General features: G+C 37.0%; 4 protein-coding genes and 2 pseudogenes across 9 annotated transcripts; 3 read left to right on the top strand and 3 right to left on the bottom strand.

The window, feature by feature from the left end:
• Window positions 1-1,067: 1,067 nt before the first annotated feature.
• LOC118519162 (early activation antigen CD69) lies at window positions 1,068-9,399 on the top strand. Its single transcript, XM_036066423.2, has 5 exons — window positions 1,068-1,237; window positions 5,300-5,422; window positions 6,335-6,534; window positions 6,898-7,001; window positions 8,270-9,399. The coding sequence occupies exons 1-5, from the start codon at window positions 1,174-1,176 to the stop codon at window positions 8,376-8,378; spliced, it is 600 nt and encodes a 199-aa protein (XP_035922316.1). The 5' UTR covers window positions 1,068-1,173; the 3' UTR covers window positions 8,379-9,399.
• A 39,661-nt stretch (window positions 9,400-49,060) lies between these two features.
• On the top strand, window positions 49,061-90,312 carry CLECL1 (C-type lectin like 1). 2 transcript variants are annotated; one of them, XM_078075583.1, is made up of 6 exons: window positions 49,061-49,392; window positions 54,588-54,674; window positions 57,069-57,167; window positions 62,069-62,238; window positions 69,016-69,128; window positions 90,248-90,312. In XM_078075583.1, the coding sequence occupies exons 1-6, from the start codon at window positions 49,311-49,313 to the stop codon at window positions 90,264-90,266; spliced, it is 570 nt and encodes a 189-aa protein (XP_077931709.1). In that variant the 5' UTR covers window positions 49,061-49,310; the 3' UTR covers window positions 90,267-90,312. The 2 variants fall into 2 exon arrangements, with proteins under 2 accessions (XP_077931709.1, XP_035923162.1); XM_036067269.2 differs by lacking the exon at window positions 90,248-90,312 and adding an exon at window positions 69,712-70,901 and having other exon boundaries at window positions 49,062-49,392.
• On the top strand, window positions 90,294-98,329 carry LOC144382344 (C-type lectin domain family 2 member A-like). The gene is made up of 5 exons (XM_078075585.1): window positions 90,294-90,400; window positions 91,067-91,210; window positions 95,447-95,616; window positions 97,694-97,797; window positions 98,195-98,329. The coding sequence occupies exons 1-5, from the start codon at window positions 90,352-90,354 to the stop codon at window positions 98,316-98,318; spliced, it is 591 nt and encodes a 196-aa protein (XP_077931711.1). The 5' UTR covers window positions 90,294-90,351; the 3' UTR covers window positions 98,319-98,329.
• A 4,746-nt stretch (window positions 98,330-103,075) lies between these two features.
• LOC118519668 (uncharacterized) lies at window positions 103,076-124,471 on the bottom strand. Of its 5 annotated transcripts, none has more exons than XR_013449076.1 (6): window positions 122,299-124,471; window positions 118,370-118,444; window positions 115,294-115,385; window positions 114,357-114,455; window positions 108,070-108,182; window positions 103,076-105,577 (listed from the first exon to the last, which is right to left on the bottom strand). XR_013449076.1 is itself a non-coding variant. In XM_078075581.1 (6 exons), exons 2-5 carry the CDS (start codon window positions 115,382-115,384, stop codon window positions 108,166-108,168), a joined length of 297 nt encoding a protein of 98 aa, XP_077931707.1. In that variant the 5' UTR covers window position 115,385; window positions 118,370-119,045; the 3' UTR covers window positions 103,076-105,577; window positions 108,070-108,165. The 5 variants fall into 5 exon arrangements, 3 of the variants coding, with proteins under 3 accessions (XP_077931707.1, XP_077931708.1, XP_077931706.1); XM_078075581.1 differs by lacking the exon at window positions 122,299-124,471 and adding an exon at window positions 112,908-112,997 and having other exon boundaries at window positions 118,370-119,045; XM_078075582.1 differs by lacking the exons at window positions 118,370-118,444; window positions 122,299-124,471 and adding exons at window positions 112,908-112,997; window positions 115,807-118,054.
• A 6,517-nt stretch (window positions 124,472-130,988) lies between these two features.
• Window positions 130,989-131,885, bottom strand: LOC118519667 (calmodulin-1 pseudogene; annotated as a pseudogene).
• A 3,259-nt stretch (window positions 131,886-135,144) lies between these two features.
• On the bottom strand, window positions 135,145-136,398 carry LOC118519664 (immunoglobulin-binding protein 1 pseudogene; annotated as a pseudogene).
• Window positions 136,399-144,179: the final 7,781 nt, after the last annotated feature.

The following is a 144,179-nucleotide window of genomic DNA, read 5'->3' as shown; positions in this document are numbered from 1 at the left end:
TCTTAGGTTAACAAATAAATACGTTGGCCCAACAAAGCTGTGGTAGATGATAATTCTGAACCTACCGAGGCATAATACTTCCACAAATGTTTTATTCTGAAAACACATAGTCTTTAAAGAGGTGATATTAATGATAAAAATTATGGCAGAAAGATTGGTAACCAGAGTGGTATTTTGATCCCCTCCTTAAATCACCATACACAGACATTCTGCCTTCCTAGCTCACTGGGATGGTATTGATACCATGGTAATATGTTTTTTATAATAATCATACTCCAAATGTCTGACACCTCAGAGATACAGGAAAATAATCTAAAATAGGGGAAATTTAGAGAAGAATAAGATATTAGGAGAAATTAGGGCAATCTATACGAAAGTAAAATATGACCAAAAAATTAACAAGAGATAAATGAAAGAGATAATTTAAGATAAACAATTTTAGAACATAGAAAGGAAGTTCCAGACCACAAGGTTTCTATTTCCTTAAAACAAGTACGTACTAAATGATACCTTAAAAGAACTAGTCCCCAGGAAAGAAGTGAATGATACCCTTCCGACAGCCAGTTTATAGCTTCCTAAGTAAAATTCTTCCAGAGTGGGGAGAGATCCATAAGGACAGAGATCTTAAAATTCTTATTTAACAATAAACTCTCTAACCCCAAACAGTGTCAGGTTCAAAGTGCATGCTCAATAAATATTAGTTGTTAATTAAATAAATGAATGAGGTTCTAAGGGAAATATTACTCTCCAAATTATTTCCACCTCAAAGTTAGGAATCCTTAACTTTTCGTTCTTTACTTAAATATGCTGTCTCCTAAGTTATTTGTGTTTTTCACAAATTTAAAGAAAGATGTCTCAGATTCTGGGAAAATCCCGCTTGTCTCTTCATGCTACACCTACAGTTGTGAGAAAGCACATTTCAGACAACAGGGAAAACCCGCAGCTCACCACAATAACACATTGTAAATTGTCTGGGCTGCTGGAGCATAAATTAAAGAGAACTGATGAAGTTGAGTGGTTAGGAGGCAAGAGGAAGGGGGTGGAGACAATACAACCGAATATAAACGCTGCGATACCTCACAGACTCAGAGACTGAACAAGAGCTTTGGCAAAGACTTTTGCTATAGATTGGCTTGACCTGGGATTAACCAGCAAATCTTGACTAGAACAAAGATGAATTCTGAACATTGTTCCATAACAGAGAACAGCTCCTTGCATCCAGAGGGTGGACAACAAAGTAAGTCAGACCTTTGTTATATACTGGTAACAAAACTCTATCTTTCTCTCACACACATCTACCTATCATCTCTCTCTTTCTCTCTCTCTCACACACACACATCTATCTATCATCTTTCTATCTATCATGTATCTTCTATCTCTCTATCCTCTGATATTAGCAGTATTTTAAAAAATGAGCCTTTGTCTTAGAAACACTTGATTACATTTTACTTCAGTCCAGGTAAAGGAGAAAATGAGCACAAGTAAATATTTCTCTATCCATGAGAAGACAGGATACCTGAGACTTGAGAGGAAACCACAAAGGTGGATTTCTGAAGATCATTAGAGATCTGTTTTTTGTTTCAGTTTATATGATATCAATTCTTCAGATTTAATTAGAAAACTCCCTGCACTGGCCCAGTGCATTCACCACCGTTTTTCCGTATCCATCTGTACATGCTTCGGGATGCATTGCCCCTCTTTATAGCAATTCTGTTTTCCCCATAACGAATTACATTCTTTATTGTCTTCACCTGTGTCTTTGTATGCTTTCTGTTTGCTTCAGCTTGTGTTCTCATGACAGCATCCTCCAGTTGCTGGGAATGAAGGTTTCCAATCTTTGAAAGAATAGCTGTATCTGAACATATCTGAACATTTACCAGGCCTGGAGGTAATTTCTTAGGAGAATGTCATGAAAAATTCTTGAAAATATGAACTTCTACTTCTGTACTCTTCATGGAACTCTTCATTTCATCATTCTGATTCCCCCTTTCAATCACAGGCTTCAAATTCTACATGAATCATACATGGTTCTTCCATTCTTTTGTTTTTCATCAAAATACATCAATATATGGTCATCTTAGCTATTTACCTTTTCCTCTCTTCTATTTATCTATTCTGTCCACAGACCTATTCTATTTCCTATTACTAGGATGCTCCCATTGTTTTTCCTATAATGTGTTTCTGTGAGGTTTTCTTGAATTTTTCCATATATCCCTCTTCCTCTCTAATTAATGAGGTGCTCCAAAACACTAGCATGTGGGAGGGACAATTTACTTATAAACAAAGTTATCCAGTAATAAAGGGGTGTGTTATGAACAGCAGAGCTGAACAATCTGGAGGAAGGGATTGTTTTCTGAGTGTGTGTCAATTAGACTGGTTTATGTTAAAAAGGTATCAGTCACTTCTGATAAACCCATCTTTCACCTAAGAACACAAAATCAAGTGTAGATAGCAAGTGCATGCCACACAGATTTCTGGTGGCTAGGTAACCATACCTTTATGGCCCAGTTGAGCTGCTGAAAAGAAGAAATGTATATAATAATAAAACTACTCAATAAGTAGAGAGCATAGTTGAAAGAAGAAGGACCTAATTCAGGAATCCTCAGCTTTTTCTGAGTTCATCCAATTTTCTGTTGAATGTTTAGTTTATGCTGCCTTTGTGGTTGCTTTATTAGTATGAACAATCCTTGGGCATCACCTTTGGATGTCTCAGTATATAATTGTGGATTTATTTTCAGTTTCTTCATTAATGAACAAGGCCCATAATCAGAGCGGAAGTATGCTGTTGGGGGAGTGTTTTGTCACCTAGGTGATAAATCAAACTGTGAGTAACAATAGCCCTCACCAATGGAAAACAAATGTACAGTCTGAGAATTATCTCCACAGTTTGCCCACTGGATAAGCCAATAGACTGAGCTAGGCTCTGAGTCCATGAGCTATCTGGACGAGTTAGTGTTTGCTAAGGAACCAGAACTGTTGCTTCATTGAGTCTAAGAGGCAAGATTGACTCTCACATGGGAAGAAGTGAAACTAGACAGAGAGCTCTGAACTTACCACCCTACCTAGCAAAGGCTGCTTCCGGTGATCTACTGGTGAAAAAAAAAGAAGACTTGCTTTGAGAAGCTGTGAGAAATAGAACTAGATAGGAGCTCAGTAAAGGCTTCTCTTGCAAAATCTGAGTGCAGACCTCCGCTGGGAAAAACAATCCCCAGCAGCAAAAGCTGATGTTGGCAACCAGTAAACAATGAAAGAAAGAACATGTCTTTGCTCAGTTTGACTTTAGAGAAATGTTTCAAGGAATAGAAATACAAAAATTTCAAGATATGTTCTCTGTTAACATCCTTTTAATTATGAAAGTCATACACATTGAAAAACAAGATATGTTTGCATTTGAGGCTATTTTGCATGGTAAACTCTAATATCATGCAAGTGGCCATTTTACATTTCAGGTTTTGAGAACATAATAGGGAAATACAGATTTCTTGTGAAGCCAGATTTTTAAAACCTCGAGAGCTCATCCTAGCAAAAATCAACTTCAAACTCTGGACACAAAATCCCCTTCTCTTCTTCCTCAATTATTTATTTATATTCTAAGATAAATATTCTTCTAGTTTTTTTTTAAACTAAGAATCCTCATTCACATCATATTCATATTCCACAAAAATATTTCTTACTGGTGAAATCAAATTTTTACTTTGTTTCAGCACTATATGGAAGGTAAATGAAATAATCAACTTCCACCTAACATTTGTTAATATTGTTGTATTTCTTCTATTATTTTAACTTCTCTTGAAAAATTCAAATATTTGACTCTTCATCCACATATCATTTTTAATTGAGGTATAATTTACATACAATGGATGCACAAATCGTAAGTATGCAGTTTAATGAATTATAAAAAAAACCTCCAATCAACATTTGAAATTTTTTATCACCCTAGAAAGTTCCCCTGTGTTTCTTTCTGGTCGAATTACTTTTCCTACACACATAAAAGCAATCACTTTTCTGATTTCTATCACCATAGTTTAGTTCAACTATTCTTTTTATTTTTGAGTACAGTTAACGTGTATTATTACGTTATTTTCTGGTGTACAGCATAGTAATGCTACATCCCTTTATGTTATGCTATGCTCACCATAAATGTAGCTACCGTCTGTCACCATACAACGCTACTACAGTATCATTGACCATAATCCTTACGCTGTGCATTTCATCCCCATGACTTATTCATTCCATAACTGGAAGCCTGTATCTTCCACCCCCCTTCACCCATCTTACCTATTCCCTCATCCTCCTCCCCTCTGGCAACTATCATTTTGTTTTCTGTATTTATAAGTCTGATTCTGTTTATTGTTTGTTCCTTCATTTGTTTTGTTTTTAAATTCCACATGTGAGTGAAATCATATGGTATTTGTCTTTCTCAGTCTGACTTATTTCACTTATAGTTCAGCAATTCTCGAATGTCATATAAATGGAAATATGCAATATATAGTTATAACTGCATTTTCTTTACTCAACATTTTTTTGAGATTCATGCATTTTGTTGCATTTGTCAGTTTTTTTAATTGCTGAAGAGTATTCAGATATACTATAATTTGTTCACCCATATTCTTATTAATGGATATGTGGGTTATTTCTAAGACGTGGCTCTTAAGAATAAAGCTGCTATGAACATTCTTGTTTTGTACAAGTTAAATTGCTGGATCATAGGGTGGGTGTATATTTAATTGTATAAAAAAAGAGTTTTCCAAATTATTTTTCCATTTTACTCTCCCATGAGTAATATATGAAAATTTCAGTTGCTTCACATCTGTACCAACTTCACCAAAAAGTACCATCAGTCTTTTTTTTAATTTTCAGTCATGCTAGTTGTAGCTCTTTATATATATCAGTTCAGTATTTTTTATTCATTATCCACATCTACTGCATTTATGTCATCTCTCTTAAACAGTAACTACAGAGAGGTAAAGGGATTGTGCTTAGGATGTCTCTTTTGTATATCTTCTAGGATAATCAGAGATTTAATAAATGTTCTTGTGATTCAAACAGTAAAATTATGATATAGTTAGAATTTTTGTAGCTACTAAGTGCATAGATTGGGGAGATATTTTATGATTTCATTATTATCCCTGAATTGTTTCACTATCCTGATTCACTCGAAATTTGGGGGAAATTAGCTTATAAATTTCATATAACAAGATAAGGAAGAATTAAAATGTAAATGCCTCAGGAGAATATCGAATGTCCCTTTCTTACTTCTATAGTCTGCCTAAATTCATCATCAACTTTCTCTCTTCAGGTAACGCCGCCAGCCCTCATTTTGCAACACAGCATGAAGGGTCCCTTCAAGTTCCTATCCCATGTGCTGTTGTGAATGTGGTCCTCATCACTGTTTTAATCATAGCTCTCATCGCTATATCAGGTGGGTCTGTACTTCATGAATTCATTGAGTCTCTGCTGTTAGCATTCATGTCCAGCTGAAATCAACAGGGATCACTTGGTCTAATTAATGAGAAATTCTGATTAATTTAGAATTATCCCAATTATTATATATGGTTGATTTCTTAAAGAATACTAAATATAATTCCCTATTCCTTAGATGATCAGTACAGTGCTTTCTGAGTTTTCTAGAGCTTCTTTACAGGTATCAAAAGTGTCTATGTTTTATAAATTATTGTGGGAGAAAATTACATTTGAGCATATTTTAAAATCTGAAATGAAAGGGACTGATTTAGATTCTAAATAAATAGACATTTAGTTAGAAAAAAAATGTGGGCTTCACATTCACTGTTGATAGAAAAAAATAGTATCTAAGCCATAGATTAATGAGGAATTGATCAGTCTTTTGTCTTTTATCTCCAAGGGCACAGAATGGTGGTTATGGATGATTTGTGTGATACCAACTGTGATATGGTATTCAAAACATATAGCAATACCAAGACACATTTGTGTCTTTACAAACATGAAATTTTACAACTTTATGAAACATCCTCAGTCAGAGATCTTTCCGTATTCTGAATTACTTCCCTGTAAATGTTTCCGTCCTTCATCTCCCAATACCCTGTTATATTGACTGCATTGTAATTTATAATGCCCTGTCCCCTTTCTAGTCCGAAGACTACTTGCAAGATTTTTCTATTTTCCTACCCCTTTCTGAGATTATGGCTCGAAAGACACCCTCTTATTTCTTATACCCTGACAATAATGATTAGGCACAACAGGAGATTATATAAGGTTGTCACCTAGCACTGCTCAGCACCTCCTGAACTGATTTTGCATCCTGTGGGTATTTACTTTCTTTTGTTACTAAAACAAACCACTTTCCTGTTCACAGTGGGCCAATACAATTGTCCAGGCCAATATATGTCCCCATTGCCATCAAATAGCCATGTTTCTTCATGCTCCGATGATTGGATTGGATACCAGAAGAAATGCTACTTTATTTCCACTGAAAAGAGGGGCTGGATGCCGGCCCAAAACTTTTGCTATGAACGGGGTGCTACTCTTGCATTCATTGATTCTGAAAAGGACATGGTAAGATAGTATTCAAAAACAATTTCATAAAATATTGCTGTTTTTTAATATAGATAATCTGTGATTTCTTTCTGTCTCCTGCTAAGTGAAGACATTGTGCCTATCTCCCTTGTGGGAAAATTTAGTCACAGAAAGCCCTTTGATCAGTCTGAGGTCCCAATCAGGGTTCAGTTTAATCTTGTAAATTTGCTTTGATTACTTAATGTCAAAGGCCAAAAATACAAATGAGCTTGTCCTAAATAGAGTTAATAAGTGATCAGCTTAGATATCATGCCTTGAATTGCAGCTTCTGAAAAATAGGATTAATTATGTACTTACCCAGAGGGGTTGTTTAACACACACCTCCTTTGTGCTTTCTTCAAGAGCTTTTTAAAACAATATGTGGGTATAACTAATCATTGGATTGGGCTGAAAACTGAAGATGGTCAGACATGGAAATGGTCAGATGGCAAAGAATTTAACAACTGGTAAGTTGCAAGATGTCTCTTTATCCTCCCCAGAATGGCAGCTCAGGGAAGCCATTTTCCTTTCAAAGCACTGTTGTATATGATGGTTGTGCCCTTTATGAGCAGAGGTTTATCAATCTGTTTTGTATGCTTATACTCTTTCACATTCTTTAAAGAAGGGTTTTAATATTGCCATTTTTTCTTTTTATCTACTTGGAAGTCATACAATAAATGCTTCTAGTAATTTTATCTCGGCAAATTTTAGTGTGAGTGATAGACTCAGACATATTCCAGAAATAATTACGATGATGCAAAAAGAAAAATCCAACATTGCCAATCTCATATATATATTTTCCTGATAAGCTGACTTTTTAGAAAATAATTCCCTTTTACTCTTTCCCAGTTGTCATCCCCACAAGGATAAAGCACAATATTTCTAATAGCAAATTAGAGGCTTCTACGAACCTGACAGAAAACTTGCCCCAGAATGGAAGATGTTGACTTTATTACCTGTAATTGATGTACATTTTGAAGTTTGAAGGACATTTTATATAGTTAGTATTAATCTTTGCCATCTGAAAACTCAGAACTGAATAAATTTCTAGCCTTCTAAATAGTTTTTTTAAAGATTTATTTATTTATTTATTTGACAGAGAGAGACACAGTGAGAGAGGGAACACAAGCAGGGGGAGCACGAGGGGGAAGCAGGCTTCCCACGGAGCAGGGAGCCCGATGCGGGGCTCGATCCCAGGACTCTGGGATCATGACCTGAGCCGAAGGCAGACGCCGACTGAGCCACCCAGGCACCCTAGCCTTCTAAACAGTTTTATGATAATTACTGATATGGAAAATAAATTTAAATTTCTAGAAAAGGCATTTTTAATATGTGTCCTATGGTACTTTACACGCAGATTGGCTTCAGGGACCACCCACCCTCTTAAATTGTATGCCTGATTGTTGAATGTGTATACTTTCTGGGAATTATTTCTCCAGGAGTTTAACTGAGAAACAACCAAGAGTCACTCCTCTGGTGGCATGCCAACCAGATAAATGCAACACTTTGCTCTTACCCTTTTATCTTCCTTCCACAGACCCTTTCTTGCAATTCTTGTCTACTGTCTCTACAAATTGGTTTATGGTCACTTGACCAGATGACTTGCTTCATGAACTCCTATCAAGCAAAAAAAAAAAAAAAAAAATCTGACGCTACCCTCGCAAAGTTCATTTTCATGTAACTGAATGGAAATAATGAACTCAAAATCATTCTAAGTTTCTTTATTGTTTGACAGGTTCAGCCTCCCAGGATCTGAGAACTGTGCATTTTTGAATAGTACAGGGGTCAGCAGCACAGCATGTGGAAAGAATTTATATTCGATATGTAGCAAACCCGCTAAATAATGAGGAAACATATTTGCTTTTAGACTATTATAACATGGAACTCAAGGAAATTTGTGTTGATCGATGCTGCTCTACGGTCAGAAATTTTCCACAAAGACTTTCTGAAAAAACTTTGTCTTATTTTGGAAACTTTCTTCCAAACAAGACTATGGGAAGAAAGGAAGAGAAATTCCAGGAATATCTGCATTGTGGAACACTCTTGCCATGAGCGGAAAAAGTCACAGGTTGACTGATCGTTACATCCAAGAATGAGAAGAATGACTTTAAACCTTATGGATGCACTTTATATTTTTTAGAATTAAAAATAATAAAATAACTAGGCTTAGAGTTATTATTTATTGTTGAATGACTACCAAAACTGAGTGTGCTTCATGTATTTGCACTATTTGAAAACGGTAGGTGGTGGTATTAAAAACTGAATGTAAACAAGAAATTTTAACTGGTAGCACAGACATTTAGTCTAAATGCATTTTTTTTTAAATCAGAGAACATGTATAAGTGGACAAATGCTTATGAAACTAAGCTTTGTAATATTTCTCTCTTTTTAGAGAAGTTTGCCAGGTTACTTTGTCATTTTCCCACCAAAAGAGTGGGATGATCATGTATTTATATTGTTGTTGTTGTTTTTACTTCTGTGTAATTCATCTTTTTCAATGTTACATAATTCACTGTCTTAAGAATCTTACATGTAGCATTTTACAGAGATACGGACAAAAACAAATATGAGGAATATTTGTGAAACAGATGAAGTATTGGAAAATGTGCAATATGTGATGTGGCAAATTCTTATCAGGAAAACTTCTGTATTGTCAAACTTGGAATAATAATAGTCTTATCTGACTATAAATGTGTACCTTTCCTAATCAATTCTATCATGTGCAATGCTTCTTAGGAAGTATTTTCTGAGTGCAATAGTGTTTCTTTGTCTGTCTTTTGTATTCAGTGCCATTATAAGCTGATTTTATGTATGTTAAAATAAAAGTAGAATCAACCATAAAAAATAAAATAAAATAAAAGTAGAATCGACAAAATGGTTTCTAAGAAGTGTTCATTTCTTGAAATACACTAAAAATTATATGTCATACTAGAAATCAGAAAACAGAATACTATAACATTTTAAAACTTATCTATAGTAAAAACTTAGCTTTATAAATTTGTACTTTTTGAATTGCTTTCATATATATTTCCAAAAGAGCTATATTTATTTTTCTGTACAGCAGATGCTCAGTAAATATTCTAATTGACTTGGGAGGAATATATGTCATTTAAAGTTTTTTTGACTCTATTTTCTTCCTTTCTGTTATTTTTTTTTAATTTTTTTATTGTTATGTTAATCCCCATACATTACATCATTAGTTTTAGATATAGTGTTCCATGATTCATTGTTTGTGCATAACACCCAGTGCTCCATGCAGAACGTGCCCTCCTCAATACCCATCACCAGGCTAACCCATCCTCCCACCCCCCTCCCCTCTAGAACCCTCAGTCTGTTTTTCAGAGTCCATCGTCTCTCATGTTCTTCTCCCCCTCCGATTTCCCCCCCTTCATTCTTCCCCTCCTGCTACATTCTTCTTCTTCTTTCTTCCTTTCTGTTATTATTCATTCACCCTCATACTGAAGAGGCATAGGAAATTAGGAGACCCCTAGAGTCATCTTGGGAGGACCTGTTGTTTATAGCTCATCTTCTCTCCAATAAAAGGATAACTGGTCCTCACAACTGATGCTCTGAAAGCATCTTGTTCAATTCTGAAGTGCTAGGTATATTTTAGTTATTTACACAAAGTAATCCATGAAGTAGAAACAAGGCACTACGTTAATCTCTATGAGATACTTCAGTCAGGAAAAGTTCTGTTACCTTCAAAATTGTTTTGTGAATGTATTTCATAATATTCTTCTCTGAAACGTCTCTGAGTGCTATTGTGATATCTCTAAACTGTTATCATGAGTATAGCATATTGAAAAGAAATGTGAATTCCAGACATTGCTTAGTGATAAAAAATATAGAGGTTCCTTCATCTCCATGTCCTTCAGTTCTCACAGCTATAAAAGGAAACAAATGGCCTTCAGACTCTAATATCCTATCATTAGTTAACAACAATATGCGCCTGGGTCACGTGAGAAAACAATGTCTTGTGATTCGTGTGTTATGAAATGTGTAAATGGGGGGCGCCTGGGTGGCTCAGTCTGTTAAGCATCTGCCTTTGGCTCAGGTCATGATCCCGGAATCCCGGGATCGAGCCCCGCGTCGGGCTCCCTGCTCGGCGGAGAGCCTGTTTCTTCCTCTCCCTCTCCCTGCTGTTCTGCCTATTTGTGCTCTCTCTCTCTGTCAAATAAATAAATAAAATCTTAAAAAAAAAAAAAAAAGAAATGTGTAAATGGAAAGTATTGCTAAAAGCCAGAGCACAGGAGAAATGCTGCCTGTTTCATCTCTGCCACCTGCTAGTTGCCCAGCTGTTTTAGTTAGCATTAGTTAGAAATTTCCCCAAAATTGAGTAGAAATTAAATTAGTTAATACATGAAAATGAGTTTAGAATAGTACCTGGCTCACAGTGATGTATTAACTTCTAGTAATGATTGTTATAAATGGGAACATTATGTCATTAACTTTCCAGTATTGGCATAAAGCAGCATTGCTACATAATATGTGTACGTCTACATAGCCCGTCTTTCTTTTTCAAGGGGTTATTTGTAAAACAATAAAGTAAACAATTACATTAGGGTAGTGATGAAGTGTATAGTAGACAAAGTGTAGGGTGCTGTGGAAGTATATTACAGATATATACTTGATTTGCTCCCGTGTTCAAGCTTTTAGCTAATTTTTAAAATGTTGAATTTATAGGCTATATTCACCCCAGATAATTATGTTAATATGTACTGAAGGTAACTACCAGTTATCTGTGTTTTATTTGGCTTTTGCAACATAATTGCAATTCCCTCCTCTAAAAAGGGTAATAACAGTTCACCTGCTTATTTCACATAAATATAGGGATTCAATAAAATTAAAAGTATTTTTTAAATGATCGAATGGCACTGAAATGTTAGGTCCTATAGTCAGTATTGAATTGATTTGAAACTTTTAGTATTAATATAGTATTGATATAGAAATTATCTTTCTATGCTTGTTCTCAATTTTCATAATTTTGACTAGATTTTAACACATGAAAATCGATCACAACTGAGATTAAAATGCTAACAAAATTCTAGAGAAAATATTGGAAAATATATGACCAGAAAGATTGTGGATGATCACATAAATTGGTATAGTTTGACCTTTGGAATACAGTTTTAAAATACTCATCAAAAGCCCTAAAAGATTCCATGTTTCTTTTGATGTGACAATTTTTGGGGTGGAGGAGAGGAAGGACTTTAAAGGAATAATCTCTGATGTTCAAGACATAACCACAAAAATGTTTATCAAAGAACTATTTTTACTAGTGATAAATCGGAAACCACTTAATGGTTCAAAATTAAAGATTTGGTTAAATAAGTATCATTCTACTACATGATGAAATAATCTGACAACAATGAAAAATAACAATAAAAAAGAATGTTGAGGAATATGGGGAAATATGCACACTATTATTGCTAAGCCAGGCAAAATAATACAGCCAGTAAGATTCTATCCTGTTAAATATTGAACAGAAATACATTTGCTTTGTTTCTATATGCTTGAAGAGAGAAAACCACAAAGGTAAGCACAATGATTTTCCCTGAGTAATAGGAGTAAAGATAACCTTTCTTTTCTTATGTTTCTTTATAGTTTCAAGATATTCTATAAGAAAAATTTATATTTTAATAGAGTATCATTAAAATAAAAAATTTATATTTTAAATATAGTATCATTAAAGTAGTCATTTTATTATTTAAAGCACAGCTCTACTTTCTAGTGACGAATTACATATATTAAAAATTAATTTGCTTTGAAGCAGACCCATAAATACAGAGAACAAACTAATGGTTGCAGAGGGGAGGGGGCGGTGGGATGGGCAAAATGGGTGAAGGGCAGTGGGAGTTACAGGTTTTCATTTATGGAATGGATAAGTCACAGGGAGGAAAGGTACAGCATAGGGAATATAGTCAGTGATACTGTGCGAGCGCTGTATGGTGACAGATGGGAGCTACACTTGTGAGCCCAGCGTAGGGTACTGAGTTGTCAAAACACTATGTTGTACACCTGAAACTAATGATAATATAGTTGACGCTATATTTCAAGAAATAAAAAAACAAAATCAGTTTGTTTCAAGAATCTCCTCTACCCTAAATTAACTCAAGTCCCCCCAGTTTTATGGGCATCCACAAGCTTCAGTGTCATCTAGTGGCTGGATAAAATCACTGCAGTTTGGTTTGGTTTGGTTTCTTGGTCCAGGAGATATACTTAAACTGAGAAAAATTATAGTTTTGTTTTTCTTTTCAAACAGTTTAAGCACAGTTTAAAGTTCGTGGGTAATGTAATCGGGTTAATGTGTTTCATTAGAAAGACATTGCATCTACTTTCTTTTTCCTTTTTCTTTCTATTATTATGATATGTTAATCACCATACATTACATCATTAGTTTTTGATGTCGTGTTCCATGATTCATTGTTTGTGTATAACACCCAGTGCTCCATTCAGTACGTGCCCTCTTTAATACCCATCACCAGGCTAACCCATCCCCCCACCCCCCTCCCCTCTGGAACCCTCAGTTTGTTTCTCAGAGTCCATAGTCTCTCATGGTTCATCTCCCCCTCCAATTTCCACCCCCTTCATTTTTCCTTTCCTACTATCTTCTTCTTTTTTTTTTTTTTTAACATATATAATGTATTATTTGTTTCAGAGGTACAGGTCTGTGATTCAACAGTCTTACACAATTCACAGCACTCACCTTAGCACATGCCGTCCCCAATGTCTATCACTCCCCAGCCACCCCATCCCTCCTCCTCCCACCACTCTAGCAACCCTGTTTCCTGAGATTAAGAATTCCTCATATCAGTGAAATTATATGATACATGTCTTTCTCTGACTTATTTTGCTTAGCATAATACCCTCTAGTTCCATCCACATTGTTGCAAATGGCAAATTTCTTTTTTTGATGGCTGTATAATATTCAATTGTGTATATATACCACATCTTCTTTATACATTCATCTCTTGATGGACATCTTGGCTCTATCCATAGTTTGGCTATTGTGGACATCGCTGCTATAACATTGGGGTGCATGTACCCCTTTGGATCACTACATATGTATCTTTGGGGTAAATACCCAGTAGTGCAATTGCTGGATTGTATGGTAGATCTATTTTCAATGGTTTGAGGAACCTCCATACTATTTTCCAGAGTGGCTGCACCAGCTTGCATTCCCACCAACAGTGTAGGAGGGTTCCCCTTTCTCTGCATCCTCACCAACATCGGTCATTTCCTGACTTGTTAATTGTAGCCATTCTGACTGGAGTGAGGGGGTAGCTCATTGAGGTTTTGATTTGAATTTCCCTGATGCTGAGCAATGTTGAGTACTGTTTCATGTGTCTGTTGGCCATTTGAATGTCTTCTTTGCAAAAATATCTGTTCATGTCTTCTGCCCATTTTTTGATTGGATCACTTGTTCATTGGGTGTTGAGTTTGATAAGTTCTTTATAGATTTTGGATACTAGCCCTTTATCTGATATATCATTTGCAAATATCTTCTCCCACTCTGTCAGTTGTCTTTTGGTTTTGTTGACTGTTTCCTTTGCTGTGCAAAAGCTTCTTATCCAGATGAAGTCCCACTACTTCATTTTTGCCCTTGCTTCCCTTGCCTTTGGCGATGTTTCTAGGAGGAAGTTGCTGTGGCTGAGGGCGAAGAGGTTGCTGCCTGTGTTCTCCTCTAGGATTTTGATGGACTCCTGTCTCACATTTAGGTCTTTCATCCATTTTGAGTCTATTTTTGTGTGTGGTGTAAGGAAATGGTCCAGTTTGATTCTTCTGCATGTGGCTGTCCAATTTTCCCAACACCATTTGTTGAAGAGACTGTCTTTTTTCCATTGGACATTCTTTCCTGCTTTGTCGAAGATTAACTGACCATAGAGTTGAGGGTCCATTTCTGGGCTCTCTGTTCTGTTCCATTGGTCTATGTCGTTTTTGTGCCAGTACCATACTGTCTTGATGATGACAGCTTTGTAATAGAGCTTGAAGTCCGGAACTGTGATGCCGCCAGCTTTGCTTTTCTTTTTCAACATTCCTCTGGCTATTCGGGGTCTTTTTTGGTTCCATACAAATTTTAGGATTATTTGTTCCATTTCATTGAAAAAAGTGTTGCCAATTCGGATGCAGTTATTTCTTTTTGTTGTCTGATTCCTGTGGCTAGGACTTCTAATCCTATGTTGAATAGCAGTGGTGATAGTGGACATCCCTGCCGCATTCCTGACCTTAGTGGGAAAGTTCTCAGTTTTTCCCCATTAAGAATGATATTCGCTGTGGGTTTTTCATAGATGGCTTTTATGATATTGAGGTATGCACCCTCTATCCCCACACTCTGAAGAGTTTTGATCAAGAAAGGATGCTGTACTTTATCAAATGCTTTTTCTGCATCTATTGAGAGGATCATATGGCTCTTGTTTTCTTTTATTAATGTACTGTATTACATTGATTGATTTACAAATGTTGAAGCAAGCTTTCAGCCTAGGAATAAGTCCCCTTGGTCGTGGTGAATAATCCTTTTAATGTACTGTTCGATCCTATTGGCTAGAATTTTGGTGAGAATTTTTGCATCCATGTTCATCAGGGATATTGGTCTGTAGTTCTCTTTATTGATGGGGCCTTTGCCTGGTTTTGGGATCAGGGCAATGCTGGGTTTGTAAAATGAGTTTGGAAATTTTCCTTCCATTTCTATTCTTTGAAACAGCTTCAGAAGAATAAGTATTAATTCTTCTTGAAATGTTTGGTAGAATTCCCCTGGGAAGCCGTCTGGCCCTGGACTCTTGTTTGTTGGGAGATTTTTGGTGACTGCCTCAATTTCCTTAGTGGTTACGGGTCCGTTCAGGTTTTCTATTTCTTCCTGGTTCAGTTTTGGTAGTTGATACATCTCTAGGAATGCATCCATTTCTTCCAGGTTATCTAATTTGCCGGCTTGGAGTTGCTCATAATATGTTCTTATAATTGTTGTATTTCTTTCGTTTTAGTTGTGATCTCTCCTCTTTCATTCATGATTTTATTTATTTGCGTTGTTTCTCTTTTCTTTTGGATAAGTCTGGCCAGGTGTTTATCAATCTTATTAGTTCTTTCAAAGAACCAACTCCTAGTTTCGTTGATCTGTTCTACTGTTCTTTTGGTTTCTAGTTCATTGATTTCTGCTCTGATCTTTATTATTTCTCTTCTCCTGCTGGGTTTAGGCTTTATTTGCTGTTCTTTCTCCAGCTCCTTTAGTGTAGGGTTAGGTTGTGTATTTGAGACATTTCTTGTTTCTTGAGAAAAGCTTGTATTGCTATATACTTTCCTCTTAGGACTGCCTTTGCTGCATCCACAGATTTTGAACAGTTGTGTTGTCATTTTCATTTGTTTCCATGAATTTTTTTAATTCTTCTCTAATATCTTGGTTGACCCATTTATTCCTTAGGAGGATGCTCTTTAGCCTCCATGTATTTGAGTTCTTTCCAACCTTCCTCTTATGACTGAGTTCTAGTTTCAAAGCATTATGGTCTGAAAATATGCAGGGAATGATCCCAATCTTTTGGGACCTGATTTGTGAAGTAGGATGTGATCTATTCTGGAGAATGTTCCATGGGCACTAGAGAAGAATGTGTATTTAGTTGCTTTGGGATGGAATGTTCTGAATAGATCTGTGAAGTCTATTTGGTCCAGTGTGTCATTTAAAGTCTTTATTTCCTTGTTGATCTTTTGCTTAGATGATCTGTCCATTTCAGTGAGGGGGCTGTTAAATTCCCCCATTATTATTGTATTGTTGTCAATGTGTTTCTTTGCTTTTGTTATTAATTGGCTCATATAAATTCCTGCTCCCATGTTAGGGGCATAGATATTTACAATTGTTAGATCTTCTTGTTGGATAGACCCTTTAAGTAAGATACAGTGTCTTTCCTCATCTCTTATTACAGTCTTTGGTTTAAAATCTAATTTGTCTGATATAAGGATTGCCACCCCAGCTTTCTTTTGATGTCCATTAGCATAGTAAGTTGTTTTCCACCCCCTCACTTTCAATCTGGAGGTGTCTTTGGGTCTAAAATGAGTCTCTTGCAGGCAGCATATCAATGGGTCGTGTTTTTTTATCCAATCTGATACCCTGTGTCTTTTGATTGGGGCATTTAGCCCATATACATTCAGGGTAACTATTGAAAGATATGAATTTAGTGCCATTGTATTGCCTGTAAGGTGACTGTTACTGTATATTGTCTATGTTCCTTTCTGGTTTATGATAATTTTAGGCTCTCTCTTTGCTTAGAGGACCCCTTTCAATATTTCTTGTAGGGCTGGTTTCCTGATTGCAAATTCCTTTAGTTTTTGTTTGTCCTGGAAGCTTTTTATCTCTCCTTCTATTTTCAGTGACAACGTAGCTGGATATAGTATTCTTGGCTGCATATTTTTCTCATTTAGTGCTCTGAATATATCTTGCCAGTCCTTTCTGGCCTGCCAGGTCTCTGTGGATAGGTCTTTTGTCAATCTAATGTTTCTACCATTGTAGGTTACAGACCCCTTCTCCTGAGCTGCTTTCAGGATTTTCTCTTTGTCTCTGAGACTTGTAAGTTTTATTATTAGATGTCAGGGTGTTGACCTATTTTTATTGATTTTGAGGGGGGTTCTCTGTGCCTCCTGGATTTTGATGCCTGTTTCCTTCCCCAAATTAAGGAAGTTCTCTGTTATAATTTGCTCCAATATACCTTCTGCTACTCTCTCTCTTTCTTTTTCTTCTGGGATCCCAATTATTCTAATATTGTTTTGTTTTATGGTATCACTTATCTCTCGAATTCTGCCCTCATGATCCAGTAGCTGTTTATCTCTCTTTTTCTCAGCTTTTTATTCTCCATCATTTGGTCTTCTAGATCACTAATTTTCTCTTATGCCTCACTTATCCTAGCAGTTAGAGCCTCCATTTTTGATTGCACCTCGGTAATAGCCTTTTGGATATCGACTTGGTTAGATTTTAGTTCTTTTATTTCTCCAGAAAGGGTTTCTCTAATATCTTCCATGCTTTTTTCAAGCCCAGCTAGTATCTTTATCTTTGTCATTCTGAACTCTAGTTCTGACATCTTACTAATGTCCGTATTGATTAGGTCTCTGGCAGTCGGTACTGCCTCTTGTTCTTTTTTTTGAGGTGAGTTTTTCCATCTTGTCATTTTGTCCAGAGGAGAATAGATGAGCAAGAGGACAAAATGGTAACAGGGTAACAACGCCCCCAGAAAGATATACACTAAACAAATCAGAAGAGACCCAAAACGGGGGGGAAAGAAAGGGAAAGAATGAAAGAAAAAAAAATATGATCAAATATGATCAGGCTGGTGAATAGATCAGCACCACACACTAGATTTTGGACGTACTTTGGTCTGCTAGAAGTGCCTCCCAAAATTTTAAAGAAAGGAAAATTTGTACATGTACAAAAATAAGGGTAAATACGATGAAGGGATGGAATATGACTGTGAAGATGAAAGTTATAACATTTTATTAAAGGAATTGATAAGAAGTTGGTTGAAAAAAGAAAGAAGAGAAATTAAAAAAAAAAGGGAGCCAATGTGATCAGGCAGGAGACTAGAACAAAGCCATACAGTAGAGATTTAGGGTATATTTTGGTCTGTTAGAAGAAACTGTATCCCAAAATTTTAAAAAGAGAACAACTATATATATATATATATATATATATATATATATATATATATATATATACCAAAAATAAGGTTAATTACTATGAAGGGATAGAATATGACTCTAAAAACAAAAAATAAAAAAGATTTTTTAAAAAAGGGATTGATACGGTGTTGGTTGAAAAAGGGAAAAAGAAAAATTCAAAAACAAATAGCAAAAGAAAATTAAAAAATTAACTTTGAAAGACTAAAGAATCATGGTAAAAAGCCATGAATTCTATATGCAGTATTCCCCTAGTGCTGGAGTTCTGCCGTTCTCATTGATCAGTAAACTTGGTCTTGGCTGGCTGTTCTTGCTGATCTACTAGGGGAGGGGCCTGTTGCTGTGGTTCTTAGATGTCTTTGCCGGAGGTGGAATTGTCCCGCCCTTGCCGGTCCGGGCTAAGTAATCTGCTCGGGTTTGTTCTCGGGAGCTTTTGTTCCCTGCAAGCATTCCATACAACTTTGGAGAAAAATGGTGGCCCCCCAATCTCCACCCCAGAGGAGCCGAGAACTTGGGGCCCCACTCCTCATTGAGCCCCCAGAGAAAAGCAGTCACTCACTCCCATCTCCCTGGTCTCTGGCTGCACTCCGTGCTCACCCAGCCTGTGACTGAGTGTTTCTATCTCTGGCACATGACCCTGTGTGGAGTCTCCAAACCCAGCAGATCCCTCTGGTGCGCTCCCATGCCACTCCTCCCAGGGGAGGAAGGGGATTCTCCCCGGATCTGCTGCTTGTTGGGTCCCTGCTGGAAGAGCAGTGGCCCGACTGCCATGGATCCCGGTTTATGGCAACCCCAAGCTGAGAGCCCACTCCTTGGCTCTGTCTCTGCAGCCGGCTTCCCCGCTCCAATACCTGGGAGCTCTGCCACACTCAGGCATCCCCAGTATTCTCTACTATAGGCTCTTGTTCAACCTATGTTTTGCTTTTACTAACCTGCTCTTCTCCAACAGGGTGGGCATAGACCAAACACCCCTTTTTGCCAGGTTCCCAAACCCATGTTAACTAATTGTCTGACTGATGGCTATGTTAACATCTAGATAATGCAAAAGAACCTGAGCTGTTCTTTGTTCCCACAGGTGTGAACACCCAGTAGACTGAGCATGGAAGATAGAGGGACAAAAAGGTATGGTATCCACAACCAGAAAAAAGTCCCTCTGTCACTCTGACTCCATCATTATCACAAAAACAGTAGCTGAAAAAAATTTCCCTTTCATTGGAACCAGACATGCCACTGGACTTCTCCTGAGAGATATACCAGGACTGTATTGCAACAAAACCCTGAAGTCTGAAGTTGAAAATGGCATTCTCAAATGTGGCAAGGAGATTAAAAACATTTCTACCATAGAGGTTTGCCAAGTCGCCAAATGTTTTACAGGTCAACCTTGTATGACATGGGCTGCCCAGCTTGTCAAATTGCCCAGTACCACAGGCTGTATTTGAGTGGACCAAAATCTGGACTTGCTTGGCTAGGTGACAAAACTAAGCTCAATGGGGCACCTGGGTGGCTCAGTTGGTTAAGTGTCTGCCTTCAGCTCAGGTCATAATCCCAGGATCCTGGGATTGAGCCCTGAGTCAGGCTCTCTGCTCAGTGGGGAGCCTGCTTCTCCCTCTCCCTCTGCCTGCCACTCCACCGCTTGTGCTCTTTCTTTCTCTCTCTCTCTCTTTCTGTCAAATAAATAAATAAATAAAATCTTTTTTAAAAAAAATTAAGCTTGCTAACTGCCAGAACCAAGCTATAGGCCTCTTCCACTGGGTATTCCTCAACCTGTTCTGCTCTCACGGACTGACAGGACCTCATGAAAAATGAAGGCATATGGACATTATCATGGCCGAGGTCATGAAATAATCCAGACTTTGAAAATTTCAGGTTTCCAACTTAGTCTTATCTCTAAACTACACTAGTCTTTTTATTTTATGTGGTAATGATGTATAAATGGGCTTCCTTCCTACATAGTCAGGACAATGTGATCTTGGATACCTGGCTCCTTTCTGTCACTATGCACTCCACCCTAAATGCCAGCCAAATTACAAACTTGTGCCTCATAAACATGTCCATCAAGAAATCATAGAAAATCCCCTATTATATCACAATTCCAAATTTTATTCAGCAGTAAGTGTCTTATTAGTTAAGTTTGGGAGATTATGAATTAGAAAAGTAATCCTAAATCTCTCCATGGAAATGGAACAGGAGTTCAATACCACAAAGTAATCTTTTAATAAAACCACATTTTTGCACCAAAACAAAACAAAACAAAACTCAGAAGTTCACAGCTTAGCCTCTATGGCACTCCAGCGTCCTTATGATCTGGATATACTGACGGCCCAGCAAAGGAGGAGCAGTGCAATCATCAGTGAAAAATGTTGCTTCTGTGTAAACCAAACGGGACAAATAATATCTAATTTACATCTGTTAAAAGAAAGAATTAATAATTTTCATCAGGTGAAAGAAGCATAGACATTATAATGGACTGGCTTAATGGGATGTGGGAAATGTGCTCTGATTTCTTCTTTTCTGTTTATTCATCCTTAGTCTAATCTATGCTCCTTTTACTCTTTGCAGATCTCTTACCATGCATTCACTAATTCAGTTTCTCTCTCCATGGTCACCAGCTCAGCTTTTAGTGTGGAAGTTCCCAGGGAAGTTTCAGAGCCAGGAACTGAAGGGGACCAGGGCAAGCCATCCCCAAATGCTCCACAATGACATATTGATTATTTTGAATTGAAGCTATTTGGAAAACAACCAATGCAAAGACACTCACTCATACCCTTCTATGTCCCCCTGAAAGCAGGAAACAAATCTCCCCTGTGAAAAAATGCCCTCCCCATAATAGGAATAAAAGAATATCATTATCATCAGAGACAGGGTCTTTGAAGTTGAGAAAGCTGTAGAAAAAATTTGATTACTTTTTTACTACAATCTACTACCTCAGCCCAAATTCTGCTTAGAATTCCTTACTAATTAGATGGAGGAGCAAGATGGCGGAGGAGTAGGAGACCTAAATTTCATCTGGTCCCAGGAATTCAGCTAGATAGGGATCAAACCATTCTGAACACCTACAAACTCAACAGGAGATCAAAGAAAAGAATAGCAGCAACTCTCTGAACAGAAAAGCGACCACCTTCTGGAAGGTAGGACGTGCAGAGAAGTGAATCCAAGGTGATATTCGGGAAGATAGATGGCAGGGGAGGGGGCCTCCTTCAGCCACTACTGGCAAGTGATAGGGCAGCAGGGCACAAAATCTGAACTTTTAGAAGTTGGCTCTGCTGAGGACATCACTCCAGTGGCTAAGCCGGGGGTAGAACCCTCACTGGGACAGTGTGGTCTCAGGACCCTCGGGGTCACAGAAAGACTGGGGGTGCCTGAGTGTAGCAGAGCTCCCAGGTATTGGAGCAGGGAAGGCGGCTGCAAAGATGGAGCTGAGGAGTGGGCTCTCAGCTCGGGGTTGCCATAAACCATGATCCACGGCACCGTCAGGCCACTGTTCCTCCAGCAGGGACCCAACAAGCAGCAGATCCGGGGAGACTCCCCTTCCTCCCCTGGAGGAGCGGCCCAGGAGCTCACTGCAGGGATCTGCTGGGTTTGGAGATTCCACACGGGGTCGGGTGTCAGAGATAGAAATGCTCAGTCACAGGCTGGGTTAGCACGAAGTACGGCTGGAGACCGGGGGACGGGAGTGATTGACTGCTTTTCTCTGGGGGCTCACTGAGGAGTGGGGCCCCGAGTTCTCAGCTCCTCTGGGGCAGAGATGGGGAGGCCGCCATTTTCACTCTCATCCTCCAAACCTGTACAGAAAGCTTGCAGGGAACAAAAGCTCCCAAGAGCAAACCCGAGTGGATTACTTAGCCCTGACTGGCAAGGGCAGGGCAATTCCACCTCCGGCAAAGACATTTGGGAACCACGACAACAGGCCCCTCCCCAAGAAGATCAGCAAGAACAGCCAACCAAGACCAAGTTTACCGATCAATGAAAATGGCAGAACTCCAGTGCTAGGAAATACTGCACATAGCTTTTTTTCCATGATTCTTTAGTCTTTCAAAGTTAATTTTTTTCATTTTCATTTTTTCTTTTTTTCCATGATTCTTTAGTCTTTCAAAGTTAATTTTTTTCATTTTCATTTTTTCTTTTTCTTTTTTTTTCTTCAATTTTTCTTTTTCCCTTTTTCAACCAACATCTTATCAATCCCTTTTTTTAAAAAATCTTTTTTATTTTTCATTTTTAGAGTCATATTCTATCCCTTCATAGTAGTTAACTTTATTTTTGGTATATATATATATATATATATATATCCCTTTAAAATTTTGGGATACAGTTTCTTCTAACAGACCAAAATATACCCTAATACTCTAGTGTATGGCTTTGTTTGAGTCTCCTGCCTGACCACATTCTCTCCCTTTTTGTTTTAATCCTCTTCTTTCTTTTTTCAACAAACTTCTTATCAATTTCTTTTATAAAATCTTTTATAATTTTCATCTTTACAGTCATATTCCATCCCTTCATTGTATTTACCCTTATTTTTTACATATATAAGTTTTTCTTTCTTTAAAATTTTGGGAGGCACTTTCTTCTTTTTTTTTTTTTAAAGACTGTATTTATTTATTTGACAGAAAGAGTGAGAGGAGGCACTTTCTTCTAACAGAACAAAATTCGCCCAAAATCTAGTGTGTGGCACTGATCTGTGCACCAGCCTGATCATATTTGATCATATTCTGGTTTTTTTGCTTTGTTTTGTTTTTGTTTCTTTGTTTTTATCTTTTTCTTTTTCTTTTTTCTTTCTTTCCCTTTCTTTTCCCCCGGTTTCAGGTCTCTTCTGATTTGTTTAGTGTATATTTTCCTGGGGGCGTTTTTACCCTGTTACCACTTTGTTTTCTCCTCTGGAAAAATGACAAGATGGAAAAACTCACCTCAAAAAAAAGAACAAGAGGCAGTACCGACTGCCAGGGATCTAATCAATACGGACATTAGTAAGATATCGGAACTAGAGTTCAGAATGACGATTTTAAAGATACTAGCTGGGCTTGAAAAAAGCATGGAAGGTATTAGAGAAACCCTTTCTGGAGAAATAAAAGAACTAAAATCTAACCAAGTCGAAATCCAAAAGGCTATTACTGAGGTGCAATCAAAAATGGAGGCTCTAACTGCTAGGATAAGTGAGGCATAAGAGAAAATTAGTGATCTAGAAGACCAAATGATGGAGAATAAAAAGCTGAGAAAAAGAGAGATAAACTGGGTCACCAGGGCAGAATTCGAGAGATAAGTGATACCATAAAACAAAACAATATTAGAATAATTGGGATCCAAGAAGAAGAAGAAGAAGAAGAAGAAGAAGAAAGAGAGAGAGGGGCAGAAGGTATATTGGAGGAAATTATAGCAGAGAACTTCCCTAATTTGGGGAAGGAAACAGGCATCAAAATCCAGGAGGCACAGAGAACACCCCTCAAAATCAATAAAAATAGGTCAACACCCCGACATCTAATAATAAAACTTACGAGTCTCAGAGACAAAGAGAAAATCCTGAATGCAGCTCGGAAGAAGAGATCTGTAACCTACAATGGTAGAAACATTAGACTGGGAAAAGACTTAACCACAGAGACTTGGCAGGCCAGAAAGGACTGCATGATATCTTCAGAGCACTAAGTGAGAAAAATATGCAGCCAAGAATACTATATCCAGCTACGTTGTCAGTGAAAATAGAAGGAGAGATAAAAAGCTTCCAGGACAAACAAAAACTAAAGGAATTTGCAAACATGAAACCAGCCCTACAAGAAATATTGAAAGGGGTCCTTTAAGCAAAGAGAGAGCCTAAAAGTAACATAAACCAGAAAGGAACAGAGATAATATACCATAACAGTCACCTTACAGGCAATACAATGGCACTAAATTCATATCTTTCAATAGTTACCCTGAATGTATATGGGCTAAATGCCCCAATCAAAAGACACAGGGTATCAGATTGGATAAAAAAACACGACCCATTGATATGCTGCCTGCAAGAGACTCATTTCAGACCCAAAGACACCTCCAGATTGAAAGTGAGGAAGTGGAAAACTATTTACCATGCTAATGGACACGAAAAGAAAGCTGGGGAGGCAGGCAATCCTTATATCAGACAAATTAGATTTTAAACCAAAGACTATAATAAGAGATGAGAAAAGACTCTATATAATACTTAAAGGGTCTATCCAACAGGAAGATCTAACAATTGTAAATATCTATGCCCCCAAGAAGAAAGCAACCAATTATATAAGCCAATTAATAACAAAATCGAAGAAACACATTGACAACAATACAATAATAGTGGGGGACTTTAACACTCCCCTCACTAAAAATGGACAGATCATCTAAGCAAAAGAGCAACAAGGAAATAAAGACTTTAAATGACACACTGGACCAAATAGACTTCACAGATCTATTCAGAACATTCCATCCCAAAGCAACAGAATACACATTCTTCTCTAGTGCCCATGGAACCTTCTCCAGAATAGATCACATCCTTGGTCACAAATCAGGTCTCAACCAGTACCAAAAGATTGGGATCATTCCTTGCCTATTTTCAGACCACAATGCTCTGAAACTAGAACTCAATCACAAGAGGAAAGTCAGAAAAAACTCAAATACATGGAGGCTAAAGAGCATCCTCCTAAGGAATGAATGGGTCAACCAGGAAATAAGGGAAGAATTAAAAAAATTCATGGAAACCAATGAAAATGAAAACACAACTGCTCAAAATCTGTGGGATGCAGCAAAGGTAGTCCTAAGAGGAAAGTATATAGCAATACAAGCTTTTCTCAAGAAACAAGAAATGTCTCAAATACACAACCTAACCCTACACTAAAGGAGCTGGAGAAAGAACAGCAAATAAAGCCTAAACCCAGCAGGAGAAGAGAAAGAATAAAGATCAGAGCAGAAATCAATGAACTAGGAACCAAAAGAGCAGTAGAACTGATCAATGAAACTAGGAGCTGGTTCTCTGAAAGAATTAACAAGATCGATAACCCCCTGGCCAGACTTATCAAAAAGAAAAGAGAAAGGACCCAAATAAATAAAATCATGAATGAAAGAGGAGAGATCACAACCAACACCAAAGAAACACAAACAATTTTAAGAACATATTATGAGCAACTCTATGCCAGCAAATTAGATAACCTGGAAGAAATGGATGCACTCCTAGAGATGTATCAACTACCAAAACTGAACCAGGAAGAAATAGAAAACCTGAACAGACCTATAACCACTAAGGAAATTGAGGCAGTCATCAAAAATCTCCCAACAAACAAGAGTCCAGAGTCAGATGGCTTCCCAGGGGAATTCTACCAAACATTTAAAGGAGAATTAATACCTATTTTTCTGAAACTGTTCCAAAAAATAGAAACGGAAGGAAAACTTCCAAACTCGTTTTATGAGGCCACCATTACCCTGATCCCCAGCCAGACAAAGACCCCATCAAGAAGGAGAATTATAGACCAATATCCTTGATGAACATGGATGCAAAAATTCTCATCAAAATACTAGCCAATAGGATTCAACAGTACATTAAAAGGATTATTCCCCAGGACCAACTGGGATTTATCCCTGGGCTGCAAGGTTTGTTCAACACCTGCAAATCAATCAATGTGAGATAATACATTAACGAAAGAAAGAACAAGACCATATGATCCTCTCAATAGATGCAGAAAAAACATTTGACAAAGTACAGCATCCTTTCTTGATTAAAACTCTTCAGAGTATAGGCATAGAGGGTACATACCTCAATATCATAAAAGCCATCTATGAAAAACCCACAGCAAATATCATTCTCTTTATTTTATTTTATTTTATTTATTTATCTGAGAGAGAGAATGGGAGACAGAGAGCATAAGAGGGGGAGGATCAGAGGGAGAAGCAGACTCCCTGCTGAGCAGGCAGCCCGATGTGGGACTTGATCCTGGGACTCCAGGATCATGACCTGAGCTGAAGGCAGTTGCTTAACCAACTGAGCCACCCAGGCACCCCACAAATATCATTCTCAAATGGGGAAAAACAGAGCTTTCCCCCTAAGGTCAGGAACACTGCAGAGATGTCCACTATTACCACTGCTATTCAACATTATTAGAAGTCCTAGCCACAATAATCAGACAACAAAAAGAAATAAAAGGCATTCGAATCAGCAAAGAAGAAGTCAAACTCTCACTCTTTGCAGATGATATGATACTTTATGTGGAAAACCCAAAAGACTCTGCTCCAAAACTGCTAGAACTCATATAGGAATTCAGTAAAGTGGCAGGATATAAAATCAATGCACAGAAATCAGTGGCATTCCTATACACCAACAACAAGACAGAAGAAAGAGAAATTAAGGAGTTGATCCCATTTACAATTACACCCAAAACCATAAGATACCTAGGAATAAATCTAACCCAAGAGGAAAAGGATCTGTACTATAGAACACTCATGAAAGAAATTGAGGAAGACACAAAGAAATGGAAAAATGTTCCATGTTCATGGATTGGAAGAACAAATATTGTGAAAATGTCTATGCTACCTAGAGCAATCTACATATTCAATGCAATCCCTATCAAAATACCATTCACTTTTTTCAAAGAAATGGAACAAATAATCCTAAAATTTGTATGGAACCAGAAAAGACCCTGAATAGCCAGAGGAATGTTGAAAAAGAAAAGCAAAGCTGGCAGCATCACAATTCCGGACTTCCAGCTCTATTACAAAGCTGTCATCATCAAGACAGTATGGTACTGGCACAAAAACAGACACAGAGATCAATGGAACAGAATAGAGAGCCCAGAAATGGACCCTCAACTCTATGATCAGCTAATCTTCGACAAAGCAGGAAAGAATGTCCAATGGAAAAAAGACAGTCTCTTCAACAAATGGTGTTGGGAAAATTGGACAGCCACATGCAGAAGAATCAAACTGGACCATTTCCTTACACCACACACAAAAATAGACTCAAAATGGATGAAAGATGTAAATGTGAGACAGGAGTCCATCAAAATCCTAGAGGACAACACAGGCAGCAACCTCTTCGCCCTCAGCCACAGCAACTTCTTCCTAAAAACATCGCCAAAGGCAAGGGAAGCAAGGGTAAAAATGAAGTAGTGGGACTTCATCTGGATAAGAAGCTTTTGCACAGCAAAGGAAACAGTCACTAAAACCAAAAGACAACCAACAGAATGGGAGAAGATATTTGCAAATGGGAGAAGATATTTGCAAAAGATATTTGCAGATAAAGGGCTAGTATCCAAAATCGATAAAGAATTTATCATACTCAACACCCAAAGAACAAATGATCCAATCAAGAAATGGGCAAGAAAACATGAACAGATATTTTTCCAAAGAAGACATCCAAATGGCCAACAGACACATGAAAAAGTGCTCAACATCACTCGGCATCAGGGAAATCCAAATCAAAACCTCAATGAGATACCACCTCACACCAGTCAGAATGGCTAAAATTAACAAGTCAGGAAATGATAGACATTGGCGGGGATTTGGAGAAATGGGAACCCTCCTATACTGTTGGTGGGAATGCAAGCTGGTGCAGCCACTCTGGAAAACAGTATCAAAGTTCCTCAAAAAGTTGAAAATAGAGCTACCCTATGACCCAGCAATTGCACTACTGGGTATTTACCCCAAAGATACAAATGTGCACCCCAATGTTTATAGCAGCAATGTCCACAATGGCCAAACTATGGAAAGAGCCAAGATGTCCATCGACAGATGAATGGATAAAGAAGATGTGGTATATATATATATATATATATATATATATATATATATATATATATATGGAATATTATGCAGCCATCAAAAGGAATGAAATCTTGCCATTTGCAATGACGTGGTTGGAACTGGAGGGTATTATGCTGAGCGAAATAAGTCAATCAGAGAAAGACATGTATCATATGATCTCACTGATATGAGGAATTCTTAATCTCAGGAAACAAACTGAGGGTTTCCTGGAGTGGTGGGGGGTGGGAGGGTTGGGGTGGCTGGGTGATAGACACTGGGGAGGGTATGTGCTATGGTGAGTGCTGTGAATTGTGTGAGACTGTTGAATCGCAGACCTGTACCTCTGAAACAAATAATACATTATATATGTTAAAAAAAAAAAAAAAAAGGAAGAAGATAGTAGGAAGGGAAAAATGAAGCAGGGGAAATCGGAAGGGGAGATGAACCATTTGAAACTATGGACTCTGAGAAACAAACTGAGGGTTCTAGAGGGTGGGGGTTGGGGGGATGGGTTAGCCTGGTGATGGGTATTAAAGAGGGCACATACTGAATGGAGCACTGGGTGTTATATGCAAACAATGAATCATGGAACACTACATCAAAAACTAATGATGTAATATATGGTGATTAACATAACATAATAAAATAAAAAAAATAAAAAATAATTTATTCAGAAAAAAAAAGAATTCCTTACTACTTAAAGCTCCCAAACACCTGCTTTATTTTATCCTGTCTATTCCTCACAAATTTATTATCTCTGTCTACAATGTATCAAAACTGCCTGCCTTGGTCATTTCTTTGGGTCTCAATTTCATTATTGGGTCTCCATGTGCATGTCATAAAACTTTTTCCTTTTTTTCTCCTATTAATCTGTTTCATATCAATTTAATTAGTAACTATCGAGAAGAACCGTGGGAGAGAGGGAAGAAGGAAATTTCTCCTTCCTCAACATTAGCAACCTGGGATCATTTCCCTTCAATTTTAGCAACTGAAAGGTTTGAATTCATCTCCTTCAAAGACTGGTCCACTCTTCCCTCAGCCTTACTCCTTGGGCCGTGTTTTTCAACCTGGGATGTTTTTGGCCCTCAAAGGATATTTAGCAGTGTTTAGAGATATTTTTGGTTGTCCCACATGGTGGGCAGTCAACATGGGGAAGGCTTGATACCGGCATCTAGAAGGTAGAAGTAAGAGATGCTTCTAAACTATACAATGCACACAGGACAGCTCCCAGCAACAAACAATAATCTGACTCAAAACGTCAATATTGTCAAGGTTGGAAAATCTTGTCCTGGTGTGTAACTTTTTCGTGAACCAACCTGATACACTGATTTTTCAGTCTCCTTATCTCTGCTTGAGGACTGGAACCACCCTAGCTCTTAATCTGCCAAAAGCCCCGCTCTGCTCCTCAGTTTCTCCATCTGTCTTTGAGAATCTTGCATAGGAAATGCAACTCTTCTTTCTGGGTTTCAGCTTTCTTTTGGACTTGCATTGTATCATTCACTAATTTGTTATCTCATCAATGCCTTTATTTATTTATTTATTTTTATTTTGAGAGAGAGAGAGACAGCATCTGAACAGGGGGGAGGTACAAAGGGAGAGCAAGAACCCCAAGCTGATAGTGGAGCCCATCGTGGGGTTCGATCTCACAACTCCAAGATCATGACCTGAGCCAAAATCAAGTGTCGGACACCTAACCCACTGAGCCACCCAGGCGCCCCTCGCCAGTGCCTTTAATATGTTTCAAATATTTTGCTGGCTTTACAGGTAGTCCTTGGTGGAGAGAGGGTTGGTATTAGCTAGTGAGTGATTATCCATGTTCTTTTTGAATAGCCAAGTAAAGGTACTGGAATTCTCATCCTGCCTTTAAGAAATCTCTTCTGATACTGCTCAGACTGAGGGAGTCCTTAAAAGTTTTTTGTTGCTTAGTATCTCTCCCCCTTAACTGTTTCTCTAGGCTGCTCCATTATTCACATTGTGCTGATTTATACCTACTCCACATGGTATAGCTTTCAATCCATACTACTTTGCTAAATGTGAGGACATTTGCTCCTTGTGTTATCCAAAGCACCAAAAATAAATAAATAAATAAATAAATAAATAAATAAATAAATGTAACAAAAGTTTGTATTGAATGATGATACGATTATTGAAAAGGATAATAAAATATAGCAATAATTATAATCAACACTACATAGTGCTTCCATATGTCAGAGACTAAACACTTTACAGATAATTTATTGAATCCTCACAACAGCCCTATGACTTAGGGGTTGCTAATATCTTACTTCATATATAAGGAAACCAAGTTACAAAGAAAGTAAGTTCTTTGCTCAGGCCTTAAAATTTTAGATTGAGGCAATCTGACACTTTGGGAAAACACGACTTATTTTGGCATATAAAAATACGGAATGTTTCAATCTGAAGAGCAAGTTTCATTGCTGCTAAAATTAATCACATAGGGCCCCCTACTGGCAGAACATCTCCTCCTCCTCCAGCTTTCACCAGCTTGCTAAAGCTTGCCTAGTCATCTTCAAATCAGACTTGGTAAAAAACCCATCTAGTCTTTCCCTAATTCCTGTAGGTGTTTGTCCAAAACGTCAGTGACAATTGTTTTGCTTCCAGAGGCAACAATAATAACATTGGAGATAATGTATTATCTTTCCTGCATTTTGTGGGTTAGAAGCAAGTCATGGGTCCCACCCACACTTAAGGAGAGGGGATCATACAAGGGCACGAGGACCAGAACAGAAAGAGGTTGTGGGGCCGTCATACATTTTTTCCACCACACCCAGCTTCAGAGGTGCATACTCTCTCTAATCCCTTAGCATCTGGAGTTCTATGGCTTAAGTCACTTGACATATTATAAAATGTGTGAACATTTACCTTTTGTGTTCATTTCCTCCTAATCCTTTTTGTTCCATTAAATTTATTTTTCAATGAATATTGTTTTGATGGAGTTTTTGAAGAAAGCACAAACAAATATAGCTATTCAATATTACAAGGGCACCTGAAAGTTCCCTACTGAATTTTTAAGTAATCTTTGTTCAACAAAAAAAATCCATTACTCTTTATATATATAATATATATTATAAAAAATACATATAATGCATACATATAGAAATACATATAATGTATAATGATATATTATACATATAATGCATATACATATAATATAAATATGTAATACATATAATACAGAATACATATAATGTGTTATACATATAATATAAATATAAATACATATAAAATACATATAATGCATAATAATATAATATATAATAAAAATACATATAATATGTGCATGTAAAAATACACATAATACATACATATAAAAATATATTACATATGTAATATAATATATAAAAATAAATATATAAAAAGAGTAATATTTCTATGTTATTCCTAAGATGTAATGGAATTTATATATATATATATATATGTCCTGCCTAGACTCCTAGCACACACAAAGTGAGATAATAAATGAAATTATTTTAAACCACTAAATGTATGGTAATTTGTTGGTCAGAAATAGAAAACTAATACAATAGAGAGAAAGCATGGGGAAAAACTGTAGTATTAGTTGAAAATATATATAAAGAACATTTTAATCTCTTGAGATCCTTTCCACCTTGAACAACCAAACTGCAACTTGACATCTCTGTAAAAAATTGGAAGTTTACTGGCTGGCATGACTAAACAAAAAAAAAAAATCTGAATTCAGGTTGGGAGTCTTTAGGAAAGGCTAAAGGAGGAAGCATTTTATTAAAAAGAGAGAAATTAATTGGAATTATGATTAATGAAATCAGAGACTCTTTGACTATATTTTAATTAGCTTCAAAATCCTTAAGAGCCTGGCTTTAGGCAGCCTGGCTGAAAACCAGAGAATTGTTCTTTTTTGTTTTTCATTGAGGTATAATTGACACGTAACATTATATTATTTTTAGGTTTACATAATGATTTGATATATGTATATATTGTGAAATCATCACAATGTCTAGTTGATATTCCTTACCACACACAGTAACCTTTCTTCTTGTAATGAAAACTTTTAAGATCTATCTTAGCAACATTCAAATATACAATACAGGATTATTAACTATAGTCACTAAGTAGTAAATTACATTGTTAAGACTTATTTTATAACTGGAAGTTTGTACCTTTTGATCACCTTCACCTATTATTTCCACCCTGAACCCCCACCTTGGGCAACCACCAGTCTATCCTCTGTATCCATGAGTTCTTTTTGTTGTAGTTGTTGTTTTTAAGAGTCCAGAATTTCAGAATTCAAGGAAGAAAATAAAGATTCTTAAAGTTTCCAAATAGAAAAGTTGGGCCACAGACACAGAATCAGAAATTGGAATCATAATGTATTTTTTAATAACAATACATCATCTGACAGAAAGTTCCACTAAAATTCATGATTACTAATCTTAACTTTATATCCAAACTATATTTCAAGTTCATAAGTATAATAAAAATCCATTTCAGACAAATTACTGAAAACTGTAATCACTCTCTCCCTCATATATATATATCTCATACCGGACAAAAATCTCTTAACCCTAATGTGAACAAATTTCTGTGCTGATACGTAAATGTCTCTGAGTTACTTTTGGCATCACTTACCAGTTAGAGAATATTGGTCCCTCCACTTTTGATTAAACCTAATTTCTTTATCTGCAGTTGAAATTAATGATTTTGTGACACTATGATTTCTCTTAAGCTAAAATTTTACTCTTTATTTCAGAACACATTTCCTCTTTTTGTAACGAACACTCCTTATCTCACAACTTCTCTTTTCTCAGACTTCCCCCTAAGTGTGGTTAATTACCTAACACACTATTTTTCTGTTCTTTGTTTTTTACATTGTAGCACTATTGACATTTAATCTTTTATTGTGATGTTGTATCTTATTTTTCTGCTTTGTACTTTAATGGCATTGGTGGAGAAAGGGAACTTTACAAATTCTTAAGAATGTGTACAATTTTTTATTAAATAACTATTTTTCCTTAAGCATTACTATATTCAGTCTTTTTTCTAAACACAAAAATGCCTCCTTGAAAACACCAGATAATGGGATAGGCAAAATGAAATAAAACCCCAGGGCTTGAGAAAGGGCTTTAAAAAACTACTAGAGTAAATGTCACAGAAAGTCAGTTGTAAGGACTCGGGGCAGGCAGCTCCAAAATTTGCCACAATGGCATATTGATTACTTCGAATTAAAGCTATTGAAGAAACAGCCAGTACAACAAGGACACGCTGACACTCTTTTGCCTCATTGAAAACAGGAAATAAATTTTTCATGTGAAGGGTACCTTCCCTGTATCAGGAGGTTAAGAGACACCCTTATCACCAGCTAGGGGATTTAGAGCTAGGAAAACTGTGTAAACAAACCTTGTTACTTTTTATTAATTTACTTAGTCCAAATTCTGTTTAGAATTCCTTATTAATTGAAGCTCCCAAACATAACACTCTTTGTCCTGTCAATTCTTCACAAATTTATTGTCTCTTTGTCTAAAATGTATCAAAACTTCCTGCTTTGGTCATTTCTTTGGGTCTCAATTTCACTATTGAGCTTCTGTGTGCATGTAATTACACTTTGGGGTTTAGGGGTGCCTGGGTGGCTCAGTCGGTTAAACATTTGCCTTCAGGTCTGGTCATGATCCCATGGTCCTGGGATCGAGCCCCACATCAGCCTCCCTGCTTGGCCCGGAGTCTGCTTCTCCCTCTCCCTCTGCCCCTCTCTCGGCTCATGCTCTCTCTCTTTCTCGCAAATGAGTAAATAAAATCTTAAAAAAAAAAAACTTTGGGGTTTTATTCTCTTGTTAAACTGTCTCAAGTCAATTTAATTCTTAGACTAGCTGGAAGATGCTTAAAGGTAGAGGAAAATTTTTCCTTCCTCACAGTGGTAAGCAAGAGATAAACAACAATACTTGTATAGTTTATTAAAGGTTACAGTTTCCCATATCTTGCAGTAGTGCTTTAATATTATTGTATATCTGTTGTAAATTGGAACATTGCCATTAAAAAGATAAATTTGCCCAAAGTTGTCTAGGTACTACACTTTGAAGTCAGGATTCAAGCCCACGTGTTTTGCATTCCAAATTCAGTAGTCTTATAATGGTTATGATGGAAACTCAAAACCAAATAATATAGAAAAAAATGAAATCAAAACCATTAGCAATATAATATTCAGCTTTGGAAAATATTTGAATATAGAATATAATATGAATGACAATATGTTTAAAATGAACAGCTCCACTAGCCATGATGGATTAACAAGAATCGTTCTTAACTTCCCATTATAATCAACTAGAAAATTCAACAGATATATCAAAAAATTATTTCAGAAGTTATACAATGGACAGCTCAGGACTGTGACCCTTCAGAAAAGGGAAACAAGTAAGGTGGACACTAAAGCGACCCCAGATTTTACTGGGAATAATTTTCCACAAAGCAGGAACAGGAAGGAGCATCCAAAGGAAGCTAACAGCCTCACTGAAATTGAGACAAAGAAAAATTTTAGGAGTTTGGGACAGCTGAAGTTGTGGGCAGAATTTCAAAAAAGAAGCTCCCTTGATTCTGCTGAATACTACAATGCTTATACATAGAATAAAAATGCACAAAGCTGGGCAAACAACAACAAAGTAGTTACCTGCAGACCAATTCTCAGATCCCAAACAGGGTGGGGAGACATTCAAGCTCTTACTAGCCAAAATGGAGAGCCATTAGTATCCACCATCACTACAGAAGCATCAGACCTTAGCGGTAGGAATAAACTATCCCAGCAGTGAAGGCACAAGTTTCAAAATGGTTAACGTATCTGCAGGTAGCTTAACTGTTTGACATTCTTTAAATGAAGACAAGAAACCTAACTTTTTTTTTTTTTTAAGATTTATTTTGGAGAGAGAGAGTGAGCGAGCATGTGCATGCAAGTAGGGGGAAGGGCAGAGGGAGAGAGAAAATCTTCAAGCAGGCTCTTTGCTTAGTGTGGAGCCCATCCTGGGCTCTATCTCACGACCCATGAGATCATGCCCTGAGCTGAAACCCAGAGTTGGGCACTCAACCCACAGCCACCCAGGTGCCCCAAGAAACCTGACATTCTTTAAACAAAGACCAGAAAACCAGACAACCATAAACATAAAGTCACAACCCCACATCTAATCAGAGATTATCTAACATGCCAAGAAACAGGAAATGTGAACAATAACAACTATGTAAATAAAAACAGATCCTGAAATGACAAATGATGCAACTAGCATACAAAATTGTTCAAATAACTATTATAACCACATTCAAATATTTGGGCAATGTAAGCACATTCTTCTTTTTGTACTAACCACAAAAATCCTCCCTTTCAAAATTTAACTAACAACCCAAGTGTCCATCAACTGATGAATGTATAAACAAAACGTCATCTGTCTACACAAAGAATAGTATTTCATGCCATAAAAAGGAACGCCACAACCACAAATGGAAATGTACACATCATAAAGTGTATAGCCCTTCCATTATGAGAAATAGTTCCATGCAATTACTGTATTTATCTTCACCTCCAGGGCGTCAAAACTATGTATATGTCTCCAAGTCAGATTTGTGTATGACTTGTGGGCCATCGATGTACATTTAAATTGTAATTTAAGCACTTCTAGCGCCAAGAGAAAATAAATAGAATGACCTTGGTAAAAACTCATATCTAAAGAGCTGTTTAGAAACAAACTTTAGGGGTGCCTGGGTGGCTCAGTCGGTTAAGCGTCTGCCTTCAGCTCAGGTCATGGTCCCAGAGTACTGGGTTCCAGCCCCACATTGGGCTCCTGTTCAGTGGGGAGTCTGCTTCTCCCTCTCCCTCTGCCTGCCGCTCCCCCTGCTCGTGCTCTCTTCCTCTCTCCCTCTTTCTGTCAAATAAATAAATAAAATCTTAAAAAAATAAAAATAAAAAAATAGAAACAAACTTTAGTGGTTTCCAATCCATAGACTAAGTCTCTATATTGTATATAATAATGACTCCTTGCCCTGATGCTGGATGCAAATCTTTAATAATTCAACCTGGTGGTAATATTGGCAAGAATGATGGACTTAGTTTGTTCTCACCTTTTCTACTCAACACTGTACTGAGGGTTCTTGCTGGGGCAGTGAGGGAGAGAGAAGATGGGGGGGAGAGAAAGGAAGGAAGGAAGCAAGGGAGGGAGCAAGAAAGGGAGGGAAGAGAAGGAGGAAGGAAGGAAAAAAAGAAAAGAAAGGAAAACAGTACACTCAAGTAGGAAAAGAAGAAGAAAAATTATCTACTTGCAGTTGACATGATCTTATACAGAGAAAATGCTAAGGAATCCACAAAAACAATTAGAGCTAAAAAAACAAGTTCCGCAAGATTACAGGACACAAAATCAATATACAAAACTCAATTGTATTTCTATACCCTAGCAATGAATAATCCAGAAATAAAATTTTAAAACAGTTTTCATCTACAATAGCACCAAAAAGAATAAAATACTTAAGAATAAATTTAATAAAAGAAATGTAAGTTATACCAGTAGAATGGCTATAATCAAAAAGGTGAAAAGCAACAAGTGTCCTTGAGAATATGGAGGAAATTGAATACTCACACATTGATGATGAGAAAGTAGAATGGTACAGCCTTCTGTAGAAGAGAGTTTAGCAATTTCTCAAAAGTTTGAAAATGGAATTACCAAATGACTCAACAATTGAGGTATATACCTAAAAGAACTGAACACACATTTACACCAAAACTTCTGCATGAATGTTCACTGAAGCATTATTAATAAAAGCCAAAAATTGGTAACAACCCAAATGCCCATTAACTGATGAATGTATCCACAAAATGTGATACCCCACACAATGGAATAGTATTCTTCCATAAAAGGAAATGAAGTACTAATACATGCCACAACCTGAATGAACTTTGAGAACATTCAATGAAGCAGCCAGAAACAAAAGGCCATATATGAAATGTCCAGAATAGGCATGTTATAAAAATTATATCAATATAAAAATGTTCCATAAAAATAATCCAACTGGCTGCCCCCAGTAATTTTCCCCTGGGAGGAATTTCCTTGTCCGTTGTTCTAAATCTTCATATTTCCTACCTGGAATTAGTAGTCACATTTCTTTTTTTTTTTTTTTTTTTTAATTTTTTTATTGTTATGTTAATCCCCATACATTACATCATTAGTTTTAGATATAGTGTTCCATGATTCATTGTTTGTGCATAACACCCAGTGCTCCATGCAGAACGTGCCCTCCTCAATACCCATCACCAGGCTAACCCATTCTCCCAACCCCCTCCCCTCTAGAACCCTCAGTTTGTTTTTCAGAGTCCATCGTCTCTCATGGTTCTTCTCCCCCTCCGATTTCCCCCCCTTCATTCTTCCCCTCCTGCTACATTCTTCTTCTTCTTTTTTTCTTTCTTAACATATATTGCATTATTTGTTTCAGAGGTACAGATCTGAGATTCAACAGTCTTGCACAATTCACAGCGCTTACCAGAACACATACCCTCCCCAGTGTCCATCACCCAGTCACCCCATCCCTCCCACCCCACCCCCCACTCCAGCAACCCTCAGTTTGTTTCCTGAGATTAAGAATTCCTCATATCAGTGAGGTCATATGATACATGTCTTTCTCTGTTTGACTTATTTCGCTCAGCATAATACCCTCCAGTTCCATCCACGTCGTTGCAAATGGCAAGATCTTATTCCTTTTGATGGCTGCATAATATTCCATTGTATATATATACCACATCTTCTTTATTCATTCATCTGTTGATGGACATCTTGGCTCTTTCCACAGTTTGGCTATTGTGGACATTGCTGCTATAAACATTGAGGTGCACGTAGCCTTTCGGGTCCCTACTTTTGTATCTTTGGGGTAAATACCCAGTAGTGCAATTGCTGGATCATATGGTAGCTCTATTTTCAACTTTTTGAGGAACCTCCATACTGTTTTCCAGAGTGGCTGCACCAGCTTGCATTCCCACCAACAGTGTAGGAGGGTTCCCCTTTCTCCGCATCCCCGCCAACATCTGTCATTTCCTGACTTGTTAATTTTAGCCATTCTGACTGGTGTGAGGTGGTATCTCATTGAGGTTTTGATTTGGATTTCCCTGATGCCAAGCGATATTGAACACTTTTTCATGTGTCTGTTTGCCATTTGGATGTCTTCTTTGGAAAAATGTCTGTTCATGTCTTCTGCCCATTTCTTGATTGGATTCTTTGTTCTTTTGGTGTTGAGTTTGATGAGTTCTTTATAGATTTTGGATACTAGCCCTTTATCTGATATGTCATTTGCAAATATCTTCTCCCATTCTGTCAGTTGTCTTTTGGTTTTGTTGATGTTTCCTTTGCTTTGCAAAAGCTTTTTATCTTGATGAAGTCCCAATAGTTCATTTTTGCCCTTGCTTCCCTTGCCTTTGGCGATGTTTCTAGGAAGAAGTTGCTGCGGCTGAGGTCGAAGAGGTTGCTGCCTGTGTTCTCCTTTAGGATTTTGATGGACTCCTGTCTCACATTGAGGTCTTTCAACCATTTTGAGTCTATTTTTGTGTGTGGTGTAAGGAAATGGTCCAGTTTCATTCTTCTGCATGTGGCTGTCCAATTTTCCCAACACCATTTGTTGAAGAGACTGTCTTTTTTCCATTGGACATTCTTTCCTGCTTTGTCAAAGATTAGTTGACCATAGAGTTGAGGGTCCATTTCTGGGCTCTCTATTCTGTTCCATTGATCTATGTGTCTGTTTTTGTGCCAGTACCATACTGTCTTGATGATGACAGCTTTGTAGTAGAGCTGGAAGTCTGGAATTGTGATGCCGCCAGCTTTGCTTTTCTTTTTCAACATTCCTCTGGCTATGCGGGGTCTTTTCTGGTTCCATACAAATTTTAGGATTATTTGTTCCATTTCTTTGAAGAAAGTGGATGGTATTTTGTTGGGGATTGCATTGAATGTGTAGATTGCTCTAGGTAGCATTGACATCTTCACAATATTTGTTCTTCCAATCCATGAGCATGGAACGTTTTTCCATTTCGTTGTGTCTTCTTCAATTTCTTCCATGAGTATTTTATAGTTTTCTGAGTACAGATCCTTTGCCTCTTTGGTTAGATTTATTCCTAGGTATCTTATGGTTTTGGGTACAATTGTAAATGGGATCGACTCCTTAATTTCTCTTTCTTCTGACTTGTTGTTGGTGTATAGGAATGCCACTGACTTCTGTGCATTGATTTTATATCCTGCCACTTGACTGAATTCCTGTATGAGTTCTAGCAGTTTTGGGGTGGAGTCTTTGGGATTTTCCACATAAAGTATCATATCATCTGCAAAGAGTGAGAGTTTGACTTCTTCTTTGCCAATTTGGATGCCTTTGATTTCTTTTTGTTGTCTGATTGCTGTGGCTAGGACTTCCAATACTATGTTGAATAGCAGTGGTGAGAGTGGACATCCCTGCCGCGTTCCTGACCTTAGGGGGAAAGCTCTCAGTTTTTCCCCATTGAGAATGATATTCGCTGTAGGTTTTTCATAGATGGCTTTTATGATATTGAGGTATGTACCCTCTATCCCTATACTCTGAAGAGTTTTGATCAAGAAAGGATGCTGTATTTTGTCAAATGCTTTTTCTGCATCTATTGAGAGGATCATATGATTCTTGTTCTTTCTTTTGTTAATGTATTGTATCACGTTGATTGATTTGCGGATGTTGAACCAACCTTGCAGCCCAGGGATAAATCCGACTTGGTCGTGGTGAATAATCCTTTTAATGTACTGTTGGATCCTATTGGCTAGTATTTTGGTGAGAATTTTTGCATCCATGTTCATCAGGGATATTGGTCTGTAATTCTCCTTTTTGATGGGGTCTTTGTCTGGTTTTGGGATCAAGGTAATGCTGGCCTCATAAAATGAGTTTGGAAGTTTTCCTTCCATTTCTATTTTTTGGAACAGTTTCAGAAGGATAGGTATTAATTCTTCTTTAAATGTTTGGTAGAATTCCCCTGGGAAGACATCTGGCCCTGGGCTTTTGTGTTTTGGGAGATTTTTGATGACTGCTTCTATTTCCTTAGTGGTTATAGGTCTGTTCAGGTTTTCTATTTCTTCCTGGTTCAGTTTTGGTAGTTGATACATCTCTAGGAATGCATCCATTACTTCCAGGTTATCTAATTTGCTGGCATAGAGTTGCTCATAATATGTTCTTATAATTGTTTGTATTTCTTTGGTGTTGGTTGTGATTTCTCCTCTTTCATTCATGATTTTGTTGATTTGGGTCATTTCTCTTTTCTTCTTGATAAGTCTGGCCAGGGGCTTATCAATCTTGTTAATTCTTTCAAAGAACCAGCTCCTAGTTTCATTGATCTGTTCTACTGTTCTTTTGGTTTCTATTTCATTGATTTCTGCTCTGATCTTTATTATTTCTCTTCTCCTGCTGGGTTTAGGCTTTATTTGCTGTTCTTTCTCCAGCTCCTTTAGGTGTAGGGTTAGGTTGTGTACTTGAGACCTTTCTTGTTTCTTGAGAAAGGCTTGTATTGCTATATACTTTCCTCTTAGGACTGCCTTTGCTGTATCCCAAAGATTTTGAATAGTTGTGTTTTCATTTTCATTGGTTTCCATGAATTTTTTTAATTCTTCTTTAATTTCCTGGTTGACCCATTCATTCTTCAGTAGGATGCTCTTTAGCCTCCATGTATTTGAGTTCTTTCCGACTTTCCTCTTGTGACTGAGTTCTAGTTTCAAAGCATTGTGGTCTGAAAATAGGCAGGGGATGATCCCAATCTTCTGGTACTGGTTGAGACCTGATTTGTGACCTAGGATGTGATCTATTCTGGAGAATGTTCCATGGGCACTAGAGAAGAATGTGTATTCAGTTGCTTTGGGATGGAATGTTCTGAAGATGTCTGTGAAGTCCATTTGGTCCAGTGTGTCATTTAAAGTCTTTATTTCCTTGTTGATCTTTTGCTTAGACGATCTGTCCATTTCAGTGAGGGGGGTGTTAAAGTCCCCCACTATTATTGTATTGTTGTCGATGTGTTTCTTTGCTTTTGTTATTAATTGCCTTATATAATTGGCTGCTCCCATGTTAGGGGCATAGATATTTACAATTGTTAGATCTTCTTGTTGGATAGACCCTTTAAGTATGATATAGTGTCCTTCCTCATCTCTTATTACCGTCTTTGGTTTAAAATCTAATTTGTCTGATATAAGGATTGCCACCCCAGCTTTCTTTTGGTGTCCATTAGCATGGTAAATGGTTTTCCACCCCCTCACTTTCAATCTGGGGGTGTCTTTGGGTCTAAAATGAGTCTCTTGCAGACAGCATATCGATGGGTCTTGTTTTTTAATCCAATCTGATAGCCTGTGTCTTTTGATTGGGGCATTTAGCCCATTTACATTCAGGGTAACTATTGAAAGATAGGAATTCAGTGCCATTGTATTGCCTGTAAAGTGACTGTTACTGTATATTGTTTGTGTTCCTTTCTGGTCTATGTTGCTTTTAGGCTCTCTCTTTGCTTAGAGGACCCCTTTCAATATTTGTTGTAGGGCTGGTTTCGTGTTTGCAAATTCCTTTAGTTTTTGTTTGTCCTGGAAGCTTTTTATCTCTCCTTCAATTTTCAATGACAGCCTAGCTGGATATAGTATTCTTGGCTGCATATTTTTCTCATTTAGTGCTCTGAATATGTCCTGCCAGTCCTTTCTGGCCTGCCAGGTCTCTGTGGATAAGTCTGTTGCCAATCTAATGTTTCTACCATTGTAGGTTACATATCTCTTCTCCCGAGCTGCTTTCAGGATTTTCTCTTTGTCTCTGAGACTTGTTAGTTTTACTATTAGATGTTGGGGTGTTGACCTATTTTTATTGATTTTGAGAGGGGTTCTCTGTGCTTCCTGGATTTTGATGCCTGTTTCCTTCCCCAAATTAGGGAAGTTCTCTGCTATAATTTGCTCCATTATACCTTCTGCCCCTCTCTCTCTTTCTTCTTCTTCTGGGATCCCAATTATTCTAATGTTGTTTCGTCTTATGGTATCGTTTATCTCTCGAATTCTGCCCTCGTGATCCAGTAGTTGTTTATCTCTCTTTTTCTCAGCTTCTTTATTTTCCATCATTTGGTCTTCTATCTCACTGATTCTTTCTTCTGCCTCATTTATCCTAGCAGTTAGCGCCCCCATATTTGATTGCACCTCATTGATAGCCTTTTTGATTTCTACTTGGTTAGATTTTAGTTCTTTTACTTCTCCAGAAAGGGTTTCTCTAATAACTTCCATGTTTTTTTCAAGCCCAGCTAGTATCTTTAAAGTGATGATTCTGAACTCTAGATCTGACATCGTACTAATGTCCGTATTGAGTAGGTCCCTGGCAGTTGGTACTACCTCTTGTTCTTTTTGTTGAGGTGATTTTTTCCGTCTTGTCATTTTGTGCAGAGGAGAATAGATTAATGAGAGAACAAAATGCTAGCAGGGTAACAACGTCCCCAGAAAATATACTCTAAACAAATCAGAAAAGACCTGAAGCAGTGGGAAAAGAAAGGGAAAGAGAGAAAAAAGAAAAGGAAAGAAAAAAACAAAAAGAAAAAGATAAAGATAAAAACAAACAAAAGCAGAACAAAACAAAACAAAACAAAAACAGAATGTGATCAAATATGATCAGGCTGGATTATAGATCAGTGCCACACACTAGATTTTGGGTGTATTTTGGTCTGTTAAAAGAAAGTCCCTCCCAAAATTTTAAAGAAAGAAAAACTTATATATGTACAAAAATAAGGGTTGATATGATGAAGGGATGGAATATGACTGTAAAGTTGGAAATTATAAAAAATTTTAAAAAAGGATTTGATAAGTTGTTTGAAAAAAGAAAAGAGGATAAAAAAAAAAAGAAAGAAAAAAGGGAGGGAATGTGATCAGGCAGGGGAGTAGAAAAAAACCATACACTAGAGATTTAGAGTATATTTTGATCTGTTAGAAGAAACTATCTCAAGATTTTAAAGAGAGAACAACTTATATATATATGCCAAAAATACGGGTAACTACTGTGAAGAGATAGAATATGACTTTAAAAATGAAAAATAAAAATGTTTTTTTTTAAAAAAGGGATTGATAAGATGTTGGTTGAAAAAGGGAAAAAGAAAAATTCAAAAAAAAAGAAAAAAGGAAAAAAGAAAAAAAGTTAAAAAAAATAATTAACTTTGAAAGACTAAAGAATCATGGTAAAAAAGCCATGAATTCTATGTGCAGTATTCCCCTAGCGCTGGAGTTCTGCCGTTCTCATTGATCGGTAAACTTGGTCTTGGCTGGCTGTTCTCGCTGATCTTCTGGGGGAGGGGCCTGTTGCCGTGGTTCCCAAATGTCTTTGCCGGAGGCAGAATTGCCCCGCCCTTGCCGGTCCCGGGCTAAGTAATCTGCTCGGGTTTGCTCTCCGGAGCTTTTGTTCCCTGCAAGCTTTCCGTACAGCTTTGGAGGCGGAGAGTGAAAATGGCGGCCTCCCAGTCTCTGCCCGGAGGAGCCGAGAACTCGGGGTCCCGCTCCTCAGCGAGCCCCCAGAGAAAAGCAGTCAATCACTCCCGTGTCCCCGGTCTCCGGCCGCACTCCGTGCTCACCCGGCCTGTGACCGCGCGTTTCTATCTGGCACCCGACCCCGGGTGGAGTCTCCAAACCCAGCAGATCCCTGCGGTGCGCTCCCGCACCTCTCCTCCCGGGGGAAGAAGGTGAGTCTCCCCAGATCTGCCGCTTGTTGGGTCCCTGCTGGAGGAGCAGTGGCCCGACTGTGCCGCGGATCACGGTTTATGGCAACCCCGAGCTGAGAGCCCACGCCTGGGCTCCGTCTCTGCAGCCGGCTTCCCCGCTCCGATACCTGGGAGCTCTGCCGCACTCAGGCACCCCCGGTCTTTCTGTGACCCCGAGGGTCCTGAGACCACACTGTCCCGCGAGGGTTCCACCCCCCACTTAGCCACCAGAGTGACGTCCCTCAGCGGAGCAGACTTCTAAAAGTTCCGATTTTGTGCTCCGCGGCTCTATCACTTGCCAGAAGCGGCCGACGGAGGCCCCTCCCCCGCCGTCTATCCTCCCGAATATCGCCTCGGATTCACTTCTCCGCACGTCCTACCTTCCAGAAAGTGGTCGCTTTTCTGTTCAGAGAGTTGTTGCTATTCTTTTCTTCGATCTCCTGTTGAGTTTGTAGGTGTTCAGAATGGTTTGATCCCTATCCAGCTGAATTCCTGAGAGGAGACGAAATCCAGGTCTCCTACTCCTCCGCCATCTTGCTCCGCCCCCTAGTAGCCACATTTCTTGTTGCAGATTCTGGACTAGGGAATACTTTAATCATTAGGGGGCCACAGACTCTTTGTTCACCTGGCTCCCAATTTTTACGGAAAAATGCATTTAAAACTTCAGACATCTACAGTTCTATTTGACTTCTGGGAATTTCTTGTGTTGAAAACCAAAGCTAAGTACCCTGTTCTTTTGAAGTCTTTTTGTTTTCTGTGTCTAAGGTAAATAATTACTTTTTCAAGCAGAACATACACAATAAAAGATATTTGGGAAATATCTGAAAGAATGAATTTTCTCCCGGTGCCCTGGTCCTCATTTATTGCCTCCTTTTCTTTGTTCCAACCAACTTTTTTGTTATCAGAACTTTGTTCCTTCTGTTTAATGAATGTAAGAATTTCTAGCTGCAGGCAGATACATCTCTTAGATGACTTCTATGTTTCCTCTCTTCTTTCAAGGAGGCTGAGCTGGGTTTTTTGCCTTCCATTATTTGGGGATCATAGTGAAGTCCTCCAGATACAAGCAACACTTAAAGCGTCTGAATTTTTCTGGTCCTTAAGTCTCCGTGCAAGTAAGCAGCTCATCAGATACCTCCAAAAAAGATGCTTTGCCACAACAGAACACGAATTGGTGGTGGCTAGAATAAGAGAATGCTGACTATTCGGCACTCCCGCTAAATTTAGAATATGCAAACTTAGGAGCAGGGGCAGTAACATGCAACATCATACCTCTCAAATCCATTCGTGCAAGGCAGATCCTCAAACACCGATCTACTTTTCCTCTGCTAGAAGGCAAAGGGTTATTTCCACACACTCTCTTAGTTGTTTTATATCTGAGATAGCATTCTATAGGGCATAAAGACAACTGGGGGAGGCCCATGATTAAAAGCAATCCATGGATGCATTTCATTTAGCTCACACTGAGTCATGGACTCTGTTTTAAAAAAGAAATCAAAGCTAACTTATGAGAGTCATATGTTTTCCTCGGGTTTGGCCTCTACTACTAAGGAGTTTCACTGGTTTGTGGAACATAGTAGACCTTGTTTTCTTTGGTGCTTTGGTGTGTAGGAACCCAGTCTCTTCTATGTCAGTGGTGCTGCTATTTCTGCTTCTGTCACGGCTGTCTGATTTTTTCTTCTTCTTGTTGCAAAATCTGTACCTCACTCCAAACTCACATGTGATAGCTTGACAGTTTTCAACCTTGACTACATATGGAATCATATATAAAGATTTTAAAAATTCTAATGTACAGGACACAACCCAAATGAAAATCAAAATTCCTCATGTAAAGTCCACACATCATTTTTTTTCTTTTAAAAATATTCTTATTAAGGTATAATTGACATATAATGTTATATTAGTTTCAGGTGGGCAACAGAATGATCGAGTATTGTATATATCGGAAACTAATCACAATAAGTCTAGTTAACATCATTACCATACATAGTAACAGAAATTGTTTTTCTTGTGAGGAGAACTTTTAAGATCAACTATCTTAGCAACTTTCAAATATGCAATACAGTATTATCACTGTAATCACCATGTTGTGCATTACCTCCCTATGACTTCTTTATTCTTTTTTCTTTCTTGTCTTATTTTTATTTCTCATTTTACTAATAGGAGTAGAGTAGATTGAAGGCTTTTTGGTGATAACTTTTATTAATTTTTATTTATCTTTAAATTTATTTGTATTTCAATTTATTTTTTATTGGAGTATAGTTAACACACAATGTTACATTTCCAGTGTACAACAGTAATTTGACAAGTCTATCCATTATGCTGTGCTCACCATAAGTGTAGCCACCATCTGTCGCCATAGAACACTATTACAATACCATTGACTATATTCCCTATAATGTGCCTTTCATGCTCGTGACTTACTCATTCCATAACTGAAAGCCTATATCTTCCACTCCCCTGCACCCATTTTGCCCATTCTCCAACTCCCTCCGCTCTGGAAACATAAGTTTGTTCTCTGTACTTATAGGTATGTTTCTGCTTTTCATTTTTTTTGTTTTGTTTTGTTCTTTAGATTCCACATATAAGTGAAATCATATGGTAGTCGCCTTTCTTTTTCTTGGTTATTTCACTTAGCAAATACCCATTAGGTTTATCCGTGTTGTTGCAAATGTCACATCTTTTTTTTTTCCTATTTTTTTTTTTGATGTAGTGTTCCATGATTCATTGTTTGCATATAACACCCAGTGCTCCATTCAATACGTGCCCTCTTTAAAACCCACCACCAGGCTAACCCATTCCCCCACCCCCCTCCCCTCTAGAACCCTCAGTTTGTTTCTCAGAGTCCATAGTCTCTCATGGTTCTTCTCCCCCTCCGATTTCCCCCCCTTCATTTTTCCCTTCCTACTGTCTTCTTCTTTTTTTTTTAACATATAATGTATTATTTGTTTCAGAGGTACAGGTCTGTGATTCATCAGTCTTACACAATTCACAGCGCTCACCATAGCACGGACCCTCCCCAACGTCCATCACCCAGCTACCCCATCCCTCCCACCCCCCACCAATCCAGCAACCCTCAGTTTGTTAAATTTGTTAAATTGAAAAGGACTCCATCTCAAATGAATAAATTATTATATGTTACAGTCCATCACTCACCCACACATACTTTTTGAAATGTGACAAGAGGTGTATACAAAGGAGAGATATTAAGCCTGAGTTTCTGCAAAGGTAATGGGGCAACCAAAAGAAAGGGATGACCCAGTGGAAGGAGAGGTGAAGTTGGATTATTTTTGATTATTTTGATTTTCAGGTGTTGGAAGGCAGTTGGAATTGAGAATTTGTACTCCAGAAAATAGGCCAAGATTGAGGATTCCATTTGGAATCCATGCACAGAACCATGATTAATAAAATAATTAAAGTTAGGACAATAATAAGGCACATTTCAAATGCATAATATTTAATTACTTAGATCTGGTATCCATCAATAATGATAACTGAACACCACATATTTTAATCATTAATGCTTAATTGAACTCAACGTTCAAAAAAATTATAGACTAGGAAAGTTGCCACCAAGTTTGAGATCATTTTAAGCTGTTATTCTTTCATGCCTTTACTGATGAATATTAGATGAATCTAGAGTACTTAGCTGAACAGCTCTATTTTGTTTCTGGACATATTTTATTTCTATTATTTAATGACACACATTGCAAAGGCACAACTACTTTTAATATCCCATTATTTAACTAATCCACAAGTTGACTGTCTATAAAATGGTCTTTCTGGCTAAGTGAGCCCAACCTACAAGAATAATGACAATCAAAGTTAAATCTCAACAAAGTTAGAGATTACTTCATAACTCATACCCTGGTTACTTATTTTGGACATAGAGAGGAGACAGATTATTAATATTAAATGTGTAGATCCCAAGGATTTATTACCTAACTTAAATAGATTCTCTACATGCTACTATTTCTTTTGGTTTTTATGGTTAAACCTTCAATAATATTTTTCATATGAATAGAAGTCTGCTTTTTAGTCAAAAATGATTGCTTTCATTCTGGAAAAATATTAAGAGTACAGTAATAAAATTCAACATAGCATTAACTGTTTTGGTAATCCAACACATAATTACTAAGTGTCTGTTATGTTTCAGGCATAGATTGAGGGATGGATATAACAAAGAAGAATAATAAAATGTGATGCTTGCTCTCAAAATCTAGAAAGCATTATCGCATCATAGTGTGGGCTTTGGACTGTTTGATATGAGTTCAAATCCTCACTCTGAAAATGTACTGGTTATGCAACTATTTGCATATAACCTCTCAAAGTCAGTTTTTCATGTATAAAATGCAGATCAACATATAAAGTGTTAGAACAACCCAGGGAAGAAAAAGTGCCATAGCAGTCTTGAGAGACAGAGGTCAACCCATACATAGCCCATCCATGTCAGAAGCCTAGTGGGTTTAGCCATTATACTGAGGGAACACTTGATGCCAGTAAACCAAGGTCTGTTCTCTAGCTATTTGATTAACATAGATAAAATTCCTTGGATCTGAGGGGGTAAGGATGACTGCAGTTTAAATAATTCTATGCAATGTATTTGGATGAATGTTGAGGAAATCAACTCTTCCATGTGCAGAATTTCAATTAATCTACTAGTTATAAACTAATGCATCCTGTCATTTTTCATATCTGACATTTCTGAGCTCTGAGTCTTATGAGGGTTTCATAGGTGGCTGGTCCCTCCTCAGGTATTTCCCTCTGCTTATTTTTTACTTCACTTTCTCCTGCTTTGTTTCATCAGTTATCATATCTCTATCTTTTGGGAAGTGGCTGATTTTTTTTCCTTATCTGCCTAGAATTCACTTCTTTTTCATTATTGTTTTAGACTTCTAAATTTTTATTCCTTTAATATAATATTAATGGAGCTTTAGAAGAGCCAGGAGATTAAAATCTATTGTTTTCTATATTGCACTCAAGAGGAAAATTCTATGAACCTTATTTAAACATAAGATTTCTTTTTTATGACACAACCTTGAGTTATTTTGACAGAGAGTTTATTTCTGTCTCAAATATAATTTTTCAGCTTGGAAATCCTCTGCAGGATCCATGCTTTGACTCAGTTTGATGTTAATATTACAAACCACATGAGAGAAGAAAGAGGTTTAAGGGAATTTTTACCTAGGTTAAAAAAAAAAAAAAAAGGTAATACCTAGGTAAATGCAATGCATTTCAAGATGAGAAGATGCATTTCTATCACCTCCATAATAAAATCCCTTTTTTTTTGTCCTCCCTTCCAAATTGCTATTCCACTTTGGAGAAAATGCTGAATGATCAGAGTTTCTACCAGAGAATATATGTCTGAACTAAAAGAGGAAGTAGTTCATAGAAGAAAAAAGCGGTATGATATCTTCTGTGGTATTAAACGTTAAAATTATTCCAAACCTAGAAAACAAACTGTAGAGCAAGAAACTGCTGGATGAATAGTAGTTTTCTTCCATACCATGAAGTGTTCAAAAATCTATTACCTTGATTGGTAAGACTGAGCACATTGCTTTTGTCCTATATTCATAGAGGAAATCCACCAAATTTGGGAGAGCAGATTATTTGACTTCACCAGAAGTTTATTTGCAGAACTGAGACTCCCTTCAGTAGAACATCATTTTTGGTCTTCTCTCTCTTTTTAATATGTGCAATGGCTGGAGATATAGTCTATGCTGATATTAAAATTGATGGGAATTTTTCTTTAGAAAATTCATCCTCACTTCAGAAATCTGGTAAGTTGGCTTTAGAGGTCCTTTAAAAATTAATATTTTACCTTTAATCTCCTTTATTTCTATCCTGCATTTGTTTATGTCTTACTAAAAATAGTTAGAAGACTAGATTCTAAGAAAAATTGATTGAATGCAAAAATAAGAGTGAATTTTTTAATGAAACAAAGTTAATTGTAATTTTATTTTCTTCTTTTCTTTTTCAAGTTTTTATTTAAATTTCAGCTAGTTAAATACAGTGTAATAATAGTTTCAGGTGTAGAATTTAGTGATTCATCACTTACATACAACACTGTGGATGCAGCTAGAGAGTATTATGCTAAGCGAAATAAGTCAGTCAGAGAAAGACAGATACCATGTGATTTCACTCATATGTGGAATTTAAAAAACAAAACAAATGAACATGGGGGGGAAAGAAGAGAGAGGCAAACCAGAAAACAGACTCTTAACTATAGAGAACAAACTGAGGGTTACTGGAGGGGAGGTGAGCAGGGGGATGAGTTGAACTATGCTTTTGATTTTCATAGCCTTTCTATTCTTTTTATTTCTTACAGTGACCACTTATACTCATACAGTGACATCTATATTTATGACCCCTTTCTTTACAGCTTTATGTACCCCTGATTATATATTTCCTTTTAATATAATATGATAAATTCACTTACACAAAGGAAAAAAGCACTTGGCTATAATTCACATTGTTAATTATCTTTTTGAAATTTGCATATTGATAGGATAACAATGTTAAACCGAACTAAGGAGACATGAAATGCTAGTATTTTATTTCATGATGTTTAGAATTAATGAACATCTGAGTAATGGAATATTTGTGAAATACAAAAAAAAAGGCATATAGCTAAAGATAACATTGTACCTTAAACACAAGCAACCTCAAGGATGATAGGTTTTCATATTCAGTGTGTTTTTTATCCTTTAAAGTATTAGGGAAATTTTCATGTTGCATTTCTCTTCTTTTCTCTAGGATAAGAGTTTTTTATATTATAAAGTTTATATAAAATGTTTACATAATTTAAATCTCCTCATTGCATTTGCCCTTGTGGAATGAATATAATGTTTTGCTTTTCTACATTTCCAAAGAACATATTTCTTCTTTTATATTTTTTAGTTTGCAGTTACCAAATGAATCTGAGGTGTGGTTTTCTCTGGCTGCAAAAGCATATTATTCCTTATTTTTAAACATTACCTCTCTGACTTTGCCCAATAAAAGCTTATCCACTTTCTTTTCTCCCTAGACTGGGTGCTTTCATTTTCTTTTCTTTTTTTTTAAAGATTTTATTTATTTGACAGAGAAAGAGAGACAGTGAGAGAGGGAACACAAACAGGGGGAGTGAGAGAGGGAGAAGCAGGCCTCCAGCCAAGCAGGGAGCCCAATGCGGGGCTTGATCCCAGGATCCTGGGATCATGACCTGGGCTGTAGGCAGACGCTTAACGACTGAGCCACTCAGGCACCCCTCATTTTCTATGAGAAGACAGAACTTAATTTGAAAAATAATGTGGACTAGAGTTGCTTTCTTATTCTCCCACCCATAAAAACTCTCATACTATTAGTCTAATTTCCTAGAAGTTATTTTAGCTCACTTCAAGCAACAAAACTAGTATTTTCAATTCTGCATTCCAGGTTTTGATTTCCTTTTTTTTTTTATTATGTTATGTTAATCACCATACATTACATCATTTAGGTTTTGATGTAGTGTTCCATGATTCACTGTTTGCATATAACACCCACTGCTCCATTCAGTATGTGCCCTCCTAAATACCCATCACCCCACCCTGCTCCCCTCTAGAACCCTCAGTTTGTTTCTCAGAGTCCATAGTCTCTCATGGTTAGTCTCCCCCTCTGATTTCCCCCCGCTTCATTTTTCCCTTCCTGCTATCTTCTTCTTCTTTTTTTTTTAACATATAATGTATTATTTGTTTCAGAGGTACAGGTCTGTGATTCATCAGTCTTACACAATTCACAGCGCTCACCATAGCACATACCCTCCCAGTGTCTATCACCCAGCCACCCCATCCCTCCCACCCCCCACCACTCCAGCAACCCTCAGTTTGTTTCCTGAGATTAAGAATTCCTCATATCAGTGAAATCATATGATACATGTCTTTCTCTGATTGACTTATTTCGCTCAGCATAATACCCTCCAGTTCCATCCATGTTGTTGCAAATGGCATGATTTCATTCCCCTTGATGGCTGCATAATATTCCATTGTATGTACCACATCTTCTTTATCCATTCATCTGTCGATGGACATCTTGGTTCTTTCCACAGTTTGGCTATTGTGGGCATTGCTGCTATAAACATCAGGTGCACATACCCCTTCGGATCCCTACATTTGTATCTTTGGGATAAATACTCAGTAGTACAATTGCTGGATCGTATGGTAGCTCTATTTTCAACTTTTTGAAGAACCTCCATAGTGTTTTCCAGAGTGGCTGCACCAGCTTGCATTCCCACCCACAGTGTAGGAGGGTTTCCCTTTCTCCGCATCCCTGCCAATATCGGTCATTTCCTGACTTGTTAATTTTAGCCATTCTGACTGGTGTGTGGTGGTATCTCATTGAGGTTTTGATTTGGATTTCCCTGATGCCGAGCGATGTTAAGCACTTTTTCATGTGTCTGTTGGCCGTTTGGATGTCTTCTTTGGAAAAATGTCTGTTCATGTCTTCTGCCCATTTCTTGATTGGATCATTTGTTCTTTGGGTGTTGAGTTTGATAAGTTCTTTATAGATTTTGGATACTAACCCTTTATCTGATATGTCATTTGCAAATATCTTCTCCCGTTCTGTTGGTTGTCGTTTGGTTTTGTTGACTGTTTCTTTTGCTGTGTAAAAGCTTCTTATCTTGATGAAGTCCCAATAGTTCATTTTTGCCCTTGCTTCCCTTGCCTTTGGTGATGTTTCTAGGAAGAAGTTGCTGCGGCTGAGGTCGAAGAGGTTGCTGCCTGTGTTGTCCTCTAGGATTTTGATGGACTCCTGTCTCACATTTAGGCCTTTCATCCATTTTGAGTCTATTTTTGTGTGTGGTGTAAGGAAATGGTCCAGTTTCATTCTTCTGCATGTGGCTGCCCAATTTTCCCAACACCATTTGTTGAAGAGACTGTCTTTTTTCCATTGGACATTCTTTCTTGCTTTGTTGAAGATTAGCTGATCATAGAGGGTCCATTTCTGGGCTCTCTATTCTGTTCCATTGATCTCTGTGTCTGTTTTTGTGCCAGTACCATACTGTCTTGATGATGACAGCTTTGTAATAGAGCTGGAAGTCCGGGATTGTGATGCCACCAGCTCTGCTTTTCTTTTTCAACATTCCTCTGGTTATTCGGGGTCTTTTCTGGTTCCATACAAATTTTAGGATTATTTGTTCCTATTCTTTGAAAAAAGTTGATTGATTTCCTTTTTGTTTACATAGAACTTTACTTCCTTCCTGGTTTAGAGATTTGGGGATTACCCACAATGGTGCTTGTGACAAGAAGTCAAATATTTTTTACTCTTTCATTGCATATCCCTAAGGTTGGATAAATAAAACTTCCGTTCTCATGTGTCATATCACTGTAGAGGGAAAGAATTATTTGATACACCAAATTGTCATGTCCTACAGAGCCCTACATACACTATGACATGACCCTCATCTTCCTCTTCTAACTCCCTATGTCTTACTTACTTTGCTCTGGCTATTGTCCTCTTTGCTCCTTGAAGTTACCATATTCCTTACCACTTCAGAGCCTCATATGTGCTGAGACGGTTTCCCTAATCTCTTAATCTTCATATTTCCAACATCTCACACAGTACCAAGTATATAGAAGGCAATCAGAAGATGCTTAGTAAATGGATGAATGTATAAATGGAAAAATAAATAAATGGATCTCATGAAATACTCAATAGATATTATAGGTTCATTGGTTCTCTAAGATAAAACAAAGAAGGCTGTCATGATGAAATTGAGCAGATTATCAGTGGGAATGTGTGATTCCACTGAGAATACCCAGGTTAACACTGAGAAATTCATGCTTTTCATAAATCTTACACTGGGGCCTAAAAGAATGACCTAATATCCCTTAAGTCAGTCTTTTAATGAAATCTGAAATTTTATTCTGTAAGTTTTTAGGTCTGTAAACTTAGTTGTTTATATTAAAAACATATGTAGGGATACCATCATCTTCTTCTTACAATTACCTTAACTGGCACAATTTGCATTGTTTTACATGATAAATGAAAATACATGGATATTTTATGTTCTGAGAATTAATAAGCTTCCATGAAAGATGTTTTATTTAACAACAGTAATAATTTGAACATAGAACAAGTACTCTATAATAATAGATTAGCATTAGGTTAATTGGTCTTGATGCTTGACTTTATAATTGGTTGTATTTCAACATCAATTATTTTATTACTTGCTCAGTGTATTGTATGTATGTTTGTATATATCATATATCTAGTGGAATTGATACACTGCAATTATTTTGGATTAGAGATTGTTGGTTTAACTATCAGCCAAAGCTAATAATTCTTGCTTCTTTTTCTGATTTATTTTTATCTTTTGAGTAATAAAAGGCAATGAGATAGTATGGAGAGCAAACCAGCCACTCGTTTGGTAGTCAAGAGAGCTGAGGCCTAATCTCAGCTCTGTCATCAAATAACTGTGTGATTGTGGACTTGAATATTCCCATAAATTTGTAGATGTTGGACAAGGTAATCCCTAAGAGTACTTTTATTTTAAAATAAAAATGAATGAAATGTATGAAATTATAGTTATGTATCACTATTTAAGTAGGTGCATTACATAAAAGAGAAAAGAATGGATCAATCCAAATAGGTGGGTGTTGTCAATAAACTTATTAGAGAATCTGGAGGGTTTCAGCCTTATATAAAAACTTAGGACTGTAGAGAGTAGATCATTGTAAGATTAATGCTGTGGAACACATATGATGAACCCACAAACAAAAATTCATATCCACTCAGTTTTATAAGTCCCCTCTTCACAAACCAGAAAACCAAACATGTTCTTTGTGTGTGTGTGCATGTGAGCAAAAAGAAGCTGGGTCTATGTATTTCAAAGGAAATTAACTTCGAAGCATGATAACCAAGAAAGCTTATTCAGCTCCTTCTTATCTCTAACCATATCAGGAATTACCTGCTGGGCTTACTATCCAATTTTATCTGTCCAATTTATCCAATTTTGTAGATCGTCACCATCATGGAATTTTCCTGAAAGTTGGATGTGCAACGATCATCATCCTCTTTGTAACAGTAATTGTGCTGAGCATTTTGGGTAAGTAATTATCAAAATTATTCATTTATCCTGAAGCATTTTTCTCTAATGACCTGTTGTAATTGTGTTTGCTGTTCAAGTGGTTCTTGAACGATACAGGACAACTTCACAAAATGTATGAAATTTGAAAAAATTAAAATTAGAGATATTTCCATAGAACTTCAGCATGTGATGTCATTATGGATTCAAAGGAACTGATAAAGGAAAGAGAAGTCAGGACTATGTTTATATTTTATGGTCCAAATCACACAATGCAGTTTGATAGTGAGCTAAATATAAGCTTCTCTAAAACTACATTCAGATGAAAGGAAATGAAATTATGTAGTATATTTCTGTGTAAGTTTATTCATATTAGCTACTACTGGACACTATCAATCTTGTATCAATAGGTGAGAAACTTGCCTACAATTAATCAGCTAAATGCAGCATTTAAAAATTGTACTCATGTACTTTGGACATAACAGCATAATCCAATATTCAGATAGCAAATATTTTAATTATTGAATAAATGCTTGGAGAAAAGTTCTTCACATATATCTATAGAACAAAGGTCATCTACACATTGTATATATTCCAAGGAATTCAGGTTTCCAGACGAAACCCTAGAACAGGCCAATGCATACCTGCTTATGTCAAAGAACCCTTGTGAATGATATTAGCAGTTATGAATGGCATTGTGAGAATGCAAGCTGGTGCAGCCACTCTGGAAAACAGTATGGAGGTTCCTCAAAAAGTTGAAAATAGAGCTACCCTATGACCCAGCAATTGCACTACTGGGTATTTACCCCAAAGATGCAAATGTAGTGATCCAAAGGGGCACATGCACCCAATGTTCATAGCAGCAATGTCCACAATAGCCAAACTATGGAAAGAGCCTAGATGTCCATCAACAGATGAATGGATAAAGAAGATGTGGTATATATACACAATGGAATTTTAGGCAGCCATCAAAAAAATGAAATCTTGCCATTTGCAACGACATGGATAGAACTAGAGGGTATTATGCTAAGCGAAATAAGTCAATCAGAGAAAGACAATTATCATATGATTTCACTGATATGTGGAAATTGAGAAACAAGGTGAAGGGAGGGAAAAGTGAAACAAGATGAAATCCGAGAAGGAGACATACCATAAGAGACTCTTAATCTCAGGAAACAAACCGAGGGTTGCTGGAGTAGAGGAGGGTGGGAGGGATGGGGTGGCTGGGTGATGGACATTGGGGAGGGTATGTGCTATGGCGAGCGCTTGATATTTCCAAGCCCCCTTGACCACATTCTAAAACCTACCTGATACAACATATGTTCATTTTTTTCAACCTGTGTGACTATGAATTCTAAAACCTACCTGATACAACATATGTTCATTTTTTTCAACCTGTGTGACCTGTGTGACTGTAAGACTGATGAATCACAGACCTGTACCCCTGAAACAAATAATACATTATATGTTAACTTAAAAATTAATTAATTAATTTTAAAAATATGAATGGCATTGGAAGTTACAAATAGATAGGCACTGTGGTAGAATTCTAGAACTAGAAAGAGCTAGAAGTCCAGGTCAAACCTCTAGTTGAGATGAACACCCTAAGCCCCAGAAAGATAAGTTATTTGACTAGTTTAACATAACCTATTGTCTAATTGCAGCTATAAAATTAAGGGAGAGGGAAGCAAAAATAATTAGAATGAAAAATCTCTTCTATATATTTTTTGTTAAGGTAATAGATTTGTTTGTTACTAAAATGACAGTTTTTTAATAAAATATATTTGTTTGTCACTAATACATCCATTACCAAAATACATTTTAAAGATTCAATTGCCTAATACACCCTATTTTGAAATTAAAAGTTGCCAAAGGTAATTTCAGTTAAAATTATAAAAAAAGATATTCATAAAAAAAGATACTTTCCTCTTTGGAGAAAAAGTACTCTGGGCTCACACAACCTATATGCAGCATTTACATGCAGAATCTTGAAAGAAACAGAATTATGAAACAAACCAAAGCATATAAAATCTTCCCCCTGAATCAGGTGACACTGGATATAATTTAACAATATCTCACTAAGCACAAACTATCCAAATGAAGCTTATGTCCACAGCTGGCTATTTTGTGTTTATTAAAATGAATATGAAAACTCCAGGAGAAAAATTAGGCGAATATCCCACTGGTCCCAGATCATATTTTTTTCATTTTTGCTAAAGTTGACATTAATAAAATTAATAAGAATGCAAAGGAAAGTTCAAATCTTGGAAAAATAGTGTTGTTTTTCCCCCTTAAATTTTTAATTATTTAACTTACTATAGAATTTCTACATTATTGAACTTTAGAGAGTCACTAGAACCCAATGGTTTTATGCTTTTTTATTTAATTAGGAAAATATGTTTCTTCTTTCATCAGTTACCCAGTTCAAATCTGCAAGACATAATACAGTGGAAAATGAATCAAAAGAGAAATTCTGTACTGGGGAAAATAAATCTAGAACAATCACCTCAACAGGTAACATTATTTTATATTGTCTGATTCCTGAGTAACCAGACATGTACAGTAGCATTGGTTTTACTGTAATATATCTGAAAAGAGAGATTCCTCTACCACTATAGAGGGATGGTTTAGATCATTGTTTTTTATGGACCCATTATAGTCCATGACAAAAATATTCAACGATCCAAGGCAAATGAAAAAAATGAGCTTATAAAGAGTTCTAGATTTTTGAAAAGGTATTTCATTGAAATAATTGCATTTTATTATTTTTATTTCTATTGGGGCATGTGCAAGTGCAGAATATAGTCAGAATATTTTCATTCTTAAAGTTCATGATTATACTATTTTTTTTTTCTTACCAGGTAATGTTATTACATGCAAAACAATTGTAAATGGTGATCTTATGTTAACCTTTCTCTTGCTCTCTCATATTTGCACACTTTTAAAAGTCAAGAAAACAATTATTTGGCCTTTCTGCTCTCTTTTTTTTCCAGTGGTTTTTATTACATTTTTAAATCTGTTAATTTAATTCTTAATTCCATATGAAAAACTATATACCATTCTTCTTTTGAACATCCAGGTGTAATTCTATTAGAAAGACTTACCAGTCCATAATGTAGAGTACATACAGATTCTGGGAATTCATTAAAACATTAAATTGGATTTGATATTTCCAAGCCCCCTTGACCACATTCTAAAACCTACCTGATACAACATATGTTCATTTTTTTCAACCTGTGTGACTATGAGGGCAAATTTTGTAAGACGTTATCCCCAAAGCAAAAGCGTTGCAGTGTACTGTACCTACGACAGAGGTGGTAGTAGTGGTATTAAATAAAACTCTAGCTTTAAGTTCTGTCAAGCTGGGTTTTTTTAAAGATTTTATTTATTTATTTGTCGGAGAGAGAGAGCTCACACAAGCAGGGGGAGCGGCAGGCAGAGGGAGAGAATCCTCAAGCGGACTCCAAGCACAGCTGGACCCAGGGCTCGATCTCACGATCCTGAGATCATGACCTGAGCTGAAACCAGGAGTCCAAGGCTTAACTGACTGAGCCACCTAGGCACCCCCAATGATCAGAGTTTTCAATCCTAAGAGCCTGTTAGCTCTTGATAGTGTCCTATTATCTGATCTTTTTTTTACTTATTCTTTTATTTTTTAAATAATTTAAAACATTATTATTTATGATACATATGATTTTTTAAATACCTAAAGTCTTTCATGACCACATCTGCTGTTTGTATTTCCTGCTATGTTGCATGTTTTTAAAAGTATTTGGTATATTTTTACTTTAATTTGAATGATTTCAGTTGATGGAATTGCTAAAAAAATATATTTTCTTGCAAAAATTATTTACATTTTCATCTGCAGGGAGGCAATGAGGAGCTAATGATTGGATGACTTGAGGCACTTTTGAAGACCCTGAACTAATCAGTCTCACTGACTCACTCCACCTTTTGGTGAATCCAAGGTTTAGTCTTATGACCCTAGCACTGATATAAATCATTAGCCTTGAGGGGAACCTTGCCTTATGAACTCACTTATGGAAACACTTCCGCATTCCACCTGTAGCTAAGTACCTCCCTTTAGCTATTTCCCTTATTTCTTACAAGCTAAGCAATATTTTTTAATCTAATTCTTTTAGGATCTAATTATCTTATAGCAAAACTATCTTCAGAAGAGAGTTTTTTCAACAGTGTGCCCTAACATTGGTATGTATTAAGGTTCTTGAGCTATAAAGATCCAGGTGGTTAATTGGTAGACTGTAGACTTTATTTATTTATCTTGCTATACTTTAGAAATTTTTTTTTAATATTCCATGATACAAAAATGGTTGGTACTATTTAGTCAAAGTAGCTACTATCAGAAATATAGAAGTGAAAATATAGTAGTTTCTTATTAAATATGTTCTTGAAAGTCTCGGTTGCATTGTTGCTGGGTCTTTAGTTATAATTACAGCATGTCTTTGGCATTATTGTCTGGAAAGGTTTGGATTTGGTTGTATTATATCAATCTAAAGAAGAACTGTACAAACGAGACAAGTGTGTGGACTTAATATTGAAAGCAAGAACAAAGGTCTTTTGAATGTACGTTGCTCACCTTACGCTTTTATTTTTACCCGTATGTTTGCCATTTCTGATGTTGTTCTTTCTTCAATATCAAAGTTTCCATTTATAAACATTTCCCATCAGCCTGAAGAACTTCCTTTAACATTCATTGTACTGACTATTTGATAATGAATCCTTTTAGTTTTCTTTTATCTGAAAGCGTCTTAAATTTGCCATGATTTTAAAAAGATATTTTCATTGGATATAGAATATTTTGTTGACAGTTATTTTTTTCCCTTAAACAATTTTTTTAAGTTTTTATTTAAATTCCAGTTAGTCAAAGTACAGTGTAGTATTAGTTTTGGGTGTACAATACAGTGATTTAACAATTCCATACAGTACCCGGTGCTTTATTCTCTATCACCTACTTCACTCATCCCCCTACCCACCTCCGTTCTGGTAACCATCAGTTTGTCCTCTATAGTTAAGAGTCTGTTTCTTAGTTTCCTTCAACAATTTAAAGATATTTTTCACTATATTCTGTTCCCCCATAATTCATGATGAAAATGAGGGTTTTTTTAAATAATCATATCCCTGTAAATGGCATGCAATTTTTCTCTGCTTTCAAGATTTTTCTCTTTGGTTTTAAGCAGTTTATTTCATTTTTACATATAATTTTCTTCATATTTATCCTGCTTAGGGTTTGATAAGCTTCTTGAAAGTATAAATTTATAAATTTAAATAATTTGGAGAAATTTTAGTTATTATCCTTTTTTTCCCTTATTTTCTCTTTCCTCTGGTTCTAGGACTTCAATTTCTTTTCTTTTTCCCTGTATTTTTTAAAAGATTTTATTTATTTATTTGTCAGAGAGAGAGAGCACAAGCAGGGGGAGCGGCAGGCAGAGGGAGAAGCAGGTCCCCCGCTGAGCAAGGAGCCCGATGTAGGACTCAATCCCAGGACCCTAGGATCATGACCTGAGCCAAAAGCAGATGCTTAACCCGCTGAGCCACCTAGACATCCCTAGGACTTCAATTTCATACATGTTAGATATTTTTATATTGTCCTGCAAATCTTTGAGACTCTACATTTTTTCCAACTTTTTTCCCCTGTTTTTTATATTGGACAATTTCAAGTTCACTAACCACTTTTTCTTCTAATTCTCTGCTTTTAAGCCAATCTAATGAAATTTTCATATCATGTATCTCTCAATTATAAATTTCATTTCTTAATGAAATTCAAAATTCTCTATTTCTTGGAAGTATCTTTTAATTGCAAGCGTATTTCCTTTTATGTACTTGAGCGTAGTTAGAACAGCTGCTTTAGAATATTTGGGGATAATTCTAATATCTGCATCATTTCCTGTTGGGCTGCATTGAATCCCTTCTCTTTTGAATTGGTCATATTTTCCTGGTTTTTCTTACATTAAGTGATTTGAGATTGTGCCCTGGACATTGTGAAAGTGATGCTAAGAAATTTAAGGATTCTGATGTACTTCTCCAAAAAAATGTTGATTTTTCCTATTTTAGCAGGAAGTTGGTATAGTTGGACTCAAATTTTAATTTCTATCTTTTGGGCACCAGCTCTAATCTCAAATCAGTTTTTCAATCCTTAGCTGGAATGTAACTTTCACATGCATCAGCCAGGAACTTGGAAAAATTTTAGCCATAGAACTTGGTGCACATCCTTTATGTTTTCTCATTTAAGGGATTCGCCCTTCATTTTTAGCATCTGTGGTTGCCCCAAACTCTGTTCTCTGGTATTTTAGGCTAGAAAGACTGCGGATTGGCTATTGAAGTTTTATTCACTCTACATGGCCTCCAACATTGGTCTATCTTAAGCTAAAATGTGTAAAAATGAGAAACTTTTGCTTTGCTACACCTATTTCAAGTGTCACTTTCCCTCCAAAATCTGCCTGCTTTTGTTCACGATTCAGTGGCTTCAGGTCATTGTGTGTGAATAGGTATGTGTGTGTTTTTAAAGGATATTTATTTGAGGGGCAGTAAAGTTTTGGTATATACAGGATGCCTCTGTGTCATCATTTAAATCTATTGGCAAATACTATAAATTAAAAACAACCCATTACAAGCACATTTTTGGATGTCAAGATCCTTTTGAGTATGGAAGGATCAATCTTTCTTGAGTTTTGGGGGCCACCTATTGCACAATTTTTGCCAAAGAAGAATTATTCCAGTGTGATATATAACTCCCAAAATGTCTGGTTCATTGGTGGATCACTAATTAAAATCTCTAATTTCTACTTTTCCTTTAAAATTTTTATCTCCCTGAAACTTGGACGTTCACTTATTGATCTTAGTGCATGGTACATTGTTTTGCTGATAGAGGACATGATATATTTTTTTATTATGTTATGTTAATCACCATACATTACATCATTAGTTTTTGATGTAGTGTTCCAGAACATGATATATTTTTAAGTGAATAATTTAAACAGAGAAAGAAAGGAAGAAAAAATGAATATACGCATGGTCCCAAGTCTGTTAATCTTTATTTTTTCCAAATCCACCTTGAGAAAACCACATACTTTTGTCAAAAAAAGCTTTAGACAAGGGTGCCTGAGTAGTTCAGTTGGTTAAGCATCTGCCTTCAGCTCAGGTTGTGATCCCGGGGTCCTGGGATCCAGCCCTGTGTCAGGCTCCCTGCTCAGCAGGGGAGTCTGCTTCTCCCTATCCTTTTGCCCCTGCTTGTGCTCTCTCTCTCTCTCTCACTCTCTTTCTCTCAAATAAATAAATAAAATCTAAAAAAAAAGCTTTAGACCATAACTTAACAAATTTTGAGAGGCTTTCATCAGTATACGGTATTAGGGATACAGTTCTGAGTTTCTTTTAATTACTTACCTTTTTCCTTCTAGTTTCTTTCAACTTTCCCACTGTTCATAAATCATGCCCCTCTAAAGACTGGAAGCTACATGGGGGAAAATGTTACTGGATTGCTGAAGATAAGAAATCTTGGGATGAAAGCAAAAATGACTGTGCCATGAAAAATTCACATCTCATGGTGATTCAAGACCTCATTGATATGGTGAGATATCAGACTTAGAGATTATAGCATCCTTCACATTTTCAATGCAGTTGTTGTGCTACATATTTGAAAATTTCTTTTTTTTAAGATTATTTATTTATTTATTTGTCAGAGAGAGAGCACAAGCAGGGGGAACGGCAGGCAGACAGGCAGAGCAGGCAAAGGGAGAAGCAAGCTCCGCACTCAGCAAGGAACCCCATGCAGGACTCGATCCCAGGACCCTGGGATCATGACCTGAGCCAAAGGCAGATGCTTAACTGACTGAGCCATCGAGGTGTCCCACATATTTCAAAATTTCTATGAAATAAATTTTAAACTTCATTGCTATTAACTACACAAATGTTGGTTGAATGAATCATTGAAATACAGGATTATTTTAGGCTTTTTGGGGGGAGCGCTATGGATTGGATGAATTCATTTGGTATTGTACATCTAAGTTCTTCTCCATAAGGGATCCCTACTGCTTACTAGATTCCATTTTAAAATGTAAGACTGTTAATATCTTACCTCATCACTCATGTTTATTGCAATGTTCCTGAGGGCTACAGTCAGATACCATGGTAGCTAAAATTAAGATGATATTGAAAAAAAGGAAATACAGAATAGTCCTCATTAACATTTCATTCTCCCTTGAGCAGAATACTTCACTAACTCTGGTTTAATTTAAATTGAAATTTTAATACATGAATGTTGGACACTAAACCTTTAATTAATAAAGCCAATATAAATGTTAATTTGCAAGTATCAAATAAGGGTATTCAGCATGAGGATTAGTATATTGGAATGACAAGTTATGTCAAAGGTTCCATTTCTGAAAACCCAATGACCAGCAGTGTTTTACAACCCTGTTTGAGTCATAACCATCTGAGGGAACAGCACAGCTATTGAAACTTCTGAAGAGAAAAAAAGTCTTCTGAGTTTCACAAGAATCCACCACAACAAGAAAAACAAAAACAGAAGTGAACTTCTTGCTGTAACCAGTGTAACCCCAAATCTCAAACTGTAAGACTATCAGATGCAGTTCAAATTGATTCAAATATGATCCAAATCCAGGATAGGTTAAGAGCTGAAGAGATCTGTTTTCTTCTCCAAGAGGTCAATTTTAAGACAAGAAAGGGGAAGCAGGTATAAACTGGAAAGCATCTCATGAGAATGCTCTGAAAGGGATAATCGTTGCATGGAGAAATCGTGCAATAAAAGATTTCACTCAGAAACTCATCTATTTCCTGCTCAACATCAAAGGGAAGGATGCTGAAAGGCAGAAAAGACATGTCTTCTAGGCGATTGATAAACCAGACTAGGGAGACCAGTAGACTAAGACAACATTTTTAAAAATTTTTTTATTTAAATTCAATTAAGTCAACATACAGTATATTATTAGTTTCAGGGATAGAATTTAGTGATTTATCAGTTGCATATAACACCCAGTGCTCATTACATCAAGTGCCCTCCTTAATGCCCATCACCCAGTTACCCATCCCCCCACCCACCTCTCCTCCAGCAACCCTGTTTGTTTAGAAACTTTCCTCTTCCTGTTTAGATTACCTCTCTCACATTTTTCCTAAACAAATGAATGGGCTACATGTAATCATTCTCTTTCATGGATAAATAAGAATCTGAAAGGAATCAGCATAGGATTTATGCATACATATTTCTGTTTCCAAACTTTTCCAAAAAAGACAAGTAAAACTCAGATAAAATATATATTATAGAAGAATAATTACTCCAAGAAACAGAGAATAATTTTCTAGCAAATACTTTTCCAGCTCTCAAATAAGATAAAATGAAAAAAAGAGAATTATTAGTCCTAGAATTCCCATGTGTCATCATATGGCAAAAAAGAAAGAAAGAAAAGAAAGTAGAAAGAGGAAGGAGAAAGAGGAGGAGGAAGGGGAAGAAGAAGAAGAAGAAAGTGAGAAAAAGAGGTATTTAAACAACAAAAACAGAAAAAAAAAACAAACAAAGTTTATAGCTTTCATTCCATGATGCAAAGATCTTGAAGAAATGTTACTACAACTTTCAAATGAGAAAGAGCGGCGTTAGCTTTAAATTGCCAATTTGTTTCAAATCTATTGGAGAGTTAAGTTTGCAGAACCAAAATCTATGTTGAAACAGGTACCTGTGGGAGAGAGAAGACACATCCCCACTTACTTGGGACACACAAATCAGACACCAGACATCAGAAAGAAGAGTTCTGTCAGAGTAATTGAAAAATGAGTTAAGTCTGAGTGTAAGTGGGCAAAACAGTTCTCCTGAGCCCTGCAGAAATTGGGGAATTCTACAGTCCTTTGAAGGCTTTTTTTTTTTTTTTTTCTGGAAATGCCACTGGTTCTCAAGATAGGAAAGAACCATGAGAAAGTGTCCATTGTGGTGCAGACCTGGGAGAAGAAAACAGCAATGATGCAGCAGTGGCAAGGAATCCCACCTAGATCCTTGTCCCCTGTCTGCTCTCTGCACTATGCAGCAACAGCTTTCATGTGTGTGTTGGTGAGAAGGACAGGTGCCCTTAGGGAACTGGTGAAACATCACTGCAGGTGCGAAAGAGCATTAGGGACAAAAGATATTCCTGTGGGAGGGGCACAAATACACGATGGGACCACAGCTACAGGCAGGGTAGGGGAGGCAGAAGGGAGAAAGCATGGAGAAGACACAGGGATGAGAGGCTGCCTAACACTGAGGCACAATCAGAACAAGCAAGACCACCACCTCAGCTGCCTTTCACTGTCACGCTAACAAGTTTCAGATAAGAAGTCAAGAACACTGCTGGGAGAGGGACAGAGGAGGAAGAAGAATGTGTGCAGAGATCTTCTCTGAGGCATGGTGCAGAGGGGAACCAAAACACTCAGGTCAAGGAGACGTGTCTCTGGTAAACAAACAAACAAAAACCACAAAACACAAAACACGAGATATCATTACAGGATTTGAAACCTGTGGGGCGTTGAGGGTAACCAGAGCAATGATAAATCGCAAACTCACCCCCATAATGATTAACTTAAACCCCACATTAAAGACCCAGGAGAAGGAACTCTGTGTTCATTTCTATCCACAAAACTATTTAACCCAGTCGCTACATGCTAGACAGCTTTCAACAATCAAGTACGAAGTAAAAAAAAAAAAGAAGAAGAAACAAGACACTCCCAAGAACAAGGAGGACTATTGCACAATGATGAAGGGGTTGTTGAGTTTGCCAGGGCTGCCATAACAAAGTACCACAAGTTTAATGATTTAAGCAACAGAGATTAATTTCTTGTGGTTCTGAAGGCTGCAAGTCCAAGATCAAGGTATTGGCAGGTTTTGTTTTTCATGATGACTCTCTCCTTGGCTTTCAGCTGACCACCTTTTTACTGTGTCCTCACATGGTCTTTCTTCTGTGTACATGCATCTGTGTCTCTCTGTGTGTCCAAATTTTCTTATAAGGACACCAATCAGATTGAATTAAGACCCATTCTAATAGCCCTCCTTTAGCGTAATGACCTCTTTAAAGCCTCTGACTTCAAATGCAGTTATATTTTGAAGTACTGGCAGTTAAGACTGCAACATATGAATTTTGGAGAGACACAATTCAGTCCATAATATTCCACTCTCTAGCCCCTGAATCTCATAACGGGGGTCAATTATATATGTATATGCAACAAGGTTAACACTGATAGAACTAAAAAGGGAAATGGAGAAATTCACAATTACAGTTGGAGTTGTCAACACTCCTCTTTGAGTAAAACAAGTCCAATAAATAAATAATTAACCTGAACAATACTATCAACCAATTCAACCGAACTAATCTTATAGAAAACTGTATCCAACAAAAGCAGAATACACATTTTTTTTCAATACACCTGGAACTTTCATGAAGACAGACCATATTTGGAGACCTAATAAACTTTAAAAAATTACAAATACAGATAAGATATTATACAAAACATGTCTCAGACCATAACAAAATTAAACTGGAAGTTAGGAACAGAGTAGTATTTGGAAAATTCCCAAATATTTGAAAATAACAACACACTTCTAAATAATGTATGGGTCAAAGAAGAAGTGGTCAGAAGAAAATTTTAAAACTATATTATGAATTGAATGAAAACAACATTTAATGTCAAAATTCACAGGTTTCAGCTTAAGCAGAGCTTAGAGGGAAACTTATAACCCTGAGTGATTACATTTGAAAAGAAGATAATGTAGAATCAATCATCTAAGTTTCTCTTTAAAAAAAAAAAAAAAAGACTAGAAAAAGAGCAAACTAGACCCAAAGCAAGCAGAAAAATGGAAGATGTACGTTACCAAATGTCAAGTCTTACAATAAAGCAAAATTAGTTCATATGGTGTAAAATTGGCAAAAGAGAGATATGTAGATCAGTGAAACTGAATCAAGATGCCAGAAATAGGCCTGCAAAATTTAGTCAACTGATTTTTCTGGCCATAGTGCCAAGATAACTCAATGGAAAAACACTATTCTCTCTCTTGTATGCCTAATGACTATTTATGTTCCTACAAACAGTTATGATATTTAGCATACGAGTTTGGCTGCAGGTGAGGGAGACCCAAAACCACTGTAGCTTATACAAGGTAGATGTGTACTTTGTTTATTGAATCTAAAACACTTTTAATTATAAGATGTAACAGTACACTTAAAAGCATCAGTACAATTAAAAAGCGAAAACAAAGCTCCCAATTAAACTGCTATAGATTGATGTTTCCAATTCCAAAGCATTAAAATAGGAGAAAAATCTGTCTATTCATATATGCAATAGGTCATGTCACTCACACTGTGATCCATACAGCTATGGATTTCTGGTCTCATCAGTAGGGTACTGTCCGTGTCTACCTATTTCCGGTTGATTCACCACCATGTCCACATTCTAGCCATCAGAAAAGAGGGAAATGACAAATAGAAGGATATAACCCTATCTTTCTTTTATTAATTTTATTTTATTATGTTATGTTAGTCATCACACCTTACATCATTAGTTTTTGATGTAGTGTTCCATGATTCATTGTTTGCGTATAACACCCAGTGCTCCATTCAATACGTGCCCTCCTTGAAACTCATCACCGGGCTAACCCATTCCCCCACCCTCCTCCCCTCTAAAATCGTCAATTTGTTTCTCAGAGTCCATAGTCTCTCATGGTTCTTCTCCCCCTCCGATTTCCCCCCCTTCATTTTCCCTTCCTACTATCTTTTTTTTTTTTAACATATAATATATTATTTGTTTCAGGGGTACAGGTCTGTGATTCATCAGTCTTACACAATTCACAGTGCTCACCATAACACATACCCTCCCCAATGTCTATCACCCAGCCACGCCATCCCTCCCACCCCCCACCACTCCAGCAACCCTCAGTTTGTTTCCTGAGATTAAGAATTTCTCATATCAGTGAGATCATATGATACTTGTCTTTCTCTGATTGACTTATTTCGCTTAGCATAATACCCTCTAGTTCCACGTCATTGCAAATTGCAAGATTTCGGGGTTTTTTGATGGCTGCATAATATTCTATTGTGTGTATATATATATATATATATATATATACACATACATATGTATATATATATATATATACACCACATCTTCTTTATCCACTCATCTGTTGATGGACATCTTGGCTCTTTCCATAGTTTGGTTATTGTGGACATTGCTGCTATAAACATTGGGGTGCACGTACCCCTTCGGATCACTACGTTTGTATCTTTGGGTATTGCTGGGCCATAGGCTAGCTCTATTTTCAACTTTTTGAGGAGGCTCCATACTGTTTTCTAGAGTTATAGCCCTACCTTTTAAATGTTTGATTAGAATTTCAGTATCATTTCCATTCTAATCCATTAGCCAGAAATTAGGTCAGTCACATTGTCACACTTAGCCAAAAGGGAGCCTGGGAAATGTAGCCTTCATTACGTCTAGCCATATATATTGCTTGGGGTTATATTACTATAGAAAAAAGAGATATTAAGAAAATTAAGATATTAAGATATTAAGAGATATTAAAAAGAGATATTAAGAAACTATGAACAGTATGTCTCACATCAGCTCAATATTGTTTTCTTTCTTTAATTTTCCCTGTATATTCCCCTCCTTCTATATATTATTTCATACTCATTTTTACAATAACCACTAACATTTATGTAATGAGAATTTATTATGTGCCAAGCAGTATATAATAATATTATTTAATAGCAAAACAATAGTAGCTCTTTAAAATAGGTACTGTAATAAATGAGTTGCAGAGATTGGGGAAAACAGCAGTAAAAAGATTTAATAACTGTGCAGAGATGCACAGTGGTAAATCATAGAACAGGGGCTCAAATTTGGAAGTTTGACTTCACAGTCTTAATATCTCCTGCAATCATACAAAATTCCACCTGACTGTCACCACGTTGCACTGCAGTAATTTGTCACTCTGCTGTGATCTGTTAGAAAAACATGAAGTAGGGGCACCTGGGTGGCTCAGTAGTTTAGGCATCTGCCTTCGGCTCAGGTCATGATCCCAGGGTCCCTGCTCAGCGGGAAGTCTGCTGCTTCTCCCTCTCCTTCCGCCTCTCCCCCCCAACTTGTGCTCGTGCTCTCTCTCTCTCTCCCAAATAAATAAATAAATAAATAGATAAAATCTTTTAATAAGAAGAAAAAAAAGAAAAGAAAAATGTGATGTATGTCTTACCTGTCCATTCCCTGCTTCTAGTTCAGGACCAAGCACATACAAGTTTCGCTAGAGATACATATATATATATATATTTTGTATCTGTTAGAATCAGTTGTTTGTTGTAACATTTCCTGTTCTATTTAGAGTTTCCTGTGGCGGTACCTAAATACTTCAGTGTTTTACTGGATTGGCTTAACTATTCCACCTGGAGGGCAATCATGGACCTGGGTAGATAACAACCCTTTCGACTCCCATCTGTGAGTTTATTGTATTTCAGCTTTCTTGCAGTTTTAATCCCATATTGTGTGACAAGAAAGAGTCATCTGATGTTGTTGGAAACAGGTATAAATTTCCTGACCGACTCATATGATCTGATAAATATATGTATAGAATGGTCTACTCAGAAAGTTGAGAAACAAAAGAAATCTCACTCCACCCACTCAGAAGATTTAGGTGTGAAATAGGGCTTGCCGATAGTGTCTTTTCATTTGATCATCTTATTTAAGAGGTAAATTGACAAATGTAAAATCTCTTATAAGAACCCAATTCAGTTTACAAAATATAAATTTCTGCTCATTTCAATACTTTTTAAATGAGCAAACCAGAGGTGCCCTTTTAGCATCATCCATATACATCTCTGACTAATCATCATTAGCTATTAAGTTCTCTTGAGAAATAAAACTGAGGGTAGGAAGAATCACTTTACCCATCATAGTGTGTATTGTTTCAGTTGTTTTCATGATCATATTTTTATTTTAAAAATTGGAAAGTATTTTCTGAGGCCCTCTTTAGTCTCTGGACATAAGCTGATTTAAAGATAAGCATTTTCTTTCCTTATAGGTTTTCAATTGAAGAAAAACGGAGAACCCGGAGCATGAAATGTGCCCAGGTGTCTCATAGTAAGGTAGCCAGCCAAAACTGTGAGCAAAATGATCAGTGGATTTGTCAACTCTAATTCACGCTGCAGAAAATCAGTCTCCATTTCTCTGACTGAGAGATGCCACATGAAGTTTGATGTCAGACTATATCAAAGTCCAGAGGGCTGTGGGGGGGGGGGGGGCACACGCACATTTCCTAGTGCTTATTTGACATATCAAATCTAAAATCTCAAAGGCATTTCAAACTCAGCGTGTGAAAATAATTCATTAACTTTCCTCACAAAAGGAACAACCCTCTAGTACTTGGCCTCTCAGTCAATAGCACGCCACACAAGAAATTACACAACCTATAAACCAGCTGTCTCATCACCACCCTCTCTCTGGCCCACACTTCCGGGCAGTTCTCCACTCTGCCTCTCACAAAACCAAGTCTTGTCACCTTTTTTACTAAATATCTCTCAAATCTGACCTCTTCTCTTTATCGCTTTCACAATCTTAATAGCAAAGAATTAAAATGTTAAATAACTGCCATAACAGGGTCTTCCTGTTCTATTCCTAACCCATTTCAATTATTCTCTGACATGTAACCTAGGTGATATTTAAAAACTATGTATACTAAAAATACAACCCTTCTTCTGAAAAACACTTTAACATCTTTCTTAAAATAACACCAAACTCCATAACACAGCTTAGAAATCCCTTGTCAGGTCTAATCCTTGCTTACTTAATCAGTGTCTGTCTACACAAAACTTACTTCAGCTCCCAGCACCACAACCACATTAGACTAAACTTCAAGAACTCATACAAAATTTTACCACACTGCATTACAGACATTTTCCCTATACCTGGAATTCTCTTTTCTCTCTTCTCCATCAAGTGAACCCTCAAACATTCTCTCTGTATAAGCTGAGTTTTTAAAGACCCTTCCTTGAGCTCCATGACAAGGTCATATATCCCAACATTAGAGTCCCCTCCCCAGCACTTATCACATTTTTGGTCTTACATATGTCAGTCTTTGAGTGAATATTTGATTAATGTTCTCCACCCTCACCTGACTGTAAATTACATAAAGTTTCAATATCTATTTTTGTATTTCTAGTGCCTTTTAAAGTGTCTAGCACATAATAAATACTCGAAAGATTATTTACTATATTAAGTTTTCTCTAAGTGATCACAGAAGTAAAATACTGATGAGTGGCTGGGGAGATAGGCTACAAAAGAAACAGACTCAGACAATGGAGGCTCAATTGGTAGGTCATTGAGTGCCAGGGGAAAACTGAAGAATTGTTCTGTGTGGGTGACTGATATTGGAAAGAGAATCCTATAAATGCCAAGGGAGTTTATAGGAAGGGTTAAATGCTTCAGAGACAAACTTTTTTTTGTGATGTTTATGCTCACCTCTTTATGGTGATCATATCCTTACAAGTTTTCTTGCACATCATATCATAACACGACAAACCAACTTGTGTATGTTGAGTTGGACAGTTATATAAACTGATGGGTAAAGCATTTGTCTTATGGCATGTTGGCACTACAGTCCAGCAAAAAAAAAAAAAAGTTTCATTTTATGAGCCCGGTAGTGTTTATAAAACTATAAGAATATCTATTAGCCTGATTTTCAGAAAAACTACTTGAAAACACAATCTCGAGGGACAATAATCAACAAGGAGTTGCTGTGTACAGGGGATAGACACAAAAATACCTAACACTGGGTGGCTCAGTCTGTTAAGCATCTGCCTTTGACTCAGGTCATGATCCCGGGGTCCTGGGAACGAGCCTCACATTAGGCTCTCTGCTCAGCGGGAGTCTGCCTCTCCCTCTGTGCTTCCCCTCTCCTTCTCTCTCTCTCAAATAAGTAAAATCTTAAAAAAAAAAAAAAATACCTTACACTTTGTGCTGCAAGTGGTCTACAAAGGTCTTGGAATTCAGACACAGCTGATGACAGTGCAGGTACTCTGGTTTGCATTCCTTCACTGAAGGGCATGGGCTGGTGGTGTTTCCTGCTCATGTGATTCTAGGGTAGAGTCTAGCAAGTGATTCCTTGGTGGTCCCAGAATAATTTGTTTGGTAATCTTGCCTCAGATATTTTGGAAATGATCCCTTCTTATTTTCTTTCTCCTCTCAAATTTGGAAATCCATTCTTTTTTTTACATATGTGTCCAGGAGTTCTTGGATTATAGTCTTCAGGAGATAGAAGCTATTGGCATCCACATGCCTAGCTGTAGCTTCTTCCCAGGGAGAAGTCTCTGATGGATGAAGAAAACAGGCAGACCTGTGAGGCAGAACTAAGCCACAACTTCATTCATCATTTGACCTCTTTATGCCCCTACTCTGATCAGTATAATACAATGACGGTTTGGGTCTCCTGAAATTAGTATCCATTCAGAGCTACTGCCCAGCAACTCCTCCAAAGTCTTATTATTTCTCTTTCCTCAATGCATAGTCATCCATGTTAATGGTCATAGATCTTTTTAGGGAAGAGTGGGGAAAAGATGAGCTATATAATTTTTTTTTTCTGTTTAAAAGAGTTCTTTCTCAAAGACTTGCCCCCCCACTTGGAATTAAAGATATTCTGGGTCTGTAAAATGGCTCAAGTCAGGAAATTAACTGAAGGAACATGATCTTTTATGTATAGAATTCAGGTTAGACTTCTATTCACTTAACCTAGAACCCATCTACTTAAGGGAGGGAATTACAGTTGCTTCAAGCAAAGCAAGGTTAACCTCCTCAGATGGGGGTGAAAGGGCTACATTTGCTGGCAAAAAAGACTCAACAAAATTTAGGGTTCCATGTCCCTAGCTTGATTAGAATCTTCCTATATATCCCCATTCCAGTTCTCAAGATCTCAATCCTTCCCAATTGGTGCCCTCACTTTAACAGAAGACATTTTGCAATGCTGAAAATCCAGAACTTCCCTCTCTTCAGTTCCTCACAATGCTGCTAACAGTAGTTTCATCTTTAGGGCAAATTCCCTGAAAAATATCCAGCTATATCTAGGAACTTTCTAGCTTGTCTCTGACAATTTTATCTGATAACAAAAACAAGCAGTTCAGACTCTCTCCAGCAGACGGAGCCATTAAACAAACGTGTTCTTAGGGAGACCTCATTAGAAAACTGCCGCATTTCTTATGGTGTTCTGAGATATTGACAGCAGCTGTTAACATCAGTAACTGACTTACTACAGCTTACTGATAAGAAAGGAAAAAGAAAAAAGGTGCAATTAGTAGACACCATACAAAAAACATAGGGAATGAAAGAAAACCCTGACCACAGCAGAGGCAAATTGATATGGAGGTGAGAGCATACAAGTAGGAGCTGACCTGTCTTCAGAGCTTAGTGACACCTTGTGGTCTCTGGTGATTCTCAGGAATCACAGGAGGGAAGTATGCGTGCAATTCCTAGGGAATGAGGGTGGGAGGCATTAAAAGGAAATTTTAAGGTCCCTGCAGCCAAGCAAGCTGTCTACCGATATCTCTGGAACAAAACCTGTACCTAGAAACTAAAAGCTGAGCTATATGAAGATTCACAATGAATCATCAGATCACTGTTCCTCTCCACAATGCATTTGATTCCTTGTACAGCCCAATCAAATAGTTAAATTAGCCTTAATTTTTTTTGGGGGGGGGGAGCATGGAAACATATAAGCAAATCACTATTAACACATCTCATTTTTTCAGTTTCCATTAACCAGAGAATCATAGCACCCCACTCTAAATACAGAAGTGAACCATAAAACTGACACAGACTGTTTGATAAGAACGGTGGCAACAGAACCAGGACAGTAAATCTGAAATATACCATTTGGGGGAATAAGGAAGAAAAATCAGGGCACTACAAGATCAACATGAATACTAAAAATGGGATGCTTCTGTGAAAAAAAAAATTGACTACAGAGATATGAGTTAAAATTAATTTCATCAGGATGCTTAGAAGAGTTGAAATGAACAGGATCTCTGATGTAAATTGAACAAATGCAAAATAATCCCAAATTTGCTTTAAACAGCTCACTCTCTTTGGTCCCCTATTTGAATGCTAAAAAGTCTCCACTTAAACAGTAGGTACTACTTGTTGAACATAGTTCTAAGGTGCTTTAAAAATTTTAAATATATTTGAACCTCATCAAAAATCTGCTAGGTAGGGGCACATGTGTCGCTCTGTCGATTAAGTATCCAACTCTTGATTTCAGCTCAGGTCATAATCTCAGGGTGGTGAGATTGAGCCCCGTATTGGGCTCCACAGTCAGAGCAGAGTCTACTTAAGATACTCTCTCCCTCCCATCTATGAAAAACCCACAGTGAATATCATTCTCAATGGGGAAAAACTGAGAGCATTTCCCCCTAAGGTCAGGAACACGGCAGGGATGTCCACTATCACCACTGCTATTCAACATAGTATTAGAATCCTAGCCACAGCAATCAGACAACAAAAAGAAATAAAAGACATCCAAATCGGCAAAGAAGAAGTCAAACTCTCACTCTTGGCAGATGATATGATATTTTATGTGGAAAACCGAAAAGACTCCAGCCCAAAACTGCTAGAACTCATACAGGAATTCAGTAAAGCGGCAGGATATAAAATCAATGCACAGAAATCAGTGGCATTCCTATACACCAAAAACAAGACAGAGGAAGGAGAAATTAAAGAGTCGATCCCATTTGCAACTGCACCCAAAACCATAAGATACCTAGGAATAAATCTAACCAAAGAGGCAAAGGATCTGTACTCAGAAAACTATAAAATACTCATGAAAGAAATTGAGGAAGACACAAAGAAATGGAAAAATGTTCCATGCTCATGGATTGGAAGAACAAATATTGTGAAGCTGTCAATCCTACCTAGAGCAATCTACACATTCAATGCAATCCCCATCAAAATACCATCCACTTTTTTCAAAGAAATGGAACAAATAATCCTAAAATTTGTATGGAACCAGAAAAGACCCCGAATAACCAGAGGAATGTTGAAAAAGAAAAGCAAAGCTGGTGGCATCACAATTCCGGACTTCCAGCTCTATTACAAAGCTGTCATCATCAAGACTGTATGGTACTGGCACAAAAACAGACACAGAGATCAATGGAACAGAATAGAGAGCCCAGAAATGGACCCTCAACTCTGTGGTCAACTAATCTTCGACAAAGCAGGAAAGAATGTCCAATGGAAAAAAGACAGTCTCTTCAACAAATGGTGTTGGGAAAATTGGACAGCCACATGCAGAAGAATGAAACTGGACCATTTCCTTACACCACACAAAAATAGACTCAAATGGTTGAAAGACGTAAATGTGAGACAGGAGTCCATCAAAATCCTAAAGGAGAACATAGGCAGCAACCTCTTTGCCCTCAGCCACAGCAACTTCTTCCTAGAAACATCACCAAAGGCAAGGGAAGCAAGGGCAAAAATGAACTATTGGGACTTCATCAAGATAAAAAGCTTTTGCACAGCAAAAGAAACAGTCAACAAAACCAAAAGACAACGGACAGAATGGAAGAAGATATTTGCAAATGACATATCAGATAAAGGGCTAGTATCCAAAATCTATAAAGAACTTATCAAACTCAACACTGACAGAACAAATGATCCAATCAAGAAATGGGCAAGAAGACATGAACAGACATTTTTCCAAAGAAGACATCCAAATGGCCAACAGACACATGAAAAAGTACTCAACATCGCTTGGCGTCAGGGAAATCCAAATCAAAACCTCAATGAGATACCACCTCACACCAGTCAGAATGGCTAAAATTAACAAGTCAGGAAACGACAGATGTTGGCGGGGTTGCGGAGAAAGGGGAACCCTCCTACACTGTTGGTGGGAATGCAAGCTGGTGCAGCCCCTCTGGAAAACAGTATGGAGGTTCCTCAAAAAGTTGAAAATAGAGCTACCCTATGACCCAGCAATTGCACTACTGGGTATTTACCCCAAAGATACAAATATAGGGATCCGAAGGGGTATGTGCACCCCACTGTTTATAGCAGCCATGTCCACAATAGCCAAACTATGGAAAGAGCCAAGATGTCCATCAACAGATGAATGGATAAAGAAGATGTGGTATATATATACAATGGAATATTATGCAGCCATCAAAAGGAATGAAATCTTGCCATTTGCAATGACGTGGATGGAACGTATTATGCTGAGCAAGATAAGTCAACCAGAGAAAGACATGTATCATATGACCTCACTGATATGAGGAATTCTTAATCTCAGGAAACAAATTGAGGGTTGCTGGGTGATAGACATTGGGTAGGGTATGGGGTGGCTGGGTGATAGACATTGGGGAGGGTATGTGCTATGGTGAGTGCTGTGAATTGTGTAAGACTGTTGAATCACAGACCTGTACCTCTGAAACAAATAATACATTATATGCTAAAAAAAAAAAAGAAGATAGTAGGAAGGGAAAAATGAAGGGGGAGGAAATTGGAGGAAGAGATGAACCATGAGAGACTATGGACTCTGAGAAACAAACTGAGGGTTCTAGAGGGGAAGTGGGTATGGGAATGGATTAGCCTGGTGATGGGTATTAAAGAGGGCACGTATTGGGGCACCTGGGTGGCTCAGATGGTTAAGCGTCTGCCTTTGGTTCAGGTCATGATCTCAGGGTCCTGGGATTGAGCCCCGCATTGGGCTCCTTGCTCAGCGGGGAGTCTGCTTCTCCCCCTCCCTCTGCTTCTCCCCCCATGCTCTCTCTCTCTCTCTCTGTATCTCTGTTTCTCGAATGAATAAATAAAAAAATCTATACAAAAATAAAAAAATAAAGAGGGCACATATTGAATGGAGCACTGGGTGTTATACGCAAACAATGAATCATGGAACGCTACATCAAAAACTAGTGATGTAATATATGGTGATTAACATAACATAATTAAATAAAACATAAAATAAATAAAAATAAAACAAAAAACAACAACAAAAAAAGATATTCTCTCCCTCTCCCTCTTGCCCCACCCCCCACTCTCTTACTCTCAAATAAACAAATCTTAAAAAAAAAAAAAAAAGCTAGGTAGACACAGTTATGATTCTCATTTTAAAGATGGAGAAACATCATTCTGGAGAATCTGAGTAAATTTTACAAAATCTCACCTCTAGTAAGTGGAAGAGTGGAAATTTAATCTCAGGTAATCTGATTTCAGAGTCCATGCTTAACTATTCAGTTATATTGCATCTAAGGGCCAGATAGGAAAGTTAGCTGAGTAAAGATGAGAGCTATGGGGACTGTGGTGAACTTGAGTGGACCTTCAAAATTAGTATTGGTATTTTCTACTTAAACGTCCTGTGTGACAAAAATCCTCTAATCGTAAACCAAATACCCTGGCTGTCCATGATATGAAGTCTGCCTTGGACCAGCATTATATAAACTTGATCATAAACATCACACATATGTCTTAGCCCAGAAATATTCACAATATCAATCATTAATTCTCTTAGTCCTGAAGGAACCACCTGTGTTTTGGTGACAGCGTGTCAACCAAATAAAAGTTTGCCCGTGATCTAACATACCTCAATACGGAAAAGTTCATGTAAGAGACGCACTTTTGAGTATTAGAAAAACTAATTTCACAACCCCTAAGGAATTGATATGTTCCATAATTTTAATAGTGAGAACCATATAAATAATCACGCTTTCCTCTCACTTCTAGCTACCGGAAATCTCAGTTAGTTCTGGCTATCAGAAAGCTCAGAGTTAGATTCAGTATTAAATAATCACGAGTTTAACCTAGTTTTATGGCAATATATTAAGTTGCTTCCCTTTCTTTGATCCCGTTAATAAATGAATATTTCTTTAAGTGTATATATTTTTATAAATCAACTCTAAAATAAATTTTGGTCAAAATAAATATATTTTTTGTTTGTTTTATTTATTGTGTTCGAGGCAACTCCAGGATATTTCTTCTCTTAGTAGATGTCTGGATTTGGTTCATACCAAAATATCTCCCAGAATAATTTGAGAGTAGGTTACTGAATACCAAGAGCCTTATTTTACCTGCATCGCTTCCTGTCCCTTGAGGAACTACATATTCTGCCTCTCCCATACCACTTGGCCCAATGCTATGAACAGAGTAGGCATTTGAATGAATTAATTAATAAATGAGTGAATGAAGTCAACATCTTCATTGTCAAAGGGCTTGGAAACACTAGTTAAGTCTCTAACTCTTCTTTCTTTGGGGTCTAGGTGGCAATTCTATGAGTTCAAAGGATTCAGTTTTATCTCAAGTTTCTATCAGAAGAGTCCTAGGAGTTCACATGAATAATGGGCCTAGCAATCGATTACCAATTTATTGCCTCTTCACCCCAGATCTATCATTCACTACCTGTTCTGTTATCATGGAGGTGGACTGTAAATTTTCCTGCCACTCCAGCTGGTGCAGAGTTAAGTTTTGTCAGTTGAGGGCACCGGAAGAACTCTGTAAGGGGAAAGAGTTTCTCTTCCTGGTTCCAATGTACTTTGTTCACCAGGCTGTTGCACAGTTGGGCTCTCTTCATTACCCAAAGGCCAGCTGCATGAAGCACCTGCCCCTGGGAAACTTGTGATGATACCATTTCAGGTGCCTTCATAATTGAGTGGTACCAGCAGGGCAAATCTGATGGTGGGCTTCCCCTCCTATGTGCTCTGGTGGCTCTGGAGTGAACTCCTGGTTGTAGCACCTTCCTGTGGACACTTTCCCCAGCACTCCAGAGGGCAGATTTGCAGATTCCTGCTGACTTGGCACCTTACCTAGTGTTTCAGCACCTTACCTGGTGTTTCAGCACTAGGTGCTGAGCCATGCTGGTGTCCTCTGCTGAGGTCAGGATTTCAATCTGCAGTGTGGCATTGGAGGGGGGGGCTCTTCCTCCAGGGTTCTCTCCCAGCTCAAGCGCTAATGGGTGGCTGCTTCCTGTGTCTAATATTGTATTCTTTAGAGTTTTCTTTACCTCCTTTTAACCAACACCCTAAAACTTTAATCCTCTATTAATATTTTTATATTCAAATTTCTCAGTTCAAGGTATTGTGGGTTCCAGTCCCTTGCTTAGACCCTGCCTGATATAAGAATGTAGTTAATTCAGTTGAAATTTTACTTGATCCATTTTTTTCACTTCTAGTACCTCTAGAATTTCCCTCTGATTCAGTGGTATTCAAACTTTTTAAGTAATGGGATCCTGTTTAGAGACAAAAATCCCACGTGGAATACCAATAGTTATAACACATAAAAAACAGAAGTGCTTTGATTTAAGTGGGTATAGATTGCAAGATGTTCCAGGTGTGGCTTCTCCTCCTCCTCGCTCTCTGCTTGTGCTGGTCTTGAAACACCTCTGGAACACAGAAGAGTCTCAGGACACAGTGTCTTAGTCAGGGAGGGCTGCTGTTAACGAAATACCACTGTCTGAGTGAAATTCACTTCTCACAGTTCTGGAGGCTGGAAGAAGTCCAGGTCAGGGTGCCAGCATTGGCGAGTGAGGAGCTTTTCCAGGCTGTGGACTTCTAGCTGTAGCCTCACATGGTAGAAAGGGCCAGGAGCTGTGTGGGGTCCTTTTTACAAGACACTAATTCCATTCATGAGGGCCCACCCTCAAGAACTCATCATCTCCCAAAGGCCCCACTTGCTCATACCATTACATTGGTTGTTGGGATTTCAACATGCAAATTTTGGGGACTGCAAACATTCAGATCATAGTACACAACTTGAGAAACAACTCTGCATCCATCTTATGTATAATAAAATAAAGACCCTTCCTCTAAATTTTGTAAATTATAATGGCATATTGATTATAAGCAGTTCCTCTTTTATTCAAGAAATAAAATAATGTCCTTTTAGACTGATCCAATTATCTAATCCTGGAGCAATAAGATAGAGTAGCAAGAACTTAAGGATCTATTAAGCCAGAGAGTTGGCTCAAAATGAGAGGAAATGATAGGATGGGATGGAATGTTTGAAGGGATGGATTTCTAATTTCAGTAGCTGAATATTGAAAATTACATAAACATTGACAAACATAAACTTGTAATTCACTTCTTGCATGGAAGACAGAAACTTCCAGTTTCTCTGGAAAGTCCCTGTTCTTATGGGGGCAAAAAGGGAAACGCTGAGAGAGACAGCTTCTCCTTTCATAGAGGACCATTCAGTCAATAGCAGAGTCCTCAGTCTGAAAAGCCCTCACCTCAAATCTGCACATGAACTTAATATTATCCACCCTTTAATTCAGAGAATGACTGAATGTGAGCTACACCGCAGAGGTCTCATCCTATAGCATTAGCATCTGAGGACAGCACCCTGCAGAGCCCATCAATATTCTGAAATAAAGTGGAACAAAACTATTTATCTTTACAATGACTTGCTTTCCTGACATCAGCATAAAATAAACCTGGTTTGCCAAAACAGTATGGAGAGGACTAGGATGTAGTGATCATACAGGACAGATTTTGGTGTTCTGGAAGAATTTCATGGAAGGAGAAAAGTATAAAATAAATAATATCATAAAAAATAAGATAGCATTCTCCTGAGTTTTCCGTGTAATTGATACATTCTGGAAACAAGATATAACCAGGTTTCATGTTTGCAATCATCCACAAAAACAAAAAACAAACAGAAAACACTTCTCCGCAGCTCCTATTATGAAGAGAATTATTATAAAAAGGTCCATGTATTGTCATTCTTAGACTCTTAGACTATGCATTGATCATTTGAGAAGGGTATCAAATTGGAAAGAGAATGACACAATATTCTGAGTACAAGTAAAACTAAAACCAGTGAGTTTTGATTATTGAACACAGAAGCTCAAATTGCCAGATGAGTTATGAGTTGAGAATGTGATAATACAGAATTGACAACTCAAACTTCTACAAAGGTCAGGAGGTCATGTGAGTGTAGAAAGTTAAGTGAGGACTGATTTAGTGGTAAACCAAAGTGCATGTACCCCACCACATACCCCGTGTCAGTGTTTGCACATAGAATTTACTCTGGCTGAGCCTCCATTCAGAGATTACAATGGAGTTGGTCACAAGTGGGACCCAGGCATGTGTGTTTTAAAATCAAAGTGTTTCTAATGTATTCAAGTTTGAGAATCCCTGTTATCTTCCATTCTTGCCCTCAGCTCCCACAGAGATTGTTGCTAAAAGCGATTACTGGCCTAATGATGATATATTCCATTATTTCGGGAAACCTAGCTTTTTGTGTAACAGCTCTTGACTTTCAAATGTAATCTAATGTGGCAAATGTGTTTTTGAAACATTGTTTATGCAAACAAAGGAAGTATGAAGACAAATCCCATCCCTAGGTCACCAGGTTGTAACTTTGTTTTTTGTTTTGTTTTGTTTTTTTCTTGTTTTTTTTAAAGATTTTTTTTATGTTATGTTAATCACCATACATTACATCACCATACACCATACATTACATCATTAGTTTTTGATGTAGTGTTCCATGATTCATTGTTTGCGTATAACACCCAGTGCTCCATGCAGTACGTGCCCTCTTTAATACCCATCACCAGGCTAACCCATCCCTCCACCCTCTCCTCTCTAGAACTCTCATTATTTATTCATTTGAGAGAGAGAATGAGATAGAGAGCATGAGAGAGGGGAGGGTCAGAGGGAGAAGCAGACTCCCCGCTGAGCAGGGAGCCCAATGCGAGACTCGATCCCGGGACTCCAGGATCATGACCTGAGCCAAAGGCAGTTGCCTAACCAACTGAGCCACCCAGGCACCCAGGTTGTAACCTTTGAATCGGAGACTCTTTTCCCCAAGGAAATATAAAATATTCAACAGGGAATGTGGGTTTTGAAGAGAAATGCAATAGAAAAAAACATGAGTTTGGGAATCGGACAACCTATGTTTAGCTGTGTCATACCCAGTAGCTTTCTCTTTTGATTCCTGATCTATAAAATGCGTATCATAAAATATGTTCTACTTATAAAACACAGAAGTTTCGTGAGAATCAACTATGCATGGGAAAACAATTTATATTTTTCTGAAACTTTGACAAATTTTTTTAGGTTTTGGGTTACATGCCACACTTTGATCTCAAGCTTTCTTCTTTTTTGGAAAAGAGGAAGATGGAAGAAATAAAACAAAACTCACAAAAGGCAAAAGAAAAAGAAAAAAAATGCAGATGTAAGAATCTTCTCACTGTCCTGGAAACCCTATCATCATCTGGACCATCTTACCCCCCTCATATTATTTACCACTTCTCAATGTAAACCTACACTCCAGCTGGACCTCTCACTGTTCTGTTAATTAAAAAAGACATAGCCATAGTTTTCTAAAAGTTATTCCAAAAGGGGCTGTGGTATTTGCCTAGATCTGGATTAGAAGAGCAATTATTCCAGAGAAGGTGAGACATTGTGATCCATGGCCAAGCATCTGCTCCCCTCAGGAAAAAAATAGAAATGGGGTAGCAAAGGAAAACTGCAACAGTAAATGAAGGCCCCACTGGAGCAGAATCTTAACCCTAGCCTGTCCCTCCAAGATGCAAATCAGTGCCTGAATTTGGGGACACTAAGATATTGGTGAAAACAGCTTCTGGGAAAGGAAAAGACCTTCATCTGCTACAGCATTAGCCCAGAGTCAAGGTATGAAGAAGCTCAGAGTGATGGAAATAGCAAGAAGGACAAAAATGCTGGTTATTTCCTGATGAAGGACCCATATGTCTGTATCTTCTTTGCCATCAGTGTGTGTTTGGTAGAATGATGCCAGCTGACACAAACTCCCTTATGTAGACAACACCTCCCGCTCTTACAATGATTCAGAATTCTTATGCCCCATTCTTGCATCTCCAATCACAAAAACAGAAGCTTGGATCCTGGATTACCCCGAGGTCAACGCTATCGAGTAAGGAGTGCACAGTACCTGTACTAAAGAGGTAACATCTACTTCCAGTGTACTTTTTAATGAGAAAATAAACACATTAAAAATAAAAATTAGGGGTACCTGGGTGGCTCATTCGGTCTTGATTTTGGCTCAGGTCATGATCTCAGCATCCTGAGATCAAGCCCCTTGTCGGGCTTGTGCTCAGGGTGGAGTCTGCTTGGAATTTTCTCCCTCTCCTACTGCCCCTCCCCCTGCTTGCACACACATGAGCTCTCTCTCTCCCCCCTAAAATTAATTAATCAAATAGCTAATCAATTATTTTTTTAAAAAATAAATAAAAATTAAATTAGTTTTGTCTGTTTTCAAATATATCAATCAAGCAATCTAGTGGCAGTGAATTAGCAAATAGCTCTCCACACATCAAATGTCAACGCTAAGTTAAAAAAAAGTAAAATAATTAGTGTTCATAAAAATAAATTTGAGGCTAAAAGAAAAAATAAATTATTTTACATTATATGAGGTTTGAAATGCAGTGCAATAGATCTTACCTTTACAAAATTGCACGTGAAACATTTATTTTTTTTAATTTTTTTTAAAGATTTTATTTATTTATTTGACAGAGAAAGACACAGCGAGAGGGAACACAAGCACGGGGAGTGGGAGAGGGAGGAGCAGGCTTTCTGCGGAGCAGGGAGCCCGATGTGGGGCTCGATCCCAGGACCCTGGGATCATGACCTGAGCGGAAGGCAGACGCTTAACGACTGAGCCACGTGGGCGCCCCGACATTTATTTATATATGTTGATTCTTAAATGTAAAAGTTAAGTTAGAAAAATTTCATATGTACAAATAATTAATTCTACATTAATAAGTAAAAATATAACTTTTGTTATAGACAAAATTACAAATGTTCTATCAAAATGGAGATGTTATATTTGTTATACTGCAAAGTGGTTGGCTTTTGTCAGTGAGGATTAAACTTTCATTATACGCTATTGCTTTGAAAGAATCCACAACACCCACAAATACAATGTAATAATACAATATTTGCTCTTCTTAGCAGTTGGCTAAATTTATTTATAGAGAGCAACTCAACTTGTACAAATAACTAAACTGAATTGAATTGTTGTGAGTGGAGGTAAGCTCTGGCCTGGGACCCAGGTTTCACACGGAAGAAGGAAGCCACATTGCCTAATAAAACAGGTAGAATGGGGAGAAATAGACCAAAGAATAAGTCTTTGCAACATATTAGGGAAAGTGTATAAAGAATTTTCTTTTAAGAATGAAGCAAAGTTTTTGAAAAAAGAATTAATTATAAAATAACGTGAATAATATGATACTCCTATATAAAAATTTTATCCCTACTTCATATATATTCTTACTCCATACACTATTTGTTTGCACAGTTGACCCTTGGACAATAGCGGGGTAAAGGGTACTGACCCACCACACAGTCAAAAATCCAGTTTACTTTTGACTCACCCCAAACTCAACTACTACTAGCCAGCTGTTGACCAGAAGCCTTACTGATAAACAGTCGATTAACACATAGTTTGTATATGTATTATATACTGTATTCTCACAATTAAGCAAGCTAAAGAAAAGAAAATGTTATTAAGAAAATCATAAGAGAGGGGCACCTGGGTGGCTCAGTCATTGAGCGTCTCCCTTCGGCTCAGGCCATGATCCCAGGGTCCTGGGATCGAGCCCCGCATCGGGCTCCCTGCTCTGCGGGAGGCCTGCTTCTCCCTCTCCCACTCCCCCTGCTTGTGTTCCCCCTCTCGCTGTGTCTCTCTCTGTCAAATGAATGGATAAAATCTTTAAAAAAAAAAAAAAAGAAAATCATAAGAGAAAGAAAACACATTTACAGTATGGTACTGTATTATTTATCAAAAAAATTCCACATATAACTGAACCCATGCAGTTGCGACATGTTTTTCAAAAATCAACTATGCTTTCTATTGACTCATACATACTGACAATTTCAAACCTTTAGCTTTAATTATATCTCTTCCCTAAAATCTGGAATTTTGCATACCAACGCCTACTAGACAACTTTACCTAGACATTCAGAGGAACTTTAATATCAATGTGCCCCAAAATGTACTAGTTCTATTATTCAACTAAATATGTTCCTTCTGTATTTCTGATCTTAGCTGCAGCAAGAAGAAACTGCTAGCACCAATGGAAAACACTTTTGACTCCATGAATACACTGCAATCTAAATATTTATGATGTTCTTATTCCACCCCTATCCCAGACCAACTTCCCCATTTCCAATGCTTCTGAGCATAAATAGCTCCCTACTCAAGATCTGACTAGGGTGAATCTAACTGGGTATAGCCCACATGCTCCTCAGCATCCTCAGTTCCAGGAGAAGCTGGGAAAGTGAAAAGCTTCTTTAGCTTCTACAGTGGAGAAGGTTTTGCCTGCCATCGGGACTCATGTGGCAAAGAACAGCTTCAGCAAAGGAAAGTGGCTCAGTTGCTGTGCATCCGAAATAATGACAAAGAAATATCCACTGCCCCATATCCTTCGGTTATCCAAGTCAAATGCCTGGAAGTTATCTTACATTTATCTGTCTCCTAGCATAAATATTTGATGGGATGTGTCTTAATGGGAACAAAGTGGAGTACAGGGCCTTAGTATGACATTAAAGAGGTAAACAGAAAGACAAATTTAAAAATAAAGGCACGTAGGGATGACTGATGAGATAAGTCCAGGTGCTAAGGCTACCGACAACTGACAAAGAACTCTTACGTGACATTCTGTAAGGGTCTGGTAAAAGGATGGCACAGAAAAGTATAAAAACAGACACACACATACACATACACACCCACAATCCCGGATTTTTGCTATGGTTCATAAGTCCCTTGAAGTTCAAGAACTTACTTTATAATGTATATTTCAGTGTAGTACCTTTTGCCTTTAAAAAAAAAATGACAGCACCTAGTACAGTATTAAGAGGTGTGGACTCAAAAAAAATTTTGGTCTTGACTAGAGTTTCTATATGCAGCACTAATGAATTTAATTCCTGTGTAGAATTAAGAAATTAATCTCATAAATTAGAAATATTAAAATAAATGGCATTTTTTTTCCATGAACAAAAAGAAATCTCAAATAGCAGTGATTGGGCATGGTGAGCAAAAGCATGGTTTTTTTGAAAATATGAAAAGTAATGTAATTGAAGTGGCAAAAAGTACCTCCTCTAATATTTTATAATATACTTCTCATCTTCAGCAACTAGTACATTTATGGTTAACTGTAAGAGGAAGAGGGCAATGAACAAGAGTTTGAGGAACTCTGGTCTTTCCTTTCCTTTGACTTGTAATAAAATACTTTATCCTGAAAGATTTAGCATGTTGGTGCTTTAAAACAATATTTATTTCATAAAAGAAAGGAGGCTACTCATATAAAAATATAACTAGTAATAAATGTATAGATGAAGAGTTCCAAACAAGTTCTATCAACACTCTGAGAAGGGATAACTATTTTGAAGGCAGATTAGAATGTGAATAAATAGAAGGGAGAATGAAATTCCCAAAAGGATGGAAAAGATTTAAGGTTTATGCTTTAGCCTTGCGTGGTACTTCCAGTTTGGCCAGTTCCTTATGTCTCCCCATTTCTCACCCATGCATTTGCTTTGTTTCTTTTGTTTTGTTTTGTTTTGTTTTTTTAATTAGGTGACTATGTTTTTGTTTTTGTTTTTTTTCCTCATAGACACAGACCCATGGTTAGGTTTGAAATTTTTCGGGCTCTGCTAGTTATGATCTCAATCCCTTCCATTCCTTAGTAGGCTGAAAACATGGGTCATGTCTTATTGTTGCTTCAGGCCTAGCTCCTACAGAGGACAGGGAATATGTGGAGTTAACCTGGGGAGCTAACATAGTTTCCCAGGGTTAGTCATCTTGCTTTGGTTGAGTCAGTGCTCTGAAACGTTCCTAGTAAGTATTGAATACCTACAAGGATATCAATGAACTAGATGTAACGTAAACAGAGCTGGAAGGACTATAGAGAAAATTTCTGAGTATGGGGTCCCCCAAGGCAAGGAAAGAACTTGAAAGAAAAAGTTCTTTTAGAGAATTTTCCTCTATTTTCTGTGATCATTATCGAAAGTCTGAGTTGAATGAATGAGCTTAGAGACTATTTAGCAAACAATTTCAAAGTAAAAAAAAATAAATAAATAAGGAAGAATTTCAAAATGCATATAACCAGATGGATGTTGTGGGATAATTCAGTGATACAATTAAGGTTGTGATCTGCCAATTATTAAGTATTTCTGGTTATCATTTAACAAAAGATGATTTTCTGGCTCTTCGTAAAGAAATACAACTTGGGAGATGGCAGCAAGCAACAGATTAATGGAAGACGCAGGTGCCCATGTGAGAAACTACAGGCAAGAGGGGGAAAAGAAAAATCATATTAGTTTGATTTCAATTGTTTTTAATGAGAGTCATATTATTTTCGCTCCTGGGGAAATATTGTCAGTAACTTAGCTGAGCTAAGTGGCTCAGGGAAAGTGGCTAAGAAATAAAGCTAGAAACCAACAGGGAGAGGAACAAATGCTTGTTTTGTAATTAGTGAAAAGAAACTTGTTTTTAGAAAGTGTAGATGAGTCCAACTATGCTGACTTAGACTCTGTAAGAAGGATCTAGAACATTTATTTATTCATCCAATAGACACTGGTTTCAGCACTTTTTTGGGGGGGTCAATCACTGTGTGGTAATACAAAGATGAATAAATAGATTCCCTTCCATCTTGGAGCTTATAGTCCCTTAGAAAAGATAGATATTAACAAACAAATATAATTTAATATAACAAGTTCTATAATACAGTTATCTAGAACCCAAAATGGCAGCATAAGATTCATGGGGAAGTTTACTAACTCTGCCAAAAGATTTAAGAGTAGGTTGTTTTTTGATTGTAAATTTGGTTTCAACAGAGGCAAATCTTAAGCAGAGTAGCCAAGTGGAGGAGGGCACATCAGGTAAAAGTAAGAGCCTGAGTGAAGGCAACAGAGTGAAAGAATGTGTTTGGAAAATGATGCAAAGTCCAGTACAGAAAAGAAGGAAAAAAGATGACCCAGATAATGTAATTTGACATTTGAATTGCTAAGGGTCATTCTAAAGCGCTTAATTTTCATTTTGGAGATGATAGAGAAGAATTGACAAAAATTAAGTGATAAGACTGATGAATAGATTTGTGATCTAGAAAAAAAAGATTTTGACAGTAATGTGAATGTTGGATTGAAAGAGAAGGAAGAGATTGGCCTGGAGGAGAAGTAATTAGTTAGAGGTTGTCATAAATGTCTGGTTGAGAGATAATAAGGGACTAAAATATTGAGTAAAATTGGGGTGGGAAAGAAATATACAAAGTAGAGAGATTTTTATGTATAATTGTGACCAATATTATTTGTGGGTAAAAAAAATTAAACAATTTGAATATTAGTCCTCAGTCTCTGGTTTGAATGTCTTATGAAAGTTGAGAACAGGCTTTCAAATCCCAAGCAAATTTATCTACAAAGTTGGACAAAGATGTTGGAGAGAAAATGAATTGGCAAACAGAGAATCAGAAGCCTTTACTAATCAGCTGAATACCTTGAATAATTTACTCATTTATGCTTGATTCATTTTCCTCATTTACAAAACACAGTGGTTGAAACACAGCCTTTCATCTGTAAAATCATGACTACTGGTGTGTATCAATTTTGTATTGCTATACAACTTTATCCTTGCAAAGTTAGGCTACCGTATCTGCAATATGTCTTTTTGAAAACATAGCAGAATCATCAAGAAGCGAACATAATAGAGGAGTGAAGGAAAAAGGAAAGTGAAAATACACAGGAGAAATAAGAAAAGTTTATGTGGAACTCATTTTGAAAAAAAAGATCAACCTGACTTATATAACGATGCTATTGCCCATAAGGGAAAAGAAGAAGAGGCAGAAAGCAGCAGTCTTAGGTAAAGTTCTTAATTTAAAAAGCAAAACAAAACAAATAAGATCTAAGAGATTGATTCCAAAAATAAATAAATTTAAAAAAACAATGGCAAAATTTGACCGGAAGTCCTTAAGAAGGACCACAACATGTTGTGGCTTGTAACGACTGGCCCTTGATTCACTCCTTGCAGATATATATATTGCTCTGCAATTCCTCTTACTAGTTGTGAAGTGTACTTCCCCACTCCCTGACTTTGAGGTCAACCAGAGACTTGAAATATGCTGAGTTGATGGGCTTAGTCTCTTGCACCTCTGACATCTTTGTGAGAAGAGCTTCTGGAGTAGCTGCTGCCTCTTCAGCCTGGACCCTAGAATAGCAAAGACACAAGGACACAGACTCAACATCTTGAGGCAGAGCCTCAACCAGACAACCCAAACAACTCAGCCAATGCAGCACAGACTAGTGAGTGAGCCAGGGTTTGGGATAAGGTTTGTAAAATAGCATTAATATGGCAATAGCTAACTGGTACACAAGCAAAATTTTTGGTTTTGAATAGCATTTAGAGTTTGGGGATAATTTTTGCTTCAGATAAAGACTTGAATAAAATAATCTAGCCAGAGGTCTCCCCAATCTCTCTTTCTCTCTCTGTCTCTATGTTTCTGTCTCTGTCGCTCTCTCTCTCTCTCTCTCTCTGTCTCTCTCTCTAACACACACTCATGGCTCCTGAAGTAATTGGTTTTTTGGAGATGTGAATTAATATTCATATATTAAAAACATCAACATGCAAAATTAGAGAGAACTCTATTCCTTACAATCCAGCTTTAAAAAATGTCAACCCATTACTTTCTGTTTGTCTCTCAAGGAAGGGACTTTGAAATACAGGCTGTCATGTATTCATCCTCACCTACATCAAATGATTATAGATGACTACAATGATCTTAGCACAACACTAATAGCACAATACTTTTGTTGCTGTGGTTGAACTTGAGATCTGCTTTCTGCATCTGGAAGTAGGAGTTCAGCATATGAGAACGCTCACGGCAAGGTCCCGAACGGACAGAAGCAGGACAGTAGAGCAGTGTGGTTAAATGATCAGAGCGAACTAATATCTAAGCTCAGCCACGTATTAGCTATGTTACTTTAAGAAAAAGCTTTTTACCTCTCTGTTCCTTTAAGGAATTTGTCTCATCTGCAAATTAAAGATAATAATAAGCTCCTATTTCATGTGATTATGAGAGTAAATTGAATCATAAAAGTTAAAAGCTCAGAACTAGGCCTACCATAGAGTAGGCACACAATAAATAGGAGATATGATTGTTCCTATTATTATTATTACTATTAAAGACAATTGACGTTCTTTTCACTGCAATCTAAGTTGCTATTTTATGCTCAAATCCTTTCGAATTGGCTCATGGCTGGGATCCATAATGGCCAAAATTAACTAAAAATATTGGTAGGTCAGGGTGATAGTGTGAAGACTCAGTTTGCTGGCTTCATAAACTACTGGACCTCACTTCCTTTCCGCTGAAGAATCATTTCAGAGTCTCCCACCACCTCCAGTGGCTCCTCAAACTGCAGTGAGATAGAATGATTTCTGGACAGCAATGTAGCAAAAGGGCAGGAGTTATGTCACTGGTCAGACTTCTGAGGCGATTCGTCATAATTCTTATATTCATGTGGTATTCTCAATTTAGGATGTTGTAACATTGTATTCTCATTTTAGACTGTCTTTAACTTTATATTCTCATTTTAGATCGCCTTAACTTTATATTCTCATTTTAGACTGTCTTCATATTACTGACACTAAATCCAACTGTGGGCAGGGATCTTGAATCCCGTGCATTCCCTACAACCAATCTGTATTTTCGCTTTGCTGAAAAGGAGACATGGATGATGACACAACACTGACAAACTCAGTAGATTCCCAGTCTTCAGGTAAGAAGTACATGTATGACAAGCTTTAGGTGCTATTTGTAAAGTAAACAAATTTACTTTGGTGGGCGCTTGCTATCAATTCTGAGTGCTAACCTTCCTGAGAGAGGCGGTATCTCCATGCTCTTCATTTCTTCTATCTGTGTCATATTATTTTCAGCTATCTCTCCAAAGTATATTATAAAGATCCACTCTGTGTGGATAAAAGATAACTAATTTTTGTATAATTTTTAACAGCTTTATTAGATAAAATTGACATACTTTAAAACGCTTAGAAACAGCTGCCAATTTCTACCTCCCCCCCCAAAGTGCCTGCTGGGAATTTTGTTTGGGATTGTGATGAAGCTATAAATTAATTTGAGTTGAATTGATATCTTCACAAAAATTGTGTCTTCTGACTCACAAAAATGGTATCTTTCTCCATGTATTTATGTCTGTAATTTATTTCAACAATGTTTTCTTGCTTTCAGTGTACAAGTTTTGCATGTCTTTTGTCAGATTTATCCATAAGCATTCAATATTTTTATGCTATTGTAAGTGGTATATTTGAATTTTGTATTGATCACTGCTAGCATATAGAAATATAATCAGTTTGTATGTACTGACCTTGTTCCTACAACATTCTAAACTCACTTACTAGAAACTAAAAACTGATTGATTTTTTTATAGGAGATGTTATCACTTTCAACCTTACTGGAAAGTCACAAGGACCCTCAAAAAGGAATAAAAAGAGACTTTGTATCTCTAAAATTATCACCATTGTCATCTTCTTCCTGGTGATTTTGATAACTACACTGGCCACAATTTTAGCAGGTGAGTTGCCCACTTCCCAAATATGCTCATGTTAACTCTTCCACAAAATATTACATCATCTGTGTGCTTTTCATATAGTGGCTCACGATAAAGGGTAATTTCAGAAATCTTTGTATATGGGATGAATGTACATTTCTTCTTCTATAAAATGGGGATAATAATAACTTAATGCATATGAAACTTCCTTCTAAATCAGTATTACTTATAGTCCTTACAAGGTAAGGGGCTCATGGTAAAATGTAAATCACTATACTGATTCCTTCATGAAGAAAGTCTCCTTATGAAGAAATATCAAAAGAACTGCACAATATATTTGGTGACACAGTTAGTTAACAATGTGCCATGAGATCCTTATCTTCCTGTGGACTGGTGGCAAACAGTTTATGGAACATTATCTACATATGGACTAAACCATATACTTTTACATAAATATCAGTATCTTTTTCTAAGCTGCTTCTAGCTAATGACTATCGTTTATAAGAAAGGAAACTGAGTTCAAGGTGCAAAACATTTGATCTCTGTCTGGTTGTGCAGCTTCCCATGATACAGTCAGATTTACAAGTCCCAATCATAATTCACAACTATACATATGGGTTATAGAGAATTGGACAAGAAGAAATGTTGCCATCCTAAAGACCATAATTTTTACCCAAAATATAGATTACTCCTAGCCTCTAAAAGTAAGTTGAGAATGATATATCTCCCCTTTACGATGGTAAACTATATACATATATTCTAAAAATAACTTGAAGCAATTTTAACAAGATGTTTGAAAATATATACGTAAGTATATATTCATATAGATGTGCATATATAAATATGTATATGATTTACATATGAGGATATTTATTATAAGTGTATATATTATATATGGATGTCTAAAGTCATTTGTAGAAATTAATGTGCATATATATTATACATACATGTATACATAAATGTGCACATAAGTATGTATAAATGAGTTTATATAGTATAGATATATTGATCAAGCATATTCTATCAAGTAGGCATTATGCTTTGTATATATACATGATTATGTGTATATACTTGACTATATTTACATATGGATAGAAATGTATATATAAATATGTGAATATACTGTATGTATATAAATGGATGGATAGATAGAAGATTGATAGATAGATGATAGATAAATAGATGATAGATAGATAGATAGATAGATAGATAGATAGATAGATAGATAAGGAGATGGAGAAAGAAACCATTATATGAACTAGGCATTATGCTAGAAAAACAAGACAAATATGGTTCCTGTCCTCATGGAATTTACTCAACTGGAGAAAAAGGGAGGAGGATGAAGAGATGGAGGAGGAGGAGGAGTTGGAGGAAGAGGAAAAGGAAAAGGTTTTTTGATAAAAGTATATATTTACAAAGCACTTTATGCTTCATAAGATATTTTAATACACAACATTTTATTTGCATTTTTGAGTGACCCAGAGCAGTAGTGAAGTATTATTTTCCTTATTGCCTTTTGTTGTACACAAGGACTTTGAACTTCAGAGATAGTAGCTGACTATCTAAACACAGCTAAGTAAAGTTATAACCTGAATCTAAGTCTTCTGAATTTTATATATTGTTCTTTACCATATCTACAATGTTGTCTCTTCCTAAATGAGCTTATTTCCTATGGGGTCTATATAAAATAAACACCCAGTAATTTGTTAAAGGAGATGAAATATGTTCAACCTGTTCTTAGAAAGGCAGTTTCTTCCAAGCCACCTACCGAAGTCCGTGCAGGCCATCCTTACCAGGTGCTCCTAATTTTCACTCAGTGGAATTTATTCAATGGAATTCCTAAGGATCTTCATTTTGTTCTCTGATTCAAGCTATGTTCAAAAGACTATTTTATAAACTGGATCACATAACACTATACACAGTTTATAAAGGTTAATATGCTTTAATCCTGCAGTGATATTGGAATGTGGGACCATTTCAATGTGGGACCAATTCAGTGATATTGAAATGTGGGACCATTCCATCTCCAGGTTTTGTCATCGGTTATAAGTCATCCAATGTCTAACATCTCAGCTTCCCTATCTATACAACGTAGGACTGGACTGGATAATTTTTAGTGCAGCTTGTGATGCTAAAACTCTCTGATTTCCTAAAGTTATTAAGCAAAAATAAGGGTTATTTAACAAAATCTAGGAGAGGGGAGATAAGCATGTTAAACTCCTATGACCCAGATCAGATGACTGATTCTGTGCTTTGGCATAAAAATAGGCTTCTCCTACTTAATAGATATTAATACTTAGGTTAAAATAGTCTGCAATACAATAAGTCAAAGATCTAATCATGTCTAGAGTAAAAATCATACTTTCTCTTAGGTATACTTGAGAATGGTTACATAGATTTTTCTCAGAGGCGTATGACAGTCATATATTTTGTTTATTTATACAGCAAACAGGTGTGACATAACCTCCAGGTGCTGGGATAGAGAAAAAAGAGGCAATATTTACAGTCATTACTATAATGTATTAAATCTGATAGTCTATTAGAAGCCAAGGGCATGGAAAGGAGAGTATGATCAATTCCACTGGGATAAAGTAGAGGAAATTCGTAGAGGAAATTATGCTTTAACATAATAGATTATTGAAATACAAGTAGATGCTTTCTAGTTGGACAGGGATGGAATTTTTTTATTGCAAGTTAGGGTGGGACTATGGCATTGGGGAACACAGGTCAGCATGAACAAAGGCCCAGATATTACCTAAAAGTAACATGACATGTATAAGGAACTACAAGAAGCTTGGTATACAAGAAAATGAAGAGAGAAACAAAGTGCCTACAGAAAAATAAGAGGAAATGAAGCTACAGATGTAAACAAAGATCAAATCCTGATGCACTTTTCATTACAGTTTTAAAAAAAAGTTAGGGGTGCCTGGGTGGCTCAGTCGGTTAAGTGGCTGCCTTTGGCTCAGGTCGTGATCTCAGGGTCCTGGGACCGAACCTCTCATCGGGCTCTCTGCTCAATGGGAATTCTGCTTCTCTCTCTCCCTCTGTGTTCTCTTCTTCTGTGTTCTCTCTCTCTCAAATAAATAAAGTCTTTTTTAAAAATTAGAACAATAATTAAAAAAAAGCTAGACTTTAAGCATGGTCTAAGCATAGTGGAAGCATAGGTGGAACTGGATCAGATATGTTCCACTTAGTTGTTTCATACACTTTAAATTGAACACTGTTTTTTTCCCCAATCTGATTTTTTCTGACAATTATTTTTATGAATCAACATGCCATCCATCCAGTCCATACATCATCATCTATCTCTAATTTTGAGACAATCCTTTTAGTATAAGGTGTAAAATCTTTACTGTGTACGTAAGTAACGCCTACCTCCTGTTCATTCTTCTGGCCTCAGTTCTTGTTATGCTTCTTCTTTCTCTCTATACTCCACTCAGACTGATCTTCCTTTCTTAAGTGAAAAGATCACTCACTCCAGGGCCTTTACACATTCACTTCCTCTTTGCTGAGAACGTGCTTTCCTCATTCTTCATCTGGTGAGCTAGCTCTCTGCATCCTTAAAGTGTCAGCTGAAATGTCTAGTGCAATCCCCATCCTTGAGCTAGACCAGCTCCCCTCAACTTATGTTCTCTTAGTACCTACGGCTATTCCTCTTGCACCATTCCTTGAATTTGTAATTATTTGTTCAATATCTATCTGCCCCACTATACTCTTAGCACAATGACGGCAGGGACTTTGTCTCTAATAAACATAAACAACAGTGCTTAGCATAGTATGTACTCACAAATATTTTGTTATTCAATGAATGGGTGTCCATTAGGTAGTTATATATGGGAGATTTCTGATGAGAGGCCTGGGTTGGACATATCACTTTAATAATTATCTGTATAAACATGATAGTTACACCATGAGAATGAGTATGTTCTCCTAGGTGGAGTGTGTCACTTGAGAAGAGCACCAACCCTTGAATCTGAGCAATACCAACATCTATATGAGTGGCATCTGCCAAGGATTTCTTTCAACTTATCAAGAAAAATAAATACAAAAATTTAGGAGCTGACTTCATTTGGAGAAAAACAAAGAATGATTAATGAAGTCCAAAACCTTCAGATTGAAGGGCCAAAGCTAATTTGATGAATTTCATTTATATGGATAAGAAAACTGTTTTCAAACAAATTAAATTCTATTGTATCTCAGAGCAGACATTCAGGGCATGCCACCTCCTCAGTAGTTAATATGTTATTAAATTCTTTTCAGTCGAAAAACACAAATCTTCCACTGAACGTATGCCATGCTTGAATGGCTGGATTGGTTACCTGGGAAAGTGTTTCTATTTTTCTGAAAATACAAGAACCTGGGCAGCAAGCCAGAACTTCTGTGCATCTCATGCAGCCACTCTTGCTGTCTTCAACACCACAAAAGAACTGGTAAGCCAATTCTTTTGAATTATAGTTATGTTTTCAGAGGTCATAGCTGATGTGGAGAAGGCACTGGAAATGGAAAGAGTCAGAAAAGAGCCTCTCACCCAGCCTAGAAGCCCTTTTTTTCCACATCAATTTAATCATAGAAAGAGCTCACATCAGGTCAGAGCAACCCTTAGAGTACAAATTATTAGGCAACATTTAGGAGATGACTTCCCCACTTGACTTTTCGACTGGGAGTAAAAAGTATTTAGAAATAAGTTACATAATAGGCATTTTCCCTATGCCCAGTATAGAGCAATTTATATACTACTACCCACCAGAAAGACCCCAACTATTGTCCAAAGAAGTTCAACCACATATTTATTACCCAGCTCTACATTTTCAAGTTGGAATACAGCACCAAAATCCAGGGAAAACCCAAATCCACTTCCCACGAAGTTCAGACCCAATAAAGCCTTTGGTAATGAACTATTATTACCTACCATTTTACACCAAATTAAAGTTGCCTTTGGGGGAACTATATTCAAAAAAATAATAAACAGAAAGTCATGGCAAACCTGTTGTCAGAGATACTGGAAAGGATTAATAAATGAGTCAGTATAACCAAGAAGGTCTGGGAGCTTCAGACACAGTAAAAGATCAATGGAGAAACCAATCACACAGTACAAACTTCCCCAAACCTGAAATAATAGAGATGTAAAACAACAGAGGTGGTAAGAGACAGAAGAGTTAAGACCTCAAGCAGCATAGGGATATATTTAACATTTATTGACCACATACTCTATCAGGAAAGGACAGAAGAGGGATTGTCCCAAACTGATATTAATTTAGTAGATCATTCTGACAAAGATTTTTAGATAAGTACATTTGGATGGCTGAAAAATATAAATGAAGTCATACAGCCCATTCTATAGAATAATAAATCAAGAAAAACTAAAGCAGGGAAAAAATGAGAAATTATGACTATTAAAACAAAACAAAAGAAATATTTTAACTAAAAATCATAGTCATTGGAATAATTTTTGGAATAAACATAAAAGAGTCCAACAAAATAACGAGGATACACAAAAGCAAAACTGGTTCTATGCATAGACAGGATTGATCACAGAAAAGGAAAAAAGACATATGCATCTAATAAATACAATTACAAACAGTAGCAATTTAAAAGCATAAAATCTTACAAATAATTTTATGTCGATAAATTTGAAAGCTTTGAAGAGATGGATAATTGCCTAAACAATTATTTAAACAATTGTTTAGACAACCTATATTGGGATATTTATAGACAAGCATGTTTTTTAAAAAAATTAAATGGTAAGCATCAAAGAGTAAAAAATGTTTGGACAAACTAAGGTGTTCAAATAAATTAAAGACATAGAAAAAGTATCAATCCAATAGAATTCAGAAAAGGTAAAAGAACAAAGAAAAACTAGTAGTCAGAAAACACAACATTGATAAATCCAAATACAACAGTGATCATGATAAAATGTGAATGTTTTCATTTGTTTCTTAAATGACAAAAATTATCAGATTGGTTTTTAAAAAAAAGCAACAAAGTCCAGTAACGTGCTACTTACAGAGACATACCTAAGTGCGTGTACACACACACACACACACACACACACAAGTTGGAAAATGAAAGGAAAAGTTATGCAAAGCAATTACTAACCAAATCCAAACAAAACAAAAAAGCTAGTTAGTGGTAACAAGATCAGAAAATAAAATGTATCAGAATAAATTATGAAAATATATAAAACCTGGATGAACCAACTCTTCAATATATTTTACTGCTAAGATTCTCCCATCCTAAAAGACACCAAACCTAGGATTTACTGGCAAATTAGAGCAAGCCATCACAGAACAGATAATTTCTGTCTTATAAAAACTCTTTGGAAAATAGAAAAGAAAGCTACCCAATGCAATTTACTATGGTAGTTGTTACAGAAGTAACCGAACCCATGAACTAACCTATGAACCAGATAAGGATGCTGTCCCCTTCTATAAAGAGTATAATGGGACAAAAGAAAATCCAACCGAATAAAGCATTTGCCATTCATCCTGTAAATATACTCTATTAAAGGATTTCCTGAAACGATATTCTGACCATTCTCAATATTGGATTGGACTGAGTCGAGAACCAGGACAGACCTGGAAATGGATAGATGGAACCATATACAGTGGTTGGTAAGTCCTGGGTATATAATTTATACACCTAAAGCCGGGGCTCTGAGCCCTTTGCCACCACAGAGAAATCTGAGTTACAATCCATCCACACCATTCTCCTGGAAGTTTCCTTTGTGGTGGAAAATAAAATGAGCCCAGAGAAAAAGTGGTAATGTAAATATTATTGTACAAAGTATTTAATACCTACAGTATTCCAAACAATGCTTCATAATCATGATCTCATTTGACCTGCACAACAACTGTGGGAAGTAGGTGTATTTATTGCCACTTTACTTGCTGTTCAAAGATGTTGGGTTAGAGTAAAAACTCACAGCAGAAGAAATTTTTTTCTCTAATTCTTCCAATCAGTGCTCACCAATTTGTTGCCTTTTATTTTTCCTTCTGTGTTTTGTTTCAGGTTTAAAATAATTGGAATCGGAGAATGCGCCTATCTACACAAAATTGGGATCCGCAGTGCCAGTACGCACTTGGTTAGAAAATGGATTTGCAGCAAACCAGACACATGTATACCCAGAAGTTAAGACATCATAGATCTAAGGTATTTTACACAAAATGTAGTTTTTATTCCTCTTAAAAGAAATATATTAATATAAAAGTACATGAAATTCATGTTTAGAAATTTTCCTTGGTGTTTTTTATTCCCAAATCTCTAAATCCACTTTTATACATCTATTAAGTTCTTAGTATTCAAGAAATATATGCCCAAGATATGTCCCCAAACCTCTTATAGAATAAAATTTCTGATACATTAAAATATGAATGAAAAATTTAAATGACATTTTAAGACACTTACTCATATGAATTTCAGACTAATGTCATTTAAAATTAGTTGTTTTTTTAAGAGCTCTAATAATATTTTGCCCCGTCTCCTTACTTTTATTATCAATACTAGTTGTTGATTTTCTTTCAGTTTTGCAAGATTTATGAGATCCACTCATGAAAGTAGTGTAATTTAAACACAGCATTGTGTTTAAATGTGTTGATTTCCTAGCTAAATGAATCCCTTTCATACACCAACCTCGCAGCAAAATATAAAACCAAACTTCATGTTCAGACCATCGTGCGAGGGGCATCAAGGTTTTGAGTGAACAGTCTGAACTAGCAGCTTTCTAGTAGTGAATGCCAGGAGCCTGTTGCATAATGGACAATATGAATGGTACAAAATTGGGAAGCAGATGGGTGAGGGAACAATTGGAACTTTGCGACTCAAGCTTCTAGTTGAGAAAACGGTAAATTAGGTTCTGTGTCAGAATGTGTAACTTGTGTAACTTTTCAGGAAATATTATTTTCATGTTTACTCAAGGTTAACAAGATCACTTTGTTAAATATAAGCCTTTTCTTAAAAGTGAAATCTGTGATCTGCATCCTATGGGTGTGTGTATGCTCACTGATAGAAATTAGAACAGTTGTAATAGAACACTTACTGGAGAATGGGACAAGTAAGAACTTAGGAAAATCACATTGGAAAGTCTCATTCTTGTATATTTTACAAGCCAGGCCACAGTTCCCATCCTTTCAGCCCCTCTCCGCACCCTCATTTTCACTTCCTTTTCCTCCCTGTGCTTCCCCCTCCCCCATTCTTTAGAAAGTCAGAGATGGGCTAGATAAACCTTCAACAGGTAGTTATCAGTGTAAGGAGTGCACAGACAAATGTAGAAGATGTGTGAAAAGGTTCAATGGCAGCGGAAGGAAGAAAGTGTCCAAAGTCTGAGAAAGACATTCCCAGGGAATCATTACAGGGAAAATATTGTGAAATTGACAAGTAAGGTAAGGGTTTTCCAGGAAGAAAATTCTCAGAAGAACATTGCCAGCAGAATGGAAAGCACATGTGAGGATACCGAATGTTACTCCATTGGGAAACTATTCTAGTCTGGAAGCACTGGGCTGAAGAGTATGAGATAAGAGAGAGTAGGAGCTGAGGTTGGGAGTGAGGAGGAAGGGGAGGAGGAGGGAGGGCCGGGGCCAAGTTTAGGAGGAATTCTATGCCATGTCAAAGGAGGGTAAGCATTGATGCTCTAGGTTATTTCTCTAAAGTTATTGAAATAGGATAGTGACATCTTCAAATATATATACTTATCAAATAAAAACAAAAGATATTTTCGAATTACTGAGTTTTAGGAGCCCAAGGAAATCCAGGTGGAGATGTTTACTAGGATGTCAAATGTGCCATTCTGGAATTCACAAGCAAGTCTGGGAGGGATATATGACATGGACACAAAAAGAGCTGCCGAGGTCTGAGGGGTGAGCTGACATGACAAAAGGAGCAAAGTGCTTGGTTAGCAAAGAGCAGGCGATTATTTGGTTAATGAAAAAATAATCTTTTATAAGTGCTTATTTCTGATTTTCATTTTATTTTTTAGGTAAGCTTTAAATTTAGGCTGTTTAGGTTTGGTCACAGAGCTGAATCTGTGCCCGGAAGAGCACTAGTAAAACAATAGTGTAACTTCAGACAAATAAATTAGTTCATGTGTATTTACAGAAGTCTTAAATGAGACAAGGGCGTATTTTTTAGAAGACAGATGCTGAAATACTCTGCAAAACTGCAGAACTTCTAATACTGAATCTGCAAAAACTTCTAACACTGAAGCATGTCCGAGATCAAGTAGGAAAATGTACTGTTTCTTTGCCCTTCCAATGTATAGTTTTAAAAATTATATGATCATTATATCAGCCCTCTCTAATAATAGAGCAATAATGTCAAGAATCCCTTTGAATGACTCATCGCTTTTATGGTACCTAAGGCTACAGTATACTTAATGACATAGATTTTAAAATTGTCTGCCTCAAGTGTGCTAATTAATACTAAAATAAAGTTGTTACTTTAGAAACAAATTGAGAGTTTTGATGTTTTTTATTTATTTTTTTCTTTTTTCTTTTTTTTAAGATTTTATTTATTTATTTGACAGAGAGAGACACAGCAAGAGAGGGAACACAAGCAGGGGGAGTGGGAGAGGGAGAAGCAGGCCACCCACCGAGCAGGGAGCCTGACACAGGGCATGGGCCTCCATCCCAGGACCCTGGGATCATGACCTGAGCCGAAGGCAGACGCTTAACGACTGAGCCATCAAGGTGCCCCTTGGTGTTTTTTAAATAAAATCAAAATATTTTTACATCTCTCTTGCAAGAAAATAATTAATAATTAATTATGCTTGGAAGTGCATATCCCTAAAATTTTGGAAAGACAACTTATAAAACATTTTTATATTTGATTAAAATTTTTATTATACTTTTAATTATAATATATATGTACTTAAGTATAAGTATATATATATGTTTCATGTATATATATACAGACCCACTAGGTATATATTTTTAGTATGTATATATTTATAGTGTACATATTATATATATAATATATCTACTAAGTATAAACAAAGTATGAAAGTAACATGTTAATTTATACAGTGATTAGTGGAAAAGCCAGGGAGTTCAAAGCAATTGAAGATAAATAGAGGGGAAAAAGATGTTTAAGAATATAATCTTATCATTGCATAAGAGTGAATATATGATACTTCATCTGACTTGAAAAATGCTTACTTGAAAGTGGGAATACTAACTCAGTAGCTATACAGTATCTATGGGCATGTTTCCATAGTAGTAATTTAATACATGTGAACAATTTACTGTTAAGTGTTTATTGAACAACCCTTTTTGCTCCTTGAGAATTCTGCTTTGGGTTTGGTCTAAGGCCACACCCATTATATCTCAGACCTACCACCTTTGAGTTGCCATATCATCCAATGGGCATCTTAACCATTAAAATAATCCCATTTTTTCATCTTTGTTTTTGGGAAATAATCAAACTGATTTATAGGAATTAAAAAAGTTCAGTGGGAAAATAATGATAATGGCAGAAAGGGAGCCCTCAAGAGTGAAGAAGAACAGTAGTATGAAGAGTTCCTTGGCTAAGGGTGTTCCAACAAGTCCACCCTGCTGAACTGGCTACTCAGCAAACCAGTGTGAAGGGGGCACGCACTGAGGTGCACCTTACCGTGTTAACACAATGTCAGAGAGAAAGGTGCTGAGGGGGGCAAGTGGGCAGTACAACTGGTCCTTTTCTCTTTTTCACATTTCCTATCTACCTAATGTTAGATCTTTTTTGGTTATTAAAGTTAATGCATCAGATGAGGTGAAAAATTGTTACATGGTATAAAAATTTTCAAAGAAGGTGAAAAGGGGCCAAGGAACAATAGGAGCAGGAAATGACATAACAAGACTTCAGGAGCAGAAGAATCTCAGCCGTTCTTCCTTTCCCTGAGAGGGGAGGCAGACTTAGCACTCAACTTTAATAGGAGTATAAATGGGAAGTTACATGTGGTCTCATCAAAGTCTTTAGTGAAGCAATAGTGAAGTAATAGTTTTCCCCAACTGCATACATACACATAAACCTATAAACATTCCAAAAGAAGTCTAAAGTTTAAGGATAAAAACTTCTGAGTGTCATAAATTATGAATTTATTCCTAAAGGATTTTCCACTGAGAATCTTCTAATTTACATCATTTAAAATGCTCCCCTCCCAACAGTTAGAATCACTGTATAATTAAAAAATATTAATTTGGACAACTGGGTAATCTAAAAATAACTTTAGTTGTTATGATTCAAGCAATCTAATCCCTTAAAAATATACATATACGTAGATCTATAGTGGAGATAATAAGACAAGCTTTGATTTCTAGAAGGATTTTTAGACATGGCTAATTCAATTCACAGTAGTTTTTAGAATTCTTGTATCAAAATTGCACCACTAAAATATTTCCTTAGGAAAAAAAAAAAAATTTCCTTAGATGCAAATGCAAATTTTATAACTTAATGGGAAATATTATTTCAAGAATAATTCTTGAACAATAATTTTTTTTAAAATCCACAGACCTCTTAATCTTCCATCATTTTTCCCTCCCTTCTCCTTAACTGCAACTTCTCTCCTAACATTTTTCCCACATTTCCCAAATGTACACATTAAAAAAATAGTACATATGTTTGCATTCATTATACTAAATAAACATGGATTTGTGTTCTCTGTGTTTAATTTTTTAAGTGAGTTGAAGTTCTTATAGTTCATTCCTTGTAAACTATAATTACTTCTGTTCACACATATCAATTTGTAATGATTTTTTTTAAATTCATGTATGACCTTTAAGTTTTTCTCTTAGTGGATCTAAGACTTTAAAGTAGGTTTCCCATTGGTGATTTCATATTTAACTGACAAACATTAATGTAATAATGTCTCTGCTCCAAGTTTCAATGTAGGTTCTAGGTCAAAAATAAAAACAAACAACAAACCTGGAAAATTTCATTTATTAGCCCATGTACACCTAACACTTGGAAAAAACAAAACTAAACAGTGGTTTACTGAAAAAAAACTAAACAGAGTGGTTTATTTCTCTGCAGGCAGATTATGATCATCTAGGCTAAGGGAAGCTCTGTGCAACTAGGAAAATTTGTGCTGGGGAAACAATAAAACATGTTACAAATAATCTTAACAACATAACAAATACTTATTTATCATCCATCATGCATCAGGCACCTTGTCTCTCCCATACAATAATGAGGATCATGTCCTTCCAGAGCTTACAGTATATTAATAAATACAAATAATTAAACGATGGTCAAAAAATAGAGTATTAAATGTTAAGATGAGTATAGGAAACTATGAAAATATACATCAAATGCATATAATTTAGTCTGGGGTGCAGAATGGTTAAGGAAATATTTCCACCAAGTGGCATTTAACTGGTCATCTGAAAAATAAGCAAGAGTTAAACAGGAGAGTATGAAAGGGAAGAATATCAAGCTGAGGCAAATATATGATTAGATCTGAGGCAAGAGAAAGCATGACACGTTTGAGAAACTGAATAAATTTATGTTGTCGGCATCATTACAAGCATGGCGGTGCGGGAGGAATGAAGACGAGCCAAGACACAAAGGGTCTGGGAGGAGATGGTCGAAGATTTAAGCAATGAAAAAGAATTAAGTAGTGAGTAATGCGGCCTGATATGACATTTAGACAATCATTGTGGTCACGGTACGGAGAATGGACTTTGGCAGACAAAGCTAGAAGCAGACAAAACAACTGATGCAGGAATCCAGGACCATAGGGTGGGTCTGAAGATATGTAGATGGATTCAGAAATAATTATGTGGTAAAATTGACGGGATTTAAATGAGTGAATATCGAGGGTGAAAAGAAAGAAGCCATGGTTGACTCCAGGGACTCTGGCTTGGACTAATGGGCACGTTGCTGCCATTTGCTAAGCTAACGAGTTTAATTTTTAACATGTGAAGGCTGAGGGGCTTTGAGATGTCCAAATAGAGATGTCCAGTGGGCAAGCACCTGTAATAAGGTCTGGGTTAGAAATATATATGAGTTTGGGAGTTATCAATAAATTGATGACAATCGAACTTACAATGTGGTTGAGTTTAGCCAAGAATTGTGTATGATTAAGAATTCACCCAAAACACTGAGGAATGTCAGTATTGAAGAAATCAGAAGAGAGAAGAGATGCTTCAGAAAAAACTGAGGAGCAATGGCAGGAGACATAGATACAGGTTTAGCATTGGGTCATAGATGCTGAGGTTAGAGAATATTTCTAGAAGAAAGGATAGGTCAATAATGAGCAACACTGCTGAGAGTTAAAATGAAAGCTAAAACATCTTCATTGTGTTTTGCCAGAAGAAAGATGTTTGTGACGTAGTGAGAACACTTTAGTGAAATAGGAAAAGCAGAAACCAGATTTTAGAAGAACCTGGAGTGGGAGGTGAAAAGAGGAAAAAGCAAGTAGAAACAATTTCTAGGAAGTTTGACTTAAAAGATGTGGAAGAAGCTGGGCAGAAACTGGAAGCCACATGTGGTTCAGGGAAATTTTTCTTGTGCTCTTGCATGTTTCATTGCTAAAAGAAAAGGCGGTGGAAGAAGAGAGAGGTTAGAGTGGAGATGATGGAAGAAGGAATCTCCTTAAAAAAATGAAGAGACGCAATCCCAACTGTAGACTTAGAGATTTGATTTAGACAGATGGAGGGATACTCCTTTTTTGGAAATAGGAGGAGAGGAAAAAGAAATAAGTAAGATGCAAACAATTGTGTAAACTCCGTAGTAGAAAGTCCATGAATATATCATCTGATGGCTTCTCTTAAAAAAAAAAGAAAAGGCTTCTTTCCCAATGGTGAATGAGAGGTATAGGGAATTTATTTTAACATTTTATTTATTTATTTATTTGTTTGTTTGTTTGTTTGTTTGTTTATAGTGGGAAGAGGGGCAGAGGGAGAAGAGAGAAAGAAAAGAATCCCAAGCAGACTCCCCCTGGCACGGGGCTCGATACCAAGACCTGAGCTGAAACCAGGAGTCTGAGCTTAAACAAATGGCTGAGCCACCCAGGCGCCCTGGGGAGAAAATTATTGAGCAGACAAAGGGACAATTTCTGTCTAAAATGGCCACCCTAATGAATAGGAGATAACTATAGAAATACAACACCGATGACCAGATAGAGCCAGGGGGATGAGTTGAGGCTGATTGCCTGGATTGAGAGTGATACAAATCAACACCATTATCATCATTATCACCATAATATTTGTTGTAAAAATAATGTGTTTTGACAAAAATACATAAATTAAAAAGTCCTTGTGAAATAGGAAGGATAAACTGGGATAAGTTTAGAGGTCATTGTCTGCAGAAATCACGTGTTGACATATCCAGTAACTCTGATTGCAACACTTTTCAGAAAACACACCCTTCTTTGTTATCACAGCACAGGCATTATCTTCATCCTGGCCCAGGACTTGAAATCTGTAGAGGAAAAAGCAACATCCTGTTCTCATTCGGCTAAAAACACAACTGTGTATATTTTGTATGTTTTCTCCCTCCTTAGGAGGAATGTATTCTCCAAGCTGGAAATCTAAGACACTGTAATTTTCAGACAAGGAATGCCTGTTAAAAAATGACTTCTTTAATGAAGGTAGTTGCTCCAAATAGTTTTTTAACCAAAAATGGTCATTTGTAAATGGAAAGGCTATGTGGAATTAAAATAAATATGTGAATAAGAAGCACTGGTTTCCCAATTCCATGTGACCATACCAAAAAAATTAAAAATAAAGATCTTAGAGGACTGTTATCTGTTATGGTCTGAATGCTTGTGTTCCCCCCAAAATTCATATGCTAAAATCTTAACCCATAAAAGTGATGTATTAGGAAGTGGGGCCTTTGGGAGGTGCTTAACTCATGAGGTGGAACCCTCATTCATTCCTTATAAAAAAGACTCCAGAGAGATCCCTAGACCCTTCCACCATGTCCTCACATGGCTACAAACCAGGAAGAGGGCCTTCACCAAAATATGACCATGCTGACACCTTGATCTTGGAGTCCCATTTTCCAGAGCAGTGAGAAATAAATTTCTGTTGCTTGTAAGCTACCCAGGCTGTGGTATTTTGTCACAGTAGCCCAAAAGGACTAAGACAGAGGATAGTCCTGCCCTTTTAGGAGAAAAATTCATTTTATTACTCCAAAGATTCCTGATTCAACTTTTTAAGTATCTGCAACAATGGAATGATACCAACTTTATAACAGACAGTATCATATTTATCATTCTAAAATTTAGAAATATCAACACATCCAAAGATATGCATGTTTTTCAAAAAGTATTAAACCAATTTTCTGTAGAAAATTAAACTATTACCCTTGTCATTCTCCTGACCCAAATCCCAAGTGTCACACCTTTCAAAAATTTTGCTTCACTGTTTGCCTATAATAAGCCTCCTTACTTCTACAAGAGATCCTAAGAAAGAATGGTATATCTAGACTTTACATGTTAAATGTGGCAACAGTAACACCAGACAGAATGGGAGAAGGAGTGAAAGAGTGAGCAATCGAGGAGAAGACTTTCCCACTTTTAAATGTTTTAAACTCACATGGACACCTCAGCAAGGGAATTTCTGTGCATTTGTGTATATGGGTGTCCCCAAATCCTTTACCCTTTACACGAAAGAAGGAAAATTCCCCTAAGTTCTGTTTTTCCATGATATTTTAAAGCCAACTTTTCTTGTCTTAAACAAATAAGCCAAAAGGCATCTAAAAAATCAGAAAGAAAACCCTCGATTTTAAAAACAAGATTGGCAAATTAGTAATTCTAACCAAGTTTGCAAGTGGGTTGATAGAGCATCACTTTAAAAACATGATGATACATTTCTATTAGAAATAATCAAAGGTAAGGGTGCCTGGGTGGCTCAGTCCATTAACGGTCTGCCTTCAGCTTAGGTCATGATCCCAAGGTCCTGGGGTGAAGCCCCCCATCAGGTGTCCTGCTTAGCGGGGAACCTGCTTCTCCCTCTCCCTCTGCCTGACACTCCCCCTGCTTGTGCACGCCCTCTCTCTCTCTCTGCCAAATAAATAAATAAAATCTTAAAAAAAAAAGAAAGAATCAAAGGTAAGTTTTTAAAATGAATTTAGTGTTTGATGTACAGAGAGTATGATGGCATGGGTAGGTATGGAGTGTAAATTTTAACAAGAAATATTGTAAATAGTCTCTGGATAAGAATATTCATTTGTAGGGTGAATTGCTCTGTTTCAGAGCATTTTTTTCCCCTACCCTCAGCAAGTCTGGTGGGCCTGCTCTATCACTCCAGAACATCTATAGTCTTCCTAAATCCCCTTAACTTCACATCTCTTTAAGAGACACAACAAAATTCCACATTTTTAAGAAGTGTAATTAACTTTGGTGATACCTGAAACCTTGATGCTGAGAGTAAAAAGTTTCACACTGGACTCCCAGGAGCTTCTGTCTGTGTTTTGGGGATTAGTGTCTAACGTCTAAAGATTTTAGCACTCTCTACCCATGGAATTTAAGCAGAAATGAATGAGGTGCATCAAAGTAGACACACATATTGTTGATTGGGGTGAGACTATTTAAAAAGAGTCAAATGCTATTTGTTGTATTATGTATAACATATTCCTTAATATTTCCCAATAATTGAAGTCTTCCTACTAATCAAAATAAGGATTATTTGGTAAACTTGTAAGAAATACTTCAAAAGAAATGAAATTTAGAGAATTTTATGTAAACTACAGTTTTCCATGTCTACCTCTAGCATTATAGATAAACTCAAAGCCCAAATAAGAAAATAAATTAGCTTAGAAGACTTCATTTCTCTAAGGAAAATTTCCTAATCATTCACTTACTAAGAAAGATCAAGGTCTTCAGTCTAGGGAACCATTTGGCTATCTGGAGTTTCAGGCAACCCCCCGTAGGGACTGGCTGCTGAAAAACTCAAATGCTAAATACTCACAACTGTAGATTTAAAGGGGTGCCATCCAGCCAGGTCCATGTCTTTTGTGGGTGTGTGATGTTCAATCCAATCCAAAAGTAAATTCCATCTTGTATATTACTCTGTATGAAACCCTATGAAAAAGGATCCAGAGGAAACAGAGTTAAACCTATTAAAATAACATTTTCTGACTTTGTCCAGACTTAAGAAAGTCTTGATATTTATCTCCCTATTCAGGAAAATCTTAAGAAGTCTGAAGAAGTTTCCTATATATTTAGGGAAGGAAACTGATGTAAGAAGGTTTTCAAAACACATGACTCATATATATTATGTGCAGGTATGTGATGCTTAATGGGATTCATGGGGATGATGATGTGAACAGCGACTGCTGAGGGGGCTCTAAGAGGATGTGAAGACAAAGCTAGGGATGAATAAGTCTGCTTAAAGGAGCAAGAACTATTCTCAGAGTGCTGTTGCCATTGTGCAGTCTTGGGAAAAACTTGTGCCTATGGTAAAACTACCCACGAGCAAAACTAAAGAGCCCAGCTTCCCTACCCAAGATACTAGGGATATTGCCAGATACTGATAATATTCAAAGAGCTCGTATCTTTCTTTCCAAGAGGTCTTGTGGAAGGACGCATTGATATGTCAGCTTTGTCACTCACATGCTGAGTGAAATAGGCAAGTTTTACAACCTGTCAAGTTCTGCAGATTCTTCTGGAAGTAGGGAAAATATTGCCTATCTCATAAAGTTGCTGTGAGCACTAAGTTTGATAACATTTGCAGCATGCCTACCACAGTGCCTGGCATCTGCTAGGAATTCAATAAATGGCCGTAATTATGAGCACCATAATTCTTTTATTATAAAACCTACTTTGGGGCACCTGGGTGGCTCAGTCGCTTAAGCTTCTGCCTTCAGCTCAGGTCATAATCCCAGGGGCCTGGGACTGAGCCCTGTGTTGGGCTCCCCGCTCAGCGGGGAGTCTGCTTCTTCCTCTCCTTCTGCCCTTCCCCCTGCTCATGCACTCTCACTCTCTCTCTTTTGCTCACTCTCTCACTCTAGTTGTCTCTCAAATAAATAAAAAATAAATCTTTAAAAAAAAACCTACTTATTTCTCTCAGCTTTAGGAGGGCTAATTTTCATGGCAAATTAGCTCTTACAGTTCAGCCTTGTCTTGGATCATCAAGAGATGAGATTTCATTATTAAACAGGATTTTTTACTATCGGTCCATGATTTAAAGGTTTTTAAAAAATTATAGCATTTCCCTTTTTTCTGCAGCCAGTTATTAGGGCACAAGCTTAGCCTCGGTTTTGCTGAAATGGGAAAATAGGAAGAATAGAAGAGCAAGTTTTGAATATCAAAAAAATGTTTTCACTAATTTTGTAAACTTTTCCCTTAAAAGTAAAGATTTTGTCCCACTTTTAAGAAAAGAACTCCCTTTCCACTGATGAATAGTCTTTAGAAGAGATAAATGCCAGAAATATTCATAATTATTGAGTAATTACATGTCAAATAATTTCCTATCTTTTTATGCACACGAATATATGAAATGTTTTCCCTTACAAGAAATGTATAAGATACATAAAATTATTAATTTCATGTTCCTCATTTTGTAAATAAAGATAGTACAGTTAAGGAGAAGTAAACAAGTATAAAGTGGGGAGATGAATGTAAATGTTAAGGAACTTACTCAAGGTTATAACTAATACAGCCAATATAATAAGTGGTAGGACATAGGGAAACAAAGTAAAACAGAGTCTAAAAGGCATAAGGTGAAAACTGCTGTGGAAAAAAAAATACATATATATCCTTTCCAGAGTCCCTTGCTGGTACAAAAAAATATATATTTCATGATATATTTTATCAGTAACTTTGTAAAACAAATTTTTCACCATGACCCCAATAACCTCAATGACCACCAGACATATCTCTGAAAAGGAAAAATTTGAAATAGGTATTAAAACAAACCTATCTTCAAAAATAGGTACACACAGGTTTCAAGTAAACTAATAATTTCTTATATTTTAAGCCACATGGTAGGTACATAAGTATTGATTGCATTCTATTTAAACTGTTGTATATCTTAAGTATTGTATATTTTTTAAATATCCACAAATTTGTGTACAAACTTGCCTGATATATTAAATGAGATGAACATGAAAATGTAAACTATAAAATACTCTGTACGAAAGTTAGTTATCGCTGGTGAAGCTCTTTGAGAGATAGTATGAGGAATCATATTATTTGGAGAAAATATCACATACTAAGTTTCTGTTTTGAATCAGCAAAGTACCCTGATTTTCACAACACTCTTCCCAGAACATTTTATTTTATAAGTCATAACAACATTGGCGTTGAAATAGTATATTAATGAACTAGGTTTTAAGTGCACTGGCCAGGAAAAATACCTCAAAACACACTTCAGACCAAAGCTGGGGACAAATTTTGGTTTTGCTGAAATTTAATATCGTAAATTATTGTCAGAAATAAATGACCTTAAGCTCTTGTGCTTATTTAGAGGTTTACTGTGATATGACCTTTGCTGTGGTAGCATTTGGCCTCTAAAATAAAACATGAATTATTCACTTCACTCTTCCATTTGTTTGCCTAAAAGTCACATACTACAGCAATAAAGAAGCCTAGGGTCTTGTCAGTGCAGTAAAGTGGAAAGAAATTCATCCATTGGAAAGTACAATTATTTAGAATGTGAGAGACTATTGTTGATATGCCAAAGATATCGCTTCTCAGCCTTTTGGCTTAAGATCAAGTGATACGCCAAAGACAAAGTGATGAAAATAGCAAATAATTTTTGAGTGCTTTAGTGCTGGGACCCCCATGGTAGAAAGGCTTCCAAGTGGTCTAGAGAAGCCTGGAAGAGTAATGTATGGAGAGCAATATAGAAATGTCCATAATGGAGAAGCACTGAGTTGACCTATTACAGAGATGTGATATATAGACTAAAGTCTTAAGGGAAAAGTGCCAACATAAACATGCACATTAGTTATATTTTTCATACTATTTTCCATCACTCTCTATGACCATCAATATTTAATTAGAATGCATTTATTAATTATCCAAACTTAACTTACGGTCTAGACATATATTTTGGTATAAATCATGATATTTAAACTATGCAAAAGTTTATAGTTTGGGTAGATTTTTTACTTAGAAAATAGTTGTAACTGGGCGCCTGGGTGGCTCAGTTGGTTAAGCGACTGCCTTCGGCTCAGGTCATGATCCTGGAGTCCCTGGATCGAGTCCCGCGTCGGGCTCCCTGCTCGGCGGGGAGTCTGCTTCTCCCTCTGACCCTCCCCCCTCTCATGTGCTTGCTCTCTCATTCTCTCTCTCTCTCAAATAAATAAATAAAAAAAATCTTTAAAAAAAAAAGAAAATAGTTGTAACTTGGGAGAAAAGGTTAATTATCTTATTCTACAACAAGCATTGATGAGTAAGAAAAAAATAAACACTCTAATTTTTTTTTAAAAAAAAGACAAAGTGAGAACCAGGAAGTTTACAGAGTAAAAACATAAAAATATCCAATGTATGTGATTTTATTTTTAATTTCCTATTATATAAGAAATGTAACTAAAACCAACTATGTGTATTTTTATCAGATTATATCAGTGTTATAGTCTGAACTGTGTGTGTGTGTGTGTGTGTGTGTGTGTGTTAGAAGGGTTCAGAGGGTAGGATGTTGCAACAGAGAGATAAATATCCAAAAGAAATGGATTGGATCATCAATGAACAAAGACTTGAGGTTGAGAGAGTATGTTGCATTTTATTACCATACTGAGGTTTGTTTTGCTGGAGGCTAGAGTGAAAAGAGAAAAGTTGCATTATGAGAAATGAGACTGCTATTGTAGGAAATCAAGACTCAGAGGGAAACAATGTTAAAGTGCTTAGGCTTATAGTCCTTAGATTTTAGTCCTTAGACTATAGAAAGTCACTAGAAAGTCTGAAGCACAAGAGTGCTAAAGGAGAGCAAACTATACCACCCCGAAACATGCTTCCTTGGCATAAGGTTTATCCTGAGGTGGTTGTTTTTAAGAAACTGCAGACACAGAAGGTCTGAAAACCTAGTAGAAATTATCCTTTTGTAAGAGACATTTACAGTTATAAGGGAAATCTCCATTTGTAAGGGTGTCCTTCCACTCTGTACCAGGAAGAAGAGGATGACCAAAATCTCTAGAAACTTATCAAAGGAGAAGGCATGGATTTAAATCTTCACAACAACCATATCCTTGTTTACTGTGCTTTGCCTGAAAACCTCCCATAACTGGTGAAGGTATTAGGAGTTAATGACGTTCTATCTTTTGTATATGCCTAATATAATCAACAGATGCAGGAAGAAGCCTCCTCTGAGCTTCCCTTATCCGACTAAAAATAGAAACTTCTGAGATAGGAGGTTGTCATAAATTCCTCTTTGGAGTGGTTTACTCCCAGAAAAAAACGACTAAGAACTCTACCATAAATCCCCTTTCTGGAGGAATTTTGTGACTGTGAGGAGGGAAAGACTACACACACTTGTGTATACAGACACTATTACTCACTTTGTTATCTCCAGTTTGTTCTCCTGCAAAGGCCATTTGTGTTTCCTAAAGAAATGTATTTGTTTTTCCCTGAGAAGCCACTTCTTGCCCCCCCTTTCTCCTACTAAGCTAGGTATATAAACCTTTTCACTGTAACTGGGCAGAGCTAGCTACTTCTTTTGTTACCTCTCCTATGAATGCAAATAAACCTTTTCTTCCTGTTAATTGGTCTTTTGACAGTTTAATTCACAGGCCCCCTGGTACCAAACTTAAGAGGGTAGAGGAAATTTTTTCCTCCTCTATAATACAATGAAATATAACCACTTACTTGTGAAGTTTGTATTGTCCTGCTGTTTCCTGGGAGAAATATTCATACAATCGCAATCTTTGATTCTGTGCTCACTACTTAGGTGACTTACTGACAAATGAAGGAAAGGAGTAACACTAATTAGATTTCCATAAATATAAGCTTGTGCCTTTTAATCATCCGTTAAAACAAAACTACAAATGAATGCACACTGGTGGCTAAGAAACCTGTCTATAGTATTTCAACCCTATATTTTGACAAAGGATGAATAAACTTAGAGACTCAGGAGATTTCCACTTATGAAAATGTAAGTAGAAACAAACAATAAAAATTATCTAAATAAAATTAAAAATATATTGAAATTTGTGTCTGTTTGGTATGATAGGTTAGAATGCTGTGTGATCTTGAAATTTTACATAGCTTTTCTGTTTCTCAGTTTACTCATATATAAAAAAGGGGAAAATGCTTAACAAACAGCTGTCTCAAGACTAAAAAATGATGTATGTAAAATGCTTATCACAATTTCTAACACATAGAGGGTCACAACAGGGACACCTGGGTGGCTCAGTCAGTTAAGTGTCTGACTCCTGATTTCTTCTCAGGTCATGATCTCAGAGTTGTGAGAGCAAGCCCCATAGAGAGCTCTGTGCTGGGTGTGGAGCCTGATTAAAATTCTCTCTCTCCCTCTCCCTCTGAACGTCCCCCACCTCGAAAAAAGAAAAAAGAAAAAAAGAAGGTCACAACAAATAGAAACAATAATAGATATAATTACCCATAGCTCTTCTTGAAGTAGAGCTCATTTTAGGAATATTTCAAGTTAAATTTAACTTGGTCTTAAATTTTCAAACAGCTGATAAATTTTGTCAAAACTTCAAAATATCAAACTACTTCTAAAGTCCAAAAGCTTTATTTAAAGGGTCAAATAGGGGCGCCTGGGTGGCTCAGTCGTTAAGCGTCTGCCTTCGGCTCAGGTCATGATCCCAGGGTCCTGGGATCGAGCCCCGCATCGGACTCCCTGCTCCGCGGGAAGCCTGCTTCTCCCTCTCCCATTCCCCCTGCTTGTATTCCCTCTCTCACTGTGTCTCTCTCTGTCAAATAAATAAATAAAATCTTTAAAAAAAAAAAAAAAAAAGGGTCAAATAATCTAAGTGCTTTTACCAAAATATAAAACTTCACTTCATAGAATTGTGACTGCCAAACCCACACAATTTACCAATTAATTAAAATTATAAGCAGAATAGGCTTTCTAAATTTACAAGTTTGTTGCCTCCTCTGTATAGGGACAAAAATACTCATTATTAACGGAATTATCAACTGTGTCATTTAATACCAATGTAGTTTAAGTAATAGTGAGAGGATATGTAAGGTAAATGTGAAAAATGATTCTGGAAAAGTTAGAGAAATAAAGGGAAACTCCAAAGGAAATACATTAATCTCTATAGTTGAACATACAGCTTTCAGTTTACTCACCCCAAATAGTTAGTCCTGTCACTGTGGCAATGAGTATAACCAGCACAATGCTGCTCAGTCTCGGAACAGTATGATGCCACTTGGGACATTTAGGGTAATCTGTAATAAATAATTTTTCTTTCTGAAACATTTAGGCATTTAAAACAAACTTGAAAATGCATCATAGAAATGTAAAATTCTGAGGGTGCACATTGTCTTAAGGAGAGGGAATATAATATACAATCTCTGTTTAAATTATCTTGATATGAACGCATACTTAGTTATTTTTAAAGAATTGGGTTTATTGATGCTAAATTTTGAGGTCAATATGTTTCATGTACTATTTATTAAATATCCTTCTTATGTAACACTTCCATTCAACAACTACAATTCACAAACAATCAAATTGGTGGATATTAGTTGATCAGCTGGTTAGTCAAAACACTGCCACTAAAATTTGTCACCTACCTTCATTTACATCTTTTCTGAATCACACAGATATTATTCAGTGGGACTAAAGCCTGGAAAGGCAAAATATAAGTAATACCAGAATAACTGAATAATAATAAAAATGAATGTCAAAAAGAGAAATATAAGCAAGACTGAGTTTTGTAGCCATCTTCTCAAATGTTGTTTGAAATAAGAATTTTATATTTATATCAATTCATGAAACAAATCTCAGATGCTAACCTTTATAATTACATACTTTGCTTTAATAAAATAGCATTATAACACTTTCATAATCTTCAACCCAGGTCAAATAAAATCTGATCCATTACATTCAATTTAATAAGATCTACATAAACATATTATTTAAAAGTAAGATAAAACATTTTCTGATTAACAGATTCTAGTTCAAATTCTTAAAAGTTCTCATTAAAAGTCTAGGATTAAAAGACACACAGAAAATTCTAACTGTATTACAATCTGTGGTCTAATGGAGGTTATAGGTTCTTACCTTTGCATGCCCACTTGTGTTGGCAATGATAGGGATGCTTTTTTGGCTTCTGCATCATTGATCTCTCTGTGTTTTGCCTCTGTCCAAACATCCTGTAAATAGAATAATCCATATTTGAATGAGATGGAAAGAGAGACATTACCTGATCAAAAGAAGAGTCAGTTTCTACAAACTGTGGCATTGAAATAAACCCAATAGCTGAAAACCACAAAGGATGTGATTTAAGAGTGAGTTGAACTTCATTTTTTTTAAGTAAACTATTCCTTTTAGGATAGTTTTAAATTGGCAGAAAAATTGTGAAAGTAGTACAGAAAGTTCCCATATACATCATACCCAATTTCCCCTATCATTACCATGTTACACTAGTATGGTAAGTCAAAATTAATGAATCAATATTTATGCGTTATTATTAATTAAAGTCTATACTTAATTCATTTTTCATCTAAAACCTTTTCTTAGTTTTTAGTTAATACATTTTGCTATTCAAGGACCACATTCAGGATACCACAGTACCTTTATTCTTCACGTCTTCTTAGGATAATCTTGGCTGACAGTTTCACATTCTTTCCTTGTTTTTGATGTTTGGTTTTGTTTTTTGTTTTTTTACAGTTTTGAGAAAAGTGGGTCAGATATTTTTTTTTTAAAGATTTTTATTTATTTTTTGACAGAGAGAGACACAGCGAGAGAGGGAACACAGGCTGGCGGAGTGGGAGAGGGAGACGCAGGCTTCCCGCGGAGCAGGGAGCCTGATGTGGGGCTCGATCCCAGGACCCTGGGATCATGACCTGAGCCGAAGGCAGACGCTTAACGACTGAGCCACCCAGGCGCCCCTGGGTCAGATATTTTGTAGAATATTCTCAAATTGGGGTAGTCTGATGTTTTTCTCATCATTACACTTGGGTTAAAGGTTTTTGGAGGAAGATCACAGAGATGAATTGCCATTCTTACCACAATTTATAAAGAGTATAAAAGTTACTCTCTTTTCTCCATTTCCATACTGTACCCTTTGAAAGGAAGTTAATATGTGCAGCCCACACTTAAGAAGTGGAGAGTTATACCATTTCTCTTTCACAACAGAGTATCTACATGAATTATTTAGAAATCTTCTGCAGGTGATTTTTGTCTAATCTCCCATTTACTTCTTTATCAATCATTTATGTCAATAAAACTCATTCGTATTTATTTGATATTTTTCGTTACAATCCAATACTACTTTATTTATTTTGTTGCTCACATTGTTCCAGCTTTGGCCACAGGAACTCTTTCAGTTGGTCCCATGAGTTCATAGCCTCCAAAATTATTTTTTTAATTTGCATACATTAAGGTTCACTCTTTCCACCATAAAGTTCAGTGGGTTTTGACTAAAACATAATGTCATGAATCCACCATTATAATATCATACAAATAAATTCACTGTCCTAAAATTTAAATCCCTTGTATTTCACTGAAATAAGGAAGACTTGGGAATAAAGGATTGAGGAGACATAATTGGAGAAAGAATGATCTGATTCTGGACATAAGTTTGAGATGCCTATTAGATATCCAAAGGGAAATGTCAAAGAGGCAGGCAGATATTTGTACCAGGAACTCAGGAAAAAGAACTATACATGAAGCAGAATTAGCTCTAGAAAGTGCTTGCATGGGGCTGAGTCCTGTCCCTTGAGGAACTTTGACAGTTGCAGCTAAAACAGAGGGATGGAAGCCAGTAGGTAAGATTGAGAAGGGGAAGTTAAGGATGGAAGAAGAAATACAAAGACAAGTTCAGAAATCCATAAAAGAAATTTTTTTTAAGTCAGAGGTGGTCAATCAACTGTGTTAAATGCTGCTCAAAGTTCAAGAAACACAAGGATAGCAAAATTGCCATTGAATTTGGCAATGTGGAATCCTTAGTGACATTGATCAGACCTTATTTTGTGAAGAGAAGAGAACAGAATATATTGAAAAGAGAGCAGAAGGTGAGGCATTTGAGAGTGTATACTTAGCCAAATCTATTGACAAGTATACTCTGAGAGGAATAATGGGATAGTAGCTAGAGGAATATGTCTGGTCATGGGAGTTGTTTTAAAAATATAGTGAGTCCCAGAGCATTTTTGGTAATAGAAATGAATCAGTGAAAAGGAAAAAATTGATATTGCAAGAAAGGGTGGAAAAGGAATAACTCAATAGTGTTTTGAGAAGTCAAGAGGAAATGGGTTCCAGAGTACAAGTGGCTGGGTTTGCTTTTTATAGGAGCAAAGATATTATTTCTACTGTAACAGTGGAGAAAATAGGTAGAGATAAAGATTTAAATGTATATTGTTAGTGAATAGAACAAGGATGATCCTGTGTTTGAATTCTAGACATATTTGGTTCAATTTGCCAAGAGTTGTGTGCAGAACTATAAATTGTTTTTCTATATCAAAGAAAAGCATCTGTGGAAGGACAACCACAGTCTCTTCCTTTGCTGGCCACTTATTTCCTCTCTGCAGTGGTTCTGGCATTTCTTGGGCATATTTTGAAGACTCTGGTTTACCTAAAACTTCATCATATATGTTCTATGCTTTTGTGATTTATTTGAAATTTCACAGGAAAAAAATAATAAATTAGACCAGCATATATCTAAGTGGATATGAAGCAGCAAACAGACTAATTGGGAGCCAGGTATATTATCAGAAGAATTGCTATTAAAAGGAGAAGATTTGGAACTAAAGGAGAAGTTCTTTCAGCAGTATCTTTACTTGAAGAGACCATTCTCCAAAAGGCTGGAGGGGAGTGGGGGAAAATAGAAGGCAAATATGGTGAAGAAGAAGAAGAAGAAGAAGAAGAAGAAGAAGAAGAAGAAGAAGGAGAAGGAGAAGGAGAAGGAGAAGGAGAAGAAGAAGGAGAAGAGAAGAGGAAGAAGAAGGGGAAGAGGAAGAAGAAGAAGAGGAAGGAAAATGATAATGACTTAAAAGAAAGGAAATGATGACAATATCACGGCAATAGAACTTAGAGCAATTTAAAAAGTGAAGTAAAAAGCTAAGATTGACCTTAAGATCATTCAGTAACTAAGAATTTTTTGTATTCTTGTACTTACCATATGAATATTATGAGTTACCTGTGTAAGTAGCAGAGATCATTTCTTTTCTATCTTTGGATTTATATCACCTAGTAGAACGCTTGAGGAATGTAGCTGTAAAAATATATCTGTGTTGAATAAACAAATACACGAATGGGGTTGATGAAGCCCACTTGGTGCAAAGTGCAGTTCATTTACACAAACACACTTAAGACTGGAGGCAGAAAATGAAAAAATGAGGTAGGTATTCACTTATTTTGAAATAATAGAAACAGATATTTTATGATTTATATCACTTATTTAAATAGTAGATGTTATTTTTAAATTGTTTTGAGTATTTATGGCATTAAGTGACACATATTATTTCATTTAACACTCAAACCACTCTATGGTTTCCAGTTTATAGATGAGGAAACTAAGTGGCAGTGAGAACAAGTTACTTAATGTGGGGTTGGAACTAGACTGTGGATCTCTACAGTCTGATGCAGAGTCTGAACTCTTAAACATATGACTATATCATTTCTCAAAACAAGCAGACAAACACACACACATTTTCCCAAAGACATCTATTCTATACCACCTAAAAGTCTTTCATTTCTCTTTATCCTATAAGAAATTTTACCAGTGATTACTAATGTGTGAATAATCATCTTTTCAATCACTTACTGTGCATTTGATTCAACCAAGAGCAATAGCCTCCTAATTACTTATTATTAAGGAAACATTTTGATAGGTAAAATAATCAAAATGAGCATTAAGAACTTCAGGGTCTCTGAGACAGAGAGAGCAAAGTGGTCTTTTGACAACCACAGAACAATTTCGTCATATGGAGGCCAAACCAAAAGATTCAAGAGGGAGAAATAGGTTATATAAAGAATGATTTTCTATAATTGTCTAAATAAGGCAGTAGTCATAAAAAGAAATAGATAGGTTTATTGATAATCAAATGTGAAACTTGTGTACATCATAGCAAAAATGAAAGAAAAATAGCCACAAAACTGCATGAAATGTTATGGAACTGGTAGATTCCTTCCCTACTCAATACCATTCACCAAATAGTCAAATAACAAACATTATTTGATGGCACGAAGGTAATTTATTCAATGGCCAGAGAATGTAGAAGGGGAACTTATGCTCTAAAGACCCCTTCTCCTGAGAGGTGGAGGGGCATAGATGACATGGCTGGGGGGCAAACCAGCGGTGCTTAATGTCGGCCAGATTGCAGGAGGAGGAGATGACTTCCAGGAAGGTAGGCCACATTCCTTTTTCTTCCTTATTTCGTGGCACAACACCCTTGGGGAGGATATTTTACTATGTTAATGTAATACAATGAAGGAATATTATGAACTTTGGCCCACTTTGTCATCTTGGGCCTGTCTGGTTCGATCCAGTTTCTTGTGGTCTGACATCAGGTTTATCTGGGTGGGAACACCTATCGGGGAGATACTAGAAAAACACCCATCTTTTAGAAAAGTTCTCTATGGAGCTCTTTGGGGCTCATCTGGTGACAGAAACACAACTTTTTTCTATATTAGTTAATTATTTGTATTTTCCCTTATGCTTAAAATTTTTTAACAGATCTATTGAGGTATAATTGACATAAAATAAAATACACATGTTTAAAGAACACAAATTGATAAATTTGATATACATATGCACCCGACACCATCACCACAATTAAAATAATGAACATATCCATTATCTTCAGTTTACTCCTGCTCCTTTGTGATCTTCCCAAATCTCTCTGCCCCACCTCAGTCACTAGGCTATGTCTTTTGTCACTGTAGTTAGGTTTGAATTTTCTGGAATTTTATGTAAATTGAATTATAAGATATGTACTCTTTTTCACAGACTTGGTTCATTCACTACAATTATTTTAAAATGCATTGGTTGTATTTTATATGTCAGATGTCATTGTTATTTTATCACTGAATAGTATTCTCTTATCTGAATATACCACAATTTCTTTAACCAATTCACTGGTTGTTGGACATTTGGCTTATTTCCAGTTTTGGCGGTTAGAAATAAAGTTGCTATGAACATTTGTATACAAGTCTCTGTATGAACATATGCTTTCATTATTCCTGAGTAAAAACCTAAGAGTGGAATGGTTCAGTCATATGAAACATGTACATAACCTTTTAAAAATAACTTTATTGAGATAGGATTTACATACCATAAAGTTCATCAGCTTAAAATGTATGATTCAATGTTTTCCAGCATAGCGACAGGGTTGTGCAACCAAACATAAAATCTTATAGCCATTAGCAGTCACTCACACCCCTCTCCACCTTAGAAAACTGCTAATCTGCTATCTCTACAGATTGGTTTATTCTAGATTTATTACATAATGTCATATAATATGTAGCCTTTGTCATTTAACACAATGTTTGTCTATTTAAGAAATAGCCAGACTGTTTTCCAAGGATGTTGTGCCATTTTTTGTTCCCCCACCAACATCATATGAGTTCCAACAGCTGCATCACTTGCCAACACTTAGTGTGATCAAACTTTTTGATTTTGTACATTATAATACAGGTGTCCTGGTCTCTAATTTTCATTTTCTTAATGACTAATGATGATAAGCATCTTTTCATGTGCTTATTTACCATCCATATATCTTTCTTTGTGAAGTGTCCATTCAAATCTTTTTTTAATTGCTTGTTTTATCATTGAGTTTTGAATGATATATATAATAAATATAAATACATATTTATATATAATAGATATAAAATATATTTTTTCTTCAAGTCCTTTATGAGACATGTGATTTGCAAAAATGTTTTTCCTAGTCAGTGGCCTGTCTTTTCATTTCTTTAAGAGCATCTTTCAAAGACCTGTTCTTAATTTTGATGAAGTGCAATTTATATATATTTTTTTCTTTTATGTATCCTGCGTTTGGGGTTGTATCTTAAAAAAATCTTTACTTATCTCAAGCTCAAAAGATTTCTCCTCTGCTTTCTTCTAGAACTATTACAGTTTAAGGCTTTATATTAGATCTATGACCCATTATAGATTAATTTAGAAATAATTAACTTTATCCCCAAGTTAATATTTGTATATGATGTGAATTATAGATTGAAATTCATTATTATTGTATATTGATCTTATATCCTACACCCTTGTAAACTCATTTGTTGATTGTAGCAAATTTTTTCTGTTTTCTCGAGTATTCTCTACAAATCACCTACAATTGTGCCTTTCCACTCGGGGTAACGTTTATCCCTTTTTCTTGACCTACTGTAGTTCTTCTGTGTTCTATTTCATTGATTTTTCAATTTTATCTTAACTGTTTCCTTTCTTCTGCTTACATTGGATTTCACTTGCTTTTTTTTTTCCAATTTTGTAAGATGAAAACTATAATCCTTCATTTAAGATCTTTCTTCTTTTTTATTTATAGTCGTAAATTTTTGAATAAGTACTGCTTTACTAGCATTTTACAAATTTTTATGTTTGTGTTCATTTACAAATAGTTTCTAATTTTTTTCTGATTTATTATTTGATCCACAGATTATTTATAAATGCATTATTTAGTTTACAAATATTTGGGAATTTCCTAGATATCTTTCCATTGTTGATTTCTAATTTATTTCCATTTTGGTCTAACAGCATGTTTTATTTAACTTGAATAATTCTACATCCATTAAGGTTTGTCCTGTTTTATGGCCCAGAATATAGTCTATCCTGTGAAGCATTCTGTGTGCACTTGAAAAGCCTATGTATACTGCAAGTGGAATGTTCCATAAATGTCAATTAATGCAAATCATAGATTAGGGGAAATATTTGTAAATTATCTATTTGATAAAGGACTTTTATTCAGAATGTATAAAGAACACTTACAGTTCAATAATAAGAAAATAAGGAGCCGAAGTTAAATATACTCAAAATACAGGAATAGACATTTCACCTAAGAAGTTATATCAGTAGCTAATGAGCACACGAAAAGATGTGCTTATGATACTACTTACGAATGTGGATATTAAAAACTTAATAGCAGCATTCTTCTTTCTTGTCCTGCAAATTCCAGCAGCCTTTGTTTCTCTGGTCTCTAGGCTCCATTTCAACTCAGGGAGACTGCCAGGATGGGCTCTGTCTGGAGTCTCACTGCCCTGCAGCCTGGAAACATCCTCAAGTCAGTAAGCTAGAGCAATCACAGAGCAAACCTCCTTTGTTTTCCATTTCTCAGAGATGACTATCACCCTCTGCTGATGTGCAGTGTTCCTGAAAGCCATTTTTACAAAGACTGTTTGTTTTTTTAGTTGTTTCAAATGGGACAAACAGAACCAATAGAAGTTTGTTTCTTTGTTTGTTTATTATAGTAATAGACTCATTCATTTACAGAGGCTGAGAAGTCTTGCAATCTGCTGTCTGCAAACTGGAAAACCAGGAAAGCTGGTGGTGTAATTCAGTGTGAGTCCAAAGGCCTGAGAGACAGGAATGCCGATGTCCAAAGGCAAGACAAGATGGATGTCCCAGCTCAAGCAAAGAGCAAATTCGCCCTTCCTCTGCCTTTTGCTCTATTCAGGCCTTCAACAGATTGGATGATGTCCACCTGTAGTGATGAGGGTGATCTTCTTTACTCAGTCTACTGATTCAAATGCTAACCTTGGTGTGCCTGGGTGGCTCAGTTGGTTGAACATCTGCTTTCAGCTCAGGTCATGATCTCAGGGTCCTGGGATAGAGACCCGCATCAGGCTCCCTGCTCAGCAGGTAGTCTGCTTCTCCCTTTCCCTCTGTGATTGCTCTCACTCTCTCTCTCAAATAAATAAATAAAATTTAAAAATAAATAAAAGAATGAATGCTAACCTCTTCCAGAAAGATCTTTGCAGACTCCCGCAGAAATACACAGTTATGGGGCATCCCTTAGCCCAGTCAAATTGACATATAAAATTAAGTATCTATGCACCTTAAATTGCCTGGTGACAGCCTGAGAGAGAACTGGTTTAGCAAGTGTGAAAAATTAAAAGCTTTTCATGCACTATAAGCTCAGTATGCATTAATGTCATAACATGGTTGCCAAAGAGAAGGAAAGGAAAAAACACAACAAAGCAGCTTTAGTCTGGCTTAACAGAGGTAAATGGTCTGGAATGAGCAAGGCCATGTTTCTACTCTGCTTGCCTTGCATGAATTAGATCACTCCTGGAATAGTGCACTCAATTCTGGGCATTGCTCTGAACTGGACCTGGCAACATGGGGCACAAATGAAGGAGAGAGCCCCTGCAGGTCTTCCACTTCCTTGGAGTGATCTGTCATCTCAGCTTCCATCTTAGGCTTCCACATTAAGAGAAAAAGTCATTCATTCATTCAGCACTACTCTCTGAAAAGCACAGGAATGTGTCCAGAGGTGGATCTTCTTCGAAGCTGGTGAAGCTGAAGCTTCAAACTCCTTTCTGGCCTGGGTCCCTTCAAGGGCATTTTTGGATGAACCTAGGCAGTGTGTCTTCATGGCTGTATGTTTTGCAAATTTGTAAACCTAAGATATAACTAATCAATGCTGTCTCTTTCTGTTCTGATCTGCTTTCCATCACATCACATTTCCTTCCACGTGTGTAGATGTCATTGGAGGGGTGGCCAACATTTGTTTTTTAATCTTCTGAAGGGAAAGTTGAGGTGGCATTTTCAACTTAGTTAAGTGGCATGAATATACGTAGTTTTCTGTCATATCTAAGTATATTTAGGTATAAAAATATTCTTTCTAGCCTTCTGGGCATAAGTATGGCTTCCAGGAATATTCTTAACTGCCATGGTACAGACTTACCTTGTATCATAACATAAAGGTGCAAGACCAGAAGTCATATCATGATATGACTGGATCCTATGGAACCCAGAACCAGAAGCAAGTAGGAAAGGGGGGGAGGGGGAAAAAATTTGAAATGTACAAAGACATAGCCTGGTCTGTGGAAAATTCTTCCAAGTATCACACAAGTAAAATTGTGAATGCAAGACTGATTCCCATCCATGCTTAGACAAAAGGGAATTTCCTTCCTGTAGGATAACATAAAAATATACTACACCACTGCAATGAGGACATCAGTGACACGTTGGAAAATGAAGGTCATGACGTCAAAGAGTTTTTAAGATTCATCCTTGAATAAGAACACTTGAAATATTCCCAAATCTTACAGCTATTTTAGGAAATAACTTGATAAACACAACATCACCATTAACAAGTTGTGATGTTCAAAAAAAAAATTTCAAAACTCTTAATAATACGAAACAAGTGTGCATCAACCATGCTTACTATCAAAAATAGTGTTCTGAATTCTTTTTTTTTTTTTTTTTTTAGATCTGAGGGTTTCCTCTTGTTCCAACTTAAGTGGAAGTGGGATCTGAATTACAATTTAAAAATCAGAAAACATCAGCACTGTGAACAAATCTAGAAGATCGTAAAAGAAATAACTATCAAAGTAAAGCTCCTAATAAATGCTTTTTGAGGTCACAGAAGTGTGGGAAAGATACACGTCTATATTTGTGATGAGGAAAATCGGCTGCACAGAGGTAGAAAAACAAAGGTAGGAGGGAATAATCCGCTGCTCTTGAGACTAAAAAAAATGACTTACAGAATGTAAGGATATATAACCTAAGTCTTTAGAGAACTGTTTTAGTTCTGAATCAAGAATCAAAATTTGTTACAGATCAATTAAAGATGTGGTGAGCCAATGTAAATTTATTGAGATGATCATTGAATTTGTACTCGATGTCAGAATACCCACAGAAGTTAAAGTTCCAATTGCTCCTCTCTATGATGGTTTATCTATAATTTGAGACCTGAAAAAATCATTATACTACTGTTTCAACATTGAGATTATGTTCCATGCATTTATTTCATTTTTAAAAATTTTAATCAGATATGAGAGTGTTTGATACTTGTTTATGTCTTAAAATTGTTTTGTTCCTTATAAATAAGGCAGTTGAAACAGTGAAATGCCTTTCCTCTTATAAAATTATTAAAAATAATTTTTTTTCAGTCAGTTAAGTGTCTGCCTTTGGCTCAAGTCATGATCCCAGGGTCCTGGGATCGAGCCCTGCATCGGGTTCCCTGCTCAGTGGGGAGTCTGCTTCTCCTTCTCCCTCTGCCCCTCCCGCTGCTCACGCTCTCAGTCTGTCTCTCTCAAATAAATAAAATCTTTAAAAAAATATTGCTACCTATTTTCCATGATGAATCTTAACTCACATCACACAAATAGAAAGAATGACGGCTTTTAATTACTGGTCTATACTAAGGAAATACAAAGGATGAGACAGAAATATGTGCACTTTTTTTTTACTTAAAATGTCCATTCAGATTCTTGATACATTTCGACACGTTTCATCAATGTCTTATTCTTCGAAGAAAAAAAAAGGTCTATAAGTCTCAAGTGAGAAATGAGCATTTAAACTATTAATTTACGTTTTTTTCTGAGCAAACAAGTGCAAATATTCTCAGTTGTTTTCTCTATTCATTACTACATATTCTGAATAATCTTATGAAAAATAATGACATGGTCATTTTTGAAATAATATGAATTCTGAATGAAAGAGTTGATTTCTGGAGTATTAGAGAAAGGAAACACTAGTCAGAAAATCAAGTACAATTTCTGTGAAAAGGAAAGATAGCATCTCCTGTTCACACGTAACCTGTTATTTCTACCTGATCGTCAGAAAAAGCAGAGCTTAGTCACAAACTATACAGGATTTAGTCACAGCAACTCATCATATATTGTAAAAATTTCCTTTGTTCTTTTTGTGTTGATGAAAGCTTAAGACAATTGAAAATAAATCCTAAACTAACAGAACTAAAACATGTTTTTAGGCTTGTGTCTCATAACTCCTCTGGTAATAATCTGTTAACATAAAAATTTGAGTTGTTGACCCTGAGATGGCAATATAGATTGAAACAATGTAGAAATAATTACAGTGTTGTAAAAAGTATTTTTGTAACTAATGAAATCATAGAATTTGATTGTGGGACGAGATAATGAAATGGACTACATTTGTAACTTTGTAACTGAAATCAACTATAGATATAAGCATTGCTCCAAATTTGTCATTGTAGCTTTTAAAAAGTGCAGATTACTGGTCCCCAACACAAAAGATTCTAATCCAACAGACTTGGGATAGTACATGGGAAGATAGATTAGATAGATAGAAAGATAGATAGATGATAGATAGATAGATAGATAATTTTTTTTGAGAGAGAGAGACATAGCGTTTGAGAGTTGGGGGGGGGGGGCTCAGAAGAGAGGGAGAGTGAGAGAATCCCAAACAGGCTCCACACTCAGCGAGGAGCCCAACACCAGGCTCCATCTCACGACCCTGAGATCATGACCTGAGCCAAAATCAAGAGTCTGACGCTTAACCAACTGAGCCACCCAGGCACTCCTGGGATATATATTTCAAACAAAAACTCTCCAGATTATTGTGACACACATCATAATATGGAGCCATTGATCTAAACTAATAGTTCGTTCTTGAAAAAGAAAAGAAAAAAAATCTGAAGGTGTTAACTGGTCACCCAGATAACTGTGATAAAAAGAAGCTAGTACACAGTGTAACTGAGTCTGCCTCCAGCATTCTTCTTATCATACAATATTGCTCTATTAATTATTGCATATGTTATTAAAAAGTGACCCTTTTACTTCAATAAATGTACTTTGACTAAAATGAAATTGATAGCTTAAAGAGAAGTAAAATTGAGCATCTTATTATTTTTATTACCCCAAATATCTCAATCTTTACTAGTTAGGTCATATGCCAGGTCATATCTTCCCTCAGTGCCCAAATCACAATTATTCCAAGCCCTATCTCTTTTTTACAGAGAAAATCAGCATTTACAATGTTCCCCTTGCCAAATCTGATTCCAGGGAGATTCTTACCTTTTTTACAAATATGCATTAAATGTTTATGACTTCAGCCAGGATGGCTCTAGAAGGTAAAATTGAATTACAAAGAAGTTGAGTAACTTGCCCAGAGTCACAGAGGAAATAAGCAGAAAGTCCAGTCTTCCCACACGCAGCCTGGCTCCTACACTCACCTAATCCCAAACCACTACCATCTGGGGCCTAGATGGTGGAGCTCTTGGCAAAGCTACTCACCTTCTGCGCAAAGTGAGAGGAGCCCTCCCAGTCCCAAGAGGTTGAGGTTCCACAGTCCTCACCTCCGGGTTGGTTTTGAGGTGCTGCTCTTGATGCATTTCCCTCAGGGAAGCCCCATGGAGCCCATGGTTTGAAGCTGTCTTGTCAGATATGACTGGAGAGAATTTAACCGCAAGATTAATCCCTGTGAACTCTGAGGAGCTGAGAGAACCACTGCTAGCCATGTGGAATCTTTTACACACAGGAGAAAAAGCACCCCGGGGTGGGGATGGAGGGGGTAGGGGTACTTTTCATGAAAGTATCTCCTCTGAATTGAAGAATTACAAAAGGTGCCCCCTTCTGGCCTGAGGTAGCACCCCCCACCACCACCACCACAACCCACCCAGATGCAGGACTTCTGGGTTTTCTTATAATTTATCATTCCTCTCGCTGTTTTCTCCTATTATAGATGTAGGCTTATTTTTTTTAATCCAAAATTGTTTGCTTTAAAATTACCTTCGCCACATACAACATTCTAGATAGAGTATTTTGCCTGAGAGATAATGAGATTCTTTACAACTGCCAACAACATAACGACTGTGTAGCTGGAAAAATTAAATGTTGTTGTGCATACAGGAATACCAACAAGTCCATCATGCTTACTGCCAGGACTAGCGGTAGATCTGATATTATTCCCGGTGAAAGAGGGCAGGAAGGAAGGAAGGAAGGAAGGAAGGAAGGAAGGAAGGAAGGAAGGAAGGAAGGAAGGAAGGAAGGAAGAAAAATCTATGTTCTGTCGTGTTTTCTTTCTGTTCCATGATGAAACTAGTTGGTTCTGTTAGAACCGTCAGCACCAGCGGAAGAAACATCTTCGGTCTCAGCTAGAGGAAGTGGTGAAGCGGCTCTAGTTACTTTTCCCTCTGCAAGGGCGGCAGGAAGCAGGGAGCAGGGAGCAGGGAGCAGGGAGCAGGGAGCAGGGGGCGGGGGTGGGGGCGGACGGGCTGCGCGAGGACATCCTGTGCTCGTGTGTCCCCGCCGTGCGGCGCGCGCCGCTGGCCCGTCCTCCCGCGCGTTCCGCGCGCTTGCGGTGGCGCTCTGCAGCCGGGACTGGAGGAGGGGAGGAAGTGACAGCGGCTCCGGAGCTCTCTCCCGGCGGGGTCCCCGCAGCTCTCGGCGGAGGGGGGCGGGGGCTGCGAGGCCTCTGCTCGCCTTCAGCTATTTTCCCTGCCCGGAGCTCGAGCCCCGGGGCCACGCCCTCCCGACCGCCCCCCAGAAGTAGCGGGGGGCTGGCCTGGCGAGACCACCGAGAAGGCTAGAGGCCAGGGAGGGAGGTGCCGGCTCTGGAAGCCACCGGTGACCTGGTCAGGGCCAGTTTGGGTGAAGAGGTAAGAAAAAAGCAAATAGACTTCCCCGAATGGGTTCAAGAGAGAACAGAAGAGAAGTGAAGAGGGGATTGTAGACATTCTTTTGAAGAGCTATGCACCAGCACAGCTGGGAATTGTAATCAGTACAATGCAATCGTGATTAGAGCCGTTTAACCCCAAAGGATCCTTCGCTTTTCTAGACCCTGGTTTATGTTAACTTATTTAGGAGTTAAATCAGTTAGCTTAAAACCATTGTTTTATTCCTGGTCGCAGATGACGGAGGCAGGACTGGAGCGTCGAGGTTTCCACGTGGATTCTAGGAACCAGAAAGGAGAGCCCTGAAGGAATAGCGCTGAACGGCAGTAGAAAACCACAGAATGTTCATCACGAGCTTTCCCAAGGCACACCATGCTGACAATCTTCTCATTATCTTATTTACATTTTGCCACCGCAGGCCTCTAGATCTCTACTCTGTTCATCAGAGAGAAAACCTTACCGAGAAACATGCTAATGGTTCTCATAGAAAAATGACTCCTGACTAGAGAGCAGAATAATCTGTAAAGAAAGACATACTGCTGTGGTCATGACCCGGGATCCAAACAAACAGGTGAGGACTTGAATAGTGCCTGGGACTCTCCATAGTTTTTAGTTAGCTAATTAGAAAAGGAATTTTCTCTACAATTATATTTTTATGTTATTCCTTTGTGTGACATAACAAAACACAAGTAATAACCCGTTGTCAGAAGGGTGTTTTGAGTCATTCATTGAGTAACTACTGGTTGCTCCATCTTTTGTTCCTGGGAAACATGACAGGTCCCTCTACACACAGTGCTTACACTGGAGGATAAGCATGAGTCCACTTTGAGGAGGTAAAGCCTGAGATGAAATTGAAGTATTAACCAGAAAGCATAATTGGAGATGGGTTGAAGGTGTGCAGGGAATGGAGGAGGGTTTTCTGAGTAGTGGAAGCTATGTTTCGGTCACCTCTCTCATTGCTAGGCCAGATCTAAGTAGCTATTGTTGTATAACAATGAAAGAAAATCTGAGAAAGTGAGTATAGAAGTGGTTTTTCAGGGAGAAAGAAGTCAAGTAGCTTCCAAATAATCTCCTTTTCCAAATAACCTGACCCCGCATATTCCTCTTTTCCTGCCCCATAGCTCCTTCCATAGAACTATCTTTGTTCCTTTACATTTCCAGAAAATCCGATATATGCCAAAGGCTTTGTATCTCCATGGATCTATTAGATAGGGTTGTAATAAAATATTATCTCGTAGGCATCATGAGGTGAATTAGCAGAGATAGTAAAGGATTTTCTCTTTCAGAAACTGTCAGAAAATTGCTCAAATATATTTCGGAAATGCTGATAATTTAATTTTGCTTTTTTTTTTTTTTCAAGTTTAGGAGATTTTTCATTGTTGTTTCCCAAATGAACTATGACCTGCTCTTCACACCGGGGCTTCTATCTGTATGTCCTCAGTTCCATGACAAAGCATTAATCAGAACTTGGCTCTTAGCTGTACCTGCAGGCAATTTTTACTGTCACCACATGTTGGGCTGGGCTCGTCACCATAACAAATCCTTCATTCCAAAGCATTAGCAGAACACATGTGTTATTGAAGATTTATAGGGAGCTTCATTAAAGGAGAGGTTCACAGTGCATAGGATACACCATTTAAAAAAAATACATCATTTCTTATTTCCGTGTGATTTATTTCTTTTTTTTTTTTAAGTTAATGGTCTTTTTTTATTGGAATAATAAAAAAAAAAAGACTAGCATTTACAACTTGGAATGGACGTAAATTGTAATTTCTTGATCAGCAGTGTTGATGCTTGTGCTGAAGTCCACAGCCACAACCTACTCTGCTGGCTCCAAGTCGTGGTTCAAGGGGTTTTAAAAACAGAGAGTCCCAAGATGCTCCCTTGGTAAAGGTTTCTTGTTTAAAAAAAAAAAAATTTGTGTGAATGGTGACAGCTTGACACCCATTTCGCACTAGGACAACACGGAACAACGCTAAACCAACATACACGGCATGCCACCGGGATGAGTGTCATGGTCACCATGGGTGGGGGTGCCCAGAAGTACGAGAGGGCCATCCTGCTAAGTGGGGCAACGTCTAGACAGTTTATCCTTCACCCATTTCTCTGCACAGCACCCTGAGCTAAACCAATTTTAAATGTTTTGTTTTCAGTAAACCAGCTATGACAATTTATACTAACAAATTGAACTAGAACCCATTTGAATAAGTTTTAAATTTGTTTTTTTCATTTTTTGTTTTTAATACAAATGCCTGACTGTGCTCAATTGTCAAGCTGCATGCATGAAAAACTGGTGAGCCCAAACAGTGTATTAATCATGAGCAAATGGAACTGCAAGGAGTCCATTAGGTGCTTCCTTATCATTAAGGTAGTACAAGTATTTATATTGTAAAACTGATGTGTAGCTTGATCTTTAGGGGACAGGACCACCAACCAATACATGCAGATTTTGTGTGTGTGGACAGAAGGTACTTTTGACATTCAGTTTTGCTATATAGAAACAGAATGAGTAAATGAACTTTTTTTTTTTTTTTTTTTTTTGCAGGAGGTAAGTAAAAGATTCAATTTGATTCTTCTACAAGGGGGAAAAGGAGTTGAAAGTAGGCCTTCATTTTGCAGTCATCATCTGTACGAATTCTTCGTAGTTGACTTGCCCATCTCCATCAATATCTGCTTCTCTGATCATTTCATCTACTTCTTCATCTGTTAGTTTTTCTCCTAAGTTGGTCATGACATGACGTAGCTCCGCCGCACTGACGTAACCGTTGCCATCCTTGTCAAAGACTCGGAATGCTTCGCGAATTTCTTCTTCACGGTCTGTATCTTTCATTTTTCTAGCCATCATAGTCAAAAATTCTGGGAAGTCAATGGTGCCATTTCCGTCAGCATCCACCTCGTTGATCTTATCCTGCAACTCGGCTTCTGTTGGGTTCTGACCCAGTGACCTCATGACAGTTCCAAGTTCCTTTGTTGTGATGGTTCCATCGCCATCTTTGTCAAATGGGGAGAAAGCTTCCTTGAACTCAGCAATCTGTTCTTCGGTCAACTGATCAGCCCTAGTGCGAGCGAAGGGAAGAAGAGCAGAGGGAGCGAGGGTGGCTGCGCCAGCGCAGGGGCTGTGAGGGCGGGGGTGCCTCCAGGGCTGCTGCTAAGGCGTGATGTGCACTCAGCGCTGTGCCGCGCCCGCGAGGCTCCCAGCACCACTGACCTCTGTGTCATTTCTTATTTCTTGAAAGCTGAGCAGACAGCTAATTTCCTTTATCTCACCCCTGCCCTGTACCTGTTACTCTGGGAGAATCACAACCCATTTAGGGCATATGGCTCCTGAAGTTATCCTACCCAGCAGCACGCTTTGAGGTCACACTCTCAGTGTAACCACTAAGAACCTTCTCCCTTATCTTTCTTCAATCATGTGTTTATTGTCTGCCCACTCTATCCCATTCTTCTCAACTTACATCTTAAAGAGGGCCTATGGAACAAAATTAAAGTTGTGCTAATGATCCACTTTGAACATGGATTTTAAAACCATACCATGATAATGAAGACTTCAAGAAGAATATATACATGGGGCTGTACACCTCCAAAAAAGGGACTCAAAGTGACAAGATTTTTGTGTTAAATACATCTGCTTTTTATTGCTTGTTTTTTCCTTCCAGTTGGCATCCCTTGCTGCTCAGTCTCATGTTCCTCTCTAGGCATATTTTCATCCCTCGCTTCTCATCTACTATTTATAATTTGTGAACTGATCAGATAATCAAACCCATTAGAATTGTGCATAATATAACTACCTAACTGATTTTGAATCAGGATCTGAATGGGACACTCTTCTGAATAGTACATATTAGCCTTATTTTGAGCACATTGTTTCAGCAGACCTTTATAAATTAATAAACTGTTTACGTCTCTATTTATTACCTTATGTATTTTATTTTAAACTCAATTACGGGACTTTTTCCTCAGATAAAATTTAATTAGCCAAATGTTTTAAATCTTGAGTAGTATATAGTCTCTAGTGACTAAATGCAGATTTCCTAATGTATAAAAGCAGAGTCAAAGACGTCCTGGGAATGATTCAGTTAATAAGGTTCTATCTTTTCCCTATTACAAATAAGGCTGCAAGGTATATCACTGCACAGGTGGGTATTCTAAGAACTTCTGCCCAACAGAAAAGTACAAGTAGGATTGCAAGTATATACACATTCTTCAATTTTATTACATATTGATAAATTTTTCTTAAAAGTAATTGTAATAACATATTTTATTAGGTGGGCGCCTGGGTGGCTCAGTTGGTTAAGCGACTGCCTTCGGCTCAGGTCATGATCCTGGAGTCCCGGGATCGAGTCCCGCATCGGGCTCCCTGCTCGGCAGGGAGTCTGCTTCTCCCTCTGACCCTCCTCCCTCTCATGCTCTCTGTCTCTCATTCTCTCTCTCTCAAATAAATAAATAAATAAATCTTTAAAAAAAAAAAAAACATATTTTATTAGGTAATAATGAGAATTATGGAAAATTATTGGTCATTGATTCCTCAAATATTGCCTCTCTTTTTTTTTTTATTTTGTTTTTTCCTAGACTTCTTATTAGACATGTTCTGGAATATTCTCATTCTATCTTCCGAGTTTTTAAATGTCTTACATATTTTTAATCTTTTTATTATCCCCAGCTCTAAGTTCCATTACATTAATTATCCCTTCAGTTTAACTTAACCAGTTGTCCAATTCATTAAAAAAATTACTATTTTTTTATTTCTAAAAGTTCTATGTAGTTATGTAAAAAAATTGTTCTTGTTGTTGAGTCTTGTTCTTTCCTTATAATTTCCTTCACTTCCTACTATACTGTTTCATGTCATTACTTACATGGTTTTGTGTTCTTCTCTTTCTAATCTTTCTGTTTGTTACTTCTGTTGACTCTCCCAGGTAGTGTTTTTGGTTTTCTACTCTGAACTAAACTTTGGTGTGGATTTTCCCACATCATGGAAGTGTCACACCAGAATAGTTTTTTTTATTTAATTGAGGTAAAATTGGCGTAATGTAAAATTAACTCTTTTAAAGTGAATAACTCGGTGGCATTGAGTACACTCACAATATTGTGCAACCACCACCTCTATCTAGTTTCAAGACATTTTGATCATCCAAGACAAACTCCCATACCCATTCAGCAGTTGTTCCCCATTCCTCATCACCACACATAGCCCCTGTCAACAACCAATCTGCATCTGTTTCTATATTTTCACCTATTCTGGATATTTCATATACATGGAATCACACACTGGGTGATCTTTTTTGTGTGGTTTCTTTTACTTAGCATCATATTTTCAAAGATTATCCACATTGTAGCATGTGTCAATACTTCATTTTTTAAAAAAAAGATTGTATTTATTTATTTATTTATTTATTTATTTATTTATTTTTTAAAGATTTTATTTATTTTTTTGACAGAGAGAGACATAGCGAGAGCAGGAACACAAGCAGGGGGAGTGGGAGAGGGAGAAGCAAGCTCCCCGCTGAGCAGGGAGCCCAATGCAGGCTCGATCCCAGGACCCTGGGATCATGACCTGAGCCGAAGGCAGACGCTTAACGACTGAGCCACCCAGGCGCCCTACTTATTTATTTATCTGAGAGAGAGAATGAACAGGGGGAGGGGCAGAGGGAGAGATAATCTGAAGCAGACTCCACACTGAGCATAGAACCCAATGTGAGGCTCGATCTCGCAAGGCTCAATCTCATGATGCTGAGATCATGACCTGAGTTGAAACCAAGAGTCAGATGCTTAACCGACTGAATCACTCAGGTGCCCCAATCTTCATTTTTTTATGTCTAAATAATATTCCAACTTCAGAAATAATTTTGCATTTGTCTCTGCTTGTTACCACAGGGTTATTGATGGTTTAGCATCATTTTTGGTGTGTGTCAGTTTCATGCCCCAGTGTAGCAAGAGCAAAAAGAGAACATAACAGAAATATCAGAATCAAGAAGAGAAGCTCTGGTCATTGCTTCCTTTCTGCTGTAGACTCGAGTGGCTGGTGTCAAGATGGGCAAGTTCATGAAACCTGGAAAGGTGGTGCTGGTCCTGACCGGACGCTAGTCCGGATGCAAAGTGGTCACTGTGAAGAACATTGATGATGGCACCTCAGACCATTCCTCCAGCCATGCTCTGGTGGCTGGAATTGGCCACTATTCCTGCAAAGTGACAGCTGCCATGGGCAAGGAGAAAGTCACCAAGAGGTCAAAGACTGAGTCTTTTGTGAAAATTTATAACTACAGTCACCTCATGCCTACAAGGTACTCTGTGGATATCCCCTTAGACAAAACTGTCATCAACAGGATATCTTCAGAGACCCTGCTTTTTTTTTTTTTTTCCACACTTAATTGTTTGACACTTTATTGAATGCAAAGCGAGATTGAGCATCTTTGCCTTCGTTGCACACAGCTGAAGCAGGAGCTCAGGGAGGGGAAGATGGCACCGCTTTCCTCGGCAGGGAAGATGTGACCCCTGTAGTCCCGTCTTGTGGGAAGACTAACCCATGTTCTGTCGGTTGCCATAGCCCCTAGGATGGGTGTCCTTCCAGTCATCCCACTCCCGAGCTCTGCGCAGTGTTTGTTCATCATCCTCATCCTCCTCCTTTTGTTCCTGATCTTCCTGTTGCTGAGTACTTCTTTTGAGCTCTGCTGGTGGTGTCTTGGCTATGCCCTGATCTGGTAATGCTCCGTATTTCCGATGCTGATCGTACCAGTCATTCACCGTCATAGATGCCAGACTTGGATAACCAGCTCCAAATACTTTGGCTTGGGCCACATTCCGAGTGAGAACGAAGGGTTTCATTGGAGGCCTGTCCTGACGAGGTGAATGAGAAGTTGATGCCTCTGTTGAGGAGTCTTTTTCTCTCAGGATCTTCATCTCCTGGTCAATGCTCTCAATCTCTTCCAAGCTGATACCAATCCACCTTCGAAGGTGAAGGAGGTAATATTCACGAACACGCTCATCATCTGCTTGACCACTTTCCACAGCAGATTTCAGTGCAGACAACCTATGCTCCAATTCCTTCTTCTGCTTGTATCTCTCTATTTTAGCATGTCTTTGAGATGCCATATCAGCGAGGCTAGGATAGGCCATGGAGGAACTAGCAGTGTTATCAGTTGAGTTGTTCTTGGCTTTGGGCAGCTCAAACTCTGCCACATGATAGTACTGGCACTGAATTAAGTAGTTTAAAAAGTGTTCTTGAGCCCACTGCAAATGATCTAGACGCTTGCTGGGGTTGACTTGTTTCATGGTGAGCGCTCCTTGAAATGCTGGCACCATCAGGTACTTCAGGTCGGTGGAAGCAATCTCTTCCAAATCTTCATTTCAGCTGAACAATTCGAGCTGCGATAACATTTCGGCAGCCTTCTTAAGGAGGTCTAGTCCCTTGACCACCTTTTCCTGGATCGCTTGGGAACCGGTGGGTTCAGTCGCTACTTCCACGTCGTCTAGAAGCTGTTTGCTGGTTTCGAACAGCTCGGGGAGCCGCGGCAGCAGTAACTCGTCTTCAGCTGTTGCCATCTTGGGGGAGGCCAGAGACCCTGCTCTTAAATGCAAGGCCCAACAAGAGGCCAAGGTCAAGTTCAAGGAGAGATACAAGACTGGCAAGAACAAATGGTTTTTCCAAAAGCTGCAGTTATAGATCTGTTTTGTTTCAGTCATTAAAAATAAATAAATAAATAATAAATAAATAAATAAATAAATAAATAAATAAGACAGAGAGAAGAAGCCCCGTCCTGCTGCAATGCCCCTTCAAAAGGGAAAAAGCTTAGAGTCTAGTCCATTAAAGCAGAGGAGGTAATGAAAGCATGAACTGTAAATAGGACACTAACCTGATACCTGGCACAGACTGAGAGTGACTACCCTCTGTTAGGGAGAAACTTCTATGAGAAGAAAATATTTTAATTATGAGCTAAAATATCAGGGATATCTAGTCTTCCATACTGCCTGAACTTAGTGATCATACAGACGGCCTCAATGTGCCACTTTATATAATATTGAAAATCCAGAATTAGTTTGAATGTGATTTTAGCTGTTTTATAATCTGGTTTTATAATCTGTATACAAAAGCTAATAATGCAGCATTTCAAGTTCATCAGGGATTGCTCAAGATTTTTGCTAGTTTCTCATTCCCTTTCTATACCATTAGAGTCAACCATAAAATACAAAACTGTACATGTTTTGAAACTGGTGAAACCATAGAAGTCATAGTTTTTCTTGGCCATTCATATTCCAGAGGATGTAGCTGATGATTCTGAATTTAGGCTACATACTATTCTATTCAATTTCTACATGTAAACCCCTACTGTAAACAGAAGTTACTATTTCACCATGATTCAGTTTGTACCTAACAAAGGTATTTACAGCAGAAAACAAAACTAACCATTGTATGCACTTTTTGTTTTTCTTTTCTTTTCTTTTCTTTTTTTTTTCCTTTTTTCTTTTATCTCAAATAGGCTCCTGAGGATCACGGCAAATATATTGCCTGTGCTTGTCGTATGGGAGCCTCGACACTGGTCAAAAAACCCCATGGTTCAGGCCCAGTGATGGTATTACATGCATCTTGTAAGCTCTTCAGATGGTTCTATTCTCATTTCTCTGCTCTGCCCTTTTAATATTCCTAGTAGATCAATATTTGAGTTTCTCCATGAATCATCTCTCTTAATTTTTTCATATTCATCAACTCTTTATCTCTTCATTCTGATTTTTCAGTGATATCTTCAACCCAATCTGCTCCTTCACTGTTTTGTCCTTTCGTAGATGTAGCTTTTCTATTGAGTATTTTCAACAATAAATTTTGTTTTCAAGATTATGATCAGATTTCAGGGCCCCTGGGTGGCTCAGTCGTTAAGCGTCTGCCTTCAGCTCAGGTCATGATCTCAGGGTCCTGGGATCGAGCCCCGCATCAGGCTCCCTGCTCCGAGGGAGGCCTGCTTCTCCCTCTCCCACTCCCCCTACTTGTCTTCCCTCTCTCGCTGTGTCTCTATCAGAAAAAAAAAAAAAAAAGATTATGATCAGATTTCTTAGGCTGTTTTGCCTATTTTATGCCCTACTCCTTCATCTCCTCAGGAATAGTAAATATAATCATTTTAAACGATTATAAAAATATAATCATTTTAAAAGGGGGGAGGTTGAGATTATTTTCCATTTGTTCTTACAAATTCTTCTATTTGCACTATTTCTTAAGATACAAATAATTTTGTTCATCTTCCTCATACATTTGGTAAATTTCGCATATGAACTCCTTTCTTGGGATGAGATGACTTCCTGATGAAGCAATTTCAGGATGGCTGACCCCTCTCCATTGCAGCAGGCTCAACTACAAGCCAGCACTCTTGCTAATGCCTCCTTTAAGCTTCTGGCACCTTTCGTGTAGTATGGTTCCTTTGAAAGTCTCTACAATTTGACTAAGAATGTGACAGGTAGACTAGTGTAAATCTTTATTTGACTCCTTCAAATACTAATCCACCATCACATCGTAAGATTATCGGTGAAAATAGTTGTTTTCTGTAACCTGAGGGATACTGGAGAGAAGTGGAGGAAGGCATTCCCCATTCACATCTGTTGAACAGAGTATACACAAAAGGGGAAAATGGAAACTAAATCTTTGGTCCATAAACTGTATAACTGACCACCGTATCACAAATAATCCATAATATCTTCAGCAGGGGGCTAAGGTCTAAAGCCCAAAATGATTGTGCTTCTCTTTTCTCTCATTAGTTTTCTACAAACAAGTAGAATGGAGCTAAAATAGAGCTTTGTTAAAACAATATAATGTTGACTCACTAGTAAGAAATATCAGATCCTAGGACAAAAGTCATATTTTTATAAAGTGAATGTGTGGAGGGGTTCTATCACAATAGGCATATGGGAAAATTAGAGTGCCTTGGCCAGGTTCAATATAAGATGATCTTACTGAATTTTTTTTAAAGTTAACTTTTTTTTTTTAAAGATTTTATTTATTTATTCGACAGAGAGAGAGAACACAAGCAGGGGAAGCAGCAGGCAGAGGGAGAAGGAGTAACAGGCTCACCGAGCAGGGAGCCCGATGTGGGGCTCGATCCCAGGACCCTAGGATCATGAACTGAGCCAAAGGCAGACGCTTAATGACTGAGCCACCCAGGCGCCCCCTGAATTTTTTTTAAGTAAACCCTTACCTGGGAATAGATGTTGATGCAAAAAAAAACAAAAAACAACACAAAGAGACTGCTGAGAAAATTCAAGTGCCTGAGTAGATATTTCTAAGCCATAACTTTGGTATTTTAATGTTCAACACAGAATTAGAAGCCCCATCTATCTGCTAAAATGTGGAATTTTTTTAACAGAAAATATATGATTATTAACAAGAGCTAACTCATTAAACACATTTTAATCTCACTAAACAGGTTTATTTTGGTACTACCAAATTTTACCTTTATCACAACCAAGAAATCAGATCACCATGGATTTTAAATTTTTAAAAATTTTTGTTTGTTTATTTTACTTTACAATATAATTAACATACAGTGTTATATTGGTTTCAGGTGTACAATATAATGATTCAACAATTCTATGCATTACTCGGTGCTCATCATCAAAAGTGTGCTCTTAATCCCCATCACCTATTTCACTTATCCTCCCACCCACCCCCCCTCTGGCAACCACCAGTTTGTTCTCTAGAGTTAAGATTCTGTTTTTTCTTTTTTTTTTTTTTTTTTTTTTTAAAGATTTTATTTATTTATTTGACAGAGAGAGACAGCGAGAGCAGGAACACAAGCAGGGGGAGTGGGAGAGGGAGAAGCAGGCTTCCCGCCGAGCAGGGAGCCCGATGTGGGGCTCGATCCCAGGACCCCGGGATCATGACCTGAGCCGAAGGCAGACGCTTAACGACTGAGCCACCCAGGCGCCCAAGATTCTGTTTTTTCAATTGTCTCTTTTTTTTCTTTGTTTGTTTTGTTTCTTAAATTCTGCACATGAGTGGATCATACGGTATTTGTCTTTCTCTGACTGTCTTATTTCACTTGGTTATTATTATATCTTCTAGATCCATCCATGTTGTTGCAAATGCCAAGATTTCATTCTTTATGTAGCCAAGTAATATTCCTTTGTATATATATAGCACATCTTCTTTATCCATTCATCTACTGATGGACACTTGGGTTGCTTCCATATCTTGGCTATTGTAAATAACGTGCAATAAACATCAGGGTGTGTATCTTTTCTAATTAGTGTTTTTTGTTTTCTTTGGGTAAAATACCCAGTAGTAGAATTACTGGACCATATGATAATGCTATTTTTAATATTTGAGGAACCTCCATACTGTTTTCTGCCATAGCTGCACCAGTTCATATTCCCACCAACAGGGCACAGGGGATTCCTTTTCTCACATCTTCTTGTATTTTTTATTATAGCCATTCTGACAGGTGTGAGGTGATACCTCATTGTAGTTTTGATTTGCTTTTCCCTGATGATGAGTGATATTAAGCATCTTTTCATGTGTTTATTGACCATCTGTACGTCTTCTTTGGAAAAATGTCTATTCATGTCTTCTGCCCATTTTTAATTGGATTATTTGTTTTTTTGGTGTTGAGTTGTATAAGTTCTTTATATGTTTTGAATATTAACACCTTATTGGATATATCATTTGCAAGTATCTTCTCCCATTCAGTGGGTTGTCTTTTTGTTTTGTTGATGGTTTTTTTCTCTGTGCAAAATCTTTTTATTTTGGTGTACAGAGTCAATTATTCAATTTTCCTTTTGTTTTCCTTGCCAAAGGAGAAACATTTAGAAAAGCGTTTCTACAGCTGATGTCAAGATTAGTGCCTGTATTTTCCTCTAGGAATTTTATGGTTTCAAATCTCACATTTAGGTGCTTAATCCATCTTGAGTTTATTTTTGTGTACTGGGTAAGAAAGTGGTCTAGTTCCATTTTTTTTGCATGTAGCTGTCCAGTTTTACCAACATCATTTGTTGAAAAGACTTCTTCCCATTGTATATACTTGCCTCCTTTGTCATAGATTAACTGACCATGTAATTGTGGGTTTATTTCTGGCTCTCTAATCTGTTCTATTGGTCTGTCTGTTTTTGTGCTGACACCATACTGTTTTGATTACTACAGCTTTGTATTTTATCTTGAAATCTGGGATTGTGATACCTCCAGGTTTGTTCTTCCTTTTGGGGTCTTTTGTGGTTCCATACAAATTTTAGGATTATTTGTTCTAGTTCTGTAAAAAATGCTATTGGAATTTGGATAGGGATTGCATTTAATCTGTAGACTGCTCTGGTTAATATGGATCTTTTTAACAGTATTTGTCCTCCCAACCCATGAGCATGGAATATCTTTCCATTTGCTTGTCATCTTCAATTTCTTTTATCAGTGTTTAGTAATTTTCAGAGCATAGGTCTTTCGCCTCTTTGGTTAAGTTTATTCCTAGGTATTTTGTTATTTTTGGTGTAATTGTAAATGAGATTGTTATCTTAAATTCTCTTTCTGCTACATCATTGTTAGTGTACAGAAATGCTACAGATTTCTCTCTATTGGTTTTGTATCCTGTGACTTTACTGACTTTTTACCAGTTCTAGTAGTTTTTTGGCAAAGTCTTTAGGGTTCTCTGTATATAGTTATATCACCTACAAATAGTAAAAGTTTTACTTTTTTCCCCATAAATTTGGATGCCTGTTATTTCTTTTTCTTGCCTGATTGCTGTTGCTGGGACTTTCAGTACTGTACTGAATAAAAATGGTGAGAGTGGACATCCTTGTTTTGGTCCTGATCTTAGAAGAAAAGTTTTTCACCATTGAGTATGATGTTTGTTGTGGTTTTTCACATATGACCTTTATTATGTTGAGGTAGATTCCCTCTAAATCTAGTTTGTTGAGAGTTTTTAACATGAATGGATGTTGTATTTTGTCAAGTAATTTATCTGCATCTAGAAATGATCATATGGTTTTTACTCTTTCTCTTGTTGAGGTGATGTATCACACTCACTGATTTGTGAATATTGAACCATCCTTGGGTCCCAGGAATAAATCCCACTTGATCATGGTGAATGATTTTTTTTTAATGTATTGTTGATTTGGTTTGCTAATATTTTGTTAGGGATTTTTGCATCTATATTCATCAGAGATATTGGCCTGTAGTTCTCTTTCTTTTGTAGTATTTTAATCTGTAATCAGGGTAATGCTGGCCTCACAGAATGAACTTGGAAGCTTTCCTTCCTCTTCTATTTTTGGAATGGTTTGAGAAGTATGGGTATTAACTTTTCTTTAAATGTTTGATAGAAGTCACCTGAGAAGTTGTCTGGTCCTGGACTTTTGTTGAGTTTTTAGATTACTGACTCAATTACTTTTCAGATAATCTGTTCAAATTTTCCATTTCCTTTTTATTCAGTTTTGGGAGGCTATATGTGTCTAGGAATTTATGCACTTCTTCTAGGTTATCAAATTTGTTGGCAAATAACTTTTCATAATATTCTCATAATTTTTTGTATTTTTGTGATGCTGGTTGTTATTTCTCCTCTTTCATTTATGATTTTATATGTTTTAGTTCTTTCTTTCTTTTTCTTTTCTCTTCTGCCTCCTCCTACCCCTCCTCCCCCTGCTCCCTCTCCTCTCCTTCCGCCTCCTCCTTCTTCTTTCTCTTCTTCTTCTTCTTCTTCTTCTTCTTCTTCTTCTTCTTCTTCTTCTTCTTCTTCTCTTCTTCTCCTCCTCCTCCTCCTCCTCCTCCTCCTCCTCCTCCTTCTCCTCCTTCAGATTAGTCTGGTTAAAAGTTTATGAATTTTTTTTATCTTCTCAAAGAACAAGCTCCTGGTTTCATTGATTTGTCCTATTGGTTTTTTAGTCTCTATTTCATTTATTTCTGTTTATTATTTCCTTCTTTCTACTAGATTTGGGCTTTGTTAGTTCTTTTTCTACCTTCTTTAGGTATAAGGTTAGGTTGTTTGAGATTCTTCTTGCTTCTTGAGGTAGGCCTGAATTGCTATAATTTTCCCTCTTAGAACAGCTTTTGCTGCATCACAAAGTTTTGGATTGTTGCTTTCATTTTTATTTGTCTCCACAGAATTTCTCCTTTCCTCTTTAATTTCATGGTTGACCCATTCATTGATTAGCATCATGTTATTTAACCTCCATGTATTTGTGTTCTTTCCAGACTTTTTTCTAATGGTTGATTTCTTGTTTCATAGCGTTATGGTCAGAAAAAATGCATGATGATTTCAATCTTTTTTAATTTGTTGAGACTTGTCCTGTGACCTAATATGTGATCTATTCTGGAGAATGTTCCGTGTGTACTTGAAAAGAATGTGTATTCTGCTGTTTGGGGATGGAATGTTACTAATATATATGTTAGATCCATCTAGTCCAATGTGTCATTCAAAGCCAATATTCTCTGAGTGACTTTCTTTTTTTTTTAAGATTTTATTTATTTATTTATTTGTCAGAGAGAGAGAGAGAGAGCACAATCGGGGGGAGTGGCAGGCAGAGGGAGAAGCAGGCTCCCCACTGAGCAAGGAGCCCAATACGGGACTCAGTCCCACGACCCTGGAATCATGACCTGAGCCAAAGGCAGGTACTTAACTGACTGAACTATGCAGGCATCCCGGTGGGTGATTTTCTGTGTGGATGATCTATCCATTCACGTAGGTGGGATGTTAAAGTTCCCTGTTATTATTATATTACTATTGATTTCTTCCTTTATGTTTCTTAATAGGTGCTTTATGTATTTGAGTGCTTCCTTGTTGGGGGCATAAATATTTACAGTTATTATATTTTCTTGTTGGATTGTACTTTTTATGATTATATATTGCCATTCTTTGTCTCTTGGTAAAGTCTTTGTTTTAAAGTCTATTTTGTCCAATATAAGTACTGTTACCCCAGCTTTCTTTTTGCTTTCATTTGCATGATAAATGTTTTTCCATCCCTTCACTTTCAATCTGCATGTGTCTTTAGGTCTGAAATGAGTCTCTTGTAGGCAACATATAGATGAATCTTGTTTTTATTTTAAGATTTTATTTATTTATTTGACAGAGAGACAGTGAGAGGGGGAACACAAGCAGAAGGTGTGGGAAAGGGAGAAGCAGGCTTGCCACTTAGCAGGGAGCCCAATGCGGGGCTCGATCCCAGGACCCTGGGATCATGACCTGAGCTGAAGGCAGATGCTTAACGACTGAGCCACCCAGGCGCCCCTTGTTTTTTTTATCCATTTTGTCACCCTATGTCTTTTGATTGGAATGTTTAGTCCACTTACATTCAAAGTAATTTTTGATGGGTATGTACTTATTGCCATTTTGTTCATGTTTTAGGATTGTTTTGTGGTTCTCTGTTCTTTTCTTCTTTTGCTCTCTTTTCTTGAGGTTTGATGGCCTTCTTTAGGGGTATGCTTGGATTCCTTTCTCTTTATTTTTG

This window comes from Halichoerus grypus, chromosome 6 (genome assembly GCF_964656455.1).
Source record: "Halichoerus grypus chromosome 6, mHalGry1.hap1.1, whole genome shotgun sequence".
Taxonomy (NCBI): Eukaryota; Metazoa; Chordata; class Mammalia; order Carnivora; family Phocidae; genus Halichoerus; species Halichoerus grypus.
Note: the sequence above shows the minus strand (reverse complement) of the source record. Positions and strands in the feature narration are given on the sequence as shown.

Excerpts from the sequence above, each read along its gene's own strand:
- LOC118519668 (XM_078075580.1), bottom strand. The coding sequence starts at position 115,474 with ATGCCACAGTTTGTAGAAACTGACTCTTCTTTTGATCAGGTAATGTCT. Across the intron at positions 114,456-115,293 it reads ACACAAGTGGGCATGCAAAG|ATTACCCTAAATGTCCCAAG; the intron begins GTAAGAACCTAT and ends TATTTATTACAG. Across the intron at positions 112,998-114,356 it reads GACAGGACTAACTATTTGGG|TAAGTCACCTAAGTAGTGAG; the intron begins GTGAGTAAACTG and ends TTCATTTGTCAG.
- CLECL1 (XM_036067269.2), top strand. The coding sequence starts at position 49,311 with ATGGCTGGAGATATAGTCTATGCTGATATTAAAATTGATGGGAATTTT. Across the intron at positions 49,393-54,587 it reads ATCCTCACTTCAGAAATCTG|ATCGTCACCATCATGGAATT; the intron begins GTAAGTTGGCTT and ends CCAATTTTGTAG. Across the intron at positions 57,168-62,068 it reads TAGAACAATCACCTCAACAG|TTTCTTTCAACTTTCCCACT; the intron begins GTAACATTATTT and ends TTTTCCTTCTAG.
- LOC144382344 (XM_078075585.1), top strand. The coding sequence starts at position 90,352 with ATGGATGATGACACAACACTGACAAACTCAGTAGATTCCCAGTCTTCA. Across the intron at positions 90,401-91,066 it reads AGTAGATTCCCAGTCTTCAG|GAGATGTTATCACTTTCAAC; the intron begins GTAAGAAGTACA and ends ATTTTTTTATAG. Across the intron at positions 97,798-98,194 it reads GGAACCATATACAGTGGTTG|GTTTAAAATAATTGGAATCG; the intron begins GTAAGTCCTGGG and ends GTTTTGTTTCAG.
- LOC118519162 (XM_036066423.2), top strand. The coding sequence starts at position 1,174 with ATGAATTCTGAACATTGTTCCATAACAGAGAACAGCTCCTTGCATCCA. Across the intron at positions 1,238-5,299 it reads TCCAGAGGGTGGACAACAAA|GTAACGCCGCCAGCCCTCAT; the intron begins GTAAGTCAGACC and ends TTCTCTCTTCAG. Across the intron at positions 5,423-6,334 it reads AGCTCTCATCGCTATATCAG|TGGGCCAATACAATTGTCCA; the intron begins GTGGGTCTGTAC and ends TCCTGTTCACAG.